This window comes from Ailuropoda melanoleuca, chromosome 5, assembly GCF_002007445.2.
Source record: "Ailuropoda melanoleuca isolate Jingjing chromosome 5, ASM200744v2, whole genome shotgun sequence".
In the NCBI taxonomy this organism is placed as follows: domain Eukaryota; kingdom Metazoa; phylum Chordata; class Mammalia; order Carnivora; family Ursidae; genus Ailuropoda; species Ailuropoda melanoleuca.
The window spans coordinates 56,913,920-57,058,098 of NC_048222.1; the positions used below are offsets into that span (position 1 = coordinate 56,913,920).

Sequence of the window (144,179 nt, forward strand, 5' to 3'; positions counted from 1 at the left end):
TTACGTGGCGTAACCTTATGTTAGCGGATAGGGTTATGGGGATCAGTGTAGGCATCACAGGGGTGGGGTGGTGGGTTGGCAAAAGAAAACTAGTCGAATTATGAAGAGCCTTAAACAACCATCTTACTCCATACTGTATCTGAAAGGGTTTTCTTATGTGTATGGGAAAGGGTTAAAAAGATAAGTAAACCTAGTGCTACCAACTCCTTGATGTTCACTGAAACCCTGTTAGCTTGGCAGGCAGATACAGAACGGGGTTTAGTGCACACTGGGCAGCGCTGTCTTAAAGGACGGGTTAACAGATACCTAAAATGACAAGAACATTCACACTCGGGGAAATTCAAGTAGTGAATAAACACGTTGGAAAATGTGCCACTTCATCGGTAATGAAAGAAACACAAATTCAAACAAGGCAGGACCCAGTAAGAAAGAACATAAGGTAAAACCACACCTAAGCCTGTTTAGGTGATGGGGAAGCACCTTAGAGAATCAGAAGGGCAGGTGCAAAAACCTTTTAGGTAATGGTTCCGTGGGGCAAGCGAGGGATTCTCAGGGCTGCAACCGAGAACTGAGGTTTAGGAATGGAAAACGCTGGGCGAGGGGGGCATGGGGGAAGGGGCAAGCGACCCCAGACAAGACTGGTTCATCCACGCCAAAGGCCTAAGCCCTGGCGCTTGGCATCTCTAGGCAACCGTAAACCCGCCCCATCTAGAGTCAACCCTTTCGTAATTGGCTCACTAATCCACCAATGGGCGCACAGGAGGACCTTCCCGCCACCTCTGGCGCCCGCTTTCAAACAGCCATACATTCGCAACTGCAGGTGGAATTCTCAACCAAGCTTGAGAAAGGCGGAGACTTCCGCCTCCACGTCCAGCCTCGAGCCGGCATGGCCCCGCCCTCCAAACCAGCTTCTAGTCGGCGATTGAAGGAGGCGGCTGCTCGTCAATGGCCTCAGCGCTTCTGGGTTCGGTTGTGACGAGGAAGGAGCTAGCGAATTAGAGTCCTCGGTAAGGGGGTTTGTTAGAAGTCTGTCTTTGGCGGGGATTAGGGTTTCCCTGTGGTGACAGCATCCGTGGCCTCGGGTGAGTTTCGCTTCTGGGCTGGGTTTGGAGCTGGTGTTAGAGGAGGTGCGGGGTCCTCGGGATTCTGGTCGTGGCTTCCCGAGGGCTGACCTGCCCCTTCCTCAAATTCTGTGGTGGTGGACTGTCCGCGAGTTGCGGGACTCAGGCTTTGACTTTGAAGTGTCAGCGAGACCCTAAGTTTCTCCCTACAAGGGACGTGTGGGCAGCCCTCCTCGCCCCCTGCAGGCTGCGGGGGAAACCCAGAGACCCTATCCTGGGGACCCCCGCTGTGGTCACCCTGGCGCCGCGCCTGGCTCACAGTGGGTGCTCTGTACACGTGTGTTGACCGAGTGCATGTGACGCTGGCAACCAAAGCCAGCAGCCCCAAGGCACTCTGTGCAGGCTCTCCACAGCTTCGCTCTCGCGGTACCTGTTTGTTGTGCTGTAGTTGACGCCAAATGGAGTTCCTTGGTAAGGCCTCTGATTTAGTCTGGCGTTCCACCTGTGGGTTTCTACTTGCTGCATTCTTCAGGCACCTTGAATCGATTTGTCCAAGCTGCTGTCATTAGCACTGGTCACAGATTATTGTCATCATTTGTTTAAATGTCTATTCTCTTTTCCTCTACCAAGTGCTGTTAAACTTTATAATCTTGAACAGTGCATGATAAATAATTGTTGAATAAATGACCAAGCCTCTTAAGCCTTCTATTGCAAGTCTAAAACAGGCTAGTGTGTTCTGGCTGTTTTCATTATAGAAGGGAAGCTAGGGTGTAAGCAAGTAAGTAGAATTTCCTAGGGCGTTTATAATTTATAAACTAACCCGCTTTGTGGCACTTAGCCTTTTTTATCATGTAGTCATGAACTTGAATCTGATTTAAGCTGAATTTCACCATATCCTTCACAATGCATGGCAATGTATTTGTGCCCCCTGGATACGTCAATGCATTCAATTGAGTGAGAGGCTGAAATGGAAGCCATAAAGAAAAGTATAAGGAATATAGTCTGAAAGTGCAAAATCCTCCCCTCCTCCCTGGGGCTACAGGATTGGGAGGGCATCTTCAAGGAGGTGGCATTTTCATCCCTGAGGCGATTGCATTAGTTGAAGTAAGGTTTCCCACAGGCAGCATATTCACCTTTCTTAGATGTACTGAATGCTTTTTGTTTAACCTCTTTTGTAAGCCTCAGACCCCTATTCATAGGTAAGAATGCTATAATAATAACAAAACTAAAATGTATATCGATTGGTACATAGTACTAAGCACTTTATATTCATTGTCTTGTGAATCTTCATAACCAATCTTTGAGGTAGGTACTATTTTTAGCTGCATTTTATTAATGAGAAAACGGAGGCGGTGTCCTCAAGCTTGCACAGCTGATAAATAGAAGAGCTAGAATTGAACCCAGGTGGTCTGAATGAGTGCCCTTATTCTTAACCACTTCCAGCAGTGTTATGTCCTTTCTAACTGAAAGTCTTTCTGTGAAACGTCCCTCAGCTGCCCTTTCTTCATAGTCAAAGTTAAGTTGTGCGTTATACTTTCTTCTATTACAGAACTTATTACAATGTATCTTGGTAACTATTAATTTATATCATTGTTTCTCTAAGGGACTGTAAGCTCCCCATGGCTGGTATCCTGTCTTAGATGCGTCTAGGATATAAACTGGCACACAGTAGATGCGGAGGAAAATTTTATTGAAGTAATGAATCCTAGAGGGTGGCATGCATGTATCATATTCATTTAACAAATACTTACTGTGTGCCTGCCTTGTGCAAAACATGGGGGACATGCATTTTAATTCTGCCTTCAGAGAGCTTATAGGTTTTTGGATGAGACAAAAACAGTGCTTTTGGTTTTTGATATTTTGTCCAACTAAACACTCATTGGTTTTCCTTCTCATTGCAAGGAGGGCAAAGAGAACATAACCAGTAACTGCAAAATGAGTACTGAGACAGCCTTTCTGATCTGAGTGTTAACAACAACAACAAATCCCCAAAACCCACATAGTCTTATTAATAGGTTCAGAAAAATTTATCTGGGAAGAAAGTATTAACTATTAAAAAAAAATACAGTACACTTATTCGGCATCTTGATTGTTTAATGATCAGTCAGTAAATATAGAAATATGTCATTATTTCTATTAGTAGTATAGTATCACCAAATTTATTAAAAAATAGTCTTATAGGGCAAGCGTTCTTTTTCAGTATATTCATATGGTAGTTTTCAGGATGGTTTTTTGCAGTTCATACGTTTCAGCAGCAATTCATGAGGATATCTCGTTCCTACAAAATAGCCACCACTAGGTGTTAACTTTTTTTTTAGTGGTTGAAAATCATTTCAGTGTTTAAATACACTGAATTCTTCATGAACACTTCTTTTTTAAAATGAATTGTCATGTCAGTTGCCCATTTTAAATTGGGTTGTTTGTCTTTTCTCACTTCTTTTTGCAAGTTGTATATTGGGATTTTGTCATGTGTTTTGCAAATATTTTTTTTATGCGTTATTTTATCTTTGGACTTTGTTAGTGTATTTTTTTTTTAAAGAGTTTATTTATTTATTCGACAGAGACAGCGACAGCCAGCGAGAGAGGGAACACAAGCAGGGGGAGCGGGAGAGGAAGAAGCAGGCTCACAGCGGAAGAGCCTGATGTGGGGCTCGATCCCATAACGGCGGGATCACGCCCCGAGCCGAAGGCAGACGCTCAACCGCTGTGCCACCCAGGCGCCCCTAGTGTATTTTTTTTTATATGTAATATTTGACTTCTCAGTGATGTCTTTAGTCATATAAAGATTTTATTTTTTGTGTTTAAGTTTGTCAAGTTTTTCCTTTATGGCTACTGGGTTTACTATCTTACTATTTATTTTTTCTTCAAAGCAGTCTCTTTTATTGTTCTGAATATTAAAGTCTCTGATAACAGTGGTAATTAGTTGTGATTAATAAGTTGAGGAAAAGCATTGGCTTTTATTTTAAATTTTAGTTAAAATACTAATTATCTATTTATCCATAGTAAGTTTATCAGATTTCTTTCTGCCTTAATGTTTTTTTTTTTTAAAGATTTTTTATTTATTTATTCGAGAGAGAGATAGAGACAGCCAGCGAGAGAGGGAACACAAGCAGAGGGAGTGGGAGAGGAAGAAGCAGGCTCATAGCGGAGGAGCCTGAAGTGGGGCTCGATCCCACAACGCCGAGATCACGCCCTGAGCCGAAGGCAGACGCTTAACCGCTGTGCCACCCAGGCGCCCCTCTGCCTTAATGTTTCTTAAGGTCTTCAGTAGTTTGCACTTTTGAGAAAGAAAACTTATTTGTATCTTTTCTTCCCCAGTCTAGAGAGATTTTGGTCTTTTCAGATATTTGCAGATTTCTTTAATGATATAGTTTGGCTTAAAAAGCCATTCAAAAGAGATACGCTTTGGTCTTTTACATTCTTTTCATTTAAAAATGAAAATACCTTGAAGAATTCACTATTCTCTGAGCAAAAAGTAGCTCTTTATTTAAAACAGCTGTATTTAGCAATAGGCTGTTGTAAATCTTGATGTTCTTTTTCAATAATCAACAGGAATTGATGGCATATTTGCGAAGGATTGGAAAAAAAAAACAGCCTCTCCTTTCTTTTACCTAATACAGGAGAAATCAACCCAAATCCGTATTCTGGCTTTAACTATAAAATACAGGAAGAGGTAGAGAATATTGTAAACACCAGAAGCAGGAAAGATGATTTAGGCCCCGGGAATTCAAGGATGTCCCTAAGGTCCAACTTAATCTAATTTCTTTTAAGGAGCTAGGATTTAAATGGAGTAATATTTTGATTATCTGTTGAATTCTGTAGATTTGATGTTCAGTTGCAGTAAAGAAAAAAACCCTAGAGACATGGGCTTGTGTGTTTTTCCCTTACCGTTTCAGCTATATTATAGGCTCTTAACAGGTCTCTAACTTATGCAGGTGTACAAGAAGGTTCTTGTAGCTGTTGGATGGAGACAAGGTTTAGATTCCCTAAACTTACATATTTTCCCTCTTAGTGAAAAAGTGCACATTTTCCTTCCTCCTTTTAGCTCTGTCACAAAAATAGAAAGGAGCAAGTCTGGTCTAAGAAACAGAAGCTGGAAGAGTTTGTTGATGGAAGGGGTTTGAGTTGATGAGTTGAAAGGGATGAGCTGGGTGTAGCAACCAGGGAGAGAGGGATAAAGAAGGTGGAGTGCAAATTACAGTTTGGACAAGAATCATAATTCAGTCCTTGAAAAGCAAACAAAAACTTGATGTTTGGGGATTTTCAGCATTGAAATTCATATTTGTGTTAGTCTGTAACGCAATATTTCACCTATTCTAAAGTGCTCATTTTCTTTTCAAATTTTAATATCTACAAAGCCAGGCTGCAGTTTAAAATTAATGATGTGTCATAATTTGATTGGCCGCATCTTTTTCTTAGTGGTGCAAATGGAATGGTGTCATACAATCAAAGGCGTGTAGGTCTGCTGTGGTAGAATATCCTTTGCTCGTAGAGCTATTGGCTTACATGAAAGCTTGTCGTCATAGTTCTCAGCTGTTAACATGAAAGAGCTAAGTTCTTTATGGTAAAGTGTATTTGGATTCCTGGGCCTATGCTTAATTCACTTCCAATTCAATGACATTTTAGAGCCTGAAAGGTGCAGTGAATGAGTTGTGGCCCAGGCTCACATCAAAGTGCATTTTCCTGGCATGCAGAAGAGTGGAGTGAATGGAAGGCAGTATTAGGCTGGGTAATTGATGACGCCTGCCTACTTTTTTGTTGGAATTGTTTGGACCTTTGAAATTCTGGGTAGTCTCCGTGGAGCATGGATTCCTAAGTATAATTCAAATCATCGGCAGGCTTTTGACTGTCAGTACTTGAAAACCCACTTCCCGCTGCTGCTGCTTCTGCCACAGCAGTAACCATTCTGCAGAGAACGTTTGCTGTGGCTTTTGGAATTGGAACTCTACATGGTACAGCTTCACACTCTTCGCTTCTGTTTTTCCTGAGTATTTTTTGCTAGAACCTGATTTTATCAAGCTAAAGAGTGGGACAGTTAACACTGATATTCCTGTTGTGTGCCCCACAGAGTTTACCAGATCTTAAAGGTTTTCAGGTGGCGATCGTGAACTTGGCATTTAGTGGCTCTCTTTTTGTAAAACATGACATTTGGATTTGTGATACTCAAAGGATGAAGCAAATTGTGGAGGATACTACCTTTACCGTATCCAGTAAACCAAATTAGTAAACTTTGAGTGTATTCTTAAAATTTCTTTTTTGGCATATTTCTAGTTTATTATTTTATTTTTTGTGTGTTAACAAAAATCTTGCTGTTTTAAGTTATACGTTCCAGACCACGAGAAAGGTCTAGTCACAGATTTATTAGCTTTTTGCATTTTTCTTTTCTTTTTTTTTTTTTTAAGACTGTATTTATTTATTTGAGAGAGCTAGTAAGAGAGCATGGGGTGGGGTAAGCAGGGAGCCCAGAGGACCCAAGGCAGACACTTAACTGGCTGAGCCACCCAGGGGCCCTGCTTTTCTATGAGTTACTGTCATACAGCTGTTTTCTGTGAATCACAGTTAATTTGTAAGCATAGTCTTTATATTTGGAAAACTAACCATCTGTCGTGCATGAGTTACATATATCTTTTCCCCAGCCGCTGTTGTCTTTTTTTGTGTGTGGCATCTCTTGTGTAGCTTGATCTGGGGAGATTTTACGGGAGATTTAGAAACCAAGCGTCTTTGTCTTTCCACAGGAACACCATGTCATTAGATTTTGGCAGTGTGGCACTGCAGACACAAAATGAAGATGAAGAGTTTGACAAAGAAGACTACGAAAGGGAGAAAGAGGTAAGTTCCTCAGAGAAAAGACTCTAAACCCCAGTCTTAAAGTTTTATTTCCTGATCAAAATGATCATCTTGTGTCATTTTGAAGGAATTTATAATTTTTTTGTCACCCCCTAAAACCTGATCAGTATTTGAACTTTTGAAAGGTGGTTGAGTGGAATGCTTCCTTTTTTGAGATAAGAGTAAAACATAGTAAATGGTTCGATTCCTTAAGATATTTTCATTTAGGAGGTAGTGGTTGGCTTTGGAGGCAGAGACCTAGTTTCTAGGTGCCTAGAACTTTGCCTTGAACAAGTCCAGCAAAGTTCTTTGCTTCAGGTAGCTTACATCCTTATGGAGGCAGACAATAAGCAAGTAAACAAATGAACAAAATAATTCGAGTGGTTGATAATTTAGCACTGGTAAGTGCTAAGGAAACAAAGTAGAGTGAAAGTAAAGCAACAGGTAGGGGACTGGTGAGGGAGGGCCTTTTGGAGGAGGAAATGCCTGAGCTGGGACTTGACTCATGAGAAGGAAGCCTGAGGAAGAATATTCTAGGCAGAGACATGCAACGAGTGTAAAGCACACAAGTTGGGAAGAGACCCTGTATATCTGCAGACCAGCCTGTGCAGGCTGTGGTGTGAGGATTGTGTAACCAAGGGGTGAGTGTAGAGACAGTGTGGAAAGGTGGGCTAGGGCCAAATCATTGTATGTCATGGTAAGATGTTTGTATTTTATTCCAGGAGCAATGGGAAGTCAGTAGAGGATTTTAAGCAGGGAAGTGATATCTGATCATGTTTTAAAAATCTTACTGTAGGCTGTGTGGTGAATAAAGGAGAAAAGGAATAAGAAGAGAAGATTATATTTCAGATACATAGATGAGGTTTTTTTTTTTTTTTTTAATTTTTTATTTGACAGAGACAGAGACAGCCAGCGAGAGAGGGAACACAAGCAGGGGGAGTGGGAGAGGAAGAAGCAGGCTCATAGCGGAAGAGCCTGATGTGGGGCTCGATCCCATAACGCCGGGATCACGCCCTGAGCCGAAGGCAGATGCACAACCGCTGTGCCACCCAGGCGCCCCTGGATGCATAGATGAGTTAAATGGAATTCCTGGCTGAGAGTGATGTTCAGTAAAGGGGGGCAATAGTAGTAGTAGCAGTTGGTGAAAGTCAATTCATTAGGATTGTTTTTAGTTTGAGTCAGAATTCTTGGTTGCCTAGGATGATAGGCTTCTCTTGTACTGAGACTGTGCTTTATATGATCCATTTTCTAACATATAAAACAACCCTTTTTAATTGTTACTGTAGACCAGTAGTATCAACATGAAGGAAGGAATAGGGTCAGTTGCCCATGTAGCTGGCCGTAGGGTTCGGGTAGAGCTAGAAAACTGACAGCTCGGTGGACTTTTGTCCATAGACATTTTGTCTTGTTTGGTTTTGCAGTGTTTTTAAAAGTTCAATCTATATTTAAAGATTGGAAAATTTCATGTAACAAGCCAGAGTTTCTGGCTTGTCTTGAAATGTCCTGAGCCCTGGCCGCGTGTGCACATGGCAGCAGGCAGGCTGGATCTGAGCAGTGGCTGTCCCTTCCCAGCTGGCCACGGTCCTCTCACACCGACATGGGCTTATTCACGTGGACTTGCCAGCTTCGCTCTTGTCAATTCTCTGCCAGGTCGCTGAGGGCATTGGTGTCTGTGACCCTGACCAGGGTTTCCGGATTTTGACAGGGTCCTTCACAGCAATTGTGGCAAGGATGGGGGTGAGGATTTTCTGTTACTTTGTGAACTCACAGCATGAGGTCTTCATGACCCCAATGGCTTTGGATAGTTCGCTGGAATTTTGCTACTGGGATTCCTGAGGGGATCAGTTTAAGTAATTATAGTAGACTTTAAAGAAGAGGAAAAAATAATTTGACAGGTGATTTTTCATTGGAAAAGATATTAGAGGGATGGGTAGGGTATTAGGGGGAACTAATTAGAGGTGTATTGTGTGGTGAAAGTTTTAAGGGGGACATTAAAGAGGGAATTAATTCTAGGTATATAGAATATAGCCCTAGGGATCACTTCTTGATACGTTATAAGCTAGAATAGGGAATTTCCAGAGGGAAAGGCGCTCTTAAGAAGTGAAATACCTAAGAATGAGTGTTTCTAGCAGAGTGGAAGAAAAGAATATATAACCAACTTGACTCTGACATGATGATTATGTTTCGTGTTAATAAAAAGTGTTTTTTACCTTTTTTTCTTAATTGCTTCAAGAGAAGTGAGATCAGAGGCTAGAGGGTTTCAGATTTTCACCAACAAAATTCAGGATTATTCATAAAATTCAGTTTATGTATATTTTGTCACTAAGTTGGCTAATCAAACCTAAGTTTGTTTGCATATCCAGAGGCCGTTTCAACCTCTTCAGGCTGTCTGACCCTATCATAGCAGAACGTTTCACAGTCTTGGGTGGTTAAAGAAAGGTCTTTTTCTGCTCCCTGGTTTGTAACTTTGGGATTGACAGCTGGATTATAAATATTAGTAGCGGGCTAATGCATATTGCTTTCTCTACTTAGTGAATCACTTGGTATTCATTCCCTTATGTAGGAGGAATGTCTGTATCCCTGAGGATGTACCGTAGGGCCAAGCAGGCCGTATCTGCTCACGGTCCACCCTGCTAAGGATCTGTGAGATCCTCTCTCTAAAAATGGTACAGTAATCCTGATTTTGACCTGGTATGAATGTCCAGTTGCTGAGTGTAATTTTGCTGCTTTGGGGTCAGTTGGGATTTTGTCCACACTTGCCCCTAAGTCAGTGAATAAGTCACAGTCAAGTTCCAAGTTCCATGCCATCCCAATAGCAGCTCTATAATTACGATCTTGCCTTTTCTGTTTCTTTTCCCTTCATTTTTTGCATTGAAGAGCGAGGGGAGAAAGTGCATTTAATATTCAGAAAAGGAAATAGTCACTTCATTTAGCAAAGCAATTCAATATTCAGAGGACATTTAGACCAGTGGAATCTCAAACCACATGATTAGACTCATATTTTGAAAAAGTCTACAAGAGTTTTGCAGAAAAATCAGGCAATATAATCATTTCTTAATTTCCTCAGTTCTAAATGGTATAATGGTAAAAGTTTAGCCACTGTGGGCCAAGACAGAGCAGAGAAGTGTATAACCCACAGCCTCACCCAGTGTTTCACCTAAAACTCCATCTTTTACACAGTTAACAGGGCAAATTAGGGTACAGATGAGTGAGGGTAATGATACCATGGAGATATGCTGTCACATCACTTAGTATTCATGTCACTCCTATTTCTCACGCTTACTGGAGCACACTACTTTCTTGCTGTACCTTTTGAGAATTATGGTTATAGTTGTCTTTGCTACACAGTAGACCTCATCCAAAGTATTCTAGGCAAACCTTTTACTTGGAAAGCTGGCCTAGGGAAGAGGAATTCAAAAGTTCTTTTATTAACTTGTTCATAACATAACAATGTGATTTTTCAAAATACTTTTCACTTAAGTCAGTGTGCTTTGTGATTTCATCTATGTTACAGACATATAGTTGTTATTATTGTTGTGGTAGGAGTGGTTACAAGCTCCAAAGTTATTGGTGAACCCACAGCTTAAGGTAGATTGTCATTTGGGATCTCCCAGTTTGCTGGAGTATACATGTACTTTTCTGCAGTGTCCCCAGAACCAGTGCTGTGATTATTGCTTGCTTCTCTGTATGTACGTATGCATTTTGGAGCGGAAGTACTAGTAATCTGTGCTGTCAAGATAGTACTTGCTGATGATGGTTCACTTAGTAATGATCAATTTGAAGCCTGGAAACTGATCTTGAGTAGAAAAGTAGGTGGTTTAAGTAGCAGATGGCAGAGAGAAGCTCACACCTGGCCATGCTGATTTGTGTCCATTGGTTTTTATATCGGTGCTTCTCTAATAGAATAGTAAAACTCATTTGAACTTGAAATCCTGTATTTTAAAGAGGTAGGGTTTCCATTGCATAGCCTTTCTTCTACTTTTTAATTGCCTTGTTTGGTGTAATTATGGAAAGATTTTGACATTATGTCCCCACTAGAGGGAGTTTTGAAGCTAGTTTTTGTTTACATTTTATATTATTTGACTTATTTAGTGGCATTTTCTTGTCATCACTGGAGAAAAAGAAACAAATGGTTAAGTATTCATAAGGTTGATGTTTTTCTTTAGCAATTTCTTATACTTTATCCGGATTGTACCTTTGAATGTTTCTCATAACATACAGGTGTTTTTCAGGGACTGTCACAATGGGAACAAAAACATTGCTCTGGCAGACTGTAGCTTGATTGTACACAAACAGGTAGAAGTGTCTTCCAGTGACTAACGGAATGTCTTGTAGAAGAAAATTGGAGTGAGAATGGAGAGATTCAGGTTCTGCTGTTGGCTCTGGGGCTGTAACTCTCGCTTTCCTGGGCATGTCCCTCACCTTCTCTGGGCCTTGGTTTGCTCCCTTTTAGAAGGAGAGATTTGTCTTGGAGGAGCTCCACTGTTCTTCCAGGCCTAAAGTTCTGTGTCATTTGTGGGGCAGCTGATATTTGTCTAACAAATGCTGCCATATTTCTTTTTTAGATATGTGGCAATCTAGACACAATCTTCCCCACTAACCTAAAATTCAGTTTAATGGATTTTTAAAAAATTCTGCATGTAATATAATTCATAAGCTAAAGCTCCGGCTGCCAAGGTATTTGGCTCTTTATCGTTCCCATACTGAGCCTTGTCAAGGAGGTTTTTAACTTGGCTCTTAGGTTAAAATGAAGATTGTGTTTAGTGTTTATATCCATGAAAGCATTATTTAATAATTTATATTTTAAAATATCAGAATCTTTTCAGTATACTTATGAGGTAACCTGTTCAAAAGCCATATGAATGCTGGCTACTCCATTTGCTACTTTTCCCTGGGGAGAAGATGTACGGTTTGTAATCTGAGAACTCTTGCTTTCATGAATATTGAAGATCACAGACTCCGAAGACAATCTGTTCAGTTAATTTAAGTCGATAACCCTAACAAAAGGTTTACATGTTCTTTGTTTTACATTCCCCGTAAACATAGGGTTTTGGATGTTTTGCATGGGCTATTGCAAAGTGTTTCGCTGTTGAAGTTCTTTGAGTAAAATGCCCTCAGTTTTTTCTTTTTAGGGAAGAAACCTGTGAAGTAGTAAAGCTAGAGGAGTTTATGGAATGGTTTAGAATGCATTTCAGTAGAAGCCTTAGCGGTGGCAAATGATCTTTTTCCTAGGGAAGGTATCTGTTTAATTATTAAACTCAGTTGACACACAATAACATCCCACTGAAAAGATTGCATTTGTGACCAAAAAGCAGTTCGATGAATTTGAAAGTAATGAGTGGAATTAAATATTGTCATTTATAAAGATTGTTCTCTTTGCCTTTCAATCTATTTCGTAGCTAGGTGGATCTTTAACAAGGAAAATTTATAGTTTATAAAATTCTCTACCTGGTAACATGCTCAGTTGATCTGATAATTCCGTGTTTTATGGCACAAGGTTCAATGACCGAAAGCAAAATCTATTTGACAGTGTATATGAGAAGGGTACACTTTGATCCTGGGAGTGGAAGCTTTGGGGGTGGGATTTTTTTTACTGAATGGCCTTATTAGGAGGACTCACCTCATTTAGCTTCTCTCTGTCCTGAGAGTTATGGGAGCCACAGAATATGGCCCAACTATGCCAAAGAACTTCATGGAGAAATTTTTTGAAGGTGCATTAAATGCTTTCAAAATGTTAGCATATATAAAAAATATTTTATAAGAAACTAAATACCATAGGGATGATTTTGCCAGTTGATAAGTTCATCTGTCGATCCAGAAGCATTTTGATGAACTTACTGTTTATGCTCAAACTCATTTTCCTCTGTGGATGCCAATTTTGTTAATTTTGTGGTGTCACAGAAAACTACAAGAACTGCTTAGTTATTTTATAGCTTTTTCTAGGTGAGAGGAAAAAATGTATTGTTCAGATGTCCCTGTCAAGGTTTCCCTTAATTATAAGGCTATGTACGTGAACCTCACTGAAGGTTTAGAAGAGAATATTCTTTCTGTACACGAGTCCTTACTTGATGTAAGTATAAGAGATTTATTTTGTTATTTTCCTCTGTGTAGTATATGGCGGTAGTCTTTTTCCTTAAAGGAGTGATGCGTAATTATAGACAAAGCAGGTTGGACTATTTTTAAAAGACCTCATGTATGTTTTTTACTTAGTGAATTTTGTGTCTTTCTCCAATCACTTTGCTACCTTTCACTTGAGACACACGTGTAGTATACTAATATGTTGGTGTGTTCTGTTTAGCTTTTAGTGATTCTTTTGTGTTTCTTAATCTTTATATCTTTGGGTCAACTCTGATATGGCTAATTCTCAGAATGGTTTTTCAATTACCCAGCATGAGCAGGTGGCCAATAAATCAAGGTCTTGGTTATTAATATTAATATAAAATAAATTTTGAGGTGAAGCTAACTTTTCATTGAAATAGAATATTTTTCTCTTGTTTCATTTTTAAAAAACAATGGATTGAGAAAACTAAAAAAAGATACAGTGAATATTAGAACTATATTGGGATGAAGGAAATATCCCCCTTTCCTCTTCATATACCCCATTTGCATTCCCAAATTTGACATCTCCAAAACCCAGTTAACAATTGGAGCATTCCTTTGAGAACTTTCTCATAATATACATATATTTTTAAAGTGGGCTCCATGCCCACTGTGGAGCCCAACTCACGGCTTAAATTCGTGACCCTGAGATCAAGACCTGAGCTCAGATCAAGAGTTGGGCCTTTAACTGACTGAGCCACCCATGTGCCCCCATAATATTTTCACTTAACTTTTCACATATGTATTTTCTTTCAGAAGGTTTTTGATTATAAATGTAATACTCAGATATATTTTATAGCTACATTTCATTTCTTCTAAAATGGGTAAAAACAACTTGCCATAGACTAAGCCATAGATCAAGGAGCATCTCATTTTTTTCCCTAAGGTTTTACAGAGTATTTAATATCTTTAAAATTCACTCATTGTGGGATACCTGGGTGGCTCAGTTTGTTAAGCGTCTGCCTTTGGCTCAGGTCATGATCCCAGGGATCGAGTCCTGCATTGGGGCTCCTTGCTTAGCAGGGAGCCTGTCTGTCCCTCTGCCTGCTGTTCCCCCTGCTTGTGCTCTCTCTCTCTCTGACAAATAAATACAATCTTTAAAAGAAATAAAATAAAATTCACTCATTGCATAATTTTATGGGATTCATTTATGTACTGTGGAGGACTCAGTCAACTTGTTAATTTTTTTTTTTTAAAGATTTTATTTATTTATTTGACAGAGATAGAGACAGCCAGCGAGAGAGGGCACACAAGCAGGGGGAGTGGGAGAGGAAGAAGCAGGCTCATAGTGGAAGAGCCTGATGTGGGGCTCGATCCCATAACGCCAGGATCACGCCCTGAGCCGATGGCAGACGTTTAACCGCTGTGCCACTCAGGCGCCCCCAACTTGTTAATTTAACTGGTGCCTAATTTTAAAGAGAAGTCATAAGCAGCCCTCATCTGTTTAATAATATAATATTTGAATCTTCTGATTGCTATAAATTTTAAGACCATATATTGGGAATTGAAGAAAGACATTTACAGATATTGAAATTCAACAAATTAGACAATTCATTCATCTCTTAATCACTGTTTATCTTGAAACAAGAAATGAATTTATCTAGTTTTTATAGGCAGAATGCTAAAGATCTGATTTATCTAGAAAAAAACTGGAGAGTGAAGTCAAATGCTTTTATATCAGGTTTGGAGTTATGCTTTTAAGAGTGCGCTCTGTAGTAAACAATCTTAAAGCTCCCTTTTTACCCAACCGTGTTACCAGAGCCGAGTATCATGTATCTTTTCGTCGTTGGAATTAGATGGCAGTCTGCTAATTAGTCATTCTCCAAGGGGTTTCTATCATATTATTAAAGCTTTTAAGAGCTTCTGGGCCACCTGCTGCTGCTGCTGGTACTACTGTTCTCACCACCTGGGTGCAGTAGAGCTGGCTACTGGGATTCCCAGGGGGATGTCTGATTGTCAAGTCCCCAAGGACGGATTACTTGTAGAACAGGATTCTGAGACTCAAGTCTGCCCCATGATAACAAAATACGGTGATTGTACCATTATCATGACTTGCTGTGTTTCCATAAAGAAGGTTTTAATTTCTATTGTAATGTTAAGTGTATTTAAATCTAAGACATTTGTAGGAAAAAAAGCCTTCTAGTCTAAATCCTGATATTATGCATTCCCCTGAACATAATTTGTGTGGAATTTCAAACATTTATTAAGTGGAGAAATTAGGAACGTCTTTGACTTCACAAGTCAAAATCATTCGTTGCAAGGCAACTTTGGTTTGGCGTCTCATGTTTCAGTAAGTGTGAGAGTGATGCTACTTTCCTGTCTCAGTTGCAGCAGTTGCTCACCGATCTGCCGCACGATATGCTGGATGATGACCTGTCCTCCCCCGAGCTCCACTATTCCGACTGCAGTGAGGATAGCACAGAGGGAGAGTAAGGCTCTGAAATCACTTACACTCATATGTTGCAATTCTATAATGCTTTTTCTTTTGATTCTCTGTAGGCAATAATGGACACAGTTGTAAAATTATGGACTAATTCTTAGAATTTTCGGTGAAGGTTAGAGGGAAAACATGTTAAAATCTTGGGGTTCTTTGTGATACCTGTTTCCAAATAAGTGATGGGCTCTAAATCTAAAGTATTGATTTTTCTCAAGACTACATCGCTCTGAGCAATTGGAGATGAACTGGCGTGAGCATCAGGTGCTGCCTAAATCTCAAAGTGTAAATGTAAGTATCTAGTGGGTAATGACTTTGGCGAGGGTGGGAATAGATCTTAGTGCCTTTGTTTTACTCTTGTTATCTACTAGGACTATGATGAGATTCGGGATGTATATATTGGAGAGAAAAGTAGCAACGGCTGGGAAGACAATCAAAGTAAGAATGACGACCAGCATCCTGGCTACCATCCCAAAGAAGGTGGAGGTGAAGGTGGAAGTGGCTATAGTCCTCCAAGTAATTATGAACAGACAGATTTATATCACCTTCCTGAAAACTTTAGGCCGTATGTCAATGGTCAGAAGCAGGAATTTAATAGTCAGCCAACCCATGTAATTAAATTTTCAGATCCTCAAAGGAATCGTTTCCAGGTATCGTAAGAACTTGACTTTCAGGAATTTGTGTGTGTGTGTGTGTGTGTGTGCGCGCGTGAGCGTGCACATTTGCTTGTATGTGTATTCGTATATTTAAAAAATGTATATAAGTGCAATGGTAAGCTTTAAGTACAGAAATCCCTGAGAGTGCTTTTATTCAGGCTCGTGCTGAATTAGTCATGCTGTTTTCTGTTTACAATCTAATGAAATTATGATCTTAACTTAGAATTTTAAAATAGAGGCTTTACAGAAACAGTTAGATGGTAAAAGTTAAGTTTGCCAAAGAATAACCGTCCTCATTTACTGCTGCTTCTGGCTTCTACCATTTCACCATGCTTCAGGGAGAAGCTATGTTCAGGTATCTTGATATAGTTTTAAAGTGGTAAATCGATGTAGATGACACCATTTAGTTACCTTGATTTTCTAGGTCATCACCTTATAACAAATTTATGTTGAATACTTCAAAGCTGTTATTTGTTTTGAGATGATACAGCAGTAGACAGGATGAATGTTAAGGAAAGAAACAGGGAGTTTTTTTTTTTTTTTCTTTTCTTTTCCCCCTGAGAGAGTTTATTAATGAGCTAAGACCTCAGGATATAGGTGGCTGCTTCTTAGACTTTGAGTGACATTGATTTTGCCAGTAGCTTTTTTGGCCAATAGCCATTCTGTGTCACCCAATGACAGGATGACTTTTTGATCCTTTTAAGGTGGTCATTTTCTATCTCTATGGAATATTAATTATTCCACAAATGTTATTGAATATTATATTGAGGCATTGTGCCACATGTTCTTGTTATTGAATATGTACATTTTTATGTTCCCAAGATGTTGGCATCACCTAAATCATTCTTAAATATTTATAAACAATCTTATTGGAATTCTTGAGTGTTATTTATGGAATTCGCCCCATTATATGCTCAAAAGTACAATTAAGATTATATATATCTTACATATATGTATCTACAATTAAGGTATATATATATCTAATTAATATATATAAATTATATATTATATACTTAATTAACAGTGTTGAATGACCGTAAATGGTATTTTTAAGCAAAGATGTATGTATAAAGTTTGTAATTGTGCCACAATAAATTTCCTAACAATATTGAGGTGTCTAATTCAGATTATTTTCAAAGAAAAGTCCAAATCCTGTTTGTCAATTTCATCTATCATCTTCTGATAGCAATTTGTTACATCACAGGGGCCCAGTTGTCAAGCTTTGGAACCATATAAAGTGACATATAAACCTTATCAGTCTTCTGCCCAGAATAATGACTCACCAGGCCAGGAGATAGCAGGAAGTGACACATTTGAAAGCCTGCAACAACAATTTTTAGGAGCTAATGAAAGTATGTATCAAGCTTATATTTATTTCTTAATAACAGAATTAGAGAGTTTTGAACACTGGGCATACTCAAAAATTGTTATTTTTTTCTTAAAGTATGATAATGGGATTGTGGTTGGTGTTTTTTTTTTTTTAAAGTTCTGTTATTATTAGAGATCCTGAAGTATTTATGAATAAACTGATATGAAGTCTTGGATTTACTTTAAATAATATGTTGTTGGGGGTAATGTTAGGTGGAGATATAAATAAAGCAAGACTGGCCATGAGTTTGTAGTTATTGAATCTGGGTGATGGGTTCATGGGGTTCATTGCCCTCTTCTCTCTACCTTATATATTTGAAACTTATCATAATAAAACATTAATAGAAGTTCTTCTCAACTGTATATTTCAGTTCTAGTTGGTTAAGACTTTTCATTAGATACACGTTTTTCTTACTGAAGTCTAATTTGGAAAATGAAATCGAGCTTTCTCTTTAATCTTAAATTTTTCATTACTACATAGAAATGTAATTTAGTAAGCCAGCCATTATCATCTTAAGTTTTTCTTTTAATTTTTAGACTTTTAAAATAATAATTAGGCAACTCTGATATAAAGTACTTAATTTTCAGAATTTAAACTAGAGTTATCTCAGGTTTAGTCATGTGCCATTTGCCAAAAAAATTCCCTTTATATAGTGCACGTATAAATATGAGAGTGAGAAAAGTGTTACTGGAGAGTTTGGAGGAGATGAAACACCCAAAATCAAAAGCCAGAACTTACGCTGTGACTCACCTGAATGAATTTTTCGTATGTTTAACTTTCATTGTCATACTCTCTGGCACGTGAAATAGCTTCTAGTTATTTCGCGTGTGAAGAGCCAGTGTGACTCTAGAGTGTGACAGCAAGTTGTTTGTTTCACATTTAAGCAGCAGGGGGAAAGTCATTGGCTGTTCCAGGTTTCCTGGGCTACACCGAGAAAACTGGACTGCACGCCCTGACTGCAGAGTGCTGTTTCTGTCATCCCCGTGGGCTGCAGGATAGTTACGGGGAGGCCCTAACTCCTCCAAAGCAGTCAGCAGCAAATATGGAGTCGCCTCTCTTTGTTCAGGAGGTTTCATGGAATGAGATGAGGAGGTGGACAGCATTTGTGGCATAACTGGTTTTAGGCTGAGTAAATAAGCATCACAGCAGTGGCCTGACATCTTGGTATTTGTTCTTTCTCTACTGTGTTCAGTTACGTTTGTATTTCTGGTCTTTCTGTGTAGATAACCTTATGTCACTCTCTTAACGATCTGAATTTTATCAAGTTGATTTATTTTTTGTTTAAGTAAGTTACATGTTTGCCTAAATTTGACATTTGGAAGTTAATTAGATAACTTAATGGCAACGTAGTGCTGAATTTAGTGATTACAGCTTCTTAGCCACTGTAGTTAAAAAAAAAAATGACTTTGGGGAGAGGTGTGGCCTGCAGACTGCCCATTCCTGGACTAGCCCTGTTCTAAATTGATTTGTAACAAAGTTTTCAGTCTTCATGGGTTTCTTTTGGTCTTAACCTTATCTCTTTTTAAAGAAAGAAGATTGTTTGTTGGCAAATAGAAGCATTGTTCTAGAAGAAAATGAAGAAAAATATTTGTCATTTTGTTGAAGCACTGTCCTTCTCCTACACATCATTTTTTCTCTTTTTCCCCCCAGTCATTTTTAAGTGGTCCCTAAAATGACTTTAATCATTTCTGAAAGAAGACCTCAAAATTCTTTATTAATCTGTTCATTGATTAATGCAACAGTTATGTGCTAGCATAAATGTGAATACGATATAATTCTCATTGCTGTTTAAAATAAAATATTTTGAGCAGAATGTCTAGAAATTTTCTTTAAAAATGGCTTTATAGAAGCTGATGTATTTTTTTTTCAATTTTATGAGAGCACTGAACTCTGTTCCATTGTAATTGCTATATGCTTATTTTTAATTAGCCAAAATGGTAGTGACTCAGGATTATACTCTAGACCAGTGACTTCTTGAACTTTTCCGGCAGTGACCACAGTAAGAAGTACTGTGATGGGGTCTTATAATATTAATCTGTGTATATAAGTATATATAACTAAAACATTTCACAAAATATTCATACTGCATGATACACTCTGATATATTCTGTCTTTTTTTAAAAAATGCTGGTCAAAATCCATTGAATTGATTTCATGATAGTAATGAGTGTATTTGGGTATGCTTTTATCTAATAAATTATCTTTAATTTTAATGCAGATTCTGCAGAAAATATGCAGATTATCCAACTTCAGGTTCTTAACAAAGCAAAAGAGAGACAACTAGACAATTTAGTTGAAAAGTTAAATGAAAGTGAGCATCAAATTAGATATCTGAATCATCAGCTTCTAATAATCAAAGGTAAGATTATACCTGTTGGGTGCTGTATTTATGAGGTACACTAAAGCTAGAGATCTTGTTTCTAACAGCTTATTTTAAATATGAAGCTTAGAGAGTGGATGTACTTGGTCAGAGGGCTCATAATGAGTCAGTCAGAAAGAAACAAAAATCCAGGACTTTTGACACCTTGCCTTGGATTACTTCTTACCAGAACATTCTATTTCAAGGTCCTCTTTTTCTCCCTCTTTCTCTTTCTCTTCTTCTATTAGGCTGTTAGAATCAGTGAACATTATTTATGCTGATAGCATTCTGTACTAGTAAGTTGTTGATTCCTTATGTAGTTTGCCTTGGATGAAATATTCCAATTCCCAGAGAGACTTGTGTTTAGTTTGCAATACATTTTCTAAACCTACAAATTAACATAAGATTTTAATCCAAGTAAGAGTTATTGATCCCAAACTCCTTTGGGTGTGTCAAGGAGAAAAATAGAGCCATTACTGGGAGAAGCACATAGAAGAAACACAGTTTCAAGTTATAATTGCTTACTCTGCATGCTTTCTGTAGTTTTGGTCAATGGTGAGCTTTTCATTTGTGGAATAATTTTGTGACTGAATTCTAGCTTGTTTCAAACTTAATTGATAGTGAAAAGGTCTCTTTCTGTAATGTTTTTAAAATTTATTTTGAGAGAAGAACTTGTAAACTGTTAAAGTATGTGGGAAGAATTTAAGCTTAGGTGAATTTAAAAGTTCATTGCAAGTGTGTATAAAAAATAGGCCTCGGATTCCTTCTTTGATAAGGAGGGATTTGTCACATCTATGTAGCTTCTCAAGTAAACAAATGCCGAAATCATTGTTAGGAAATCCTGTGGTTCTTAAAAGGATACAGTAAGGTTTTTGAGGGAAGTGGTTCTGGTTTTCTCAATTTTTTTGGTGCCACTTGGCATTCTTTTTTGGAACTTTCCTGGTTTTCTCTAAATCAACAGAAGTTTACTATCTGAATTGAACTGAACATTTATATGATACGGATCTGATATTTGTTAAGAGGTTGTGAAAATTGGGGTCCCTGTACAGTAAGTTATTATTTATATAAACATTTTTAATATTGTAGATGAAAAAGATGGTTTGACCCTCAGCCTCCGAGAATCTCAGAAACTCTTTCAGAATGGAAAAGAAAGAGAGCTACAGCTTGAAGCACAAATAAAAGCACTGGAGACCCAAATACAAGCGTTTAAAGTGAACGAAGAACAGGTAAATCTTTTATCATGATTATTTATGGTAAAAATTTATTTAATACAGTGAAAAGTTTAGTTAACTTTTGGTAATGTAGGACTAAATTTAGCAGAACTTTGCAGTTTATATCTTCTTCCCCGTAAGCCTGCTTTTGTTTCCCTTACCTTGGGGGGATGGTGCTTGCATCCACCCAGTCATCTGCGTACCAGGTAGAAGTCTCCAGCTTCTCTGTTCCCTTTCATCCGGTCAGCCACTGCCTTCTGTGGAGTCTCCACATTTCTGTCCGCATGTCCCTGATTCAGGATTTTACCATTTGTTGCAAAAGTCTCTTAACTAGTCTCTAGTCTTTTTTTTTTGGGGGGGGGGTGTAAAACCGGGGGGAGGGGCAGAGGGAGAAAGAGTGAGAGAATCTTCAGCATGCTTCATGCCCAGTGCGGAGCCCAACGTGGGGCTTGATTTCATGACTCTGAGATCATGACCTGAGCTGAAATTAAGAGTCGGACACTTAATCCACTGAGCCACCCAGGCACCCTTAGTCTCTAGTCTTTTACCCCTTCTCCGAATTCTCTCTTGGTCAATCTTTCTTAAATACTGATTGTTTTTCCCTTGATTAAAGTCTGACCCCGCTTTACTTGTGGGATGAAGTATGGCATGGAAATGGCCATCTGATCCTTGCCTACCTCTTCCCTGATTTTCCTCAAACCCAGTAGTGCGTGTGTTGTTTTTATGTGCTTGTATATGCTGTCTCTTCTCTCTGGAAGGTCCTTTCCGCAGCACACTGCTAGTTGATTAACACCCCCTGCCAGTTACTGACAAAACAGCAGCACCTACAAAGCCAGTTACTGACAAAAGGGGACAAAAGCCAGTTACTTACAAAGCCAGTTACTGACAAAACAGCAGCACCTAAATTTCCTGATCCCCATAGACTTGTCTTAAAAGTGGTGGCACAGGGGTGCATGTGATTCTTGATCTGGGCTTGTGGGTTTGGGCCCCACAATGGTTGGAGAGGTTACTTTAAAATCTTAAAAAAAAGATAAAGCGGTGGCACATTCTTTGATTAATGAGATAGATAGCCATTTAATGGTTGGAAATGGTCACAAGTCATTGGTAGCTAGGCCTGGTGAGGGGTGACTCATGAGAGTAATACCATTTTGCGGGGGGTGGAAAGGGTGGTTACAATTGAAAGTGACTATATAATTGTGAGTTTGGTTTTGGATGAGATGTGTGGCTAGTTCTGAGGATGGTTTCATGAAAGAATTTAAACAATGTTGTCACATATCTGGCTCCTTATCCTTCAGGTGTCAGAGAAAACAAGTCACCTTTTATCTAAAGTAGCCCATAGCTCCATATTCCTACTCTTCTTCATCATGCTATATCCTATTACTCTATTTTAAAACTATCTGAAGTGATCTCATTTGTTTACTTGTTATTGCTTGTCTCTTCCCACCAGAAAGTGGTAAGAGTTTGGACCTTGCCTGTCTTGTCATCATGTTCTTAAGTGCTCAGAACCCTGCCTGGTGCAAAGTATTCACATTATTTATTGAGCAAATGAATAAGTGTCATAAGCACTTTAAACAGCCTTGAATAAATAGTCAATCCCTGGAAAAGAAATGAAGAATAAGCCTCATTTGAATTTTTAATTTTTATGCCTAAGAGACTATTAGCATTTTTAACTTTTTGAAAATTGATAGTTCTTATAAAAAGTTGAATTGCTTTTATATAGTAAACTGTTACAACTTTTAATCTTTTTATAAGTTAGAAATTGCATGTATTAAAAATACGGCATAAATGAAAACATAAAAGCAACAGCATCACCAAGTATACTGATTTTCTATCATTAGCATGAACTTAATGGCTTGAAACAATGCATATTACCTTACAGTTCTGGAGGTCAGAAGTCTGACATGGGTCCCACTGGGTGAAAATCAAGGTGTCAGCAGGGCTGTGTTGCTTTTTGGAGGCTCTAGAGGAGAATCCATTTTTTTTTGCCTTTTCCAGCTGATGGAGGCCACCGACTTTCCTGGGCTTGTGGCCCATTTTCATTTTCAGAGCCAGAAGTCACTAATTCTGACTTTCCTGTCTCAGTTTTCCTCATTTAAGGACCTTTCTGGGCACATCGGGCCCACCCAGATAATCTAGGATAATCGTTTTTATCTTAAGGTCATCTGATTAGCAATTTTAATTTCATCTACAGCCTTTTCCCTTGCCATGTAACGTAACATATTCACAGGGTTTAGGGATTAGGACATGGACCTCTTTTGGGAACCATTATTTTTCAACAACTGTATAGATAAAGTTTTCAAAATTTTGTTTTTAACAAGTGATCGTTGACAGTTTTCATCAGTCTTTCAAGAAACAGTTGTTATTATTCTGTGACCCAGCAATTGGATTACCCCCCACACTTGGCTCACAGAGCAGTGCAAACAGCCCTGGGACCACTATTGTAATAGCAGATTCCTTGTCTGGGATCCATTTTGCCATCATGCCGAGCAAAATCCTCTATCACTCTCCTCAGGTAACTACAGTTTCCTTTTCTCGGTGAATGTTTCCAGCAGCCGTGGGCCTGCTGGGTCCCAGCTAGGGAAGTCTTAAGGAACTAGAGCCACTATAGGGAGACCCTTTCTTGTCTGTTCTTCTTAAAGGATGGTTGATTTTTAGCGTTACAGTCCATAAAGAGTCAAAATACTGTAAACATGGCTATCCTGTGTGTATCTACTAGATGATTAAGAAGTCCAGGACAACTGAAATGGCTCTGGAGAGCCTGAAGCAGCAGCTGCTGGACCTCCGTCATTCGGAATCACTTCAGCGTGCTAGAGAGCAGCATGAGAGCATTGTGATGGGCCTCACGAAGAAGCATGAAGAGCAAGTGTTGTCCTTACAGAGGAAATTGGACGCTACCATTACTGCACTTAAGGAACAGGTTAGGATGATTTCACATGAGCAACTGTTCTAAACCAGTAAGGCTGGTTATTTTTTGTAACTGACATTTTGGGGTTCGTCATGGAAATTTTGGATGTTTGCAGTAGGTGTTCATGAGTAGAACTTAAAAGCCTATGATTTTTAATCTATGATTATGTCCTGAAGGCTTAATTTTGGAAATTCTTTCTCTTATAGGATTGGTTAGTACTTTCTCAATTCTCACATTACTAGTCCTTTATCTGTAGAGTATTTATACATATTGTTCTTGTTGCCCTAGAGTAAATCCATACTGAAAAGAGTGAGTGTTCTGGGAGCTGGTCCGAACTTGAGAGGTTGTCCCGGGAGCTTAACCAGGACAGGCTTTCTTGGTAATTGACCTGTCAGTATATATCGTCTAGAAGTGGTTCTTGGAAGAAGAGTTAATTTTTGAGAGTAGTGTAATAACATAAGGAAGAAAGTCTGAACTAAAAGCCCTGAGATGTAAAACTTGAGCATCTCTCACAGTCTGTATTATGTTTGCCCCAAAGGCAATAAAATGTAAGATGAGGGTGAGTCAGGTGGTGGGTATGCTTGTGTTCTAAACTCAGATAATCACCTGAATGAATAAAATTTCAGGGTGCACTTTTCTTCATGTAATTTCAGAATTAATTTAACCCAAGGGAAGAAGAGCAGAAAAATAATATGGGAGGGTATGGCAGATTCCACCACACTTAAAATTCATCCTCATTTGGGTTGTTATTTTTATTTATATAACTGACTAAATTTTTCCCTGTTTTAGGTAGAAGTACGTAAGATTATATTCATAAGTACTGTCTTATAGCCAGTAATAGTTGTATACCGTCTTATTTTTATATGTATTTATGAGCTTTTATTAGATTTATTTTCCTAAATGTGCTTTTTTTTTATATAGAAAAATATTGTGAGTTTGATTGGTGTGGAGGCTATGTGGGGAAAGACAGAGTCTGTGCCACATGATTGAAAAAATCTTTAGTATTTAAACAAATGGTATTTGAGATAAAATTCTATTTTGGCTGTGTTTGTGTAGTAGCATTAAAACTAGTTGGACTTGGACAGTGGTCCTTCTTGATGCAAGAGGGTTGGAATCCGGTGGCTTTTCCTTGTGGGGTTGAGGATCTCTCCCTTCTCTGCTGACTTTGACACGTTACACAGGGGAGGGCTGGAAGAAATTCTTGCTGTGTTCAACCCCTGTGCCCACTCCATTCTGGTTTCACCACTATCCCCGCCCCCCCCGCCCCCGCTTCAGTGGAAGGACCCTGGACAAGAACACAGAACAAAGTCTTGATTCTGTGCTGACTGGACTTCAGACTCCTGAACCACAAATTGAAGGTGTTGATTAAGGTCTTTTCCACTATTACATTGTGTGACTGATTTTATTTTATTTTTTTAAACAGACCGTAACACTGATGTTAGCCTCTGGATATAATTGCATAGCTGCTTTGCAAAGTGATAATTCCAAAGTGCTTATAGCTTTTCCTTTTGGGAATGTTTTGTGCTGTCAGTTTGGGATCAGTTGGTTCAGCAGTATTTTTAGTAAAAAGACAATCTATATTATCTTAGAATCCAAACTGAGATTCCTGATTAGAAAGCTGCTGTAAAGATCAACCAGGAGCAAGGGAGATGCCTACCTATAATCAGAAAAATGTAGGAGTGTTCTATACAGAGGCGGTTGATTTCTTACAGTAGCTGGTAACCATACATACGTTCTGCACATTGCCCCTTGCCCTCTTTTTCTTTATAAAGTTATTGAAGAAGTATAAAATATTTCCCTTTCAGATAAACCTTTTCCTATGTTGCATTTAGCACATTACCAAGACAAGTAAAACAACTTTTGGAAAATAGTACCAAGGTACAGATAACTGGATAATTTAGTAGATGAACTTGAATAAGTTTGCGAATTTCTGGGTTCTGAGCAGCTCTCTCAGAGTTACATACAGCTGTGTTCTATGTGCTATAGTGTTAACAGAGGCACCACCACAGTGTTAACAGAGTTGATGTTCACATGTTGTGCTAGTTACACAGACTTTTAAACCTGGCATATCCCCTAAGGCAGTTCATGACTAGATGCCAGGGCTTTGATGGAACCTCTCAAATTGTGGGTATGATTTTCTTTTGGGTGTCAGTATATGTGGTTTTTTTGGGTAGACCCACAAACTTATTTAGATTTTCCAAGAGGCTCACGTCTCCCCTTGCAAAAGGTTAAAAATAACTGCTTTATGAAAAACTAGTTCTTGTGGGAAAGACTACAATTGTAAACTAATCATATTATTATGATACTCAGCCAAAGCTTCTTGAAGCTCCGTGTTCCTTCGGTGACAGAATTCTCTAATAGCAAACCATCTCCTGGACTCTCCTGTCTTCTGTCTCCCATTCGTGAAAGTGTCACGAATGTCAGGTTAAGATCTCTGATTCTCTCCTTGATGGTATAAAATCTTTCTTCACTCTGGTCTTCTTGACATCTGCAGCTTTGGGTGAAGTCGTGAACTTTGTTTGGTTTCTATGTCATGACTTTTGCCTGCTCTACTTTCTAGCTTTCCTTTAATGCTATATTTAAAGGTTCCACTTAAAACACCTTTTCTTGGCTAAGAGGTTTCCACAGACCTCTGTGTGGCCTGACCCTCACTTTTCTGTTCAGTAGAAATCGGTTCAATTCTATTTGCTCCCATAGGTTCAGCTATTAGCTCTATCACCACACTTGTCTTGTTCAGTCTTAAGGCTGTCTGCCTTTAAGCATCTTGAACTGAATGTTCTCACTGAAGCTACTCATAGGAAAGAAGGAACCACTCGTTCCATTTGTTTCTTGGTATTGAAACTGAGCAGGTTTATGAGTGTAATTGGTTTCTCTGAACTTGTCAACAGGAAACAACATGGTTCAGCCGATTGTTGCATTTAGTCACGTTATTGCCACAGTCAGCCTTCTCTTCATATGTTTTTCATATCTACCTTTTTTCGAACTTTCTTTTTGCCAGTGTCAGTCTCTTATAAAAGTTATTACAGCCTCCCCAGCCCATAAATGTTGTCTTTCCCACCCCTTCTCACACACATTCACACTGTCATTAATGTTAGCCCATTCATTGTGTTTGCCATGTTATTTTGGCGCTTTAGAACCATGCTTTTCAAGCTGGCCTGGGAATCAGCAGCAGTGTGCCAAGAGGTTTGCACTGTTGAATAAACATGGAGCAGTTTCCAGAAGCTTCATTTTGCTCAGAAATTTGGTAGAAAAAATTTAAAGCAAACATGACTACATTATGAAATAGAATGCAAAATTCACATGAATTTTTTAACTAAAATAGAAGACTTCAGAATCTCTTTCCCCTGCTTAATGATGCTGTCAGTATCCTTATGAGGTGTCCCTGTGTTACTATCCTTAAGGCATTATTGGGCTTTAGGTTATCCTATGGATCAGGTCCCAAATGCCTTCTCTTTGCTTCAGAGTCCTTTCTTGATATTCTTCTTAATACTTCTTTTCTTCAGGCCTTTTCAGGTAACTTCAGCCAATTACCTTAATTTACTCCTGCCTGTCCCGTGCTCTGCTTTTTGTGTGGAATTCAGCCTGTATAGTCTTTTTTGAATGAGAAGTGATGATTTCTTCTACCCAGGCTTGGGACTCCCATGGCTTATTACTCCCAAACACATTTTTCTTTTTGAAGAGATTTGAATATATTTATATGTGCCCCATATTTTTCTATATATCCCCATACAGTTACACAGGTGAATGCATGCTTATGAGCATGCACAAGTGCGTGCACACACACACAGCCGTTTATCCTGTCTGGTTTTCTTTGTCATTTATTTTTAAAGGTTGGTTGTTTTTGTAGCACTCATTGTGTGTAAGGCACTGCATAGGTACCTTTAAGGAGACTTTATTAAGAAAAATAAGACATGTACAAGGTAGAAGAATATAAGAGAGAAACAGATTAAGTATAAAAGAAGTTCAGAAGAGGGAGAGATTATTTTTGGCTGCTCAGAGTAGAATGAGCTTTTGGCTCTTCAGAATAGAGTGTGTTTCCATGTACTTATCTGAATCCTTGCTGTCTTGGGATACAGATTCCATGGTTCAAAGTGGTCTGCCTAAATATGTATACATACACTTATACTGACAGTGTAACGTGCAAATAGAAGTGTAATACGTTTTCTTTGGCTTGAATAGAATCTAATTTTAGAATATCAGTGTCTTGTGAATGTAGAACAGAAAAGACTCTAGAACTCATTGAATGTAACCTTTATTAGCGTAATTACAAAAGAAAAAACAGATGGAGAAGTTGATGACTCGCCCAAGATCATAAAAGTTCGTTCTAACTCCCACTCCTGTGCAGTTAACCTTGTAAAAGAGGTGATGCTTCTCTGTGAGGATTTTATGTTTGACCTAAAATCCAATTATGTATTATATTTGTTAGTTTAGTATTTAATGACTGATCATGAAAATGACTTCTCGAATACTTTTTCTACTTAGGAAGATATCTGTTGTCATTTGAAAGATCAAGTGAAAGAACTGGAAAGGAATCAAGAAGCAACCAAATTAGAAAAGACTGAGATTATTAACAGATTGACGAGGAGTCTAGAGGAGAGTCAGAAGCAGTGTGCCAACTTCTTGCACTCAGGTGGGTGTCTGGGATGGACTCTTGTCTCCCCAGGAGGCTAGTTTAATATGCAGAGAGAATATAGTAGGATCCATGAATTATAAAAATCCAATTAAGGCAGAAAAGATCATCAGTGAGAATTTTTTAAACATTGCTATTACATATGTATAAAGGTATAATGTGTTTTCATTAGATCATTTAGAGAACACAGACAAGTACAAAGTAGCAAATACAAATAACCAATAATCCTACTACACAGAGATAACTATTGCTAATGTTTGAATGTATTGCCTTCAAGTGAAATTGAACACATACACATAGGTAATTCCCTGCTTCTGCACATAGTGCCTTTTTGAAAACATAGTGAAACAATGTACAAAAATTGAACAGTAGAATAAATGTTAGAAGGTAGGTTTTAACCCTGGAAAGTAAAGATGATTATGAAATCCTATTATATTTTGCTTTTTAGAATCACTCTGACCATGTATTTCTATTGTTTTGTGAAACTTTAAAAATTTTTTTTCCTCTTGCACTTACCTGGTCAGTTGAAGCCAGGGAGTTATATTTTTGTCATGCTTAAGATTTCTCATATGGTTTCCGTGGTATTAAGTTTGAGACATACACTGTTTGTCTTTAGTTTCAGCAGTACTTTTATTTCTAATTTGTTTTTATAGAATGACATTAGAGTAAAAGGCAATAAAATAATCACATGTTTATGCAAATTATCCTACTGGCAAAACTGTCCTGTGTGCTGGTGAGTAGCTCCTGCTGAATATAGCTCAGTGGTTATTCCTGACCTGACATGTGAAAGTCACAATTTGGCATGTAAAGCCAATTCAGACTGTTGGCACAATGTGTGTCAGAGTAGCTTACTCAGAAGTTGAAAGTACTAAAGTCAAAGACCGTCAAAATATTTGTGTGCGTAGGTTTTGGTGAGGCAAAATTTGGCTCATACCCTGTTTGGACCCTCCCCGCCCCCGTTCAGTTTTGTATCCTTTTGTTTCACATGGCATTACTTAGCCGCTTTCCTTGCCTCTAAAGCCTTTGAAAATACGATTTTCTTTAGTTGCATAATATGCCATCATTGCTTTGCTTAACCATTTCCCAGATGCTCATTTTCTTTTGAGGAGGCCCAATAAAATCCCTCTTAAATGGGAGCCTCCCCTAGTACATTTAAAACATTAGGTTACCGAAGTTTCTGAAGCATGGCCCGAATATGCTTTTTTCACATGTGGAGGTGGGGGTGGTGGAAATAAAAGCATTTCGAAAGAAGCTAAAGGCAGCAAGATGTAGTTTTCTTATTAGAGGGTAGAGATGGGTTCCAAAGAATTTTTGCCTTGGCTTTCTATGAGTTGGAACGTTATGCTCCTATTAAAGGACTCAGGGAGTATTAAGGTCTGTAGACGTGGCTGATTTGATTCATAGCAAGGTCACAGTAGTCCCAAGTCTTCAACCTCCCAAGGGCATATGAAGAGCCATACTAAATGTGTGGCCATGTCTTGGAAATGTCTGGACCTTTGCCTTCTAGGTCCCAGTAGCTACACCTGTGTGCTCCTAGAAAGGTAATGAAAAGGTAATAAAGGAGAACTGCACCTTCTGTAGCCTCAGTGGCTTCAAGTGCTTCTGTACATCATAGGTACTTTGTCCCTTTACTTTTGGTGTCCTCTATGATTTTTTCCCCCGTAGGCTCTGTACAGGAGGTGGCTCAGCTACAGTTCCAGCTGCAGCAAGCACAAAAAGCACATGCTATGAGTGAAAACATGAACAAGGCTTTGCAAGTGAGTGTTGCCGCTTGGAAGAGACTCTGTGGGTAACTGAATTAGACAGTGCTTACATCACTTTTCTGAACCTTGGGTTTCTCTGTAAAAGAGGTAGTTGGACCATCTCCAGACCAGGCACTGAGAGTTGTTCACAGTCTCACCCACGCAGTTAGGTAGTTAAGCCCAGATCGGTCTTGACTGAAGAGCCAGCCCCCCTCCCCCTCCCCGTCAGTCTGCCTGTTGCCTCCCTCACATGCGTGTCCTTTCATTTATGGGTGTGTTCCGGAGATAAGTGTATCTACAGGTGTGGGAGACCTGCAGTTTCACTGCAGCTCTCACATCCTCCTCCAGCACTACTTACATTTTCCACTGGAGCAAGAGTTCCAGTATTACCTCTGCTGGAAAGACATAGTTTGCGTTTTCCCACCGGCAGACTAAAGTACAACACGTTCTTGGCAAACCGGTCTACTCTGTCCTCTAGAAAGCCAAAAAGTGCTGCCGTCAGTTTCTCAGCTCAAGGGACACTTTTTGTGGGACAGAATGTAAGTGAGGGAGGTGTGAGAGAAGTTCCTTACATTTGCTTTCTTGTTCATTTATTCATTTGTTCGTTCAGTTTACTTGAAAACTGGTATGTGCTGGCCTTTCTAAAGTTATATATATGTGTGTGTGTGTGTGTGTGTGTGTGTATACATATACACACACATATAAAATTATATATTGATTGTATACCCATGTTCATAGCAGCATTATTTTAGTTATTTTTAATGTATGGGAAGACGCATTTCTACTTTCTGTTGATCATTAAAATGAATTTTGAAGCATAGATGAATGACTGATTCTTTCATATAAGAAAATAATTTTCAATAATTTTGTGTTTTAGGAAGAATTAACAAAACTAAAAGATGAAATTTCTCTCTATGAATCTGCTGCAAAATTAGGAATACTTCCGAGCGACTCAGAAGGAGAATTAAATGTAGAACTCACTGAATCATATGTGGATTTGGGTATTAAAAAAGTCAACTGGAAAAAATCCAAAGTGAAGAGGTATTACGAAAATCATTTACTGTAGAAGAACCTACACTAATAGTACTGGTGATACATGCAAATGAGTGGCACCAGGCATGAAATGATGAGCTGGCTAGGAGTTCTTGAAACTGGGACAGAAGGCTTTAGTTACTTCTCATGAAGCGTAAATGTCCGAAATCAAAATGACAGAAACCTCAACTATTGCTGTTGTACTATCTTCAGTACCAACAGGCACATCAGTTTCAATAATGTAAAAATGATGCAGTTAAAGTTAAAATATACAGAGTAAATTCTGCAACTGAGATTATGTATCTTTTATTATTAAGGCAAGGACATATCATTTTTATTCATACTGTGTGTCGAAGGCAGGTCCATGGCATTTGTCAATGGCATGTGAGAAAATAAGCATTAATTTTCCCTAGGATCTTTCCAGCGACCTTACTTTGAAAATAGAGATTCTGTCTTTTATACCACTGTTTAACACAGATACTTCAGTAATCTCATGAAAGGGAGGGCCTTATCATCCCTTGCAGGGACTAATGGGGCAGGGAGTGGGGTGGTATAAGAGGGAACACTTAAAAGTTGAATGAAGGACAGGATGTATGTTCTTGAGGCACTTGTGCTCTGGAAGGTGCTATGCAAGGCTCTGGGAGTTGAGTATAAAAGATGAGGATGAAACTCTCCCTTCTGGCAGGGAGTTTACATTTTTGCCTGGGCAGAGAGAGGGAGACACTTGTGAGCAGCTAAGTGCTGTGTGCTACACGTTATCCTTGATGACCAAAGATTCATTTGTCCAGTCATTCCTTCTGCTGGTGTGGGAGAAGGACGAAAGATGGGTGTTTGGCAGAAATTGCATTTAGGCTAAGGAGAGCCTTTCTTGAATGCATTCAAATTCCACACCCCCACCGGCCAGTCTCTAGTTTCAGACCGAGTTTACCATCGTTATTGTTCCGGGAGAGTGTTTATTACCTGTTGTGTTTCAGGTATCATGCAACTAAGTACAAGTGTATGAATCTCCTGAGGGGTTTCCTCTACAATAGGTTTTAGAAGTTAAGTGTTTTAATCCTGTGATTTCATTTTCAAAACAGTAAGCTAACATTCAGAAAATTGAAATCTCAAGTGACTGGGTAATACTGTGAAACAAGGTGTTAATTCAGTTTAGTAAGCTGCACTGATCTGGAGGGTCCATCTTTGGGACTCTCATCTTGACAGATTACAGCTACAATTCGGAAGGAAGCTAGGATGCAAATGGCAGAACTAACATATGTGGTGTATTTAGCAGGAACAACCTTCAGGCTCTTATCCCAGGGCCTTAGATATGTTTGTATCCCGTGAGTTCTCTGAGTTCCTGACTGTGAGTAGCTGGGCAGAGGGCTGGGAGAGGTAATACCAGTGTTTCGGTCAGACAGCTCGGCCTTAGCAAGGAGAGAACTACAGGGACTACAGCTGTGATCTGCCTCACTATGCCTGCAGTCAGGATCCTGAATTTTGGAGAAAGCCTTCATCTTTGGTTAATTAAAATAAAAAAGGATGTATGCATTATATTTTTTAGACAGATTTACATAAAATTTTGAAGTTACAATTTAGTTACCTAGAAAATTTACTGCTGTGAATGCCTTGTTTCCTGTTCACGCCAGATTAGTTCTAAATGGCTAGTGGAAAGAGCATGGTCTTTAGACCCAGATTTTGTTTTGATTTGTAGTTTTGCCATTTATCACTAGCTTTGTGATCCTGGGCAAGTTTCTTGGCTTTTCTGAGCCTGTTTTCTCATCAGGTTTTTTCTAATAAGTAGATTATAGATGTCCTTTTGGGGGTTAAAATGAAGATTAAAATATAAAGGACCTCACATAATTTTGCACATATTAGGCATTTATTTTTAATTTTTTAAAAAATTATTTATTAGAGAGTGAGTGTACAAGCGGTGGGGGTGGGCAGAGGGAGAGAGAGAGAGAGAGAGGATCTCAAGCAGACTCCCTGCTGAGCACAGAGCCCAACATGGCTGGATCCCAGGACCCTGAGATAATGACTGGAGCCGAAATCAAGAGTTGACACCTAACTGACTGAGCCACCCAGGTGCCCCACAGGTATTAGACATTTAATCATTGATAGCTATTGCTATTATTATTTAATAGATGATTGGTTAAAATATACTGTTGATCCAGTTTTCATATTAATTCTCTTTTAATTCAACATATACTTTGTAAAAGGTTTTGATCCTCATCTCAACCTTGGTGAAACATCAGATCTCTATCTTCATTTTAGGGTTGGGAAAACTGGAAGGGCTGAACTTTTTTGCTCAAGAAGACAGACCATTAGCAGCAGAACCAGTCCTTGAGCCCAAAACTTTACTGTCATGTACATCTATTTACATGACAGTCAAACCTCTACTTTCAACTTCATTCTTCCTTATGTCTTGTCTTTTAGAGGGTTAAAGATTTAGTTCATTTCAAAAAAGATTTTTCTCCAGTTTATTATTACTTTATTTTAATTTGAGCTGTAATTAGCCTGGGAATTTGGAAAATAATACATATATATGTTATATAAAAATAATATATGTTTTGTATTTTCAAGTAGACTTACTTCATCATGATATCTACTAAAATGTATTCTGCTTCTGCCCTTTGTATTTAATTAGTACTCATAGCCAAAGTCCTACGGTAATATAAAGTACATTCCTATGGATAACAACCTGAGACATCACATCACTATCATAGTAAAAGGATTTCTGCCACATTCCGCTGGGGAAGTGGAGAATAACTAAGCACAGAGTGAGTGGTCATTGACATTCAGCTAGAAGACATCCTGTGAATCACAGGATTAGTGGAAAAAAGTTCTAGCTTGTAGTTGTCCCACCCACCAGCAGTTTAATAGATAAGAATTTGGCTTTGAGGAAAAAGTAAAAATATTTATTCGTAGATCAAAGTGAGAGGAGTTATAGAAGAGATTTGTACCTTTCTCTGCTGGATTGTGATTCTTAGAACAAGAGGAAGCCACAGTTTTCCCAGTATCGAGAATTTTAGTTCTTTGTTGACTTGAGCTGCTTTCAAATCACTGACCCAAATATTAGCAGCTCCAAGCTTTTATTCTCAACTACACCTCCCTCAAGCTACTGCCTAGTAAATTTTAAGGGTTTAGGCTCAGTGTTCTATTTCACATTCATGGAATTTGAGTAGCTAAATCTGCATGCGGCTTGCAGACAGCTTCCCCTCTCCCTTATTATAGTTGGCTGCGAAGCTCAAATAATAAACATTTAACAAGTGGAATGCCTTTTCCCTTTGGTCTTCTCAGCAGGCTTCATAAGGGACTACAGTTTATTTGGACTTAGGGGAACTGACTTCCACAGGGCTCAGCAGGACTGGTCACCACTGCTGACTTTTTCCCTTTTGGGAAAGAAGAGAAAATTATTTTAGCAAGCACTTTCTCTGCTCTCTGACTTGGCTCCCTCTAGGAGTACATGATGTGCTATTTCAGTGGTCAGCATTCAGTAAGAAAAGAAATTAGGGATGCCTAATTTGTTAACCGAGCAAAATAAGCCTTCTGCTAAAAGTTCGCCACATCTTACAGCACAGGAAGATGCATTGTAATATGTTTTATATTTCTTACATAATTCTGTTTCTGTGAATTATATTTTTATCTTCTGTTTCTATTTCTATATAAATCGAAGTGGTTTAAGTAGATGGGATCTATACAGACATATTGACACTGTATTACCTATACAGATGTGTATATTGATAAATGTGTAGTGTACTGTAAGGAATTCCTTTTATAATGTCTAAAAAACCCAAATATTTTGTTCATTCTCCTTTTCTGTCTGTCTGTCTCTCTCTCTGTGTGTGTGTAAACATATATATATGTTCAGATATATATGTATCTTCTAACATTTCATTTGGAATCATCTGAAACTGAAGAATAGTAAAAATTAAACTCAAGATACTATTATTTATTTCTCTTTTTAGAACTACCTTTTAGTCTTTTAGAACAGTTTTAGATTACCAGAAAAATTTGTACAAAGAGTTTCCCTATATTCTGTACTCATTTTCCTCTATTAACATCTTATACCAGCCTGGAACCTTTGTTACAATTAATGAACTAATATTGACACACTATTATTAACTAATGTCCATAGTTTATTTGGATGTTCTCAGTTCTTGCCTGATGTCCTTTTTCTGTTCCAGGATTATATCCAGGATACCACAGCACACTTAGGAGTCATGTTTCCTTAGGTTCCTCTTAACTTTCCTTGTTTTTGATGACCTTGAAGTTTTGAAAAATACTGGTCAAGTATTTTATAGGAAGCCCCTCTTAGAATTTGATGTTTTTTTTATGATTATATTTTTCTCATGGTTTTTGTGGAGGAAGACCGTAGAGATGAGGTGCCATTTTCATCACATCATATTAAGGGTACATACTATCAACTCCTTATTTCTTTTCAAAAGTAACTTTTTCCCTTATTATTATTTCCTCTGATTTCCTAAAATTAGAAAATACCGATTAAAAGAAGAGAATTAAAAGCAACATCATCTCACTTCACCTCCCATGAAGAAAACCACTTTTAACATTTTGGTGTATAATTTCCACATTATCTGATTTTGTATATTTCTAAAAGATAAAATAATATTGAGTATATTTGATAATGTGTTTTTTGACTTAGTATATTCTGAAATCTATAGATGACAATATTTTTGTTTATAATTACTGATGGATATATGGATGAAGGAACTATGGTAATACACTTAAATTTTTTTATGATAAGTAATGCCATATTATCACAAGCATCTTTGTAGTCATGTCTTTATGTGCATCTTTATTTCGTTAAGATGTGGGTGAATATTGTTGCTAAGCAGTGTACACGTATTTGAGATTTTTGATACATAGCGCCAAGCAGCTCCATAGTTTATTACCCACGTTGTGTGGCAATACCTGTTTCTGTGTTTTCTAGCCAGTGCTGAGAGTTTTCCTGTTTAAAATTTTTATGCAGTAGATCCATCACTCTCTACCTGTATGATTTCTTGATGGTATTTTTCTAGTAAGTTTTACAGTTTTATGTTACTTTTTAAACCTTTGAAAATTGAGAAAAGTGCATGAAACGTAAGCGTACAGCTTAACGACTGATTTTTAAAGTGAATGCCCATGAAACCACCACCCAGATATAAACGTTGCCAGCAGCTGTTCATATGCCTCTTTCCAGTCATAACCTTGAAGTTAACTACTATCCTAACTGCCATAGCAATTGTTTTCTGGCTTTTGTTGTCTCGTAAGACGTAATTATTCATACCTAAACACTATAGATTAGGTTTGCCTTTATGTAATGCAACTCATACATTAGATGTTATTTTTTTCTTCTATAATTTTATTGAGCTGTGTTTAAAACACTGTAAAATTGACCCATTTGAAGTTTACAGTTCAGTGGTGTTTTGTGTATTGGGAGTTGTGCAACCAGTACTACAACCTAATTTAGAACATTTCAACATCCCCAAAAAGAAACCCTATACCTACATTCCTCATTACCCCTTGTTGTCCTCCCAGCTCTAGGCAATCACTAATCTACCTTCTATCTATGGATTTGCCTTTCCTGTACATTTCACATGAATGGAATTATATAGTATGTGGTGTTTTATAACTGGCTTCTTTCACTTAGCATAATGCTTTCAAGGTTCATCCATGTTGCAGCATGTATCAGTGCTTCATTCCTTTTCGTAGCCCAATAATATTCCATTGTGTGAATATATATCACCTTTGACTTATGCATCAGCTGATGGACATTTATTTGAGCTTCTGCTTTTTGGCTATTATGATTAATGCTGCTAGGAATATTTGTGCACAAATTTGTGTGGATATATGTTTTCATTTCTCTTAGATATACAGTTGACCCTTGATCAGCACTTAGGTTAGGGGCACTGACCTACTGTGTGGTTGATAATCTGCATATGACTTTTGACTTTCCAAAAACTTACTGCTAATAGGCTGCTGTTGACCGGAAACCTTACCAAGAACATAAACTGTTGATTAACACATATCTTGTATGTTATGTGTATTATATATTCTTACATTAAAAAAGCTAGAGAAAAGAAAATGTTGAGACACTCATAAGGAAGAGAAAATACATTTACAATACTGTACTGTATCAAAAAAAATATCCATGTATAAGTGGACCTGTGCAGTTCAAAACCCATGTTATTTGAGGGCAACTGCTTGTCTGGGAGTAGAATTGCTGGGTAGTGTGGTAATTCTATGTTTAGCATTTCAAAAAATGGTCATACTGTTTTCCAAAGTGGCTGCACCATTTTATATTTCCACCAGCGATGTATGAAGGTTCCAATTTTTTTATATCCTTGCCAGCACTTGCTATTTGGCTTTGATTTGTTAATGATGTGGTTTTTATTTGATAGCTAATTATGTTGAACATCTTTTATGTGTTTATTGACCATTTGTATATCTTCTTTGGAGAGATCCCTTCAAATCTTTTGCCCATTTTAAAATTGGTTTGTCCTTTTATTGGTTTTGAGAGTTCTTTATATATTCTGAATACAAGTCCCTTGTCAGATGTATGATTTGCAAGTATTTTCTCTTCTCAGTTGTCTTTTCACTTTCTTGATAGCGTCCTTTGAAGCACCAAAGTCTTTAATTTTATGAAGTCCAACTTAACATACTTTTTCCTTGGTTGCTTGTGCTTTTGATTTTCTAAGAAATCATTCTCTAACCCCAGGTCCTGAAGATTTATACTTATGTGTTCTTCTTCAAGAGTTTTATCTCTTACATTAGGTCTTGGATTCATTTTGAATTAATTTTTACTATATGCTGTGACGTAGAACTTCATTCTTTTGCACGTGAATATCTAGTTGTCCCAGTACCAAAATTGTTTTGACGTCTTTGTTAGAAATCAGTTGACTCTATGAGGGTTTATTTCTGGACTCTCACTTCTATTCCGTTGATCTGTGTGTCTGTCCTTATACCAGTTCCATACTGGCTTGCTGTAGTAAGTTTTGAAATTGGGAAGTATGAATCTTTCAACTTTGTCTTCTTTTCCAATATTGCTTGGGCTATTCTGGGTCTTTTGCATTTCCATATAAATTTTAGGATCAGTTTATTAATTTTATACAGAAACTGCCTGGGATTTTGATTGGGGTTACATGTAGTCTGTAGATCAAGTTAGGGGAGTATTGCTATCTTAGCAATATTGGGTTCTGATTCCTGAACACAGGATGTCTTTCCATTTATTTAGGTCTTCTTTAATCCCTTTCAGTGTACTACTTACGTATTTTGTATTTTTGTGGTTTTCGGTGTACTAGTCATATACTTCTTTTGTTAAATTTAGTCCTAGGTATTTTATTCTCTTGGCTATTCTTTTTGCTGGATTGTTTTCTTAATTTTATTTTCAGGTGGTTAATTCCTTGTGTATAGAGATAGAATTGATTTTATATATATTGATGTTGTATCCTGACACATTGTCGAACTTAATTTAGTTCGAATAGTTTTTTAGTGGATTCCTTAGGATTTTTTATGTATAGGATCATGTCACCTGAAAATAGAGATCATTTTATGTCTTTCTTTCCAATCAGGATGCTTTTATTTTTTTCCTTGACTAATTGCTCCAGCTAGAATCTCTAGTACAATGTTGAATGGAAGTGGTAAAAACTGGTATTCTTGTTTTGCTCTTCATCTTACAGGGAAGCATTCAGTCATTCTCCATTAAGCATGAATGCTAGGTTTGTGTTTTTCATATATATAGCTGTTCTTTAAACTTTTTCTCACTTAACATTTTGTTGTGAGACTCATGGTGTAGCATGTAACTGTAGCTCATTCATTTATATATATAAATATTTAGTGTGTATCTTTATTTGTATGGATATTCCAGTTTTTTTTCCATTCTATTAACCATAGATTCTTAATGTTACTTCCTAGTACAATGTGCATACATTTCTGTTGGGTATATACTTAGAGGTGAAATTGCTTGTAGTATACGTATTTCAACTTTAAGAGGTAATGCCAAACTGTTTTCTTAGTGGTTGTGCCAATTTACATCTCCATGAAAAGTGTACGAAAGTCTTAAGTTGCTCTGTCTCTTTGCCAACACTTGATATTTTAAGTTTTTTACTTTCAGCCATTTAATGTGTAATGATATTTTATTGTGGTTTTAATTTGCATTATCCTGGATTACTATTGAGATGGGGCTCCATTGGAGAAAAAAAACTGTACATTGGCTTTTGGGTGTAGGGTGGGTGNTTTAAATATCTGTTCCAGATATGAATTCTTTGATGGTTATGTGTATTGTAAATGTCTTCTCACTTTTTAACCTTTTAATTTATCTTTTGATGAATGGAAGTTTTTTTAAATTTTAGTCAGATTTATCAATCATGGTTAGTGCTTTTTTGTTCCCTTTAAGAAATCTTTCCTGTTAGGGTGCCTGGGTGTCTCAGTTGGTTAAGTGGCAGACTCTTGGTTTCTGCTCAGGTCATGGTCTCAGGGTCTTGGGATCCAGCCCCATGTGGGGCTCTGCACTCAGCATAGAGTCGACTGAAGGATTCTTTCTCCCTCTGTCGCTGTTTACTCACGCACTTGCATGCTCTCTCTAAAATAAATAAATCTTAAAAAACAAGAACAAAAATAAAAAACCTTGCCTGTTATCCTGTCCTGCCTTCTAAAAGCTTTAGTGCTTTGCCTTAACTTTAGTTTTACCATCTCTCCGAAATTACTGTTTTTGTTAGGGTTTTCTGATTATTCTTGCTTGTTGACACGTGCAAATGAACTTTATAATTAACTCGTTCTACTCCAGGAAAAAAATCCTGAGAATATATTTTTTAGGATCACATTAAACATATACATTGACCTAGGGAGAATTGATATTATTATGATTTCTCTATTTTTTTGTTATAACCTGTTACTTTTTAATTCTCTTATTGTTTGTAGTAGTTTTTCCATTATATTTTAGGTTTTTCTAGATAAATTGATATTATTTGCTAATGGAGGTAATTGTAGCTTTTTTGTTTCACTTAAGCTCCACATTGCTTTCTCTTTAAGGTTACATTACAGTTCCTCTGTTTTCTTTTACCTGGAATTGATAGCGTGAGTGCTGTTTTTCAAAGTGACTATACTATTTTGCATTACCAGAGCAGTGTCTGAGGTTTCCATTGTTCTACATTGATGTTAAAACTTGGTGGTATTAATCTTTTTAATTTGAGCATTTGTAGTATGTGTAGTGATAATCTTATTGTGGTTTAATTTTTATTTACCTAATGACCAATGATCTAAGCGTCTTTTTTTTTTTTTTTGATCTATTTATTTGAGAGGGAGAGAGAGAGACATGTGCACGAGCGAGGGGTGGGGCAGAGGGAGAGAGAGAATTTTAAGCAGGCTCAGGCCCAGCATGGAGGTGCGAGCACGATGCTGGGCTCAATCTCACAACTCTGAGATCATGACCTGAGCCGAAATCAAAAGTTGGACGCTTAACTGAGCCACCTCGATGCCCCTAAGCTTCTTTTGATGTGCTTTTCTTTCCCTTTCTTCTTCTTTTTTTCCTGGTGTGCTTAATTGCCATTTGTATATGTCATTTGGTCTTTATTTATTCCAGGATACAAGCCCTTTCTCTGATATATATATATGTTGTGAATATTTTCTTCCACTCTGGTTTACCTTATCATGTTCTTAATGTATCTTATGAAGAGCAAAAGTTTAAGTTTTTATGAATTCAAACTTATCAGTTGTCTCTTTTAAAAGAGTTAATGATTTTTTGTTCTGCAACTGTGTCACAAAAATTTTCTTAGGACTTTAGAAATTTGATAGTTCATCTCTTACGTTTATATCTATAATCCATTAAGAATTCATTTTTTAGTATGGTATGAGGTAGATTGATGTCCATTTTTTTCATGTCAATATCCAGTTGATCTAATACCATTTGTCAGAAAAACCTTTCTGTCCACGTTGAATTGCCTTCATATCTTTGTTGATAATTAGTTGACCATTTGTGTCCTGTTTCTGTACTCTCCATTTGTTTCCCCTGTTCTTTTTGTTAATAACAGTTTTGATACTGTAGCTTTACAGTAAGTCTTGAAATGTGTTGAACAAGTCCTTCAACTTTATTTTCAGAATCGTTTTGAGTATTCTAAGTTCTTTGCATTTCAAAATAAATTTAATGATTAGCTAGTCAATTTCTACAACAAAATCTGCTGGAGTTTTAATTGGGATTGTGTTGACTCTATAGACCAATTTGAGGAAAGTTGACATCTTAAGAAATTGCTGTTTGTCATTTATACCTAAATAAAGCTGGAGGAAGAAAAAAATTGAGCCTTCCAATTTCAGAACATGCATGTTGTACCCCTCTCTTTATGTCTTCTTTAGTTTCTCTCCGGTAATGTTTTGTAGTTTTTTGATAGATTACATTTTCCTTTAGATTGAAGAATTTTCTTGAGCATTTCTTCTAAGCTTCCTTATATGAAGATGTCATTTTATTTGCTGATTATAGAATTCTGGATCAACTGTTCTTTTATTTCAGAATTTTAAAGATATGTTCTTCTATTGTCTCTGGCCTTGGTGGTTTCTGAAGAGAAACCTGTTGTTATTTGGACCTTTATCTTGTGTGTAATGTATTGTTTTTCTTTTGTTGTTTTCAAGATTTTTTTTTCCCTTTTCAGGACTTTATGATGTGTCTTAAGTGTTTTTTGTTTTTTTTTAGTTAATTTCATTTGGGGTTCACTGAGCTTATTGAAAATGTAAATTTATTATGTCTTTTACCAGTTTTGTGAAATGTTGACCATTATTCAAATATTCTATCACTGTTCTTTCTTCTTTCCTGCTCTAGGTCTCCAGTTATACAACTTAAATTTTCGTATATTGTCCCACAGTTCCTGAGACACTTCATTTTTTTTTCCAATATTTTATTCTGTTTTCATATTGGGTAATTTCTGTTGAGCTATTTTCAAGTTCACTCATTCGTTCTTCTGTCATCTCTGTTCTATTAAGCTTGCCCAGTGAGGGCTTTTTTTTTTTTCTTTTAACTTTCAGATGTATTTTTCAATGAGAAAATTTCTATTTGGTTCCTTTATAGTTTTTATTTGTTGAAAATTCCTATCTTTTCATTCATTTTAAATACGTTTCCTTTTATTTCATAGAACAGAGACATTGTAGCTGCTTTAAACTTTGAAAACTCTGTAATAGCTCCAGCATTTTCATCATCTATAGATTTTCTTTTTTCTTGCACATTGGTCCATTTTCTTGGTTAGTTGCATGTCGAGTAATTTTAGATTATATACAGGCACACCTTGTTTTATTGTGCTTTGCAGATACTGTATTTTCTTTACAAATTGGCAACCCTGCATTAAGCAAGTCTCTTGATGCTGTTTTGCCAAAGTGTTAATCTCATGTCTCTGTGTCACATTTTGGTAATTCTCACTATATTTCAAAGCTTGTTATTACATTTGTTTTGGTGATCTGTGATATATGATTACAACTTGCTAAAAGCTCAGACAATGGTCAGCATGTTTTAGCAATAAAGTATTTTTTAAAGTTTGTATATTGTTTTTTAGACATAATGCTATTGCTCACTTAGTTGACTTCATTTGAGTCACTTTACTGAAATATTAGCTTTTCTGTGGTGTTGTGCAACCAAATCTGCAATACACCGTGGTATGCCTGTATTAGATGTTAAGATTTTTATGTTGTGTAGAAACTTGTGTGGGTGTTTCAAATCTCAGTTTATTTGTCCAAGCCTTTGCCACATTGGTTTGAATCTGTCCTTGTATGCATCGCTCAAAAGTTAGTCATTGTGAGATTTGTGTGTGAGGTTCAAATTTCAGTTAAATTCTTCAAATATTTGCTCTGCTGGTTTTTGGGTCTGTTCTGTGCATGCATAGTTCAGGGCTTAGAATTAGGCTTGTACATATTTATGTACAGAATTCATCACTCCTTTCTCTGGTTTTCTCCTCTCCAGGAGTTTTCCTGTGCTCTTTCTTTATCTTGGTTTTCAGCAATTTGGTGTTAATGTAACTTATGGTGGTTTTCTTCATTTTCTGCTTGAGATTCATTGAGCTTATAGGTTTTAATTTTCATCAAATAGGAGAATTTTGATCATTAAAAAAAAAATTGGGACAGGTGGCTGGGTGGCTCAGTCCATTAAGCATCTGCCTTCATCTCGGGTCATTAGAGCCCCGCATCGGGCTCCCTACTCAGCAGGGAGTCTGCTCCCCCCCACCCCCCGCTCTCTTTGCCCCTCTCCCGCTTGTGCTTGCTCTTTCTCTCTCTCTGAAATAAATAAAATCTTTAAAAAAAATAAAATTTTTTTCTGTCCCCTTCCTCTCTTCTCTTCTGGGATTTCAGTTACAATGGGTTAGAAAACTTAATATGCTCAGTACATTTCTGTTTTAGTCTTCCTTCTCTCTGTTTAATTTTGTGGAGCTCCACTCTTATGTCTTTATGTCTGCTGATCTTTTCTGCAATATTAAATAAGCTGTTAATCTCATCCAGGGTATTTTTCATTTCAGATGTTGTAATTTTTGGTCTAAGTTCAGTTTGGGTCATTTTTGTATCCTTTACTTCTCATTGTATTCATGTTTTTTCTCTTACCTTAAACACATGGAATGTAATTAATTCTACTGCCAGCATCATTGCGGAGTCGGTTTCTATTGATTGATTTTTCTCCTGGTTCTGGTTTATATTTTCTTATTTGCATGTATGGTAAATTTTGATTGGATGCTGGACATTTTGAATTTTATATTTGAGATGTTAGATTTTGTTGATTTTAAAAAATATTGTTATTTTTCTGTGGCACACTTAAGTTTCCTGGAATCCATTTGATCCTTTTAAGGTTTTGGAATCCATTTGGTCCTTTATAGGTTTTGTTAGGTCAGATTTAGAGCAGCCTTTATTTATTTATTTATTTATTTATTTATTTTTATTTATTTTTATTTATTTTTATTTATTTATTTATTTATTTATTTATTTATTTATTTATTTATTTATTTAAACTTTTTATTATATTAGTCACCATACAGTACAACAGTAGTTTTTGACGTAGTGTTCCGTGATTCATTGTTTTGCGTATAAGACCCAGTGCTCCATGCAATACATGCCCTCCTTAATACCCATCACTGGCCTAGCCCAACCCCCCACCCCCTTCCCCTCTGAAACCCTAATTTTTTTTCCCAGAGTCCATAGTTTCTCGTGGTACAATCCCCCTTCTGTTTACCCCCCCTTCATTCTTCCCTTCTTCTCCTACTGATCCCTCTACTATTCCTTATGTTCCATAAATGAGTGAAGCCATATGATAATTGTCTTTCTCTGCTTGACTTATTTCACTTAGCATAATCTCCTCCAGTTCTGTCCATGCTGCTGCAGATGTTGGGTAATCGTTCTTTCTGATGGTTGAGTAATATTCCATTGTATATATGGACCACATCTTCTTTATCCATTCATCCATTGAAGGGCATCTCGGCTCCTTCCACAATTTAGCTATTGTGGACAAAGATGCTATGAACATTGGGGTGCATATGGCCCTTCTCTTCACTACGTCTGTATCTTTGGGGTAAATACCCAGTAGTGCAATTGCTGGGTCAGAGGATAGCTCTATTTTTAACTTTTTGAGGGACCTCCACACTGTTTTCCCAAGTGGCTGTACCAACTTGCATTCCCACCAACAATGTAAGAGGGATCCCCTTTCTCCACATCCTCTCCAACAATTGTTGTTTCCTGCCTTGTCAATTTTTGCCATTCTAACTGGCATAAGGTGGTATCTCAGTGTGGTTTTGATTTGAATTTCCCTGATGGCTAATGATTTTGAACATTTTTTCATGTGTCTGTTAGCCATTTGTATGTCTTCACTGGAAAAGTGTCTGTTATTATCTTCTGCCCATTTTTTGATTTGATTTTGTTTCTTGTGTATGGAGTTTGAGAAGTTCTTTGTAGATCTTGGATACCAGTCTTTTATCTGTAGTGTCATTTGCAAATACTTGTCCCGTTCTGTCGGTTGCCTCTTTGTTTTGATGACTGTTTCCTTGGCTCTGCAGAAACTTTTTATCTTAACAAAGTCCCAAAAGTTCATTTTTTCTTTTGTTTCTCTTGCCTTTGGAGATGTGTCATGAAAAAGGTTGCTTTGGCCAATGTCGTAGAGGTTGCTGCCTATGTTCTCCTCTAGGATTTTGATGGATTCCTGTCTCACATTGAGGTCTTTCATCCATTTGGAGTTTATCTTTGTGTATGGTGTGAGAGAGTGGTCAAGTTTCATTCTTTTGTATATAGCTGTCCAGTTTTCCTAGCACCATTTATTGAAGAGACTGTCTTTTTTTCCACTGGATGTTTTTTCCTGCTTTATCAAAGATTAGTTGACCATAGAGCCGAGAGTCCGTTTCTGGGTTCTCTATTCTGTTCCATTGGTCTATGTGTCTGTTTTTGTGCCAGTACCATGCTGTCTTGGTGATCACAGCTTTGTAATATAGCTTGAAATCAGGCAACATGATGCCCCCAGCTTTGTTTTTCTTTTTCAACATTTCCTTGGCAATTGGGGTATTTTCTGGTTCCACACAAATTTTAAGATTGTTTGTTCCAGCTCTTTGAAAAATGTCATTGGTATTTTGATCGGGACGGTGTTGAAAGTGCAGATTGCTCTGGGTAGCATAGACATTTTAACTATGTTTATTCTTCCGATCCATGAACATGTAATGTTTTTCCATCTTTTTAGAGCAGCCTTTATTTAATCTGGAGCTAAGTTGGCCCCATTACGAAGGCAGTATTTGATATTTTGTGAATTAGGAGGTCTTTCCACCATGGTTCATTGGAACCCCCAGTATTCCCATCCCTATTCCTTTCCTGTGGTTCTTTCTCTGGCCTTGCAGTAATATTCTCACATGGATATACAGATCTCTAGTGCTCTCTTTCTGTGTAGTTACTGTTCCCATAATATTTCCCTCATCAAATTCTAGCTGTTTTGACCTTCCCAAACTGAACTCTGCAACTTGGTGAGACTGCTAGCTGTCTTTGGCTTTTCTCTCCCTGTGCTGCAGGCTGGAAACATCCCAAGGAGAAAGCAGGAACAATCCTAGGGCTCACGTTGTTTGTTTTCCTTTTCTGAGGGATCATTATGCTGTGCTGCCTGTTGTCTAATGATTGAATATGATCTTTTCAGGTATTTTATTTGGTTTTCTTGTTTTTTAAGGCAAGAAGAGAAATCTGGTACTTTTAATCTATTATGGCAAGGAGCAGAATTCTCATTCTCATTCCAGTTTTGAAATTTATTGAAACTAAAGTTGGAATTAAATTAGCATGGCTATTTTTTTTTAATTATTTTTGCCCCAATTGCTCAGATAACTACCCAGACTTGTATAGTAATAAAATAGATAGAGAAATTGTTAGATGACTAGTATTTTACTTTTCACTGCCTCCTTTATTTTCACGTTGTTTCTCTTAGAGTCATGAAGTTCATGCATATACAGCATGCAACATAACCAAAAGCAAAAAAAAGCACGCCATATTGAAGTTCACATATTTGAACTCCTTTCAGTGAGGCAGGCGGTCGAAGCATAAGTCTTATGAATAGACTTCTATATCTGGGGACATAGCAAGGGTGATATCCTTGTGTATGACAGAGCTTAAAATTGGTTTTGAAATACTAGTATATAGTTGTATAGGTCACCGAACATGGTCACAACTGTAGTTAGTTTCAAGGACTAACCATGCTTGATTTGTTACTTTAATATTAAAAATGATACTTTCTCCATTAGCATTGTACAGCAAGAAGAGCCAAATGATGAGCTTTCGAAAGATGAAGTCATTCTGAAGCTGAAAGGAGAAGTGCAGCGTTTGCTGGGGAGCAACTCAGTGAAGCGTCATCTGGTGTCTCAGTTACAAAATGATCTCAGAGACTGTCGTAAGAAAATTGAAGCTCTCCAACAAGTGGAGAAAGATGAAAAGAGCATCACGGTTGAGGTTTGTAGAATTTGTAGAGTCAAAACCCATTTTTTAAAGTTTTAATAAAGAAAATGCTTACAATCTTCACTTTTAAATCAGACCTTTGTCTTCCAGGGTTTCATTTGATGTTATTTAGAAGTAAAGGATAAAGAAGGGAGTGCCACATAAAGTAATATATTTTCTAGTTCCTCTTGGCATCTTGTAAATGAGATGCTAATTAGGTAAAATTCCTTTACCACAAATCCAAGGAAGCAGTCTACATAACAAAGTGTCTGCATTTCCTCAAGATTGACTTATACCAACAGTGTTCTAAAGTTTTAAGTTCTCCACAAACTAGATCCTTGGGCATTTTGTCCATGAGATTTCTCTGGTCCATGTTCCTGTAACAAGCATCATTCTATATAAGGAAATTAATTATGTAATGGTGGTGTTATGAGTGGGAAAGGTGCCAAAACCAGTTAAGTCAGAATCGTTGAATCTACTTTTATATCCTTCAGTTAGTGTCCTCACTTTACAGATGAGGAAAATGAAACTGGAGGAAAATGTGACGCTTCTGAGGTCATGGAGTCAGTCTTTAGGCCTATCAAAAGGAAAACACTTGACTAATGAATAGGTCAAGATGATTTCCCCAAGATCTTATTATCACAGAGATCATTACCATTGCCCTCATTTCGCAGCCGCTTTTTCTGCCTTGCCATATTTCCAACTCTCAACCCATCTACGCTCGCAATAGAAAAGAATACATACAAGACCTAGTAGCTAAAAGGAAAGGGAAGGGGGAAAACAAATGTGGGTGGTGTATTCCTTTCCCTTTTGGATGGAAATAATTTTACTTCCCCCTTTAGTACTGTTTTATCTCCTGATTCTTTAAATAAGGAGTTGTGTTCCTTAAAATAATCCTATTAAAGTATGCAAGATGTTCTATGATGTTTATTACTATGAAATTTTATCTATTTTCCAAAAAATAATAGTATGTTTTCACTGTTAAAGTCCTGTCCAGTCTGGTTCCTTCTCCTGAGTAACTGTATTTGATAAGTACAATGTTGATTTCAGGTTAACCAGATGAGGAAGAACTCCCTCCCCCCCAGCACATTTAACATCTTTAAATCAAGTGGTCTTGTTTCCATGTGTTTTTTTTAAAAAGATGGGAATAAATGCTCATGTCTCAATTTGTGTTAGAGTTGATTAGTTCAAGTATTTTGGTGAGAGTAGCCTAAGATTTCGGAGAGTAGGAACCTGGTTTTGAATCTGAACTTTAGCTCAGGTATCCATGGTTCTTGCTTTGTTTTGTACTGAAATTACTGATGGCATTTGCTTTATAGATATGGGTCCACAGATGTGGCAGATGATGATGGTGCACCTTACGCTTCAAAAATTTTTTAAACCTTTACCTTCGCTTCTATAGATCGAAGGGAACTATCTCATTGTTGAATGTTCTTTTTGTCCAGCCACTCTTTTGCCATAGTGATTTCTCAGCAGTCCATATTTGTTTTTTCTTAAAAGTGGGACTTACCATAAACCTCTGCAGCTTATGTCTGTCCCGCTTCCACTTACTAAATAGGGATTTCTTGGGAGTATTGTCTTGATTTTCTCCATGTTTGCTCATTGAATATTTGTTGAATTAATACACATGTAGACCTCTTTCTAGATGTGGGAAAGGAAGTAGTAATTTAACCAACAGGTACTTTTTTAGGTAAACACTTAAGCTCACTGTCATCTAATTACCATGAACACCTTCAAACTATGCCTTTGCTTATTTCCCACATCTTTTCTAATGAGCTTTCTATGTAGTCTGTAACATTAGAAAGCAGTGTTGGGAGATATATGGAGGAAGAGCAAATCGTTCAGCTTAAGCTTTTTTTTTTTTTTTTTTTTTAATGCTACTCTGTGCAAGGTCTTAGGGGATTCAGTGGAAAGAAACAATGACCATTCCTTTGAAGGAATTTAGAATCTAGAACAGCACTATCCAATAGAAATATAATGGAGTCTCATATGTAATTTAAAATGTTCTAGTAATCCCGTTAAAGCAAAAGTAATGGTGAAATTAATTTTAATAATATATTTTATTTAACCCAATATATTCAAAATATTATCTTCTCAATATGTAATCAATATAAAATTATTAATGAGATGGTTTACATTTTTTGTTTGTGCCAGGTCCTCGAAATCTGACATTATTATCCACTTACAGCACATTTTGATTTGGACAAGACACATTTCTTTTTTAAAAATTTTTATTTGTTTAATTAACATATGCTGTACATATACATATACTGTATTATTAGTTTCAGAGGTAGAATTTAGTGATTCATCAGTTTCATACAAAACCCACTGCTTGTTACTTCAAGTGCCCTCCTTTTAATGTCCATCACCCAGTTACCCAATCCCCCCCACTTCACCTCCAGCAACCCTGGAGGGGTTGTTTCCTATAGTTAAGAGTCTCTTACGCCTTGCCTCCCTCTCTGTTTTTGTCTTATTTTTCTTTCCCTTCCCTCCGTTCATCTGTTTTGTTTCTTAAATTCCACATATGAATGAAATCATATGGTATTTGTCTTTCTCTGACTTATTTTGCTTAGTATAATACCCTCTAGTTCCATCCCTGTCATTGCAAATGGCAAGATTTCATTCTTTTTGGTGGCTGATATTCCATTGTGTGTGTGTGTGTGTGTGTGTGTGTGTGTGTGTGTGTGTATAGCACATCTTCTTTATCCATTCATCTGTCAATGGACATTTTTCAAGTGCTCAATAGCCATATGTGGTTAATGGCTACCATATTCAACAGTATAGATCTGTAAGGAGATGGACATGTATAACTTTGTGTAATAAGGATGATGCTAGTTGCAAAGTGCTCTGAGAAGAAATAACCAGGCATGTTTTTAGGGGAGATGGTAAAGCAAGCCTTAGTGAGGTGTTTAAGGAGGGAATGTTTGATCTCTGTCCTGAAGGATAAATGTAGGAGAGAAGGTAGGAAGAAACATTTCAGCCTTGAGCAGAAGTATATAGAAGAGGATGTAGCAAATAAGCTGGTGTAACTAGGAAGTAGGGCATGTGAATGAAAGTCTATATTGTATAAGCTCAATCTTTCTGGAATCTTTGAAGCCAAAAATATATAGATATTATATCAATTTTTAGAATAATATCATAGCTGGCATTAAATCCTGAGGTTAATGAAATAATGTTGAGCTTCTCTGCTTGCTATAGGGATGTTAAGAGAAAGAACATATCAATTTAAGCTTCCTTGGATATCTTTTAAAAGAGAACTAGGTCATCAAGATCCTTTCCTAAAACCTTTCTAAATATTGAAAAGGCATGCAAAGATATTTACTATTTCATCTTACTTGGCATGTTTCTTCTATGAACATTTAAAAGTATTGTTGTATTTATTGCTTTATAACCTTGTAGTATATTTTATGTTTGCTCATATCTATCTTACACAGAACAATTAAAGGTTATCTCAGAGAGTCTGCTGTTTTTGCTTTCATGTCATTTGACTATTCAAACAGTGCTGCTCTCTGACATTTCCAGGATCATAAGTGTTGAAGATTAGGAGCTTATCCATATGCAGCACTACGCACTGATTGGGAGTGGACCAAATCCTGTGCTGTTCATTCCAATTGAACAACTGGGCCATTAAGGTAGAATGTAGTGAGGTCCTTAGGAAGATCACTCTAGCAGTCAGACCCATATCTACACTGAATTTTTTGTTAGCATAATAAATAAAACACAGAGGCCTTTCTGTATCCGATACTCAATAGAGACCATTACCTAACCGCGAATAGTTAAAGCCATATTCCAAGGTACTTGATAGGCAATGTTCAGTTGCCAACTCAGAAGGTTCCTAGCCAGAATCTTTTTAGACATAGAAATTAGGAAAATAATGTGAGAATTGGTATATTACGTGTCTTGTTTTCTTGAAGGTAATGTCTTTAGTATTCCAACTTTAGAAAGAAGTTTCTTTGTGACACTCATGTGGTCCTTTTCTTTTTAAAGATTTTCATGAGGATTTTGTCCTGATAGGTACAAGTACCTAGTCCCTGTGTGCCTGCAGTGTGATACTATGTCAAAACTGAGTGTAATAGCCGTGAAAATTGTTTTCCCATGTATCAGTATGATGTTATTTTCAATCATTTCATAGTAATAAAAACTTGCCAGTGGGGAAAGAAGCACTGATGAGTATTGTAAACTTTAAAAAGTGAAGGCCAAGTTAAAAAAATGAAAGCCATTCTAATGAGTCAGTAAAATCCTTGAAAGTCTCATTAGTACCCCTACATCTGGAGAGAAGGTCACAGAGTAGGTATTCGTAGCTCTTCTCTTTTCTGACTAGAGTAGAAGCAGTGGCTTCTGGGAAATGATGGCAAGTGAAAGGGGAAAGTCAACAACTGGAGCAGTCTCCCTGTAAAGAAAAGCGAAGGCTATGAATTGGAAGACTGAACCAGAGCCTTGGTGTTCTGTGACCCTACACGTGAGTGAGATACGCATTACCTCCCCAATGAGGAGAATGAATCTTGGCATAGGATATTTTTTAGCCATTGTGGAACAGAGCTGAGACTTCAGGTAAATACATCAACCAGCAAGTCAAATGGAGTAGATATTTAAAAAAAAAAAAAAAAATCTCTGTGGCCCCCACAATGAATAAAGAATTCATAAAGGTAGATAAGGAAAACAGAGGAAAATGAGAAGTCGTATAAACAGGCAAATCTGAGAAGATGAGAAACAAATGAACAGTGAAGGTATGTAAGAGGTTCTGCAATGCAAACAATGCAAATGAAAGCAATTGTTGGTACCGTTACCCCATCACATACAATAATTATTTCAAGACAGTCACTGCCATTGGAGGCAAAGAGAGATGGACAGATTCTCTCTGACAGTGTACATTTGCATGACCTTGTGGGAAACAATTTGCCAAAGTCTGTCATGAGTCTTAAAAATTTTACCTGTTGAATAAAATAAAGATCTATGAGTTAATACTGATTATACAAAGAAATAAGTACAGAAATAGAATAGATGCTAAATTTAGTGGGTGTAAGATAAAAAATAGAATATTTGCATAGTCTCAGAGTATCTCCTCCTAAGCTACTTACTCCTAACAACAAGTAGAAAAATTGTAACTTTACAGTGAACGAGCCTGCAGACATCACCTTTGTTTATTGATCACCATCAGTGATGGCACACATTGACATCCTATGTTTCCTGAGGAACACACAAGTCACTTCTGTGGCATTTATGCCAAAAATGGATGACCTGAATTTAATAATGAAGTAATATCAGAGAAACCTAAATTGAAAGGCATCTTACAAAATAACTAGTTGACATTCTTAAAAAAAAAAAAAAGTAGGTTTGAAAGACAAAGACTGAACTGTCCCTAGATTGAAGGAGACTGAGGAGACATGACCACTAAATGCAATGTGGAATTGTTGATTGGATCCTGAACTAGAAAAAGGACGTGAGAGGAAAATTGGAGAATTTTGTATAGGTCCGTAGATTAGTTAATAGTACTGTATCCTCATTAATTTCCTGATTCTGATCATTGTTACTGTGGTTGTATTTGAGGACAGTGATAAAAGTTACATGGAAATTAATTGTGCTGTTTTTGCAATTTCTTTGTAAGTATGAAATTAGTTCAGAAGCAGAACTTAGGATTTTTTAAAAACCTGAAAAACTTTTGATTTCTTTTTTAACATTTAGGCTAAAATAGAGACCTCAGAAAACCTAACTAATCAATTATGGCCTGGCTGTTCTACTTCTAATACGATTGTCAAAGATGATATTCTGCGACTTAAAAATGAAATTCACGTTTTACAACAACAAAATCAGGTAATTAAAAAATTTCCTATATTTTGTGAGAATTTTTATGACCTCATTAAATTCATAGGATGTAACAGACTTTTCAAAAATCCAGAGGCAATGTGATTTAGTAGACAGATTTATTAGGTGAATAAGGATTCCAGTTATTTCCCTTTATTGGTCATAAGGTCATATTTTCATCAGAAGGTAAATTAGTGTAATTCCAGTTTCCTGCCTATGGAGAAATATAGCTACTAGAGGTGTTCTTCTTTTGACCAAAACGTTAAACCTTGTTTATTTTTATAGTTGTGAAGATTATTGAATTCCAAGACTTATTTTAAGACATTGGTTAGCTGATACTTCTCTGGTTAAATGTTTTCATTTCATATAGTTCAAAATGAATTCAAAATTTTGAGTCTTAACCTATCAGAAAGCTACTTGTCAAATAAATGAATCTATACTCTTATAGGGCTTAAAGAGACTTTGTAGAATTATGAAAATGATATATCAATATTAGGGTAGAGATAAAGCACAGAGGATATTAAAAGATAAGATTGGACTAATTAGTGAAAATGATGTTTATTTCTTCTTACTACTTTATTCTTTTGTGTTTAGGAACTTAAAGAAACTGAAGAAGAACTGAGAAATACAAATCAAGACTTATGTAGTCAGATGAGACAAATGGTACAAGATTTTGACCGTGATAAACAGGAGGCCGTGGATAGGTAAAATCTATATAGAAGTCTAATGCCTGCTTCCACCCTCCATCCCCCCTCTCCCTATGCTAAAAAAGAAAAGATTCAAGAGAAGTTATGGAGTGAACCCTCCCTGCTGCGATCTTAGACTGAAGAAGAGGAGTGAGTCCCTGGCTTCTCAAATTAGAATTTGGAACACGTTTACCACGGGAATGGTGTTGTGTAGTGCTTTGGGTTCTGTAGCACCATCAAAACTGTAGTTCATTGAAATAGTATAGCTTTATGGTTTTTATAGACTGTCTGGGAAACTATTATTTATAAGGAAGAAATCTGTGGGAGGGAGTATGTCTTCCAAATACCAAATCATAAATTTGGAAACAGATTTTTGGAACATAACTTACTTGTGAGTTGGATACTGCTAGTATTTATGTTTAATATAGATACCTTGGAATTGTGGAGCTATACCCTATTATTTCAATTAATTTTTTGTAGACAGTCCTCAACCGAAGACTATTATCTGTTTGAAGGACTGTGGCATTCTCATATCCAAGTTTCTAATTTTTCTCCAGAAACATTTGAAGAAAAATTTTGAAGATTCTTTAAGCTCATCCATTGGGAATTAATTATTACCACTTTTGGTTGGGGAAAACCAACCAAATTCTAATTTGCATTAGAGGGAGGGAGTGGGTAGGGAAGGAAGAAAAACCAATTCATCTTGGTGTTCCTAGTAATGCTGGGTCCTGCCATTAGATTCTACTGTCCACTTTCTGTTTCCAGGTGTGAGAGGACTTACCAGCAGCACCATGAAGCCATGAAAGCCCAAATACGGGAAAGCCTGTTAGCAAAGCATGCTTTGGAGAAGCAGCAGCTCTTTGAAGTCTATGAGGGGGCTCGCTTGCAACTTAGGTGAGAACAAGAGAGTGTAGGTACCCTTTCAGCTGTAGAGACAATATTGTCCTGTTCTATAGTTGAGAGGCAATTGTTTTGCAGCCCTTGTATTGTTTTGTGGTCATTTAATTGCTGGTTTTGTGTGTCCAAGGTCTGACTTAGATAAGATGAATAAGGAGATGGCTGCTGTGCAAGAATGTTACCTGGAAGTGTGCAGAGAGAAGGACGATCTGGAATCGACTCTCAGGAAGACCATTGAAAAGGAGCAACAGGCTCAGGAGAAGGTACCGGGCAAGTTTATATTATCTTTGCTCCATCTCATTCCTCTGGCCTCACTGTTGTCATGGAAGCCAATCCATTTGTTCTCTTGTGAATGGGGAACACATGTGGAGAAGTCGCTTTACTTTTGGCTGTATCACACCGATATAGCTCAAAAAATATAGTAAATATTGAGATGATTATTAAAACCTTAGTAGAAAATGGCATACATATAGAAAAGGATTCTTCCTTATATATTTATTCTAAGAGGCAAAACAGGGTTCTAAAAATAAAATAAATAAATAAAAGTGGATCCAAGTCAGTGTGAGTCTGAAACTCAGGGATCTTCGTTTTGCAGTCATTCGTTGGCTGCAGGTGAACCTACCTAGTCTTGTGAGACTAGTCTCACAGACCCATTATCCTCTGCCCCACTTCTCTTTCAGTAGCTAAGTGTCATTTTCTTCTTCTGGGGAGAAGGGCAGGAATTTGAACTTGGGACTTATGACAGGGAAGGTGGTGCTATGGAGCTACGGAGAGCAAGGTCACATTGTTAGTGTGACCTGATCTTTCAGGGAAGTTCTCATTTTTAGGGAAGCCGGAGGGGCTGCTCTACTCCCTCCTCCTGCCTGAACCTTCCAAGTTGCCATTGGTGAGTGTCCAGGAGTAAAATCACATGTAAACAGTCGCCCCTCTTTTATTCTCTGTCCTGGCCGGAGTCTCATCCAGACACACGTCTGACTCTCCCTTCCACTTTGGACTAGCCTACAGACCACAGTTTGAAAGCCACCTGCATCAAGATTAGAAAATATTTTTAAAGCCTTGAGTAAATGTTCTGTACAGAGGTTTTCTGAAAAAAGTTACATTAAAGCAGGCTATTGCTACTACAGACTTAAAAACAATAGTTAAGAACAGGTGAGGAATTCAGCTCATTTAATATTTTGATTATTTTTGAATAGATTAGTATGGTAAAAAAACATGCCATGTATCCATATCATCTAATGGAAAAAGAACTTCTAAAGGGAGCTATTTTAGTTAGTGCTGGCAGTATAAAAGTTAGAAAGGATCTTAAATTACTTAGAAATTAAGGACTTAACTTTCAGTAATGTTTAAAAGAAATTAAAATAGGGAGAAGATCTCTAGTGTGATTCTTTCTTTTTAAATATATAAATTGACAAGAACGGAAGAACAGTTCTCTCAAAGAGGTAATTCTTTTCAGGAATATATTTTCTGGTACTTTTAAAAGAATCAATTTAGCTATAAAATTGGATCTCATATAATCAGTCACTTGCAGTTAACAGCACATACGATATTGGCTCATGAATGCTTGTGCACCAGGGCAGGAAGGAAAGTTAAAACTGCTATTTGGCCCTTCCAAAAAAACTTAGAGGTTAAATTTTTTTCTTTAAAAATTTCAAATTGTCATACAGTGAAATTGACTCTTTTCATTTGGTGTAGAGTTCTATACATTTTAAACACAGGATTTAAAACGTGTATAGAGTGATGAGGGTACAGAAGATTTATCGCCCTGCAAGACTGCCTTGTGCTAGCCGTTTGTCGTTATACCCACCCCCACCGAGAGGGCCAGATCACTTACCACACTAGAAGTATAATTCCTTCCTTCTCTGGGAATACTTTAGTTTTTTATTTAGACTTACATAAACCCATTATAAAACTTTGTAATCTTTATAAGCTGGTCAGAACAGAACTTTAAAATTAAGAGAATTTATTAATCTTTTCATATCCTCCAGAGGCAGGCAAATATATACCAATCTGTTTTCCTAGGAAATGTTTTCACATGCACACCATGGAAGAATCTTACTAAACTCAAGGAAGCTAAGGAACTTTTAGGGTAGTCCTTCTCTGCAGGATGTAAGCCATTTTCCCTGCAGTTGGCTTTTAGGTCAGTAACTTAGTCTGGATACAGAATTTATAAGATAGGTAACTCCAAGAGTCCGAGGGTGTATTTTCCTGTTCCATATGTACTCTTTTCTGAAACACTTATTATTGAGTCAGGCTCTGGGTTAAGTAGGAGCTCAATTCCAAGTTTTAAAACTTTTATTAACACACAGAACTTTCCTCACATGTTAGCTTGGCTTGTTCAGAAAATGGGGAAAAAGTCATACACACAGAATGCTTCAGACTGTGTAGTAATCATTGGAGGTCATGAATTTGCAGACAAGGCAAAGGTGGGCAGTATTCCCATTCATAATGTCATTTCTATACACCTTAAGGCTCATTTATACAATTGTAATCCATGCTAAGTCAGTCCTTAGACGTTAGAGTTCTTTTGCTGTCTGGACATGCAAATCAAGTTTAACTGTTTTAAAACCATCCAAAAATTGACTTCTCTTTAATGATAAAACTTTAAAAATTAGATATTCCTGTAGTATGTTCAAATGGCAGATCCCTGTGCTCAATAAATCTGTGACTTGACTTCTGTAAAGAGAAGGAAGCAAGGTTTTCCTCGCTGTGGTAGATTGCGAAAACGGCCACAGGTTCCTCCTGTCAGTGAATGCATGCAGTAGTATCGTAGTGTGACTTTGTTGCTATTCTCAGTAAAAGGTGGTCTTTTTCTCATCCCTTGAATCTGATCTTGGCCACATGACTTACTTTGGCCAATGGGATGTTAGTAAACAGTATGCAGAAACCCCTAAAAAGCGTTTATGCATTGGGGCTTATGGCTCTGAGGAATGCTGTGACCACCACCATGTGAGTGATCCGGGATAACCTGCTGGCTGGTGATACATGTGACCAAGTCACCTTTCTAGCAGACATCAAGCTAACTCCCAGAGATGTGAGTGAGGCCATCTTAGACCATATAACCTCAACTGCCTGCAGAGATCAGCTGCGTTAACTTAGGTCAGAACCACCACCCAGCTGACCCAGAGAATCATGAGAAATAATAGATGTTTGCTGTTTTAGTTTAGTTTTGTTATCATTAAATTTTGGCTGGCTTATTATGTAACAAAGCTGATCTTTGCACAAACATACAAATACACATAAAATTGGTAGTTTTCTGCTGTGAGTCAAAAAGAAATGTAGATACATATGGAAACAACTCCTGAAGGAGAGATAAACACAAGTAAGACAATTTGAGGATTCCTTCTAAACTCAACAAAAAATAACAGTGATATATGATGTGAGCCTGGACAACTTTCTCAGCCATGTGATTGAGACTGTCCTATAGTGTTAGTACAACTATGGTTTCCATGACCTGATTGTGAGGAAATGGGTCCTTTAGTCACCAGAGAGTTTCTGAAATCATACAACACCGAACAAAACTTGGTGGCATCTTTTTGGCCCATGCCATTGGTGGAGAGGAATCAGATGGCAGTTCGGACCAAAATAAGCCAGGTCAGGTGTGAACCAGAAAAAACCCAGACAACCAGGTAGTCATGAATCGAAACTAATGGTAAAGAGACACTGAGCACAAACTCTGTTGCCGCCTGGCTTTAGGTATGTGAAGTGTATACTTCTGTGGCATGATATTTTGTGGGCTTCAGTGGCATCTCAGTGGAACATCCAGAGAACTGTTTTAAAAAATTTCAAATGGAAACTGTTATAGGTCATTTTGATCCCTGAGTAGAGCTTTATTAGAGTTTTTTGATCAATTGGATTCCTAGAGTAAATAGAGAATGTTATATTAATACTTCAAATTATTAAATTTTATCTGACACTTGACAGTTACTATTTGATAATGCTTCAGCTAGTTTTGATAAGAAATTTAGTCTTTAGTAATGAAAAAAATATACCAATCCAAATTTATTACAGGATGCATAACTTTTAAGATAGAGTAATAATTTTTGGCTTGCATTGAAATACAAGTCTTTCAGAAGTATACATTTTTTTCTGGGCTGTGATATCTAATGGGTCCTGTGATGGGTGGGGTGTAAACATAAAAGTCAGTTTCAATTTTTAAAAAAGTTGGTCTTCTGGGAATATATTTATTGAATAGTTAGATGCTTTTTCTTTTAATATAGCCATCTATAAATTTTTTATCCAATATTTGAGATCTAAGGTCTTTACAAGACATTTTATTAAGCTGATTGAGTTGGCATGTAGGAAGATCATTTGTCTCTGTTGCTGCTCTTACATGCATATAACCATTATTTTATATATTTGACTTGGAGAATATTAGTGTTATACAGAGATATTTACTCGAATTTTGTTTAGAGACAGCTATTGGAGGAAAGAGAAGAATATGTAAGCAAACTGCAGGTGGAACTTGAAGAAAAGTACCAAGATACCCTTATGATGGAAAAGAACAAGTGGCTGAAAGAACAAGAAACTGATATTAAGCAGCAGGTTGAAAATGAAGTGATGTTAGCCAAATCACATTGGGATGAGGAACAGAAAGAGGTGTGGGTTAAAATTTCTTTCTAGTGAACATGTTTTAAAAATGTATTATTAACTGTTGAGAGACAGTTCCTCCAAACAGACATAATTTTTAATTGCCAAGTACATACATAATCATTCATTTCACATTTCAGAATTGGGCTATAGGCAGCTTACATTAGTTTTTTATTTTTTAAAACTCTCCCCACCCCCCTTGACTCTTCAGCCCAATTCAGGATATAATGGTTTTTGGAGGGGCACTTTTTTGATTCCTCAAAATGAAACCCACATCTAATTTCATATTGTGGAATGATTCGGATAACTCTAGACCAATCTATAATAAGAAATAAATAACCTGAATTGTTACTTAAAGAAAGAAGTAATGACTGGGCAAGCTCAGAAGCACAAAACATTACCTCTGTTACCTAAGTAGCAAATGCGATTGCTAGTAGTTTTCTAGTAAATTTAGAACCAAATTTCTTGAAAACTTAATTGGAAGTGAAATAAATTTTCATGCTTATTGAAACTAGATTCTTTTATCCACAAGATTGCTATTAACTGGAGGTGGGACCACATAAAGGTGGACTAGTAGACCACTGTCCTGTCTTTCGGCCTTCCCTGCCTTCCATCCCCCACCCCCTACCCCCGATAGCAATTCATTAGTCTAGTGTTGGCACCTGAAATTCCTTTATTTGTCATGTTTTAATATAAAAGTATATATTCTGGAATATATATGTTTTATGTATTTTCATATATAAAATCTGGATGGCACAAAACAAATTCTCTATTTTTATGTTGTTGCAAATTGTTTTTTAGTTGAATTTGCTAACCAGTTATTTGCCAGGAGGATGAGATAGAGAGCTAATGTTTTTGTGAGACTGTCTGGAAAGCATAAACCGTTACACAAGGTTGCCATTTCAAATGCAGCAGTACAACCTGGGACTGTGGTAGCCAGGGAAGCAGTTTGAAAACTCTCGCTACTCAGAAGGTGGAAAACAGGAAAAGGAAAAAAGCAAGTTTTGCTGTTTCACAGTTTTGCCTAAGACTGACTGTGTTTCGATCCATCGCAGTACACTGTTGAAAGTAGAAAGTCATCATTAAGACACTCTTTTAATAATGCCCCCCCTTCTTGAATACACAGTTGACTCAGTAGAATTTAATATCCTAAGAAACAAGATTCTAATATGTTCAAGTAAGTAAAAGTATTTTTTAGATTGTTCAATTTTAGGTTCATTAATTAGACTTAATCCAGTGCCTGCTTTGTGGAAAGCCTGGTGTTGATGGAAAAAACACATATTTATAGAACTTTTCTTCTTAAAAAAAAAAAAAAAGAATCATGCCATCTTTGTAGTGGCAATGTGAAATCTCCTAGAAGGTTACATCTTGAGAGCAAGATAGCCTGACCTTATGCAGTATACTTGAATTCCTCCGTGTGATTTATGTCACGTATATAGGGTCCAACGGTAACTTTCAGATTTACTTGAGAATATATTTTCATTGAGTTTCTAAATCTCATGTAATTACTACAATAATGTCTAGATGGTTTTCAAACAGAGCTGTGGTTGCTCTTTTGGCTAGCTACTAATTCTAGTTTTTGCTTATTTGAATATTTTTTCATGCGATTTTTCTTCTGAAAACAGATCAAACAAGAACTTATTCAACAGCTTGAAAAGGAGTGGCAGTCTAAGCTGGATCAAACCATAAAGACCATGAAAAAGAAGACTTCAGATTGTTGCAGCCAAACTGACCAAGTAACCGCCATGGATGTTATTTCCAAGAAAGAGATGGCAATCGTGATAGAACAGAAGCGGAAGATCCAGCAAGATTTAGAGCAAGAGAAGGAGACAGCTATCAGTGGGGGCTTGAAGAAACTAGAGGCTGAATTAGAACTCAAATACTGTGAAAAGATTGCCAAACAGGTAATATTGCGATTTGTTATAGTATAATTATTGGAACTCTCTATTAATGAAAACCTGTAAAATGGTACCATTGAACTTGTTCATAACTTTGTATTTTTTTTTTTTTTTTTTTTTTTTTTTAAAGATTTTTTATTCCTTTATTCAACAGAGATAGAGACAGCCAGCGAGAGAAGGAACACAAGCAGGGGGAGTGGGAGAGGAAGAAGCAGGCTCACAGTGGAGGAGCCCGATGTGGGGCTCGATCCCGCAACGCCGGGATCACGCCCTGAGCCGAAGGCAGGCGCTTTAACCGCCATGCCACCCAGGCGCCCCATAACTTTGTATTTTAAAACAAAGTTTTGTGCATTCTAGGGTAGAGAACCTCTTATTTGTTACTAAAATTTTCTTCATTATATTTCTGTCGCAAAGCTGCTACCCCCTTGGTTTTTCTATGTATTCTTGAAGTTGTCAGATTGTTTGCTCCTTTTTCAGTCTAAGCATTAGGATTCTTGAGGTTAAAGGTGGTGGTTTTACAACTGAATGAAGCGCAATTTCACTATGAATCTTTCATATCTAACTTTATAGAGAATACTCCACTGAAGTATTTATAGAAAAGCAAACTTAAAGCAAGCAAAATATTTAACAGTGTTTACATTGAGATTTGCAGAGCTGAATCTGCAGGCATGCCCCTTAAATGGGGCGTTGTCTGTAAATCCCATATACTGCCAGAAAGCGGTGCCATTGCCTCCCCTTGGAAGCGCTCAGAAAGCTAGCTTGCTTTCCACTGGGGCATGTTACTTGATTTCCAAGAAATGTCATACTGAGAAAAGTATAGCTCTGTATAAATGGAATAAAGAGTTAATATTTTTTTTATCTGTATTATTATAGTGATTCTTGAATTTTTTGGTTTCAGGATGCCTTTACACTTTTAAAAACGTAAGAATCTAAAGAGCTTTTCTCTGTGTGTGTGATATCTATTTACTGTATTGGCAAATCTGAGAAATTTTTAAAAAAGAATACTGAAGCACGGTTGAATTGGCTGTCCGAGCAGTGAGATATCACATAGCATGTAGCCTCTGGAGCATTGTATTATTCACATGTGGAGTGGGACTGAAAAAAGATAAGGTCTGAATATTATTTTGAAAATAGTCTTGACCTCACAGAGCACCTGACAGGGTATTTAGTCCTTTAGAGGTCCCTGGACCTTAGTATAATATTCTTTATTTTATTTACTATTTTAGACCTATTACTCTTATAAACTCTTTAGATAATACCTGAAGATAAGTTTTATATTTTTTATTTTTTTATTTTTTATTATTTTGTTATGTTAGTCACCATACAGTACATCCTTAGTTTTTGATGTAGTGTTCCATGATTCATTACTTGCATATAACACCCAGTGCTCCATGCAATATGTGTCCTCCTTAATACCCATCACCGGCTTATCCCAATCCCCCCACCTCCTTCCCCTCTAAAACCCTCAGTTTGTTTCCCGGAGTCCATAGTCTCTCATGGTTCGTTGCCCCCTCTGTTTTGCCCCCCTTCATTTTTCCCTTCCTTCTCCTAATGATCTCCCTGCTACTCCTTGTGTTCCACGAATAAGTGAAACCATATGATAATTGTCTTTCTCTGCTTATTTCACTTAGCATAATCTCCTCCAGTTACATCCTTGTCGATGCAAATGGTGGGTATTCATCCTTTCTGATGGCTGAGTAATATTCCATTGTATATATGGACAACATCTTCTTTATCCATTCATCTGTTAAAGGGCAACTTGGCTCCTTCTAGAGTTGGGAAAGTCTTTAAAAAAATATATTTAGCTTTTGATAAAAACTTGGCATTCTGCCTATTTGTTACATTGTTCTGCATGATTTTACAGGGAATCCTTATAGAATGGAAACATAGGCAAATATATGTAATGGTATCAAGGGCATCTTTGGTCAGTTAAATAATTTCCTGAAATGTTTAAGGTTTGAAAAGAGTTAAGAAAATGTTCTACAGACAAAGAGACATGTTTAGGGGTGCTGCTCTGGTGTATATACAATCACAGATCTTGAAAAAGAAATAGCATGATGTAGTAGAAAGGAAATATAATAACTTTTTAAGGAATATAAATTTCTGTAGAAGCTTTATCTTTTCCCCATATTTTTAACTCCCTGGAATTTGCCTGTAAATATATTTAGCATTTTACAAAACACTTCAGCCCCTTATGTCAACCTTGTTTTTGTGTGTTTGTGTGGATATAGGTATATGTGTGTCTGTGTGTATTTCAAAATAAGGAAAGATTATTTAATAAATTATCTTGTGGTAATCCATGACAGATTTATAACCAGATAGTTCTCATAATTCATCAAGTCTTACATTTTTGCCTGAATTAAGGTATCACCCTCATTCTTTAGTTGTGAACTCACGATAGACAGCAGGAAAACTTGTTAGGTACAAGGCTATAAACTATATTGGGGCATGCTGGCATGTGTTAATTTGTTTATGTGTAAGGCATGAGGACGGTGGATACGGTGGGTGTACTGACTAGATAGCAGCTGACCCCAAGCATCATTCCTGCATGTCTTCTCCTTTTTCTTAAAGAGAAATAAGAGTTTGTTGGAAATGGCAATTGGTACTTTGTATGAAGCTTTCCAATAATGGCATTGGCCATCGAACAATTCTAGATTCCTGCTTCCTGTGGTGGCTTTTGCACGGAACAGTATGGGAAGTTTGAAACAGAAGGATTAGAATCTACTGTTTGGGGCAAGGTGGAGTACTTGAAGTCATTGTAACTACTGTAGTGCAGTGCAATGTAAAATACACATGAAATCGTAGTTGCTATTTACAAATGGGATCTTTCTGAAATTTTATACCCCACTTTAACCTCTTTCTCTTGCAATATACAATTGCAGGTAGAAACAGCTGTACAAAATGCTCGTCATCGATGGCTGGAAGAAATGCCTGACCTTGCAGAGTATAAAGCACGTGTAAGAGCAGAACAGAAGAAGTGGGAAGAACAACAAGACATCACTGTGGCCAGACGGGTAAGTGCTGTCCTGGAAAGAAGCTTCAGGAAGGCCTCTCTTCAGACCTCTCATCTTCGTCCTGGGAATTTGTATCTACTCACAGTGTTATGGAGATTAAATACAATCATGCATGTTAAGCATTAGCTCAGAGCCTGGCTGATGATGTCTGTTCCCATCATCAAGATGAGGGAGAAAGAATATATTTTCAGGTCTTGAAACTCTCGTAATCAGGAAGGTAACTGTAACTGTGAAACTAAATCCCATTTGATCTTGCCCTATCTTTAGGAGATATTCAGAACAGGTGTTTATCTCTTAGTAGCTGTACAGTATCCTTTCACATGCTTTGTTTCCTGTGCTCTGTCAGTAGTCATATAATCTCTTTGGAATATAGCCAACTCTCCTTTCCAGATATGTCATGTTATTTGACCAGAAACATAATCATTTGCATTCTCCCAATTTATTCAAGTAAACCAGTTCTAATCAAAATGCCAATAAACTGAACATGGTTTTGAAATTTGCCACAATAATACTAAAATTTACTTGGAAAGGACTAGAAATTTTTTAAATGTTCTGGAAAAGAAATAGTAGTCCAGCCCTAACACATAATAGAATATGTTGGAAAACGACAACTCAGTGTTGAGTCACAAAAAGAAAGTTCTTTTTTACTCTGTATTATACAGATTTCAGAGATAGGACCAACTATGAATAGAAGCTTAATTGTTTCAAAACAACAGAATAAAGAATTATTCTGTAATCAATAGTCTTATGATAGCCAGATAGCACTTTGGAAAAATTAAGGTTACCTGTGCATGTATCACAAAGTCTAAGTTGATTAAGAAGTCAACATTTTTAGGGCAACCCTCTTGGGTCCCTCTTTCTTTGGGAGCCTTGTACTATCGCTCAATAAACTTTGCTTTACTATCACTCAATGAATTTTGCTTTGCTGCCCACCAAGAAAAAAAAAAAGGAAAAAAGAAAAAGAAGCTAAACATTTTTTAAATCAACATATAGAAAAAAGAAATTGAATATTTCAGATCTGTACCATAATAACTCAATTTTGGGACAACAGACATAGTAGCAAAGATAGATACAGTAAGAGGATAAAATAGGTTCAAACATTTAAAACATTTTTGCTTTTGTAGTAAAAAAAAAAGTGACAGGATAATAAAAATAAGGAAAATAAGTGAATTAAACATGAGAAATATTGTTACTAATATATGATAAAAACAGTACAAATTTATAAGAAAAACAATCTGTGGAAGGACAGATTCCACATATCTGTGGAATATGGACATATAGTCTTCACGAGAAGTCCAAATAACCAACTTAAGGTGCTATTTTATGCCATATGTGTAAATTCTCTCTTCTTAGTTATAACACAAAAAGTAAAATAGATTGCAGTGCCAAGTATATACTGTTCTCCCAATATTACAACCATTTTGGAAAATAATGTAACAGACATTGTAAATCATTCATATGTCATATTCATAATCCTATTCCAGGAAGTAAGTTACTTAGGGAAATAATTCAGCATGAATAAACTATTTTAACATTTTTCTTAAGTTATGTTATAGTAGATTGGTGTTCATTGCATTCTCTATACTTTGTAGTATGCTGACATATTTGAAAAGGACATTTAAGAGGGAAAGAGAAAGGAAATAATGTGATGATGTGCATGTGTTTCAGAGCTCAGACGTCAAGAATAATAAAGTTGGGTAGAATATAGAAAATAAAGTAGCCCAGAGATCTTTCCTTAAGAACACAGAAGACCCGAATGTATGTGAATGCAGAAATACAGAAAGGAGAGGACAGTGTGTTGCTTCTCATACTTCAGCAAGCATGAGATTCCCCTGGAGGGTTTGTTAAAGCAGATTCCTGGACTTTTTCCCTAGAGATTGTGATTTGGTGGGCCTACAGTGAATCCTGAGAATCTGCATTTCTAACAGGCTCCTTGGTGATGTGACCCTGCTGGTTTTTAGAGCTCACTTGGGTGTGAGTAGCACTATTCTAAATAATTATTCAGCCGCAAAACATAATGTTAACCTCTTGTGGATCCTTCCTCCAAAAGAAGGTGAATAAGGGCCAGTTTCATGGCATTGGCTGGAGGGTTCTTGTAAGATTAGAGTGATCCATCAAGATCTGTAAAAATTTAAAGCCAGTTTGTCCAGAGTCCAGAAGTTGTCACGTTGGTTCAGTGGTTCCTAAACTTAGCTGCACATTAGAAAATCTTGAGGATCTTTTAAAAACTACTGTTGCCTGGCTCCCATCCCCCAGGCTTTATGGTTTTAATGGTACAGGGTGTGGCCTGGGTATTAGGATTTTTAAAGGCTTCTCAGGTGATCTAAAGTGCAGCAACTATCAGGAACCCCTGAGTTGATTAATGCTGTCAGATTTGCTTTGCACAACTTCATGTGAGAGGATGCACACTTTTGGTGAGGTCAGCAGGTCATCCAAATTCCCTAGGATCTGCCACCTCCACCAAGTCACCTGGTAATGATTTTCAGGCATCCACTGTGACAAGACTGTTTTCCCTAATAGCACCCTTTAAACATGTTTCACGTCACTACTGAATTATTTTGCTGGTAGCAAAAGAATTTTGCTGTGAATTCTTTTGTAAAGCTCATCTTAGATGGTGGGTTCCCTTAGTAAATTTAAAATACAATTCAGAAATGTTGATTTATGTGCAACTGTTCAGGAATACATTGTTGAATAAAGGTGTATAACATGTTTAAGAATTTTTTAGTTGACGATGTTTGCTAAGATTATATAATACCTGAAAATTTAGAAAACAGATACCCTATTTCAACATCCAGAGCATAAATACAGATAGTATTGATTACTAGCAATCACCACTGTCCAGGCCAAGCTTTTGGAGATGCCCGCTTGTTTTAACACTTACATCCTTGTGACTTTTTTGAATTTATAAAAGAGACTCAAGGTTGTCATCTAATTTGCGCTTTATGGAGATGAAGGCACTAGGTATAAAAGAGATTACGTGGCTTTTCTAAGGCCATGCAGCCAAAAGTAATAACTACATACATAGTTATTTTAGTTTAATTTTTTAATTAATGAGATCATAAAGAATTTTAAATGTACATTGTTATGTCTTTTAGATATCATTTGCTATTTCTGAAGCTAAAGAGAAATGGAAAAGCGAGCTTGAAACTATGAAGAAAAGTGGAATACCTGGAAAAGAATTGGAAGAGAAGATTCATTCTCTTCAGAGAGAGCTTGAGTTAAAGAATGAGGAAGTCCCTGTGGTTGTCAGGGCTGAGCTGGCGAAGGCCCGGAGTGAATGGAACAAAGAAAAGCAAGAAGAAATCCACAGAATTCAAGAACAAAATGAACAAGATTACCGGCAATTTTTAGATGATCATCGAAATAAAATTAATGAGGTGCTTGCGGCAGCTAAAGAAGACTTTGTGAAACAAAAAACTGAACTACTTCTTCAGAAGGAGACAGAATTGCAAACATGTCTAGACCAGAGTCGTAGAGAATGGGCTACGCAGGAAGCCAGGCGGATCCAACTGGAAATCTATCAGTATGAGGAAGACATCCTCACTGTACTTGAATTTCTCTTGAAGGACACCCAAAAGGAACATATCAGTGGTTCAGAGAACAAGCAACTCTTGGAACTTGTGTCAACTTGTTCTTCAAAATGGGTGTCTGCCCAATATTTTGAAAAACTAAAGGCCTGCATACAGAAAGCATTTCAAGATATCCTCTCCCTAGCTATAGAAAATACCAACTCTGAGTGGGAAAAGGTATGTTCCTGATAAGTGAAAGCACTATTAATAAACATCAAAGATGATTGTAGCAGTCACATGTGGTCTTTTTTCCTTTCTTCATTTTACAGTTTAATAGACATAAAACTTGAGTTTTTACCAGTGGCTTAACAACTTTTTGTAGTGAATCCAGAGGATTTCATTTCTTTTTGCCAAAAAAACTTTGCTTCTTCGTGGTGCCACAAATATGAGGCAGAGCTTTTAGGCTCTAACCTCTTTTTCCTAAAAAATATATGCTGTTCTTTGTAAGGGGCTAAGCTTTGAGAAACTGAATAGCCCTCATTCCTATTTTTGTTTTTTGGGCATGACCACTTCAAGAAATATGCATCGTATTAAACTAGGGTTTCTTAAGAGCTTCTAAAGAGTCTGGAAACCTATTTCTTGCCCTCAAGGAATTTATGTCACAAAGGCAAAAAATGCCAACCAAGTACAAAAAATATTGTTGTAGAACAAGGAATTAGAAGTATGGCTCACTCACACAAAACTCTGAAGCCCAGTTTTGTTGATCTATATCTGTGCATGTAGAATGCGTTAGTGGTATTCTTTTAGTTGTCTAGTCTCGGACACCAGCTTTTAGTTTCGGTGGAAGATCTGATGATTAAAGAAATGAGATATGCGTGAAAAATCCAGAATGATATGTAGGCGTTGTGATCAGCCAATTTCAACATTTGGCATTAGAGGTAGAAAGAATTAGAGGAAGAAAATAGCCAATGTTATAAGGTCTGTCTGAGAAGAGACGTAAGTTTCATTACGATAACATGATTAACAATTTTGAAGGCCAGGATTGAACATTGGTATTAATACTTACTGGAAAGAGTTATAAGTTGGGAAAAAAATCCGAGTTCCAGTCCCACACTTGAGGATAACTGGTCTGTTACCTGTGTGGTCATATATTATAATTGCTTATCTGAAAAAGAAAGTACAAATCTCTGGCCTGTCTAATTTCTTGGGTTTTGTAGGATATGAATGACGCAGCTTGGCCTTTCTGCCTCCTGCATTTGAGATAGTACAGAATTTTAGGCTCAAAGTTTACCTGAAAGATTAGTCTACCCCATCCCAGTTCACCCCAGTTGATACTACTACTATTGATTTCACAGAGATGTGAAAGCATCTAGTTAAGAGTTGTTTTCAATGTAAAAATAACTGGGCAAGGGGCGCCTGGGTGGCACAGCGGTTAAGCGTCTGCCTTCGGCTCAGGGCGTGATCCCGGCGTTATGGGATCGAGCCCCACATCAGGCTCCTCCGCTATGAGCCTGCTTCTTCCTCTCCCACTCCCCCTGCTTGTGTTCCCTCTCTCGCTGGCTGTCTCTATCTCTGTCGAATAAATAAATAAAATCTCTAAAAAAAAATAAATAACTGGGCAAGATCATTTCCCATGAATAATGCTTGTATTACTTAACTGAAAATTTTTGGAAAAAATACGAATTATTTATAGAGAGTTCTAAGCGTAAACAGTGATGGGAAAATCATGTTATATGCTTTCATGTTTACCTTACTGAAAAGGTAATCTCTGCTACAAAAATCAGGGAAATATAACACCTTTCTTCTATTAATATATACTCAATCCTGGGGTCTCTGTATAGGTTTTCTGATTGTGCTAGCAGTGTTAAGATCATCTGTATGACTTAATGTAGTTTACCTGTCTGTGGAGACAGAATCACATAATTTGGCTAAGAACTTAGACTTTTGTAGCTTTTGTTGGGTGGGATCAGATTCTATTCGTGAGAAAAGGATGGTTTTGAAATGCCTACTCTGGCATTTGTCATAGAAGAATACTTGATCTTCTGTTTGAGAGCTATCCCAGCTCAGGACCTTGAGGGAAAGCAATGATTGTAACCAGTGATTATAAGTTTGCAATATAGGTGCCATAAATATGAAGAGCTAGGAATTACAGTTGATTAAATTCATCATTTTTAGAACTGTTTATGAAAATTAAAACAGGAAAAAATGATCAGTATATATAAACGAAGTCCTTGTTAAAATAAATTAGATGATAAAATTTTTTTTTAAATGGACAGGATGCAATCAATTAAAAATGTAGTTTCCCAGAAAATGAATGCCTTATTGGAATACATCAATACAACAGGTCATGATGGAAAAAAGAAAACAAAAATATCAATTGGAACAGAATTTTCAAACAGATTTAAGGATGCGTGTTCTGTCTTTTCTTACCACCAAAGTCAAGTTAAAACTAAGACAAGAAGGTTGCTGCTCCTACTATATTTTGTCATCTTGGCTTTTCTCCAGTTTTGAGTAGAATCAGGAAACATTGGCTACCTTAGAGTTCAACTTTTATTACTCCATTTGGCCTCAGCCTCATATCCCCTTGATTGCCTGGAGTTTGCATTTTCTCTGTAACTGCTGACCTCTGCTTCTGATGCACATTGTAAGTAGGTTTTCCAACAGGCAGCTAAATGAGTTTCTTATAATCAAAATCAAGGCTTCCAAGAATCAAGCTGATATGTGAATTTTTTAGGTAAACAAGGCAGCTTTCTTGAGATCACCTGTTTTGTCCCTTTGGGATTTAATAGTTGCCTAGAATCTGAAAACACTGCCTTAAAAGAATGTCTCACCATTAATGAATTTAGTAGCTGTATTGCTGTAACAGGGACTAGAACACCGAAAGTGTTCAATAAATATTAGTGAAGAAATAGTCTTGTGCAAGATGTCTAGGTTAGATTCAGTTTCTCTAACTTTGGAATTCAACTGAACTTCCTTATCAAATAATGGTATATATTAAAGCATTTAGAAATGTAACATACTGTATAAATGTAATTTTAGATTTGTGAAGACAAAAGTTTGATGTTATAGTTTCTGAGTTTGACCCGTGCTGCAGTGAAAATGTTCTGGATTTTAAAGAACAGTTGTGATTTCACATAATATGTCCGGTGATTTGACCACATAAACTATTAAAATATCTTAAATTCATATATATGTGTGCAAACTGTATCTCCTGTCTGTCTCATAGTTGGCCCACCAGACCTCTGTCAGATAATGTTCTAATTTGAAAATTATGGTCATAGTAGACGAGTTCATAGTAATGACAGTATTAATGTAACACCCTAAGAAAAATACTGGTGATGGTTTAAGCAAGATTTTTTTCCGACAGTGTTTTCTTTTTATGTTTTTAATATAAGCATTTTAAATAGAAAATTGTGTAAGGATTTTTACATGGCATTAACTATGAAGATACTCTCTTTCAGAGAAATATGGCCAAGATCTCTAAGGATCCTGCCACAGAGGTCACTGGCAGAGGAGACCCTGGAGTCCTGGCAGTCCTTCCTGCACCTAATTTTGGACTCTGTGCTCAGACCTTGGCTTTGCAAAAAACGGAAGCAGAAGCTGGTAATGGGATTTTATTCCTGCTGGTTTGTTACATCCTTACTCACAGTCGCAGAGGGTTGCTTTGAGGATGAAGTCAAAGATGTGTGCAGCTTTTATGAGTGAGCAAGTGGATAATATTACTCCTACCTAACCTGTGTCTTCTCCCTAGATTTCATTTTGCATTTAGGAGATGGGGATGCTTTAGACCCTCTTAATTCTATCCTTTTGTGGGTAGTTCTTATTATAAGGAGAATAATGAGAATTTTAATAGAACAATCATGTTTTTATTCCCTGTCTTTATTGAGAAATCATGGGTTTCACATAAAAGAATTGCCAAATAACTGGGACCTTTTTGTTCATGTTATTGGAGCTTATTTCAACCATTTTTTTAATGGAAATCTTTCTGGCAAGGTGTTTCCTGATTTGTTTCTTGAGGGCAGGAGCAGTGTTTTATCTCTTCCTCTCCAGTACATGGCAGAGTGAATGGCACATAGTTTGTGTTCCTTGATATTTAGTAAATTAATAGCTTAATGTTTCCATAATGACTTACAGTTGTTATTGTGAAAAAGAATTACTGTATTGTACTGAAGCCCCTTGACGTATTCAGAGCTCAGTGAGGAATATTGATTGGGCTTATATTGCCTAATCACTGGGAATTCTGAACTAGGAACTGACATATCCTTTATTAGCTCCAATCCTTTTTAAGATACTGATCTCTCACAGTCTGCTCCTTCCCTCCACATACAAACACATACCCACTCTTTCTGTTTCTTTTTGCTGTCTCTGTTGCAACCTGGAAGAGAACTACGAGTTGCCGGAACAACTCATATGTACTAGGTTAATAACCTTAGGTTCCACAATATCTAATTTAGTAAGTAATATTACCAGAATTTTAGAGAACTTCTGCCTTTCCTAAAAAGTCAGTTGACAGTTATTTTCCTGATCGTCCATAGGCCCTTTTTCCTCACTTCTAGATTCTAGGTGGTTGAGAATATCTTATCATTCATTAGGTGTATGGGAATACTTTTTTTTTTTTTTAAGATTTTGTTTATTTATTTGACAGAGAGAGAGACAGCCAGCGAGAGAGGGAACACAAGCAGGGGGAGTGGGAGAGGAAGAAGCAGGCTCCCAGCTGAGGAGCCTGATGTGGGGCTCGATCCCATGACTCTGGGATCATGCCCTGAGCTGAAGGCAGACGCTTAACAACTGAGCCACTCAGGCGTCCCGAGAATACTATCTTAATATGTATTTTGTTTCTTACTTTTCAGTGTCATTGTATATCTGTTGTTTTTATTTGGAATAACCAGATAACTTTTTTTTTAAACTTATGAAATGGGTAGCAACAAATTTTAGATATTATTTAGCTTTGGGAAGTCCTATCAATACAAAAGAAATTTGTTTTTACTTAAGACAAATCAGACTACAAAAGGATTTTTCTTTCTTCAGTCTTTTTTTCCTAAAACCAAACACATTAACCAATTCATTAGAAAGGACTAAATAATCCAAAATATATATTAAGTGCTGTAGTCCTTTATAATATTACCACCAGAGAGTACCATTGTTAACCATTTGATTATAGTCTCCAAATATCTTATCATTTTTTTAAAGTATATTAAATATCAAAGAAAATATATGATGCAAATGTAAGTTATGAAGCCTACCAACCGGGAGCCCACTCTTTGACTTAAGAACTAGAGTGTCACCAGTACTGTTGAAGACCCCTCTGTGTTTGACCACAGTCCCATCCATGTAACTTCCTTACAGTCCAAGGTAACAAATATTCTGATTTTTTAAAAATTATTCTCTTGCTTTTCTTTATGTTTTGACCAAATACAGGTATCCTGAAAAAGCTGTGTTTTGTCTTCTAACATTATAAAAATGGTTTAATATTCATTGTAGTCTTTGTAACTTGCTTTTTTCCACTTAATAGCAAGCTTCTGATATTTGTCTATGTTAGTGCATGTAGCTCTAGTTGCTGTGTCGTATTCCATTCTATGAGTATACTATAATTTATTCTCTTGTCAATGGGCATTTGCCTGGTTTCTAGTTTTACAACACTATCTTAAATGAAAAATATAAATGCCATGTATGATACCAGTGTGATGCTTCATTAATTCTTTGATGCTCATGGACATAAATGGCACCATTCAAAGGAGCCTAAAGTCAGGAAAGAGCTAAGAATAATTTTGCTGAACCAATGATTTTATATCAAATTTTTGGGTACCGACTTTTGAGCCTGTGCCAATTTGTGTTCCTACTTTATTATGTCAATTATATTAATAGTAAGAATCTATTTTTTGTATCTTTTTTGTATTATTTAAATTTTATGAATTCCACATATTACTAATAGCAATAACTGTTATTTATTGTATGCTGCTCTCTGCCAGGTACTGTGCCACAATTTTTATACATTTGTACCTCCTGATAGTTTTAAATAGTTTTTTCATTTGGAGACAATTTCAAACTTACAGAAAAGTTACAAAAGTAAAAATAGTTGCAAGTAACACTCATATATCCTTTACCTAGATATGTTTGTTGATAAAGTTGTATACACTTTTATGCTCTTCTGTGTATATGTGTATGTGAGCATCTCATTTTCTTTCCTGAACAATTTGAGGATGTTATATACATTGTGCCGTTTTACCCCTAAATGCTTCAGTGTGTATTTTCAAAAAATAGGAATTTTTTCTTTTATAACCTTAGTATAGTAAATTAAACATTTGATGAAAATATCGTATCAACCTGTTTGTATTCTAATTTTCTCAACTGACCCAATAATGTCTTTCATATTTTTTTCTCCCTACAGTACAGGAATCTGTCCAGGGTCAGGTGTTATCTTTAGATGTCATGTTTCTTTAGTGTCCTTTAGTCTAGAATATTTCCACAGCCTCTTTTTGACTTTTATGAGATTGACATTTTTGAAAGACTTACTCTCCCTTCTCCCCACCACTCCACCCCACCTCCCGCTTCTGGTAGAACTTTCCTTGCTTTGAGTTTGATAGTTCTTCATAATTAGATTCAGGTTGCGTTTCATTGGCTGGAATGCTGCATAGGTGATGTCTTATCACTCGTAGAGGTGCACAGTGTCCATTTGTCTTTTACCGAAGTTCATTTGAGCACCTGGTCATGGTGTTGTCCATTTTCTTCAGTGGGCTCCTTCCACCTTACAACTAATAAGCAGTCTGTGGGGAGACACTTCAAAGACCATGAAAATGTCCTTCTCATTGAACACTTCCCTTATATGTGGCAATCATTGATGATGCTTGTCTGATTCAGTCTTTACTGTGGTGGTTGCAACATTATAATTTTTTCAGCTCTAGACGTCCCTCCACTTTCACCAGTTTGCACTTGGCATGTTGTTATAATCGTGAATCCTCCTGTTAGTTTGAGTGCTTATTTGTCTGTCTTTTTGTTTATCAGTCTGTCCATCAATCCACCTACCTACTCACCTATCAACTTAACCTACTTATCCATCTGTCTGTCCTTCCAGCCCATTATGGGTAGGATTATTAGTATGGCTCGTGGATTCCTCTTTTTTAAATATTTTATAGTTCATTAGTATGCTTAGTGTTCAAATTGCTCCATATTTAGCTACTAGAGCCCTTTCAAACTGGCTCCTTTGTCCTTGTGACTTTCCTGTATTTTTCAGGAATTTCTTTCTGGCATTCATCTTGTATATACCCTGTCCCAGTACTGGATTTAGCCATTTCTTGAAGATCTTGGTTCCTTTTAGTGGGGAATGGTATTCAATACTATGAGCTGAACATTATGTTTCATAGCAATTTTTAAAATAGATGGTATTATTTAATTTTACATATTAAAAAAACTAAGTCTCAGGTTATATACTCTGAGCCATACTGCCAATAAATAGTATAAAGAATATTTAAACCCGGGTCTCTCACTTAAGCATCATGTTCTTTTCAGTTGTACTGTTGCCTTTCTTTAGTCATGTCACCTGATTTCCTTCCTTCCTTTGTTCCTGCATTCCTTCCTTTCTTTTTTAGTTCGTAGTCTAAGTTGATATAAAAGTTTGCTATCATTTAATTTTTGCAGATAAGAAAAAGATCCTTGAAATTAAAGATTCATGCTGTGGACACTGCTTCCAAGAACTTGAAAAGGCAAAGCAGGAATGTCAAGATCTGAAAAGAAAACTGGAGAAATGCTGTAGGCATCTTCAGCATTTAGAAAGAAAGCACAAAGCTGTAGTGGAAAAAATTGGAGGTTAGCATTTAAAGTAGCACTGCTACCGGTATAAATCTCTTTGATCCTTGAAATGTTCAAATGTGACATTTTAGTTAATGTAGGCACCGATTCTCTTTGAGGATTAATGTAAACTAATTTGGGTCTTTTTTTTTACTGACCAAATTATTATTCCTGAACTACAAAGAGGAAAATTGAAGCTCTGATTAAAAGGTCACATTCATCTCTTCTTTTTTGGATTGAATAGATATTGAGTGCCCGATATGTGTCAGGCAGTATTCTAGGCACTAGGGACACAGCAGTGAATACATCAGACGGAATTCCAGTTCTGCTATAAATGTACAAGACTGTTTCCTTCTTTCAAGAAGCTTATCATCAAGTGAGGAGACCTAAAAACAGATTAATAAATAATTGCAGCACCGAGTGCTCCTGGCGGTGTGCTTGTGTAAACTTGGCAGAGAGGATGTGAGTGAACTCTTTCTTCCTTCTATTTGAGTTAAGGGGGGGCTTGACTTGGCCTTGAAAGATGAATGTGTTTGTCAAAGAGGACAGCATTCTAGAAAAAGGGAAAGTTGTGCACAAAGACATACGGGCCTGGTCTGGCATCCTTCCAGTCCATTCTTCACAGTGCTGTCAGGGAGATGATCTGGAAGGGATAGCTCTGCTGTCTCTTCTTGCCCTTCTGCACCAGGGAGGCTTCTGAGCCTCTGAGGCCGCTCCCTCTCATCTTTTACGGTTGCTTATCTCCTGTGCTCTGTACTGTGTGCGTTTGAAATACTCAGATAGGAATTGTACTGCTGGACCTTGCATACAGTGTTGTCACTCTCTCCTACACCTTATCCTTTCATTCTCCTTCGGCCTAACTCTTCCTCATCCTTTAGGGTTCAACTGAGAAAGATGCCTATCTGCAGAGCCCTCCTTGATTCTGTCTGGGTTAAATGGGCTACTTCTGTGTGGCCCCATAGCACTCTTGGCTCCTCCTACTCTCTTACCATTCTATATTTAATTTTTTGGTTACTTGCCTGATGCCCTTTCTAACCTATAAGTTCCCTGAGAATAAGGAATATGTCCTGTCTTGTTCATCATTGTAGTCATGATGCCCATTATGTGCCAGAAGATAACAAATGTTTGAATGAATGAAGGATTGAATGTAAGGGTCCCAAATAATTGTGTGATCCAGAAAAAAACAGACAGATGCGTTCATTTTTTTTTCTACATTTCAACTCGATTGCTTGCCTGGACAGCAGTCACCTCCTGGCTCTTTCTGCTTCCAATCTTGCCCCTCTAAGCCATTGCCCATAATGTAGCTCCAGTGACCTTTTAAAAAAGTAAATCGGATCACAGCACTCTCTTGTTTAAAGTCCTTTGGCTTATCTAGCCTTCAGTAGGCAATGCATTTTATTTAACATCATGTAAGAAGACTTTCATGATTCAGCATCTGCCAGCCCCTTAGCCTTGTCTTGCCCCAGCCTTTTATTCTCTCATAGGGCCAGAGCATGGATTTCATTGTCTCTTTTCTCTTGTCTGTTTTCATCTCGTTTACCAAAACATCTGTCTTCCCATCCTGATCACATTGCCTGGCTAACTCCTACTCCTCCCTCCCCTGGTGCATTGCTTCATCAGGGAGGCTTTCCTGACCACCCCAGATTGGTTGGCTTCTTCTGTTAGACATTACCCGCAGCTCCAATGACTTTTCTAACATTTATCATATCGTCCTTGTAATTAATTTTTGTCTGTATTGGCCTTTGAGTATAGCCTTGATGACAAGGATCAAGTCCTGACCGAGCACTTAGTGCACAGTACCTGGCAACATAGCACACTCGGTAGGTAATGTTTACTAAGAGGAGCCTGCTTCACTCCCACCTACTGCTTACCAAGTCTGTTAGAGATAGATAATCATTATTTTAAGGCAAGACAGGATTTTAAGAATTTTGAGATAAAAATTTTAACAACTGTAATTCGCATGGTGATGGCTTAGCTCTTTGGTAGAGGCCAGAAGAGTAAATGAGCTAATTGTAGCTCTTGAAAAATTTGATGGAAATAAAAAATATTTGTTTTACGTAATAAAATGACAAAGGCTGCTGGATAAGATTAGTATTTACAAATAATATTTAGCACCATACGTTGTGATTATAGTTATTCTGCGTAGTGCCTTTTGAGGCTATCTTCCATAATTCATAGACTTAGAAATAATCCAAGAAGTTGGTACTGAGCTCAGAACAATGGGCTGATAAAAGGGTTTGGGGTCAGAATTAAGTCATTTGGTAGTTTGATTTCAGTGTTTGTCTTAATGTACATCTCTTAGTTCATAATGTTTTTGCTATTATGGTTGCTTTTTTGTTTCTTAAATTCCCTTTCCTACTGTGCTGATAGCATTTATTGAAAAGTGGTGGAGTAAGAGTGAGTGATTTAAAAATATAAAAGTTATATCAATCACTAGGAGGAATAGAACAGTTCATTACCCAACTTACAGGGTGTGTTGAGAGGGTGGCATGGTAGGAAACATGGTGTGTCCTGTTCATATTTATTAAACACTGGTATTGCTAGACTTTGTATAAGGTGCTGTGCACCTGTTGTTTTATTTCTATTAAAGGTAAGTAATACTACCTCCATTTTACATATGAAAAAACTCAGGTTCAGAAAGTGTAAGTAATTTGCTTAAGCTCATTTAACTTGTAAAGAAGCAGAGCTAGGATTTAAACCTATGTCTCTCTCACTCTGAAATTCATGCTTTGTCCTCCGTTTCATAGGGACTCCCATCAGTCTCCTCACCCTCTTTTTAGAAGTTCAGAGAATTGAAAATCTTACATTAACTGTGAAAGTGGTACCTACTTAATATTAATTTTCTTTTTATTTTGTATGGCAGTGCTTGTTCAATGATCATATATATATATGAGCATAGACTGTATACCAGGATCCAAGAGGAATGTGAAAATAGAAGACCCAGTATGTTTCAACAGAGCTTCAGTCTAGCTGGGAAACAAAATAGATGCATATGAAACAGTTGGAAACCTATTCCAGGGCAGTGTGTAACCCAAAGCAACATGTGGATGTAATACAGATTTTAAGTGGGGAGAAACCGGAACAGGGAGTGGTCAGATTAGGACTCATCAGGAAATGAATGATAGGGAGCAACTGCCATTTCCACAATCTCCGCTATAAACATTTGCACTGGGAATTTCAGGGAGAGGAAAACTGAGGGAATAAAAAATTAATTGACCAATATACCATTACTTTTCTTTTTTAGAAGAGAACAGTAAAGTTGTTGAAGAATTAATAGAAGAAAACAATGACATGAAGAGTAAATTAGAAGAACTGAGAACACTTTGTAAAACACCACCAAGGTAGACTTTTAATATTTTTATTTTTATTTATTTTTTTTATTTTTAAATTTATTTTTGTTTATTTTTTTGTGAGTGGGGGATGGGGGTGTGGGGGGAGGGAGGGGCAGAGGGAAGGGAAGACAGAGAATCTTAAGCAGGCTCCACACCTAGCACAGAGACCGACTCGGGGCTTGATGTCACAACCCCAAGATTATGACCTGAGCTGAAATCAAGAGTTTGGTTGCTTAACCAACTGAGCCACCCAGGTGCCCCACCTTTTACTATTTTAAAGAAATTATTTATTTCTAAGTATTTTTAATTTTTTCATATCAATTATATCAATAAGATTCATACTAAGAGTATAAAACTTGTTATATAGCAAGAAGTATAAAAAAGAAAATCTTCCAAAACCGTATTCCTAGTAGATACCCTCTGTTAACCTCTTGTTTTATATCATTTAAGCCCCTTTATACTCATGTGCATGTTTCAAAAACTGAGATTATCATGTAAGCTAGTTTGTAAGCTTTTATTAATGTAATGTTATAAACATTTCTGTATGTCATTAAATATTCTTCTATAATGTGCTTTACACTAGCAGTATGTATTTTCATCATGTGGATTTATTCTGAATTTAAGTAACCATAACATTTGTTTCTATTTTTCTTCTATTTTAAATAACTATAGTAAAGATCCTGATATATATATGTATTTTTTTTAGCACATCTCAGTTGGATGTTATTGGAATATATAGATAGCTAGATATATTTATATAACAATCTGTTTGCAATATTTTGTTCATTTTTAGGTCATTGTCAGAAGGGGCCATTGAAAATGCTTGCCTGCTGTGCAATGGGAGGGCCTTGGAAGAACTTCGTGGACAGTACATTAAAGCTGTAAAAAAAATTAAGCGTAAGTCCCTGAGGAGAGTCCCAAGATTTTAAGGTGGTTTGAGCCTTTTTTTTATTACTAGAAGTCAGTAATTTGGGGGAATTTTCCAAACTACCTTGTTCTGAGATCTTATCTGCTTTTTAGAAGAAATTAGTGGCACCTTTTCTAAATTATGCAGCAATGGATCATTTTGCCCAATATCTTTTGGAAGTGACACGAGGGTAGAGTTACTTTATATTGTTAATTATCCTGTTCTTTTTTGGGCACCAGTGTTAAACTAAAAATTTCATAAGCTTAAAACTTAACTAAAACAAAATGTCATGTGAGTTTTAAATTAGCAAGTATTACTTTCTGTTATAAGCTTTTATTTAATTTTTAAAAAAAGATTTTATTTATTTGTTAGAGAATGAGCACAAACGGGGAATGGCAGGTGGAGGGAGAAGCAGGCTCTCTACTGAGCAAGGAGCCTGATGTGGGACTTGATTCCAGGACCCTGGGATCATGACCTGAGCCAAAGGCAGATGCTTAACCAACTGAGCCATTCAGATGCCCCTCCACCATAGCTTTTAAAGACCACAGAAAATAGATCTAGCTAGGCATTATTCTGTTCTTTCTCATTATTTCGATAATGGATTAAGTCATACATGTAAATTTGTTTATCAGGTCCTTTGCAGTAAGAGGCGATGCAGCATACCTTGCAGAGCATTTCTTTGGTTTTATGTTTTCTCAGAATGTCTCCTGTTTTTTAATTACAATATTGGTTGGATTGTATGTATGTCCCAGAACAATAACCAGTGTTGATATAGGAGAAATGTATGTTTACCTCTCAGAATTGCTATTATCTTTAACAAAACGAGTGGGAAAGGTCTTAAGTTCCAAATGTATTTGTTAGATCATCAGAATCTTTTGTAGATGTTTTGAAAAGCCCACTCAGTATCAATAGAGACAATTTACTTCTTAGTTGTTGCTGGTGCCAACAAAGGTCATATTACTACAAAACAAACAAAGCAACTTTTTGTGAATAATCATATCAGTTGGGAAGTGAAATTTTAAGCATTTTTTTCATACTCATGTGCTGACTTGTGTGTATGTGTATTGTTTAACATTTTAGACATTAGCTGGGGTTTTGTGTTGACATGTATTCCAATTTAATTTGTCCCACTTCAAATAATGAGAAATAGTCTTTCAGTTAGTATTTTTTGCATAGAGCATCTAATTTTCAAGAAAAGCTTACTGATATTGAGGGAGAGTCCTCTATGAATTGAATCTTTAATATAACAGAGTGGTGATATTTTAGGGGTAGGATGTAGCCCTAGATTTAGTTAAAAAAAAAAAAAAGTTGACATTAAGTAATGGTAGTCTCAATCAAATCATGTTGAATCAAAGATAAAAAGAAAACTTGAAAGCAGTGAACTATTTATTTATTTATTTAAAGATGTTATTTATTTGCCAGAGAGAGAGAGAGCGCGAGACCATAAGCAGGGAGAGTGGCAGGTGGAGGGAGAAGCAGGCTCCCCGCTGAGCAGAGAGGCTGATGTGGAACTTTATCCCAGGACCCTGGGATCATGACCTGAGCCAAAGGCAGATGCTTAACCGACTGAGCCACCCAGGCATTCCTGTGAACTATTTTTAAACGTATATTTCAGAGGGCAACATAGGTCTCATCCTTCTCCCTGGCATTTTGTACGTATCTCTCATGGATTGTAGTATTATATTTACTTGGGTACTCATAAGTGCTGCTGAAAGAATTGAATAAATAATGAAACATGGATTTTCAGAGCATAAGTAAATGGAAATATGAGTCTCTCCAGTTCATATTGCCTCCTATCTTTCTGTGTCTGGTTCTTTCTTCCTCACCCTTTATGTATATTTTTTCCTCCTCTCTTAATCAGACAATACATAATTGAAATGTGTAAGTTTCTGTATCTCATATATATTTTCTTGCCTTAGTGTTTTAGAATATGATAGTGTTTTCCTAGAGAATATGCTGTTTCCTTAACATATGTGGCTATCATCATTCTAAAAGGACTTTTAGATTATTTCTCCATTGAGTCTCCTAAAATAGTGATCTGAAACATTCCATTTTAATGATTGTGGAAAAGTACAATGTTTAAACTATACCTCTAGTCAGTTCATCTTCCAGAAAATTGATCAGAAGTCTGCCTCCCCTGTTTTGAAAAACTGCTAGTAAACATGCATTTTGTGGGGATTCCTGTCTCCCCACCAACTCTCTCCTTTACCTCCCCACTAGGTGATATGCTTCGTTATATTCAGGAGAGTAAGGAAAGAGCCGCAGAAATGGTAAAAGCAGAGGTATTGCGAGAACGTCAAGAAACCGCCCGAAAGATGCGCAAATATTACTTGACTTGCCTCCAACAGATTTTGCAGGATAATGGAAAACAGGAAGGGTAAGTTCAATCTAAACAAACAGTGTGTCCTGAGACTACCGGGACAGCATGTTGTCATTTTCTAAACATTTTCCTTAACCACAAAATTAACTATTTCTACATGATCGGCCATTAGGGGTTAAGAGAGCTTATGTCTGTACTACCCTAAATATTGGCAGAACTAATAGGAAAACAGAAATCCTGGGGCTAAGGAAACTCATTTTTTCCTTTAAACTATTATTAATTTAATATTCTGGAATTCCCCACAGGGCTGAGAAAAAGATTATGAATGCTGCTAGCAAACTTGCTACAATGGCAAAATTGCTGGAAACGCCGATTTCTAATAAATCCCAGAGCAAAACTACACAGTCAGGTATGTCAAAATGAGTCACTTGACGGGTTTTTTTCTCCCTTCTTTGTTAAATATTTAATATTTTTAGTATGAGAAGGAACAAGAAATGTAAGGAGTGAGAGTTAATTTATAAAGTTGTGTCTGTTTTACTTAAACTGGAAACCTACAAAAAAGAATATAGAGTTTTCAGTTTGAGTAGGCAGACTGAGCATACCCATCAGCTTCCTGTAGTTGCTTCCATTCCTAGAAATGGCAGAAAAGATTTTAAACAAGTTAGTAAGAGGGAGGGAATGATAAAGATCAGAGCAGAAATAAATGAAATAGAGATTAAAAAAAAATAGGGAAGGTCAACAAAACCAGGAGCTGGTTTTTTTTTATTTTTTAATATATTTTTTTAATAATAATTTTTTATTATGTTAGTCACCATACAGTACATCCCTAGTTTTTGATGTAAAGTTCCATGATTCATTACTTGCGTATAACACCCAGTGCACCATGCAATACGTGCCCTCCTTAATACCCATCACCCCTACTCCCATTTCCCCACCCTCCTCCCCTCTGAAGCCCTCAGTTTGCTTCCCAGACTTTTTTAAAACGATAAATAAAATTGATAAATCTTTACCCAGACCGACTCCTCAGGAAAAAAAGAGATAGGACTCAAATAAATACAATTAGAAATGAAAGAGAAGTAACAATGGACACCACAAAAATACAGAGAATTGTTAAGAGACTGCTATGAAAAACTATATGCTAATGAGTTGGACAACCTAGAAGACAAGGATACATTTCTTAAAATATACAATCTTCTGAGACAGAATCGGGAAAAAATTAGAAAATCTGAACAGACCAATTACTAGAAATGAAATTGAATCAGTAATTACAAAGGTTCCAAAAAACACAGGTCCAGAGCGAGATGTATTCACAGGTGAATGCTACTAAAAACTTGAAGAAGAGTTAACGCCTATCCTCAAACTCTTCCAAAAAATACAAGAGGAGGGAAAACTTCTAAATTCATTTCTACGAGGCCAGCATTACCCTGATACCAACACAGAAAGAGACACTATTAAAAAAAAAAGAAAACTATAGGCCAAATATCTGACGAATACAGATGCAAAAATCCTTGACAAAATATTAGCAAACTAAATTCAACAGTACATGAAAAGGATCATTCACCATGATCAAGCGGGATTTATTCTGGGCATGCAAGGATGGTTCATTATCCACAAATCAATCTACATTATATACCACATTAACAAAATTAAGACAATAAGCCATATGGTCATCACAATAGATGCAGAAAAAGCTTGATAAAATCCAACATCAGTTTATGATAAAAACTCTCAACAAGGTGGGTTTAGAGGAATTATACCTCAACATGATATTGTCTGTATATGACAAACCCACAGCTGACATCATAGCCAATGGGGAAAAACTGAAAGCTTTTCCTCTAAGATCAGGAACAAGATAAAGATGTCTACTCTCAACACTTTTATGCAACATAGTACTGCAAGTCCTAGCCACAGCAGTCAGACAAGAAAAATCCAGATTGGTAGGGAAGAAGCAAAACTCATTTTTTTGCAGATGACATGATATGGTACATAAAAGACCCTAAATCCAACACCTAAAAATTACTAGAATTAAATGAATTCAGTAATGTTGCAGGATATAAAATTAATATACAGAAATCTGTTGTGTTTATATACACTAATAACAAAGTATCAGAAAGAGAAATAAAATAATTCCATTTATAAGTGCACCAAATAGAATGAAATACCTAGGAATAAGTTTAAGGACAGAGGTGAAAGACCTATCCTCTGAAAACTTAAAGAGATTAAGAAATTGAAAATGATATAAACAAATGGGAGGATATACTATACTCATGGATTGGAAGAATTAATATTGTTAAAATGCCCATACTACCCAAAGCAATCTATAGATTCAGTGCAATCCCAATGCAAGTGTTGATAGTATTTTTCACAAAAAAAGAACAAATAACCCTAAAATTTGTATGGAATCACCAAGACCCTGAATAGCAGAAGCAATCTTGAGAAGAATAAAATTGGAGGTATCACAATTCCAAATTTCAAGCTATACGACAAAGTTCTAGTAATCAAACTGTGGTACTGGCACAAAAATAGACACATAAATCAATAAAACAGGATAGGGAGCCCAGAAATAAATTCATGATTATATGGTCAATTAATCTATGACAAAGGAGGCAAGAATATACAATGGGGAAAAGATGGTCTCTTTAATGATGGGAAAACTGCACAGCTACATGCAAAGGAATGAAACTGAATCACTTTCATAAACCATACACAAAAAAACCCTCAAAATGTTTGAAAGACCTAAATATTTGTAAGACCTCAAACCATAAAAAAAAAAAGAAAAAGAAAACATAGGCAATAATCTTTTGTACATTGACCTTAGCAGCTTTTTTCTGAGTATGTTTTCTCAGCAAAGAAAACAAAAACAAAAATAAACTATAGTGACTATAGCAAAATAAAAGTTTCTGCACAGTGAAGGAAACAATCAACAAAACAAAAAGGCACCCTCCTGAATGGTAGAGCATATTTGCAAATGATATATTCGATTAGGGGTTAATATCCAAAATATGTGTGTGTGTGTGTGTGTGTGTATACACACACACACACACATATATATAAAGAACTTCAACTCAGCACCCACAGAGTAAATAATCCAAAAATTAAAAATTAAAAAATGGGCAGAAGACATGAACAGACATTTCTAAAAAGAGGTCATAGATGGCCAACAGACACATGAAAAGATGTTTAACATCAGTCATCATCGGGGAAATGCAAATCAAAAGCCCAATGAGGTATCACCTCACACCTGTCAGAATGGCTAAAATAAAAAACACACGAAACAAATGGTGAAGATGTGGAAAAAAAGGGACCCTAACTGTTGGTGGGAATGCAAACTGGTGCAGCCACTGTGGAAAGCAGTATAAAGGTTCCTCAAAAAGTTAAAATAGAACTACCTTACAATCTAGTAATTACACTACTGGGTATTTACCTCCAAAATACAACAATACTAATTCGAAAAGATAGATGCACCCCTATGTTTATTGCAACATTATTTACAATCGCCAAGACATTGAAGCAGCTTGGCTGTCCATCACTAGAAGAATGGACTAAGAAGACTCCATACACACAGACACATAAATATTACTCAGCCATAAAAAAAGAATGAAATCTTCCCATTTGTGACAACATGGATGGATCTAGAGAGTATTGTGCTAAGTGAAATAAGTCAGACAAATACCATATGATTTCACTTATATGTGAAATCTAAAAAACAACACATAAAACAGAAACAGTCTCATTAATACAGAGAACAAATTGGTGGTTGCCAGTGGGGAGCGGGTGGGGATGGGTGAAACTGGTGAAGAAGATTAAAAGGTAAAATTTCCAGTTATAAAATAGGCAAGTCACAGGGATGAAAAGTACAGCATGAGGAATATAGTCAATAGTATTTTAATAATTTTGTTTGGTGATAGATGTTTATTATGCTTATCGCGGTGAGCAGTGTATATGTCTAGAACTGTTAAATCACTATGTCGTATTACTGAAACTAATATAACATTGTATGGCAAGTGTACCTCAATTTTTAAAAATAAATTAAAAAAAGTTATAATTCATAGACCAAAAGTTGTGAAAAATCTCTGAAAGAAAGACTGTATAAGATTGAAGATGGAAACAGTTGAAAACTGCCAGAAGATGACAGCTGTAAGTAGGAGCATTATTAAAACTGTTCCACATGTGAAGGCAGTATGTTGTAGGGGATACCAGTGAGGTAAGTGTAATTAGTTGGTGTTCTAGAACAACAGTAACCAGATGGGTTCACTCTCTTTATTCATCCTTCTGCTTTCCCTTCCCCTGCCCCCAACATTGGGCTGGAGTAAGAGCAACAGGAACAAAGAGTGTCAGAACAGGGCAAGGCTCCAGATGGCTAGTTACATCAAGGAGGAACTTAGAGCCCACATGCCCCAAGTACCAGCTATTGCATTTTTCCAGCCTTCAGCTTGTTCCTTTTACTACACTCAACTTTGTTAAACAAGCTGATACCATACTCAGAACATCTATGAGATAAGCATTCAACCAAGGATCACCAAATACCTATAGAAAGCCAGCACCATGATAAAAGACACCAAACTCAAAATAAGACAAGGCAGAAAAATCCAATACAATTTATACCTATGGATACAAGTAATAGAACAAATAAAAGGACCTGAGAATTTTAGCAAAGTATAGTAGTCTCAAAAGGAAGTAAGAACTGCAGAGGAAAATAATAAACACGCCTAACAGGTTTACTATTTTCAAGGAAAGGATATAGTTATTGATAACTCTAGCCATTGCTAGAAAAATACAAATTTAAATATGTGTATTAAGATTTTAGGCTAGCCAATAGAAAAACAGAATATATAACTCTCAAACTAGTAGGGGAAGATTTGTAAGAAAAGGTTTCAATCTAACAGAGTCACGAAAGAGGAAAAATACAACTAGAAAGCATGGGTCAATAAAAAACTATTGTAGGGTCAAACATCAGCAATCACACTAAACATAAATATGTTAAACTCACTTATTAAAAGACCATAATTACCATTTTTTAAAAATTCAGACATATGTTATTTCTATGAGAACAACATCAAAAATTCAAAGTGAAGGAATTGAGAATAATATACTAAGCAATGAAGTGTTGATATTAGATAAATTATAAAATTAAATACAACATTAAGCAAATTATACTTGAAAGGGAGTAAAGTGAAGTTGCTAATGGTAAGACTCCTAAGAACCTATAAATGGGTTCTTTCTGTTCATAATAAAATAGCTTTAGAATATATAAAGCAAAAGCTGATGGAAATGTGTGAAAAATTAATAAATTGCCAGTCACACTGGGGGATTTTGAACATATCTGTGGGGAAATGGGGCTTTTGAATTTCTAGAAAGCTTGAAGCAGAGATTGTTCAGGAATCCATAAGTCTGATATTGGTAGACATTCTTTAAAAAAGCACAAAGGTTATTTGTTTAAATTTGGGAGTGGTGATGTGGAACTTGAGTGTAAAAGATTTGGGGGCAACTGTGCAAATGTCCTAATAAAAGCAAACCCTTTTTATGATCTAGGGACCAAGGTACGCACCTGAGGTATGGTTTCTCTGATTTTATGTTATGTGGCTGCTTTGCTTCTGATCAGATTTTATGTCTTAGGTACTTAAATCAGAAATTCCATTTTAGCTTTTACTCTGTGTGTGTGTAGGTGTGCTTATGCTGGCATTGGGCGTTGGGGTTCTTCTAGCAAATTTTCTTCATCGGAGCAGAATTGGAAACGTGGCAGTTGGCTCTTAAAATGTGATATCTGTTGCAGAAAATAATCAGATGCATGACAATAAAGTCAGATTTTAGTAACAAAATTGCTTAACTTTATTTAATGGATATGTAAAATAATATTTTTAAATGTCCAGCATTGGTGTATTTTCTTTGAGAATGATTAAAATATAACATTCTTTGGAAATACATGAAAACATAATTATTTTTCCTCCTCTTTCAATGTTAATTTTCTCCTAATTTTGTTTTCCCCTAATTTTGTGTTCCCTTGTATGTAATAGTACTACCTCTGACTTCAGAGATGCTGACTGGAGTTGAAAAATCAAAAAGAAATGATGTGAATCAGAACACACCACGTCACACTGACAGCAAATCAAACAGTACACAAACGATCCCCAGAAGTATGTGTGACCAAGTTCCAAAGAGAAGGGCTGCTTGTAACTTACGAAGACGGTTAGAGGACGCGGAGCATGGGGACACAAAGCACACGGGTTCCAAAGGATCACACTTAGGCTTCCAGTTTGGGGATAACGATTATAAACACCCAGACATGTTGCCAAAAAATGTTTCTCCTGAGTTTGTTCCTTGTGAAGGTGAAAAAGGCTTTGGTTTGCATAAGAAGAAAGACCTCAGTGATACTGGCTCTGAATCACTTCAGCATTCAGCTGCATACCCCTTTCTTGGATCCTTTGGAAATAAACTCTCTAGATATACCCCTAGTCTTTCTGAATCTGGATCCACGCATACGACCTTTCGAGGTCCTAATGAAAGACTTGGTTTAAAAGTGTATAAGTGTAATCCACTAATGGAAAGTGAAAATGCTGCATCTGAGAAAAGCCAAAGTTTGGGTGTTCGGGAAACTCCAGTAAAGGATGGAGGGGACCTGGATGACTCCATAGGCTGGCATTCCAACAGTGCCACTTTACCCTGCAACAGTCACGAAGTGTCATTTTTACACAGTAGACCACAAGAAACTCTGGATATACCAGCTGAAGCTGTTAATTTCAAACAGTTTTCAGCAGCCAGTTGTCTTTCAGATACAGAGAAAAATAAAAAGATTTGTCAACCAATGGAATGTCAGAGTGGTCACACTTCAGACCTGTCAGAAGAAACCCTTTGTTCCCAGCCAGAGATCAGTAGGATTCTTAGACACCCTCCTCATCATAAAGCTGATATATTAAAGTCCGATTACAAAAAACTGAGCAGTACAGTACCATCACCTGTGTGTCGGCAGCCTTCGAGAAAATTAATTGCTCCTCTATCTAGCCAACAAGATAGTGGCTTTGATAGCCCCTTTGTCAATCTAGACTAATTGTACAGTATTTAAGAAAAATCATTAATATATTGACAAGAAAACTGGAAGGGAAGATTCATACTGAAAAAATTGTGGACTCTATTTGAGGTGTTTTAATAATATCTATCATATGAGTAAAGTGTTCTCATAAAATGATTTGAGATATTAATGTTGCCTTAATCTTCCAGAGACCTGATGGTGTCTGTGTAATCTGCTTCTGTGTGGTGCTTTATATTTGGTTGCTAAACCATCTATTTTTATACTTCTAAATTAGCTTTCTGTGCAGTGTTATTTAAATAAACTTGCATATTGCCTATTGAGTTGTTATGAATTCTTTTCTAATTCGTAATATAGAAATTTTATACTGAGATGTTTGAAATTCATTTAGAATAAAATATAAATCTTGATGATTTGTATGTATGATCAGCAAAATTCAGTATTTGAAATTAGTCATGTTTAATAAGGATGTAGATTTACTTGATGTACTTTTCCTGGAAATATCTACTCAAAATTTTGATCCTTATTCTCAATTAGTATAAAAGAAGTATTTCAAGGATTGCCAAAAAATACATAGTTGTGTTCTCGTTTCATCATTTAAAATAGTAACCTGAATTTTTTTTAGTTGACATTTGCATTATTTCAAATCTCATGTGATAGCTAGAGACTTATGTTTTCACACAGTCTTTTTTTTTTTTAAAGATTTTATTTATTTATTCGACAGAGATAGAGACAGCCAGCGAGAGAGGGAACACAAGCAGGGGGAGTGGGAGAGGAAGAAGCAGGCTCATAGCGGAAGAGCCTGATGTGGGTCTCGATCCCATAACGCCGGGATCACGCCCTGAGCCGAAGGCAGACGCTTAACCGCTGTGCCACCCAGGCGCCCCTTCACACACTTTCATCTGAAATACTACTTTTTAAAAGTTGAAATAATAAAACATCACATAGCGAAAAATTTTAAACTATTAGATTTTTATGTTCATGAATAGTGCAGAATTGGCTAACTTATTAATGCTATGGGTGGAAACTTATAATTCTAAACTATGCAGAAATGAATGTCTACCTAAATAATGTTTCTAGATGAATTTTTTTTCAGATTCCGAGAGATGGATTTGAAAGTTTTAGGTGAGTGCAAGTGCTTTTTGAAAACATTGATTATAGCTTTCCCTCATATCTCTTACCCTCAACTGTGTAATGGACTGTGTTTGTAGGTTGATTGCGTGTATTTTTTACCAGGCTAAGTTGGATTGTGTTTGGGCAGGTGACAAGGTGCATCATCCTCCCGCTGATAACCATCTCTAAAAGCAAGAACCAAGAAATGAGCCTTTCCGGACTTGGAAAGCACTGTCACCTTCACCTGTGACCTGATGTAGCTAAGCCTAAATTTTAGTCCTGGATTTCAGAGTTTGAGGTGACATGGGCTGAAGAAAGGAACACACCATGTCTTCAAAGTCTCACTTGTATTCCCAGAGACACAACGTTCCTTTTCCAACAGTTAGGGTGTCATTTCTCATTCTAGGAAAACCCCTCAACCATCCATGTTTCACATGGATCTGATTAGTGATTGATAGTTTTAAGCTCTGGATATAATGGAACTGAAAGTCTAGCTCACTGCTCACCTACTTTTTCATCTTTGTTTTAAATCCTTATCAGGTATCTCAGCCCTCAACATCAAGGTTGTAATTGGAAATCATCTTGGTTTCTGCTTCTTTTATGGTGTCTTTAATCTTTTTTGATGTCCATAATTTCAGCAGGATTAGGTTACTTTATTTTGTTCACTCTACACACACCCACCAAGGAAGGTTTATGTTTAAGTGACTGCACAGCCAAAGTACCACTGGGGATTTCCATTGGTCTGAAGGCAGATGTCACAACAGAGAGGAGGTTGGTGGCTCATAGATGTTATGGTCACATAACTCCTACTGCATCACGGTGCTTTTTCTTTTTTATATGTTGCTGGGCTTTATTTGCTAATACTGTGTTAAGGATTTTCATGTGAGTGCTCACAGGGGGTATTGGTCTCTACTTGTCTTGTGATATCTTTAGATCTTGCTTTGGTGAAAGGGTAATACTGGTCTCAGAATGAGTTGGAAAGTTCCCTTGCCTCTATTTTCTGAAAGAATTTATGTAAGATTGGTTCTTTTATAGCCCTTTTAATTTGGCTGGTTATGTCCCTTCTTTCATCCCTGATTTTGGTATTCTGTGTCATCTTTTGTTTTTTCTAAGTCTAGCTAAAGACTTAGCAATTTTGTTATTTTTCCCAAAGAACTTTTGGTTTCTTTGTTTTTCTTTATTTTTCTGTTTGCTATTTCATTGATTTCTTTCCCCTCTGATCTTTATTTCCTTCCTTCTGCTTGCTTTAGGTTTGATTTGCTCTTGTCTACTCTTAAAGTAGAGGGTTAGATTATTGGTAAGACACCTTTCTTTTCTGGTATAGGTATTTAAACTTCTGAATTTCCCACTAAGCACTGAATAAGCTATACCTCATAAATTTTGATATGTTTTTTGTTTTCACCTAATCAAAATATTTTCTAATTTCTCATTCCTTCTTTGAAACCATGGGTTATTTAGGAATATGTCCCTTCATTTCCAAGTATTGGGTATTTTCTGGATTTCTTTATTTTTAATTTATTTGTTGGAGAATATACTTTGAATGATTTCTTTCAAGAAATTTCTTGAGACTTGTTTTATGTTTTGCATATGGTCTATGCTGGAGAATGTTTCACATGCATCTGAAAAGAATGCATATTCTTCTCTCATTTGATGGAGTGTTAAAAAATGTCAGGTCACATTGGTGACAGTGTTACTCAAGTCTACTATCTTCTTGCTGATTTTTTGCTGTTCTGTTAGCTATTGAGTAGAACATTGTAATTTCTAACTGTAATTGTTAAATTGTCTATTTTTCCTTTCAATTATGTCAGTTTTTACTTCATGTATCTTGGGGCTCTCTTTTTAGGCATATATACCTTTATATTTGTTATGTCTTTCTAATGTATTGACCTTTTATTATTATAAAATGTCTTGCTATGTCTCTAGTGATATTTCTTATCTTAAAGTCCAGTTTGTCTGAAATTAATACAGCCATTTCAACTCTCTCATTATAGCAGTTTATGTTGCATATATTTTTCTGTCCTTTTTCTTTTAACTTACATGTGTCTTTTAATTTGAAGTGGGTTTCTGGTAGTCAGCATCTTGTTGGATCTTGATTTTTGTTTATTTTCCTATACAATACAGCTTTGCTCTTGGATTGGAGTTTTTAGTCGATAAAATTTAATAAAATTATGGTTGGATTTATGTCTGCCATTTTGCTATTTGCTTTCTCTATCTTTTTTTTTTTTTTAAAGATTTTATTTATTTACTTGAGAGAGGGTGAGCACAATGAGGGGTTCAATCTCAGGACCTGCTAAGCATGGAGCCTGACTGACACGTGGCTCAATCCCAGGACCCTGGGACCATGACTTGAGTTGAAGGCAGATGCTTAACCAACTGAGCCACCCAGGTGCCCCTGCTTTCTCTATATTGTATGTCTTTTTATTATTGGGTTATTCCTTTACTCCTTATTTTGTATTAAACATGTTTATCAGGGTACTGTTTTAATTACTCTTAAGTTTTTACTATTTTTTAAGTCATTTTCTAAGTCGTTCTGAGTATTATTAGGCATCTTAACTTATTGCAGACTACTTCAGGTTAATATTAACTAACTTCTGGTACAATATAGCAGCTTTGTTCCAGCATACCTTTATTTCCTTCCCCTTCCCTTGTGCTATTAATTGTCATATATATTACATTTGTGTTTTATTTTATATATATCTACACACATATTTACCTACATAATACTGTTATTATTACTTTATACAATGTCTTTTAAAGAATTTAGGAGAAGAAAAGATATATAAGGGAATGTATATACATTTAAAAATGTTTACTATTGCTGCTGGTTTTCATTTTTTCCCATGGATTCAAGTTACTGAGTCTATTTTTATTTCTTTCATCCTAAGGGACTTTTTTTTTTTTTTAAGCATTCCTACTAAGGTAAGTATGCCAGCAATGAATTCTCTTAGTCTTTATTTTGAAATATACTTCAAATTAGTTTTTGAGGGATAGAGTTTGATGGATTTAAAATTTTTGGTTGTCACCCCTCTACCCCCAGCACTTTGAATATGTCTTTCCACTGTCTTATGACCACCATTGTTTTTGATGAAAAGTTAGCTGTTAATCGTATTGTTCTCCTGTTTGTGATGAGTTGTTTTTCTCCTGCTGCTTTTAAGATTTTCTCTTTTGCTTTCAACAGTTTGAGCGTAGTTTGTCTAGGTGTTTGTGTTTATCCTACTTGGGATCTGTTGAGATTCAGGGATTGGTGGATTAATATTTTTTTCAAATTAGGAGGTTTTTTTGACCATTATTCTTTCCATTATTTTTTCTGCTCCTTTCTGGGGCTCATATGTATATTGATATATTTGCTGTTGTGCCACAGGTCTTTGAGGCTCTGTACATATTCCTTTAAAATTTTAAACAAATTTATAATGGCTGCCTTATAGTCCTCTTTTTTTATTGTAGTATGAATACTAACATGAGATCTATTCTCCTAACAGTTTTTTAACTGCACAATACAGTATTGTTAGCTATAAGCACAGTGTTTTACAGCAGATCTCTAGAACTTAATCATCTTGCATAACTAAAATTTTATATCTCTTGAACAGCAACTCCCATTTCTTCCTCCTGTCAATTACTATTCTACTCTGTTTCAATGAGTATGGCTGTTTTAGATCTCTCGTATATGTAGTATCATGCAGTATCTGTTCTGTGAGTTGTAGTTTTTGTTTATTAAATTCAACATCTGAACACAAACATAGTTTCTCTTGATAGCTTTTTTTCTTCAGTATGGGTCACACTTTACAATTTCTTTATGTGCCTCACAAATGTGTTGAAGACTGGAGATATTATGTAAGATATTATAGCAACTCTGAATTTGACATTTGTTCCCCTGAGGGTTGTTGCTGCTTTTGTTGTTATTGTTGTTAATTTGTTTGCTTTGTAATTTGCCTGGACTTAATCTGAAAAATCTCTTTCCTGCAGTGTGTCTGCTCATTTCTCTGCTCAGTTATTTTAGTTTGTGTTTTTATTTTTTAAGCCTGGCTTTTAGAGGATGCCCCTGCATATATATAGTTTCATGGTCATCCAATGATTAGTCACAGATTGTACTCAAAGTAGCTCTTCCACCCTCCGCTGATATATCCATAGGTGTGTGGAGATATGCATTCTAAGTTCAGACAATTTTTTTGTCTTCCTCCACTTTTACTTCCCCCTCAGCTTTTCCAGGTCTTCTGTGCACATGTGTACATCCTCTTTGTCAGCCAAAGGATATGTGGAGAGCTTGGGCCCTTTATGTCTTCCCTGTATATGCATGCAGCCTCCCATTCAGGCACAGATGCATAGAGAGCATATTTAGCCCCTCATTTGCAGTCTTCTTGCCGATTTTTTCATTAGTCTACTAGATTCTTGTCTCAAATGGGACCACAGTCTCAGGCAAGCAGAAGTATACACCTACCTTGTTTTTGTCCCTCTAACTTTGCTGTTTTTTACTAACAATACCGCTGGGTATGAACTTCTTGCCTTCCACTCCAGATTAAGTCAGCCCCACTCTGGAGGAGAAGCTATTAATTTTCACTACCATCCTTGTCCTGATAGCACTACCTAACTCATCAAGGTGGAGAGGAGAATGGAGTAGCCCCAGGTAACAATGCTTCAGAGTCCTCTTTCCAAGTTATTTCGTTTGGGTTTATTTCCAGAGCCCTGAAATGGTGGTTTATGACAGTTTTTTTTCCCCTAGTGTTACAGTTTTTTTGTGGGGAGGAGAGGAACTCCTGACCTCTTACACTACCAGAAGTTCTCTTATTTTTATCTATTCTCCTAAATTCTTTTCTGTGTTCTAATTTTTCCTTTATCCTGAAAATTTTTTATCTTGAAAAACTATAATCTATAGAAAATAAACACCTGCATACTCTTCGTTTAGATTGACCAATTGTTAAATTTCTATATTTGCTCTATATTTATTTGGAAATAGACACATGCATATACGTAATATGTAAGTTTTTTCTCTGAAAAGTTAGTTGCAGACACCATGATAATTCATCCTTAAAAACTCCAACATGCATCTCCTAAGAACAAAAACATTTTCCTACATAAGTACAATTGTCATATTTAGGAAATTGTATATTGATAAATGTATACATAGTCTATATTCAAATTGCTCTAATTATCACAATAATGTATCATAACTTTTTTTTTTGGATTTGTGCTGTCCACCTTCAGACTGAGGATCCACTGCTTTTCTTCCATTATGAAAAATACTCAGCCATTAATTTTTATTCACTAAGTATTTATGATGTGTAACAATTGCTTTTTACTGTTCTGAGGGATATAGCTCTTATCAAAACATATGAGTTCCTATCTTCATAGCTCTCACATTCTAGTCAGGGGAGACAATAAATACACATAATTTATGCAGTATGTTAGAAACTGGTTAAGTGCTATGGAGATAAATAAGGTCAAGTAAGGGGAAGAAGGAGTGATAGGAGAGAGGTGATCACAAGTTTAAATGGCCTACTGGGGATAGATCACACCGAGAGGCTAACATTTGGGAAAAGATTTGAAGGAATTGAATATAGCTTCACTGTTCCTTATATTCTCTACTTCAGGAACACATTAAACATAACCCCATCCTCTGTGTCTTTTAATTGTTCTTTTGTATATTTTTAGCTGCCTCATGGAATTCCTCAGTGTGGACTTCCAGTTTGCTAATTCTGTCTTTGTTTATTCCATTTATGGAGTTTTTTTATTTTACTTTCAGGATTTCTAGTTGATGTGTTTATACCTATATTTTTTTGTATAATTTCTGCTTGTTTAGTAATTTTTAAAAAGTAGATTCTATTTATATATTTAGAGACTTAAAATACTTTAAGTTACTTCTAGAGCAATTATTGATGTCACTTGGGAGTGAGGTCATACCCAAATTGTTACTTCTATTGGATTGCATAGAATTAGTTTCCCCCTGTGTATGGAATTTTAGCTTGCAGTGCAACAATGAAGAGGACTTTTTTTTTTCCTTATGAATTTTCTCTGTACACCCTGTCTAGATTTTTGTGGTTGCCTCTGCCTGGACCCTTGGGTCCCCAGTTCCAGAGCAGGTCTTATGTAGGTGGTTTCTGATCCATTAGGGATATCTTAAATCTGGTCACTGAGCCAGCAGGCAACTTGGCCCAGGTCCTGGCTGCAAGGCTATGTCTGTATCCTTCAGGCTCTCTAGGTACATAGTTTTTATATAAGCTGTGGCCTCAGGCAGTGATTGTTGTTCTCAGTCACCCTGGGGTAAGGAAGCTCTACCTGGGTGACTAGTTTAAACAGTTTTTCCTTTATCTCCTTTAGGTAGGACACTTTTAATCCTTGATGTTCTGAAGAACCCCTGGCCACCTGTACTGCTTTTGGATCCAGAACAGGTAGTACCTTACTTTTCAAGTTCTCAGAAATCTCTTGTTTTTTAATGTCTTATCTTTCGATTTTTTTCCCCGATCACTGCTATATGTTAGCAGATGTTGGATACTCCCGAAGTGTTAACTTAAAATGCCATCAGTGACCGAACATCTGCTTTACTGTTAACTCTGTGTTCTTTGGCTATTTTCTTAGCGTCTCTGGTCCTAGTGTCTGCTGTTATTAAGATTTAGGCATGTCTCACAACTAGTTAATGATTCAGGTAAACTAGATCTAGATTCAGGTAAACTACTCAGGGGAGTAGTGGGAAATACAGCTGGAAAGGTAAATTGAGGCTACATCGCGGGTGGCTTTGCATGCAAAGCAAAGAATGAGAAGTTTGGTTCATAGAAAATGGAGCGTTATTGGAGGTCAGGTAGCATGATGTGGAGAGATTAGTGAGACAGTGCTGCAGGAGGCCTTGGAGGAGCAGAGAAAACAGGCAGAGAAGCCAGGAGGATGATGTTCTGGCACAGTTTAGGACAGAGCCCAGGTGCAAGTGGTCAGAATGAAGAGGTGACAAGATTGAGAATGGTACAACAGTAGGTTTAACAGGACTTGCTGCCTGATTGAATTTAAGATCAAGGGAAAGGGAAGCACCAAAAGGGATTTTAGAACCCGGGTGATTGTGAAGGTGATTGTTCCATCTAAAGGTATTGAGAAATCAGGAAGAAACTAGGACATGGTGATTTTAAGTGGCTTTGCCTTCCGTTGAATACTGCAACGTGCAGGCCTTTGGTGGGCACACATTAGTGGTTACAGCTACTTTCCACACATTAACTTCATGCCGGGCGTTGTGGCAGGCCCTTCATTAGCTCATTGAAACCTCGTGGTAGGCTTTTGAAGTAGGCTTCATACGGGCACTTTTTGGATGGATGAAATTGAGGCTTAGAGGGGTTAAATAATTTGCTCAAGGTTAACACAGCTAACACTGGAAGAGTCAGAAGTCACACCCAGGTCTGTTTTTTTTTTTTTTTAATAAACTTCACTTAACAATATTTTTGATTTACAAAATTTGCAAGTATAGTACAGAGAGTTGCCATTTACCTTTCACCCAGATTCCCATATTGTTAGCATATTCCATTTGCCACAACTAAGGAACTGATTTCATCCACGGTTGTATTTTCTTTTTTTTTTTTTTTTTTACTCGAGAGCTTATGGTCCTAATCCCCTATGCTGTCTTTATTTGACTTGGCTTATAGGTGAGCTGGAATTTATTTTAAAGGAGAGTTCTTTCCTTTTCCTTCTCCTTCCACTTCTCCCCATATGCTCCCAAGAAGGAAAATGAGTTCAGCAGGCTCCTGCACATGTGAAATCATTTTAACTTGCTTTCTTGGTAGGATGTAGGAAAAAAAATACAGGTCTTTCTCTTTGGTGAAGGTTTATGGAATAGGACATTATGTGGAGGCTATTTTGAAACTATGAATTTACCAACACAACCGAAGAGCCTATAATATAATAGGACCATATTTTGTAATTTTAAAATTCAACCAGTAATGGTTCATCTAAAAAGAAAAAAGACATTTAGAAATTTCTTAGCAGTAAATAGGCCGTTCTAAAACTTCTTGATATTATTATAACAACATTTTTCCTTAAGGACCAGACAGCAAATTAATTAGAAATCAAACTGGTAAATGTCATGAAAAAGAAACTTTATTTTTAAAAATAATAGAAATGGAATGGCTTCTTCCTTAAAGTTCAACAATAATATGGACACTTTGAGATCAAATTAAATTTCGTATTAAAAATGTTGTCTGATGAGTAAGTTGAATAAAACCAACAAAAATGTGGTTTTTAAAATTATTTTGTTTTGGTCCAGGCATAGTCCTTGTCAGAAAATTTTGTTTCCTCACAAATTTGATTTCACAATTTTATTAATCGTGTTGTGTGCATAGATGTACTAGACAAAATTCTTCCGTATTTCCCCAACCCTGTAAATCCCAGAAACAGTTCATTTGTATAAGAATATTGGGTGAACCCAGTTGATGCATTATATGGCCCTATAGGTGTTAATGGTTTTGTTCGCTACCAGTTAGTTTTTCTGAAGATTTTTTTAAAAATGTGGTGCAGTGTCACAATCTACCCTGTAAAGTATCCAAGACTTTGATTGTTCATTAAATAGTTACTTTGATTCTGATCTTCCCATGAATTCAGATTTCTGCTGCAATTGGTTAAAAGTTTTTCAAAATTCTTACCTGTTAGATTTCTTAAGGTTTGGGCTATGCATAGTAATAGCATATGGTTTTTGGGTTATCTATAATGGGCCAATTACAGGATTAAGCTCCATTTTTCACTTTGGTCCCATCCTTCCAAAGTAGGTTTTTAATCCTCATTTTACAGAAGAGAAAGTGCTGAAGGGACTTATGCAAGGATTCTCGTGCAGCTGATAAAGTATCTAGAGTGACCATGGGGTTATAGCAAGGTGACTCTGAACCCAGATATTCACCAAGCATTGTCCATAAACCCAAACCACATACCTCTAACATTGATTCCTCTTGTTTTCCCCCAAAATATATGTAGATGCTACTGTATCATTGATAAGAGGCCTTCACACTAAAAACAGTTAGGAGTTGCTGTACTGTCCCAAAGAAATGCTGAGTAATATTCCATTTTATGTATGCACCACAACTTCTTAATCCATCATCTGTTGAAGGGCAACTCGGTTCCTTCTTATGATTTGGCTATTGTGGACAATGCTGCTATGAACATTGGGGTGCATATGGCCCTTCTCTTCACTATGTCTGTATCTTTGGGGTAAATACCCAGTAGTGCAATGGCTGAGTCATAGGGTAGGTCAATTTTTAACTTTTTAAGGGACCTCCACACTGTTTTCCAGAGTGGCTATACCAACTTGCATTCCCACCAACAATGTAGGAGGGATCCCCTTTCTCCACATCCTCTCCAGCAATTGTTTCTTGCCTTGTCAATTTTTGCCATTCTAACTGGCATAAGGTGGTATCTTAGTGTGGTTTTGATTTGAATTTCCCTGATGGCTAATGATTTTGAACATTTTTTCATGTGTCTGTTAGCCATTTGTATGTCTTCATTGGAAAAGTGTCTGTTCATATCTTCTGCCCATTTTATGATTTATTTGTTTCTTGTGTATTGAGTTTGAGAAGTTCTTTGTAGATCATGGATACCAGTCTTTTATCTGTAGTGTCGTTTGCAAATATATTCTCCCATTCCATGGGCTGCCTCTTATTTTTTTTGACTGTTTCCTTGGCTGTGCAGAAGGTTTTTCTTGCTGAAGCCCCACAAGTTCATTTTTTCTTTTGTTTCTCTTGCCTTTGGAGATGTGTCATGAAAAAGGTTGCTTTGGCCGATGTCGTAGAGGTTGCTGCCTATGTTCTCCTCTAGGATTTTGATGGATTCCTGTCTCACATCGAGGTCTTTCATCCATTTGGAGTTTATTTTTGTGTATGGTGTGAGAGAGTGGTCAAGTTTCATTCTTTTGCATGTAGCTGTCCAATTTTCCCAGCACCATTTATTGAAGAGACTGTCTTTTTTCCACTGGGTGTTTTTTTTCCTGCTTTATCAAAGATTAGTTGCCCGAAGAGCCGCGGGTCCATTTCTGGGTTCTCTATTCTGTTCCATTGGTCCATGTGTCTGTTTTTGTGCCAGTACCATGCTGTCTTTGTGATCACAGCTTTGTAGTACAGCTCGAAATCCGGCATTGTGATGCCCCCAGCTTTGTTTTTCCTTTTCAACAGTTCCTTGGAGATTCGGGGCCTTTTCTGGTTCCATACAAATTTAAGGACTATTTGTTCCAGTTCTTTGAAAAATGTCCTCGGTATTTTGATCGGGATAGCATTGAAAGTGTAGATTGCTCTGGGTAGCACAGACATTTTAACTGTGTTAAATCTTCTGATCCATGAGCATGTAATATTTTTCCATCTTTTTGTGTCTTCCTCAATGTCTTTCAAGAATGATTTGTAGTTTCTAGAATATAGATCCTTTACGTCTCTGGTTAAGTTAATTCCAAGGTAACGTATGGTTTTTGGTGTTATTGTAAATGGGATGGATTCCCTAATTTCTCTTTCTTCAGTCTCGTTATTCGTGTATAGAAATGCAACTGATTTCTGGGCATTGATTTTGTATCCTGCCACCTTACTGAATTGTTCTATAACTTCTAATAGTTTGGGAGTGGATTCCTTTGGGTTTTCCATATAGAGTATCATGTCATCTGCAAAGAGAGACAGTTTGACTTCTTCTTTGCCGATTTGGATACCTTTGATCCCTTTTTGTCTTCTGATTGCTGTTGCAAGGACTTCTAGTACTATGTTGAATAATAGTGGCGAGAGTGGGCATCCTTGTCGTGTTCCTGATCTTACGGGAAAGGCTTCCAGCTTATCCCCATTGAGGATGATATTTGCTGTAGGCTTTTCATAGATGGTTTTTATGAGATTGAGGAATGTACCCCCTATCCCTACACTCTGAAGGGTTTTAATCAGGAAAGGATGCTGTATTTTGTCAAATGCTTTTTCTGCATCAATTGAGAGGATCATATGGTTCTTGAGTCTTTTCTTGTTGATATGATGTATCACATTGATTGATTTGCGAGTGTTGAACCATGCTTGCATCCCAGGTATGAATCCCACTTGGTCATGATGGATAATCCTTTTAATGTACTGTTGGATTCTATTAGCAAGGATCTTGTTGAGGATTTTGGCATCCATATTCATCAGGGAGATCTGTTTGTAATTCTCCTTTTTGCTGGGGTCTTTGCCTGGTTTGGGGATGAAGGTAATACTAGCCTCATAGAATGAGTTTGGTAGTTTTCCTTCTGTTTCTATTTTTTGAAACAGCTTCAGGAGAATAGGTATTATTTCTTCTTTGAATGTTTGGTAGAATTCCCCAGGAAAACCGTCTGGGCCTGGAGTTTTATTATTTGGAAGGTTGTTTATCACTGACTCAATTTCTTCATAGTTAATTGGCCTATTTAAGAAATCTATTTCTTCCNCTGTTTAAAAAATCAATTTTTTCCGGTTTCAGTCTTGGTAGTTTATAGGTTTCCAGGAAGGCATCCATCTCTTTCAAGTTGCTTAATTTATTGGCATAAAGCTATTGATAAAAGTTTCTAATAACCCTTCCTATTTCATTGGTGTTGGTTCTGACCTCTCCCTTTTCATTCGTAATTTTATTAATTTGGGTCTTTTCTCTATTCTTTTGGATAATTCTTGCCAGTGGCTTATCTATTTTATTGATTCTTTCAAAGAACCAGCTTCTGGTTCTGTTGATCTGCTCTACTGTGCTCCTGGTTACTAATTCATTGATTTCTGCTCTAATCTTGATCAACTGCTTTCTCATGCATGGATTAGGCCTGTTTTTCTGTTGCTGTTCCAGCTTCTTGAGGTGAGAATATAGAAACTGCATTTTAGATTTTTCTATTCTTTTGAGTGAGGCTTGGATGGCTATGTATTTCCCCCTTAGGACTGCCTTTGCAGTATCCCATAGGTTTTGGACCGTTGTGTATTCATTCTCGTTGGTCTCCATAAATTGTTTAATTTGTTTTTTGATTTCCTGGTTTATCGAGTCATTCTTGAGCAGGATGGTTCTTAGCCTCCAAGTGTTTGAGTTTCTTCCAGGTTTTTCCTTGTGGTTGAGTTCCAATTTNATCAAAGCATTGTCATCTGAGAATATGCAGGGAATAACTTCAGTCTTTTGGTATTGGTTGAGATCTGTTTTGTGACCCAGTACATGATCTCTTCTGGAGAATGTTCCATATTCATTCAAATAGAATGAGAATTCTTTTGTTCTGGGGTGTAGTGTTCTATATATATCTATGAGGTCCATTCAAACTCTTGTTTCTTTGTTGATTTTCTGCTTAGGTGGTCTATCTATTGCTGATAGTGGAGTGTTGAGGTCCCATACTATTAACGTATTTTTATCTATATGTCTCTTTATTCTGGTTAAGAGTTGGCTTGTGTATCTTGCTGCTCCCCTGTTGGGGGCATATATATTNATAGAATGAGTATTCTTTGGTTCTGGGGTGTAGTGTTCTATATATATCTATGAGGTCCAACTCGTCGAGTATGGCATTCAAAGCCTTTGATTCTTTGCTTAGTTTTTGCCAGGGTGTTCTGTCTATTTCTGATAGTGGGGTGTTGAGGTCCCCTACTATTACTGTGTTCTTATCTATATGTCTCTTTATTTTGGTTAAGAGTTGGCTTGTGTGTCTTGCTGCGCCCTTGTTGGGGGCATAGATATTTATAATTGTCATATCCCCTTGTTGGATGCATCCTTTAAGAATAATATAGTGTCCTTCTGTATCCCTAACTACAGTCTTTAGTTTAAAATCCAATCTGTCTGATATGAGAATTGCTACCCCAGCTTTCTTTTGAGGTCCATTGGGATGAAAAATGGTTTTCCATCCCTTTACTTTCAGTCTGGATGTATCTTTAGGTTCAAAATGAGTCTCTTGTAGACAGCAAATGGATGGGTCATGTCTTTTTATCCAATCTGCAACCCTGTGGCGTTTTATGGGAGAGTTTAAGCCATTTAGATTGATAGAGATTATTGACAGATATGATTTTAATGATGCCATTTCTCTTTAAAGTCTTTGTATCGGTTGTGACTTGCTGCTCTGTATCACTCTTGGGGCCTTTTTACCTTTATAGAGCCCCCCTTAATATCTCCTGTAGGGCTGGTTTCGTGGTTACGAAATTGGTTAATGATTGGCGATTTTGGAACGTCTTTATTTCTCCATCAATTCTGAATGACATATGATTTTAATGATGCCATGTTGCCAGTAAAGTCTTTGTTTCTATAGGTTGTAACTTTCTGTTCTGTATCACTCTTGGGGCCTTTTTACTTTTATAGAACCCCCCTTAATATCTCCTGTAGGGCTGGTTTCGTGGTTACGAAATTAGTCAGTGACTGGCGATTCTGGAAGGTCCTTATGTCTCCATCAATTCTGAATGACAGCTGTGCTGGATAAAGGATCCTTGGCTGCATGTTTTTCTCTGAAAGAGCTTTAAAAATGCCCCCCCAACCCTTTCTCTCATTCCAGGTCTGTGTAGACAGGTCTGACGTAATCCTGATACTTTTGCCTTGGTACGTGAGAAATTTCTTTGCCCTGGCCGCTTTCAATACTGTATCGTTAGATCTAATATTTGCGAATTGCACTATGACGTGATGTGGCGTAGGTTTGTCATGGTTGATTGGGAGGGGTCCTCTCTGCCTCTTGGACATGAATGCTTGTTTCCTTTGCTAGATTAGGGAAGTTTTCAGCTACCATTTGTTCAAATATCTCTTCTAGACCACTCTTTTTTCCCACCCCTCGGGGATGCCGATGATTCTGATATTGGAATGTTTCATCGAGTCAGTAATCTCCTATAACCTACATTCTTGAGATTGGATTTTTTTGAGCAATATTTCTGTTTTAGCTTTCTCTTCTACTAACCCATCCTCCAATTCGCTGATTCATTCTTCTTCCTCATTGACCCTGGCCATCAGAGCCTCTAGTTTTGACTGCATTTGGCTCATAGCATTTTTAATTTCTGCCAGATTTGCTCTTATTTCCGCCCTTACAGATTCTATATTCTCGTTAATATTTTCGTTAATACTTTTTTCAAGTCTATATACCATCTTGACCATTGTTACTCTGAACTCCATTTCTGACAATTTGGTCATATCCATATCCATCATTTCTGTGGCAGAGGCCACAGACTCATTGTCTTTTCTTTGCTGGGGGGGATTTCTCCTTCTCGTCATTCTGATGAGGAGAGGTTGCGGGATTGTCCAGAGCCCAAATTATTGACCAGGACCCAGGCTGTGCGCCCTTGTTTTATAGGGATCTTAGGGATGTGGGCTTCTTGATTTTTCAGCCTGCCTTCTGGGGGAGGGGCCTGCGGGCCAGTACTCAGGAAACCCTGTTTGGGTAGAGTCTCCATGTCCCCTGCGAGGGGGGATGGGGATGGGCACACTGTGAGCCGGTCTTTCCAGGCTTTTGTTCTCTGGCGGCTTTCCCTGGCCGTTTGCTGTGCCTCTTCTGAGAGTCAGAGCAGCAGTTGCCGAATCTCAGCCTCTGTCTCATAACAGAGGGATCGCGGACCGTTCTCCACTGATGTTCTGGCCACTTTAACTCTGTTTCTGTTGGTGCTGCTCAACCCTGCAGCATCCCGGGATGTGCGCCGCACACCCGGCATCCCAGCCCTCACTTCCAGGGCCGGCGAGTCCCTGTCCTGTGTGTTTCTAACACTGCCAGCCGCCCCCGCACACACGCTCTGGAGCTCCGTTTCAGTGTGGTTCGTGCGCACTCTGGAGCTCCGGTTTTCAGTCAGGTCATGCGTGGCCCCTGGCTTATGGTCTCAGTCTGCGCTCTTGCAGGTACCGGTCCTCAAGTCCGCCCGCTCCCCCGTGTAGGTGGCTATTGCTTCCCGGTGTCCTAACATGGAGGCTCCCTCCCCCTTCCATTTATCCTCTGATATCTGTGCACGGCTTCACGGCTCCCCGCTTTGTACCTCAATACTCAGCGCTGGAGATGTTCATTTGTAGAGATCCAGGTGTATCTTCCTACGTCTCAGGCTGATTCCGTGGATGTTCAGGATGGTCTGGTACCTCTCCAACTTGACTCAGGGGACCAGCTGAAAAAGGGGTCCCCTACTCCTTCGCCATCTTAACTCCTCCCCTCTGAATTTCTACTCTTCAAGCTTGCCCAAGATTTCTTTGGTGCTTATTCAGCTGGATATTCACTAGTGGTGAGTTGTATGGACAGTCATGAGACCCTTTAAGAATGGAGCAGCTAGCACCTATTTGATCTTTAATTGAAACTATGTAGGCTAAAGGTCAGCCTTCTGGACTAAACGGGAACATTTGTTCTGTCCCTCATCAGGCACCACAAGATTAAAACAAAACTCAAAAAATGAAGATGTTTTGTCTGTAAATCCCTCAGAATAATTAACATGTTGTTGTAGCTGATAAATTCTATGGCCAGATAGAATCTAGCAAGTAGGAAAATTTGTAATCCTCTGACTTCCCACCTCTGCCTAAGATCATGAGCAAACGGCTGCTCTCCTCCCCCTTCCCATCAGCCTTTCTGGAGTGATGGGGTCATTGTCTTCCAGAAAAGGTGCAAAATCGGTGGCAAAGGGGCCAAAACTCAATGTCAGACTTAACTTTCAAAATTTCCTGATGATGGAGGCTCAATTCAGAAGACTCAGCTGGCCAGAGAAAGGCTTTTGGACACGGCAGAGTGATTGGCATTCTTCAGTGCACGTTTTCCAGCAAGGACGGATATTTGATTATATAATGAAGAAGTTATGTCTCCTGGCACCCAAAGAACTGACCTACAATGACAAATGTGCAACTTATTAAGCAAATTCCACTGAGCCTGCAACACATACTAGTTGTTTTCTCAAGACATGTAGTTGTTTTACCACGAAGAGCCCTTTCTTCAATAGTTCCAGCTGGCAAATCTCACTCTCATTCGGATCTGTTACTTTGTAATCACACAGAGCTTTTCTGTGGGTTTTTTAAAATGTCAAATAATTTGATGTACTCTCATTCCCCTTTGCTGCCATGATCCTAGAGACCATGGATAATTGTTGAAGCTCCAAACCCATAATGCGGGTTTCTACTGGAGAAAGACCGGAGAGTCCCTCCACAGTGTATCTCATACGCTGCCTCCTCTGCGATGGGTGCAGCTTTGTTTTGTTAAGATGCACGTCCTAAGCAGAGATGCCTGCTTTCCATTTAAATGGGTATAAAATGCACTCCCTTTGTTCTGGAGTGCTCACTTAAGTTCATCCAGAAAACTTGGCTCTGTCTGTTATTGGAGTTTCTCCTTTTTCCATAAGGCACATGGGATGGATGGTTGTGCCAGTGGTGAGCATAATCACTGCCGTCGATTGGATTAACTGGCACAAATTGTGTGTTTGCTGAGGAGGAATAGAATCACAAGTGGAAATACCTCCATGGAGAGTATCACATCGCTGTCATGATAGGTTAAGCTTTGGAGAGGCTTAGGAAAGAGATGAAGGGTAGCAGTTGCTGCCTACTCTATGCATTTTACTTAGCACCTGAAGACAGTTTGCAGTGTACCAGATAGAATGATCAACATCTATGGTGAAAATTTGTGAGTTTATATTGTTTTTAAATTGTTAATGTATACAGATAGTAAGCTAGACAGTGTAAGATGTGCTGTGAAAAGCCTCTCCCCTGTTCTGATCCCCAGATCCTAGTTCTCTAACCTTGACGCAGAACTGTTACTCTGAATCTGTGCACACAGTTAGAGAAGTATATATAGCCCTTATTTTACGTAAGTGGTAGCATATTTTACCTGTTATTCTGTGCCTTAACTTTTTCATCAAAAAATTTAAAGCAAGTGTGTGAGCAACAAATTGGCATTTTTTTAATAGTCAAAAATAGTGAAAACTGGATAAAAAATGGTCAGTCACGTACGTATGGGGTGGTCTGTCATAGATAATTTATAACTGAAGTGTGAGGTGACCTTCTAGTGGGGACAGCCTTCCTTATCCCAAGAAGATGGAGGCAACCTAACAAAGAAGGACAAAGCTAAACTCAGGTGTCCCCTGCTACCCTCTCCTCCTTACTGTCTGACTCTGTCCCTTCCTCCAGATCTTCCCCTCTGTGCTATCTTCCCAGACCACCCACCCTGCCTTTCCAACCCTCTTCTTCCTCTTCCTTCTTCTGTAAATCACTCCCAGTTCTTTTCATCCATTCTTTCCACCTCCATCTTTTCCACCCTTTCTGGATTCCCTGACTACTACCCTTCCTTACCTTTGAGTTCTTCCTCCTTTAGCTGGAATGGAGGAACTACCTATGTATTGAACAGTAAGGGTAATAACAGGCGGGGTCTGAAGAGGATGACACTGAGCGGGTGATGGAAGTAGCCCAGGGGCTGGAATTAAGACTGCCTTCCACTGCCTCCCTACCTGCTCAGCTGTAAGAAGTTAGAAGTAGTAGGTTCAACCAGAGAGGCAGAATCAGTAGGAGGTATAGGTAGGTAGGTAGATATTAAGAGATTTATTACAAGGAATTTGCTTATGCAATTGTGGAAGCTGGATAAGCAAGTCCGAAGTCTATAGAATAGGCAATCAAGAAGGGAAGAACACAGATGGGGCTAGATCCCCATGGGCACAGGTTAAAGCTATTGTCCACAGGCAAGCTCTCTGTTTCTTGTAAGGCTTTCCAACCCATTAAGTCAGGCCCACCCAGGATAATCTCCTTAATTTACATTTTCTCATTAGGGATGTCACTTAAATTTGCAAAATTCATAGTAGCACCTAGATTAGTGTTTGATAGAATAACTGGAAGGAGACATGTGAATGCAACAAAATGGCTGCCATTTTCTTTTCATTCTCCAATTCTTTTTTTTTTTTAATAATTTTTTATTATGCTAGTCACCATATGGTGGTACATCCTTAGTTTTTGATGTAGTGTTCCATGATTCATTATTTGCGTATAACACCCAGTGCTCCATGCAATATGTGCCCTCCTTAATACCCATCACTGGCCTATCCCAATCCCCCACCCTCCTGCCCCCTGAAGCCCTCGGTTTGTTTCCCAGAGTCCATAGTCTCTCGTGGTTCATTCCCCCTTCTGTTTACCCCCTTCTTTCTTCCCTTCCTTCTCCTACCAATCTCCCTGCTATTTCTTATGTTCCATAAATGAATGAAACCATATGATAATTCTTTCTCTGCTTGACTTATTTCACTTAGCATAATCTCCTCCAGTCCTGTCCATGTTGCTGCAAATGTTGGGTAATCGTTCTTTCTGATGGCTGAGTAATATTCCATTGTATATACGGACCACATCTTCTTTATCCATTCGTCTGTTGAAGGGCATCTCGGCTCCTTCCACAATTTAGCTATTGTGGACAAAGCTTCTATGAACATTCGGGTGCATATGGCCCTTCTCTTCACTACGTCTTTATCTTTGGGGTAAATACTCAGTAGTGCAATTGCTGGATCATAGGATAGCTCCAATTCTTGTGAGAAAATATGTCTTAGAGTCTACCTTATCCAGAAATATACTAGAGAGGGAATTTTGGCTAACACTGTTAAACCCAAACAAGTTGAAACACTACAAAGTCATCACAAATAGTTAATATACTGGGCGGTTGCTGGACAAATGCCCCAGGTCTTGCCGGCCAGATTCATCCTGGAAGAATTCATAGCTAATTACTGTTCCACTGCTGCTTTTGTAGTGTCCTTAAAATGGCACAAGCAGAAGTAGGACATTCAGTATGCCCTTTACCCTGCCTCAGAGAGCTCCTCAACCCTACAGCATAGTTCAAGGACCATTTATTGAAGGGGAGGAGACTTCTGCTAAAAATACCTATTTTCTTTTCCATGCCAGAATTGGGATATAAGCCAAAGCAGAGATGTTACAGAAATAACTTCAAGTTTCCTTATACTAAACATCTTTGGTTTGCTCCTTCAGACCCTCCCTTCATCCTTTTCCACCTGTTCTACCTTGGGGTTCTGACAGGTTTTGGCAGATTTGGACTGTATCAACAGTGCTTCCTTCCAGATTCTGGCTTCCAGTTGGGTTTGGCCAGTGGATGGCATTTGCAGGAGATTGGGAAAAGAAGAGTGACGTCCAAGTGTTTAATTCCTGGATCCAGCCCTTAGTTTACCCCAGGCTGCCTGTGTCCCTTAACTAAAGGGAATGCTCACCTCAAGGCAGTCTTCTCTACTCCAGTGCTTCTCAAACCATACATGGTGAAGGACCAGGTATGGGACAATTAGAATTTAAATTCGAATTTCAGATCAATGATACTTTTTTAGTATAAGTATGTCCCAAATGTTGCATGAGACTCACACTAAATCTGTGTTTGTTGTTCATTGGAAATTCAAATTTAGCAGGGCATCCTGTATTTTAACTGGCAATCCTGGTCATTAATCTTTCTTTCTGGCCAAGACTCAAGCTAGGGCAATCAGAGTCTCTCACTAGGATTTTATATATAGTAGTTGAAAGAAAGAGTTGCTGTCTTTCTGGGATGATGTCAGTTTTAAGGTCCTTCATTAGCCAAGTGAAAGAAACAGTGTGGTATTAGAATGAAATACAGGGACTCTGGACTCAAAACATAGATAGACCTGATGATGTCGTATACTTAACCCCATTTGAGTTGGATTTCTGTCTCTTATAACCAGAGTCCTGTTTCATATATTATAACTTAGGAAAGTTTACATAAATAGCTGCAGGTCATACAGAAGTCAATTCATTGATCTAGGATTGGTCCAACTGACTCTACAATTAATACTCTTCGTACTATATCATTCTCCAACTACTAGGAAACTAAAAAATTATGAAACCCTCAAGATACAGAACTCAAAGTACAAGTATGTTGGGTTCTCCTAATACCTGGCCCTCTGACCTGATTTCTCCAGTGGAGCCCTGACAGGGCACCAGCTCCTTTCTCTTGCATCTGTCTCTCCTTCCCTTCCCCTGAGACTGGCACCCTGAGAATAGGAACCAGAGGCTCAGATCTCTTTTTAGAACTTTACTCTGAAAGAGAAGAACATGAACTAATTATATTAAATTGTATTTCTTCAAAGTAGTAAACCAATGGGGCAGGGGTCTCTAATCATCTTGTACCCCCACTGAAGGAATCTTTTCTTCAGCCTTCAGGGTACAAAGACCTTGGAAGACAGACAAGATTCTGAGGTTTCTTTAAATATTGAACTACCGAAGGGATGAGAACACAGGGGTTGCTCTGGCCTTGAAGTAAGAATTAGTTGTCAGGATGAAGCATCTCTTCCAATTAAGGTTTAGGGAATCCTTGGTCACTGTAACTCAGTTGTAAATGAAAAGAAAACTAGAAATGGAATAGGTGTGCTTGTTCTAAGGAACTGCTTTTGTTCCATTAGTGAGTGGCCTTAAAGAGTACAAAGACTCCCTAGCCCCAGGCTTGGGCTTTATCCCACAGAGCAGAGGATTTCCATGTGGAAATGGTGATTTCCTCACATCTTTGTATTTTAAAGCGATTAAGTGGGATTGATTGGAAACAATAGATATTAGGCAACAGTTGCAAATATAATTTATGCAGGATACCCAAGTTGAGCTGTGGTATACTCTCATCTAATGCTTTACTCCCCTCTAGTGGATTTTTTTTTTATAGTACACGATACCCCGAGTATGATATAGAATAGCAAGGTTTTTTGTTGTTGTTGTTGTTTGTTTTTCTAAGATTTTGTTTATTTATTTGACAGAGAGACAGCCAGTGAGAGAGGGAACACAAGCAGGGGGAGTGGGAGAGGAAGAAGCAGGCTCATAGCGGAGGAGGCTGATGTGGGGCTCGATCCCAGAAGGCCGGGATCATGCCCTGAGCCAAAGGCAGACGCTTAATGACTGCGCCACCCACGCGCCCCTAGAATAGCAGCTTTTAAAGGAAAGAAGAATTTAAAAAGATACTTAAAGCATGTTCATGTTCTGTAGAATTTCTGTGCAGTTTTGTAGAATATCAAAGATTAAAAAAAATAGTTTGTCAGTTTCCTAATTTTTAGGTGAAGAAACTAAGAGCCAAAAGGGGGAATGACTCATCCAAGATCACACAGTTGATTTCTAATAGATCATTTCATTACTAGTAGCAATTTTGAATATATAAACCTGTGGTTCTCATGGAAATAGAAAGCCTATACCTGTCCACTCAGATGTTTATCAATGAGGAAAGACTTATGCTTTGGAGGAAATTGGAAAAAAATTCAGTAAGTATATTATTATTATTATTTTTTAAGATTTTATTTATTTATGCGACAGAGATAGAGACAGCCAGCGAGAGAGGGAACACAAGCAGGGGGAGTGGGAAGAGGAAGAAGCAGGCTCATAGCGGAGCCTGATATGGGGCTCGATCCCATAACGCCGGGATCACGCCCTGAGCCGAAGGCAGATGCTTAACCGCCGTGCCACCCAGGCGCCCCCAGTAAGTATATTATTGACTAGATACTCTGGGAGGGAAGAGACTTGCACTGGGAAAGGAAGGCTAAGTGTTAATAAGAATACCTCCTGATGAAAATCATGAATAGGTAAGCTTTGGTTTGGCTTCCTCTTGGTGCTGCTAATGGGTGCAATAACTGCTCAGAGGTGTCTTTCGGCCAAGAGATTTTACTGTTTTATATTCTGAATTCTTGCTATGTAATTTTCAGCTCTGCTTCATTCTCCTAAAATGTTCACTATCATTCTCCAAAGCATTTCTACTTCCCTTTATTTTCCATATAAATTTGAAGTCACGTGTTTTGTATGAAAAGCTTTAATTTGGGATACCATGCTAATAACAAATCTTTTCTTATTAAAGTAACTCTTGTTCAATATGTACTAAGACTGGCACCCATCTTTTCTTATTAAAGTAACTCTTGTTCAATATGGACAATACAGGAACGTATTAAAAGAAAATAATTTCCCGCAATGGTTATTCATTTCAGGAGTGTCTGATTAAGCACTTACTAGACTGATTCTCCCCCAGATAACCACTATGAACTCTGGACAAAATAAAACAAACAAAAAACAACTACCTGGAGGCAATCAAGCCTGAATAAAATTAAACAGATTATGGAGAGAAGTTGGCATTTGGAAGGAGAAAATGGCAAAGTGTGAGTTTTCTTTGTTTTTTTATGGCTTTTATCCTCAAGGCAGACCACATTTGCCTATACGTGGCAACATAAATGACTACAAAAAATAAATAATTTTTCTGGCCTGAAGAATCAGAACAGAGTTTAAGGTGGCCAAAGCACTGGAAAGTGAGGGAAGAATCCTTGCAATGAGAAAGCCAGAGAAGGGAACCAAAAATTCTGGTAAAATTCTGTTAAAATCTTTGCTGATTCCTAAACTCTGTATATGTGGGTCAGATTCTAAGGACGAAACAACTAAATTGAGATTTGGGCTAGTGCCCAAGAGACTAGAGTTTAGAGTTTAAGTCCAAATAAATTACTTACCTACTAAACCAGAACAAAAAAACCCCAAAAAGTAATACTCTTCAGAGGAATGTAACAGAATACAGTCTCACCAGATAATGTTCACAACCAGGATGCACTCCAAAATTACTCAACATAATAGAAACAAAAAAAAATTATTTCTATTCTGGAGAGAAAATGATAATAAAGACAAACCCCCATATGATCCAGCTGTTAGAATTGGACAAGAATTTTAAAGCAGGTATTATAGTTATGCACAATGATGTAAAAGAAAATATGCTTACAATGAATGAAAAGATAAGAAATTTCAATGAGGAAATAAACCATGACAAGAATCAAACAAATTATTGAACTGAAAATTGAATTACCTGAAATATAAAATTTACCTGGTGAGCTTAACAGCAGAAAGAGATGAGAGAAGAAAGAACCACTGAACTCGAGGACACATCAATGGAATTGTCTAATCTGAAGTACAGTTAGTAAGAACACTTAAAAATAAAAGAAATAGAATTTCAGGGATTTGTGGTATAATATCAAAAGGTTTAACACATGTATTATTGAAAGCCCAGAAGAGAGAGGAAGAAGCAAATGGGACACAAATCCTGCCAATTTGTTGTAAATTATAAATTTACAGTTTAGAAAAGCTCAACAAATCCCAAGTCAGAGAACAGTAAAACTGCTGAAAACTAAGGATAAAGACAAAATCCTGAAAGCAGCCAGAAAAAAAAAAATACATATAAGGGAACAATGATTTGATGAGCACTGTGGTCTCAGAAACAATGACAGAAGACAGTTAAGTGACATCTTTAAAGAACTGTAAGAAAAAAAAGCAAGCATAACCTGTGAGCCCCAAATTCTATGTCAACAAAAATATTCTTCAAGAAATGAAGGCAAATAAAAGACATTTTCAGACAAAAGAAAACTAAGGAAATTTAAGACTAGATGTATGCATTTTTCAAAATTCAATGAATGCACATTTTAGATATGTACATTTTACTGTATTTGAATTTTACCTCAAAAAGTATTACAAATAGTATTAAGCTCTAGTTAATAACATGTATGTTGAAACATTTAAAGAGAAGTGTACCAATGTCTGCTATTTATTGGGAAAGACATAAAAAAATAAGAGAGATTAATGTATGACTAGAGGAATGGGTAGATAGATATGTGATAAAGCAAGTATAATAAAATGTTTTTGGTATAATTTAAATAATAGGTATATTGTTCACTGAAAAATAATTTTACCTTTGCATACATTAGAAAGTGTTTACTAAAAATATTGGAAATAGAAGATTAAAATGCAGTTATAAAGATTTGCATTAATATGCTCTTTTATTTTTTTCAATGTAAAGATGATTATTGTTTTAAAGAGGACTTTGCTCATGGCATTCAAACACTATTCCGAACCCAACTCTAAAAATACAGTTTCCAGAAATATACTTGACATAGAAATGTCTTAGCTTGGGTTGCTGTAACAAAATACCATAGACTAAGTGGCTTAAACAATAGACATTTATTTCTCACAGTTCTGGAGACTGGGAAATCCAGGATTAAGGCCCTGAAAGATTTGGTTCCTGGTTTACAGACAGCTGCCTTTCCCTGTGTTCTCACGTGATGTGGAGAGAATGAACTTTAGTCTCTCTTCTTACAAGTATACTAAAGCCATTATGGGAACCCTAGCCTCCTGATCGCATCTAAACCTGATTACCTCCCAAAGACCCTAATTCCACATAGATCACCCTGGGGTTAAAGATTGAACATATGAATTTGGGGGTGGGGGGGAGACACAAACATTCAGTCCAGAACAAGAAATTACTAAAAAAGGAAACTCCCAAAATTTTATCATACATCAAATGTCATTTTTGATATTTTGGTAAATTATCTTTCAATATTTTAAAACATTCATATACTATTTTATCAATGTGACCTTATTATAACATTACATGTTTTTCTAAAATATGATTTTAATGGCTAAATTTTATGAAGATGTCAAAATTAAATTAACAGTTTTCCTATTATTTGACATATAAGTTGTTTTCGAATTTTCACAGAAATGTTCACATATAAGAGATCACAGAATAAGAATCAAGAACCAGAAGGACATCAGACCTCTCAGTTGCAATAAAATTAGAAGACAGTGGAATAGTGCTTTTAAAATTCTGGTGAAAAAAAGGTTTTCAATTCATACTTCAATACTCAGCCTGTCAATATGAATAATGCAATATCTTTTAAAATTTACTTTTTTAAAGGAAAACTATGATGGGATGTGCTTCACCAAAACAAGGTGGCAAATGAAGAAAGTGGAAGACACAGGACCCAGAGAATGAGGATGCAATGCATCACAGAAGAGAAGGAACGAAATTCCCAGGAAAGAAAGGAAATTCCCAGAATGGTTATGAAGGGAAGTCCCACTGGTACAATAAGCCGAGAGTGCAGCTAATGGAAAATAATGGAAAAGGATGGAAATACCCAAGACAGGTCATTCTTCAAGAAAAACTAAACTTGTAGAGTACCTGATGAGTTTAGACTTGACAGAGTATTTTTAGTTTTGTTGAAGAATAGTGGATGAAGTAGTAAGGTATATAAAAAATGAGAAAATGTTTAAAAAGGTGGTATTTCCTCTAGAGAAGACAGAAAGTTGCATGTGGAAATTATGTTATGATTTTATACTATACACTCACCACTAAATAATATTTATTTTGTTATAATAGTATAAACAATTTATACTGATTTAAGCAAAAAAGAATAAAAAGCTATACTGAGATTACAGGCTGGGTAAGTATATAAATGTAAGGGCAGGCAGGTTGTACAGGAGCTAATCTTTAGTTTCTATAGTTGGAAATAAAGAGATGAAATATAAAACTTAAAAAATTAAGAAAAATTAGTGTGAACACATTACTTAGAAATTCGGAGGTAATACTCGCAGACTACAGCTAAAGTAATTGAAAGTTGCTGCTGAAATTGGGAATAGGAAAAGATGGGGCAGAATTGTGCTGTTTTTCATTATATGTGTTTTTCTGTATAAGTTTTTAAAACTCTAAATGGGGGGATGTATATATATTCTTCTGGTCCAAGCTGGGGTACCTTAAGGTTGCAAGAAGCTCTGAGTGGGGCTTACAAAGTCTAATTACATTATTCTGAAACTCCACATAATTGCCTTGCATGGTTATACAACTGCTTTTAGTAAGCCTTATCTCCTAGATCTAAGATCTGGGTTCTTGGTAGAATTGCTTACATCATCGCCAGACCTATCCTGGGACACAGACTGTAAGATAATGCCTTTGAATTGCTTTGTGAAAAAATGACCCCCTTGCAGGCATGCGAGTTGGGGAAAGGCTGGGTAGGGCTGGACATGATAGGGCTTCTCAGGGACCATCACAGTTCCCCATCATGGAGAAATTTAAAGAGAAGCTAGATTAAGGTTTTAGGGGTATGTTGTGGAAACTTTTATATTAGGCATAGGGTTAGAGTAGATGACTCTGAAATCCCTCCATTCTGAGATTCTCTGAAGGAGTTTCATTCTTACCTAGAATGACTGCTAGTTAATATTTAGGGCAAGGATTAGACCTCAGGAAGAGGTGTTAATTATCTCTTTTTTTTTCTATCAGCATGATTTACACTCAATATTTTCCCAATTTTTGTCAAATATATTATCCATTTTGGAGGTCCACATTCCATATATGATCATTTGATTAAGACTGACAAATGTGTGCTTAAATATTTTATGTTCTTACAATTTCTTATTCACTTATTCTGCTAGTTTAAGAGGTATGTGAAATATTTGAATAAAACAGTGAATTCATCCATTCCTCATTGTAGCCATTTCCATTTTTCTTTATGTATTTTGAAGCTGTCTTACCATGTTCAAACACATTTAGAATTCTTATTCCTTCCTGGTTTATTAAAACTTTAAAAAAACTACCTAGTGGCCTTTATTATCTTAAGTAAAAATTTCCCTGTCCATTTAAAATTAATATAGCTATTTCAGATTTTTTCATTTCTATTTCCTTGGTATCTTTCATCCTTCTACTTTTAACCTTTCTATTTTATGCTTTTTGGTGTACAGAATTTTAATTTACCTAAAAGGTAATTCCACAAGTTATATATTATTGTTTATGCAGTTATTGTTTGTTGAGATTTACCCATATTCTTATTATTTTTCTCATTACTTCTTTTTGTATTTCAGAACTTTCTTTTGAGATTTTCTTTCTTCCTGATTTAGTCACTTCAGAATTTCCCTTCGTGAAGATATGTTGGATGGTGCCTGGATGGCTTAGTCGTTAAGCGATTGCCTTCAGGTCAGGTCATGATCCCAGGGTCCTGGGATCAAGTCCCACATTGGGCTCCTTGCTCAGCGGGGAGCCTGCTTCTCCCTCTGCCCCTCCCCCTACTCATGCTTCCCACCCCCAATAGATAAATAAAATCTTTAAAAAAAAAGATGTGTTGGAAGTTAATTCTTTAGTTTGAAAATGTCTTCCTTTTATTTTTTATTTCAGTATTAAAAGAGAAGTTTTCTGAATTAGTAAATTGATGATTAATTTCATTCAACACTTTGAGACACTATTCCATTGTCTTGCTGTTATTGTTCTTGAGAAATCATCCTTTGGTCTAATCGATGTTCTTTTGAAAGTAATCTGGTTTTTTTTTTTTATTCTAGCTGCTCTTTTTAATGTTCTACAGTCTCACTACAGGGCAGCTAGGTGACTTGTTTGTATTTATTCTGCTTGAGATTCATTGGAGGTTCCTGAATATGACATTTCATGAGTTTAATAGATTCTGGAAAAGTCTTGGCCATAAGCTCTACAAAATATTACTTCTCCCATTATCTCCTTCTGGAATTCTGGTTTAGGTGTAGTTCAAACTTCTCCAACCATGATCTATGGCTCATGATTTCTTTTTCATATTTTCTATTTCTCTGTTTATTGAGTTGCATTCTAATCAATTCCTTCAGCTCTATTATTCACTTCACAAAATCTCTTTTCGGCTGTGTTTAATCTGCTGTTTAACCTGTCACTGAATTTCTAATTTCAGTTTCTAAATATTTTATGTATTTTTAAAAAAAAATGATTTCTAACTATTTTTGATAAACTTGTTCTTTGCCAAATGTTTGATAGCCTTCCATTTTCCTTAAGCATATTAAATCTTTTTTTATATTAATTTTCAATTATTCTAACATAACCAGTCTTTAAAGGTATAGTTCTTTTTTTTGGTTTTGTTTTAATGTTTTTTTATTATATTATGTTAGTCACCATACAGTACATCCCTGGTTTCTGATGTAAAGTTCAGTGATTCATTAGTTGCATATAACACCCAGCGCACCATGCAATATGTGCCCTCCTTACTACCCATCACCAGCCTATCCCGTTCCCCCTCCCCCCTCCCCTCTGACCCTCAGTTTGTTTCTCAGAGTCCATAGTCTCTCATGCTTCATTCCCCCTTCTGATTACCCCCCCCCCTTAAAGGTATAGTTCTGAAGTGCATTGTTCTGCCTCTGCCTCATGGTATTTTGTTTCCTTATGAGTTTGGTGATTTTTTTTTTTTTTTTAATGAGACCCCAAGTGCCTTCACACTTTATCCTTAGGGATTCACCAAAGGCTGGGCTTAATTAAGATTTGCTACTCTGCAAAGAATTCTGTTTTCTTCTGCCAAATGTCTGGGGAGACTTTACAACCTAAGACAAGTTTAAATAAAAAAATAATTTGGGGGGCACCTAACAGAAATTCAACTACAAACCATGATTTTGGTTAGAAATTTCAGGAGACAATTTCTATTTTCTTTTACCTGGAGCAAGAATGAAATAAGATCCTTTACAATTTCCCTCTTTGGGGCTTTTATATGTTGATTTTCTGTTTCGCCCACTAAGAGTGTTACCTTCCAGGGGTTTTACTTTATGTGGGAAAGTCTGATCTGACTCACTTTGCATGGGTCCTGGGTTTTTTCTTCTCTGCCCCTTTCCCATATGCTACCAGGGCTTGAGATGTTTTTCAAGCAAATTTTGGCTTCAGTGCTGGCTTACCCTCCAGTTCATCCCTTCTTGTGATCTGGGGCGTTTAAGGATTTTTCTAACTCTCTTGCCATGGCGACTCTTCATTTTATGACTTGTGAGTTAAAAGTAATAATAATAAATAAATAATCTTTTATTCAGTATTTTTTTTTAAAGATTTTATTTATTTATTTGACAGAGATAGAGACAGCCAGCGAGAGAGGGAACACAAGCAGGGGGAGTGGGAGAGGAAGAAGCAGGCTCACAGCAGAGGAGCCTGACATGGGGCTCAATCCCATAACGCCGGGATCATGCCCTGAGCCGAAGGCAGACGCTTAACCGCTGTGCCTCCCAGGCGCCCCTATTCAGTATTTTTAAGTATATCGTACTAGGAAAAAATTAGGGGTTATATAGTTGAGCATATTGAAGGAAATAGAAATAACTTGCTTCCTTTCACTCTTGATTTCTTTCTTGACTTTTTCTCTCTCTCCCTCTCTTTCTTCTTTGTTGCCTTTGTTTTTTAATTGCTTTTTCATTATTCCATTTTTCTTTCTGTCATTCTATTTTTCTTTTCATTTGTCCTTGATATTTTCTTTTTTGTCTCTTTTATGTTTCTTTACTTTTTTGTTATCTTTCTTGCCCTTCCTTTCCTTTTTCTGTCATTCATGTAATTTTTTTAACAAACACCAAAAAATTTTTCTTGGCCTACGAATAATATTTTAATCTCTTTTTAGAAAATTAGCTTACCTATCACTAATTAGAACAATGAGGTTTCATGTCATTGGAATGAAATCAAATTTATAATGCCTTTCACATAGTAAGCACTCAATAAACGTTTTTGTTTTTGAATGAAACTTCATTAAAGGTTCTAACTCTACTATGTTGAGCACATTGTGAGATCAGAATATTGCCAAGTAGACTGTACCTGTGACTCAGTCAAGCCTAACCCAGACTGACAGAGAAATTGATGGAATGTTAATTGATAGCAGCTGGATGACTGGCATGAGTACAGCCACAGGAAAGGGCCAAGGATCTCTCAGGGAGTATAAAATTTACATTTACTTAAGACCCCAGAGGCTTTTTTAATGAGAATGACCTCCTGTTAAAATTAGAGTGAAGGGGGAAATAAAGATAGTAATTTGGAGACTTTGGGTCTTAGCATATTTTCCACTTAATAGCCACTGACTTAGAAAATGAAACTCATGGAATTCTCATAATAGTAATGACTTGGCCTTAATGATTTAAAAAACCCCATTAGGTGGGTTCATGACTTGTCGGTTAGCACGTTGGAAAAAATACCAAGTGGAGAAAACGGGATAAGTCCTCAAATTTAAAACACTTATCAGTGTCTCGGCTGATAGAAAACAGGCTGTGTTGAGCAGGTCTTGTAGAGTAGGCTGAGAGGGTTTGTTTCTCATCGGAATTGAAGGATGCTCCAGATGAGCTTGAGGGGAATACGATCGGAATTTTTTGAATCAGCAAGCTGACTGTACATCTGTAAAGTCCCACTGTATGAAAATTCCTGAGTTGATATCTGAATGAAGTGACAAGACCAAACCTTACTACAGGTTCTAAGATGTTTTAGTGGAAGACCCAGTCACCTTTTGAGCTTTGAGATCTGCCCAAGAGAAATTGGTAATCATCCTGTCCACTAAATGAGGCACCCGGTTTGGTCATATAAAGCTGGTAGATGCAACTAGATTGAAAACCACTAGATTGACCTTGGGAATGTTTGAAATGTTAAAGAACGATTAGTGCTTAACTCTATACTGATGAGTTTTTTTAATGTTTTTTTATTATATTATGTTAGTCACCGTACAGTACATCCCTGGCTTCTGATGAGTTGTTTTATTTATTTTTTCCTCCCAATACACATCTTTATTTCCTAGAGCATTTTAAAGCAAATTCCTGACATTATAGTATTTCATCTGTAATGCTTTAGAATCCTGGCTACTCCTGAAAACAGGGTCAAGGTTATACCTAGCTGGTCCAGTAGATAAAGGAAACCACAAGACATGAACCTGCTCCATGATACTTCCTCCTCACTTACTGATGCTAACGTGTGCATAGTAATTTCTATCTGTCTATATGTGAGTTGACACTGGAGGACCTTAGGAAGAAAAAGGAAGAAAAAGCATATATTCAACTTATATTGGTATATACCTCTGGGGAAGATGAAATTTAGAGCAACGATATACCCTTGTTGCTCTGTTTCCCTAAATCCTTCTGTGTGGGAAGATTATTGTCCTGGGGTGTGGTGGGGCCGAGGGAGGAGATACTATATATAAAATGTGGAATTTTCTGTAAACAGGTGGATATCAGACGGTTCTGGAATGGGTAAGTCCATCTTGAAGAAAACACAAGTGAGAGTTTGGCATGGAGTTGGCAAGCAACCACACAAAAGAGTAAAGTCTTTTCTAAAATGTTCAAGAAAAATTAAACAGGAGCCTGGATCTCTTACAATTACCTGAGAAGGATGTTTCAGTTATTTTATTTGCACATCTTAAAAAAAAATATCTTAGGTATTTATCCATGTGTCATATGTATTACAAATATTTTCCTCAATTTGTTGTGTACGTTTTTAATATTTATGGTGGCTCTTGTTTTTTGTTCTTTTCTTTTATGGTTTCTACCTTTGGTGCGTGGTTACTATTTGTATTTTTTCCAGATGAAATTTTTAATCATTTGGTTACATTTTAAAGATGACATTGGAATTCTGTGGGGTTTATGATTAATTTAGGTAAAATTGACATTTTTGCAGCATTGAATTTTTCACTTTGAGACATTTAATTTTTATGTTTTTCAGAAAATTTTTCTGGTTGTATTGCTTTTGTTTTCTTTACATAGGTCCTGCATATTCCTTAAGTTTCTTTTCTAGATATTTTATATTTTTTGTTCTGTATTTTAATTTCCAGTGAACTAATATTGGAATATAAGGAACTTGTTGGTTTTTATGTATTAATTAGTAAAAGGGTGGTTTCTTATTAGTTTTAATAGTCTTCCATTTATTTTCCTTGGTCTTCCAGAAAGACAATCATCAGTAAATACTAATGATTTTGGCATTTCCTTTTCCAAATATGTATCTCCTGTTTTGTTAGCTTCTCTGATTTTACTGGTTAGCACTTCTAGAGTGATTTTAAATCACAATGGTGACAGGATCCATGCTTACCTTATAAACTACTTGAAAAAAGAATCCTTGTTGCAGTATTTCTCAGAGTCCCTTCTGATATTCTTTATTTTTATTTATTTATTTTTTTAAAGATTTTATTTATTTATTAGACAGAGAGAGAGACAGCCAGCGAGAGAGGGAACACAAGCACGGGGAGTGGGAGAGGAAGAAGCAGGCTCCTAACAGAGGAGCCTGACGTGGGGCTCGATCCCATAACGCCGGGATCACGCCCTGAGCCGAAGGCAGACGCTCAATGACTGCGCCACCCAGGCGCCCCGACTTCTGATATTCTTTAAAAAAAAAACAACAAAAACTCAGTTGTCAAATACGTTTTACAAACACATTAGTATATTAAAGGCTCTGAAATATCTGTAGTAAATACACTTACTTAAATTCATTTAATATATGCTTACCATTTCCTAAAAGTATTTAGTAATGAACTGTAAACGTCTCACCCCTTTTTCTTTTTCTTTCTTTTTTTTTTTAACAATAACTATAATCTTGGGGCGCCTGAGTGGCACAGCCGTTAAGTGTCTGCCTTCAGCTCAGGGCGTGATCCCGGCGTTATGGGATCGAGCCCCACATCAGGCTCCTCTGCTGGGAGCCTGCTTCTTCCTCTCCCACTCCCCCTGCTTGTGTTCCCTCTCTTGCTGGCTGTCTCTATCTCTGTCAAAAAAAATAAAAAAAATAACTATAATCTTACCTAACTAGTGCTTTACATGTTTGAGCATGCTCTTGGGTGTTGGCTTGAAACAATTTTTAAAAAGGCTTCTTTACATAAATTACTTTGATTTCCATTTTATTAGTAAGTAAAGAATCTTACCAAATTCATTTTAGTATTTAATTCAGATGATTGAAATGTATTTTTCCTTTGAACAATGTGATACATTATATTACTAGATATAAAATTATAGATATTGAGCTATCTCTGAGTTCCTAAAATAAACCATGACCGTGGAGTTTCTTTTTGGTGTTCTTCTGTATTTTACTTGCTAATATTTTATTTAATATTTTTTGGATCTATCGTCACAAATGATATTGATCTCTAGTTTTCTTTGACATGATTGGTATCAGCCTTATGCCTATTTCATAAAATGAATTAAAGTTTTTTTCCACTTTCTCTGCACCGCAGGCCAGTATTGTAGCATAGAAATGTTCTCTTCCTCAAAATCATATCCAGATTTTCTCTTCAGTTTTTTTGGTAGGTTGATTGCATCGATGGGCACAATTAATGACCCTCTTATATTCATGTCCTTTGCAGTGTGGTTTTACAGCTCCTCCCATCGAGATGTAGACTTATTTTCTCTGCATCTTGAGTCTGGGTTGACCTCATGTCTTGCTTTGGCCAATAGAATCTGATAGAAATAACAATATGTCATTTCTTTTTTTCTTTTCTTTCTTTTTTTTTTTAGTTTTAGAGAGAGAGAATTTGCATGGGGAGAGGGACAGAGGGAGAGGGTGAGGGAGAATCTCAAGCAGACTCCCCACTAAGCATGGAGCCTGATGTTGGTCTTGATCTCATGACCCTGAGATCAAAACCTGAGCTGAAACCAAGAGTCAGATACTTAACCAACTGAGCCACCCAGGTACCTGGACAATGTGTCATTTCTAACCTTGGGCCTTAAGTGGACATGTGTAATTCTGCTTTTGTTCTTGGAACCCTGCCACCACTATGTGAATAAGCCTAAGTTAGCCTGCTTGTGAGAGACTACATGGAGGAAACTGCAGTGTCCCATCCAAGATCATCCTAGACAAGCCTGTAGCCAGTCATCTTTTAAACATGTGCAATATCCCAATTAGGATTAGCCGCACTGCCTAATCAACTTGCAGCTCACTGTAAACTAATGAGCAAACCACCCAGCTGACACACAGACTCATGAATAATAATAAATGTTTATTGTCTGAAAATACTGAGTTTGTTATGCAGTGTTAGTTAACGGAACAATCATATTTCCTTAGAAAATCATCCTTTACAAGATATTTAAATTTATTACAATAGGTTTTTTATTGCAATAGTTTTATTTGGCATTCTCTTATGAAATTTCTATTTCTTCTTATATGTAGTAATACCTTCTTTCTTAATCCTAATGTTTTTACTTGTTACCTGTTGTAAGTGTATGTTTAATTAGTTTTGCCAAAATTTTGTCTATTTTATTGGTCCTTTCAAATAATTCACTTCTAAATATACTATAATGCTATTTTAGTGTATGATTCTCTTATTTCTTCTTATGTTTTCTTAGTACTTTCCTGGAATTTATTGTGTTGCTTTTTTTCCCCTAGATTTTGGGGTTAAATGCTTACTTCGTTTTTGTTATTTTTTTATTTTATGCTATTAAGACTGTGAATTTTCCTCTCAGTTCAGTGTTGGCAGAATCTTATGTTTTCAGATGTAACACTGTCATCCTTGTTATATCTTATTGTATCTAAACTGTTAGTTATAACTACTTTTATTCCTTGTTTTACCAAAAAATTACATAGAAAATGAATTTTTAGTTTTTAAGTATCTTTGATTTTTTCTACTTATCCTTCACTTATAAACTTCCAATTTTATGGCACTGTGATCAGAGAATATGATCTTTATCATTTTGAGAACTTGAGATCTTTTGTGTATGTGGTTATGACCTGAGATAGTATTACTTTCTGGAAATAAACCCCTTGATTTTTAACCAAAACAAATCCCTTGATTTTGTTTATGGATCAGTAAAATGTGAGACTCTTTATAGGTTGGGTGTTTAGAACCGGGTAGTTAATATAATACTATATAGGAAAAGTACACAACAAGAAAGGGATGATGGGAAATGAGCACAAGAAACGTTAATGGAATTGCCAACATGAGCAGAAAGGGAAAAGAAATCCTGGGTAGTCTTAGTCTTGGTTGATAATGCTGTCTTACTGTTTTAGTTTAGTAGTTTAGTTAAAGAAGAAAGTGAGAGCAGGTGTTTTTCCCCCAGTAAGTGGCCTTTTATGCAGAGAGCAAAGACAGGATTGTGTAGATCAAGATACCCTGTATGTTGTTCCATCCCCCACCCCTACTTCTATTCATTCTTAGTCCTTGGAAATATATGGAATATAGTTTTTATCACTTGGGGGAAGACAACAATTTTGCCACTAGGTACCAATAGGTATAAAAGTCACGGAATGGACCTGCATATGGGTTCTGTCACCTGTGTAGAGAACTATGGGGTTCCCTAATTGGATGACTAACTGGAAAGTCAGAGTTTATAATGAGAACAGCCAGGCATTAATGATCTAGGATGCATAGGTACAAGTAACCTGTCAACCCCTTCTAATGGCATTACCAACAATAAATAAGATATCTATGCCTAAATTCAAACTACTATATTATAGTCAAGTTGTATTCTTGATATATGCTGTGATCCCAGTTAATATATTTGTTTCTATTCACATCTTTTTAAGCAAAAGACTGGATGTGAACTTGATCCAAAAATTGAAAGGAATTTCAGTTTTCACTATCAAAAATACAATTACTTTTATTTTTAGCTTTGCCATTTAAAAATATATATATTTTATCTAGTTTCTTTTGCTTTTAAAATTGAAGGTTAGGAGAAGAGAAGGGAATTAGTTATTGTTTGTTAATAAGCATGGGGCAAATCATGCTTGTCAGATTGATGATTTAAAGAAGGAAAGTATTGGGCCACCTGGGTGGCTCAGTCAGTTAAGTGTCTGCCTTTGGCTCAGGTCATGATCTCAGGGTCCTGGGATCGAGCCCCACATCAGGCTCCCTGCTCTGCTGGGAGCCTGCTTCTTCCTCTCCCACTCCCCCTGCTTGTGTTCCCTCTCTCGCTGGCTGTCTCTCTCTCTCTCTGTCAAATAAATAAATGAAATCTTTTAAAAAATAATAAATAAAGGAAAAGTACTTTAGGAGAAATAAGTATTGTATAACAGTAAATCCTGACAAGACTCTGAAATAGGTAAACAAAATAAAATTATTCAGATTTCTTTTTTGGAGGAAGAAACACTTTTTTGAGCAATCATGGAGGAAACCACCAGGGGGCCTCGTGGTGTACAGGCTTGGTAAGTTGGAGTTGGAGGTTAATATGGCTGCATCCTTCCACCATGGCTAGGATGCCAAGATCCCTTAACAACTGTAGATGTTAGGGTTTTTTTTTTGTTGTTGTTTTGTTGTTTTTTTTTTTAATGGTTTTCTTTTTTCTTGCTAAATGTTTGTGAAAATGAAAAATAACCAAAAAGTCAAGGAATTTCAACAAATTCCTTTATCTGAGGTAGTAAATCTAAAGTCCAAAGGGCTGAATCAAGGCCTGTGTGTCATAATGATTACATATATGATGGCAACTCTACAAACAAACCTGCTTTAGTTGCAGGTTCAACTTTGATAACATTTTTAGCACAGGTAATTACAACCTACATGACAATGAGCATAAGTAACTAGTAACTTGAGCGCTTTGTTGCTAATTATATCTGTCAGAGTTTGGTGCAAATTACAGAAATCACTCTATAGAGGACCTGTCCTCCATGAACCTTCTATGGGGGTCCCTTCTATAGGGGTCCCTGTGGATCCCTTTTAATGTTTCTGTGTGCTCTTCCCCCACTTTCGATAGGCCTTTGCTTTTAACCACTGATACCTCTCCAGAGGACTACCCTCATGTTCCTGGAGTCGCTTGGTCTATGATCTTAGGACATCCCCTATACTGGCCCATAGTCAATGACGACATTATGAGGGTTCGAAAGCCCAGATGCCTTGCCTCAACTTACATCAACCTCTGAGGTATAATTTATCCCCTGAACACTTCCGTGGGACCTGGCCTAAGACTGGAACTATGCCTAAAACTACACCCTTACTTGGCTTCTTCCCTTTCCCAGTCCCACTTCCCCTGCCACCTTAATGGTTTCTCCTGGAAGCACTTCCTTTATAAATCACTTGCACATAAATCCTCAACTCAGGGTCTGCTTTTGGGAAACCTGACCCAAGCTTAAGTATCCTAGGAAGAAGATTAATGCAGGGAACTAGGTGCTTTCAAAATCATTGAAAGGGAGTAGGAATCAGAGGCCACCACCATTAAGTTGTTGTTTTTTTTTTTTAAATGATTTTTTATTATTTTATGTTAGTCACCATACAGTACATCCCCGGCTTCCGATGTAAAGCTCGATGATTCATTAGTTGCGTATAAAGGGCACCATGCAATACGTGCCCTCCTTACTACCCATCACCGGTCTATCCCATTCCCCCACCCCCCTCCCCTCTGAGGCCCCCAGTTTGTTTCTCATAGCCCATAGTCTCTCATGTTTCATTCCCCCTTCTGACTACCCCCCCTTTCTTTATCCCTTTCTTCGTTTAAAAATATACTGCCATTGTCACAATCCAAGGGAAGCTGCTGTCGCCACAGACACAACTACATCTCAGCAGCTAAAACTAGTGACTCGACAGTAGAACACTGTACCTGGCTACTATCATATAGATGCCACATCTTTAAGACCTTGCTTCCAGCTGGAACCATCTGAAATCTACAGCCAAGGTGGGTCTGATTCAGTTTCAACCTCCTAATCATGATACTGCATCTAACTTGCAGAGCTTATTTCAAATGTAGAACCTAGCTGCAAGGGAGTCTGGGAAACATAGTTTTTATTTCCTGGTCTCTGCAGTACAGGAAGACACCCTAGAAAGAGGTGGAAACAAACTGGTTGCCAGTTGATCATAATCACAACACCAGAGGTGAGAGGAAATGAATTGGTATACGTTCATTTCAGGGACATTGTGCATTATGGTTTTTTTGCCTGGAACATGTGTCTTCTCCTCTCAATCCCTACTCTATCCAGAGCTGGCTAATTGATACTTGTTTTTGGTTTTCTCTGTAGATCAGTGTTTTTCAAACTGTGGGTTATCACTAATTAAAGGGTCATAAAATCAATGTAGTAGATATTTATGAGCAAGGGGGGAAAGCACAGAATTAAGTGAAATAGAATAGAAAAATGTGCTGTTTCATGAAATGTCTGTTTGGTTTTGTGTTCATATGTATGTGTGTTGCATTGCACTGTAAATTTTATTTCTTAGTGTGGGTCATGGTCAAAAGGCTTGAAAAATATTTCCTAAATATAACTCCCTCAGTTCCCTGGTATTTTAAGTCCGAGAACTCTGTAATGTAATTCACTTATTACAGCTCTTATTACACACACACACACACACACACACACACTCAATATCTGTGCTCCTCATTAGACTTCAGCTTCCAGAGGAGAGGTCAGATACTGTGCTTCTCTTGCTTTCTGTTACCTTGGCATGAGGTTGGTCACATGGTAGCTTTTTTACACATCTGTTGAATGAATAAAGGGAAAGGGGTTATTATGGACTCTTGTATCACTTAGCGACTCCTGGGATTAATAAGAAGACTCAAGACTCAGAAAAAACTTGAAGAAGTACATAAGCTAGAAATAAAATTAACAGGAGAATTGAAGCAAAGTAAAAGATATCCTAGCACAAATCAACCAGTAATATAGAACAAGAGCACCATGGAACCCACAGAGGAGAAACTCTGACCATCAGAGCCAGAGATTCCTCCTCTAGACTCACTGCAAAGGCTTGTCACCAGCTTCTTAGTGCAGGGGAATAGGAAACATGTGGGAATCACATTCCAAAAGGGGGGGGTGTATACTTCATTGTACAGAGATCTCATCTGAGTGTGGGTTCAGTTATTCTCAACAAGTCTTTACATACTCCTCAGCAAGTCTTGAATTAATGAACCCCTTAATGGTATTGTACGTAGATTCTGTGCTGGGTGTACCTATGTAACCATAGAGTGAAGAATCTTGTGAGTAGAGCCAATAACCAGTCCCTTACCCCTTAGAGAATTCTGTTGAAGGACGTGTATGTGCAACTGATGATGAGTTGAGTAGTAGTATAATAATATTAAAAATAATAAACAAATAAAGCCAACATATATTAAATGTTATTATGTGCCTGGAACTATGCTAAGAACATTATGTCATGTAATTTTTACAACTTTGGGAGGCTTTAGCCATATTTTACGATCAGAAAACTGAGAGAGAGTAACTAACTTGCTCAAGATGGTAGAGCAAGTGCATGGCAGTGAGGACTCAAACCCAGATCTGTCTCACCCCTGATCCTATGCTCTCAACCACTCTGGCAAAGCAAGTGGTGACTAATTTTCTAATCCTTTTTCTAGCCCTTAATTATTACTTTCTGCTTCTTTGTGGCCTGAAATTTATTTTAATTTTTTCTGTGGTTGATGGCCCATGGCATAAGATTCCACATTCATATACTATAATTGCAAAAAGCTTATGTGGATGGCCAAGAAAAACTTCCTTTTCAGATTGCAATCACTTGGAAACATTCGCCTTTACTCTCTAAGCTTGCATTTACAGTTGGAATGCATAAGCATTTCTAGTTATTCTGCTTGTCCATTTTTTTTTTAAATTTGTTGGGTACTTACTATGTGTCAGGCAGAATTGTAGACATTGGGGATATTGACCAAGTTCCTGCTCTGACAGAATTTTTATTCTGTATAGATATTATCTCACTGGAGGAGATAGACAATTTAAATTTGACATGTATAGTATAAAAAGTAATAAAGTGCCAATAAGGGGCGCCTGGGTGGCACAGCGGTTAAGCATCTGCCTTCGGCTCAGGGCGTGATCCCGGCATTATGGGATCGAGCCCCACGTCAGGCTCTTCCGCTATGAGCCTGCTTCTTCCTCTCCCACTCCCCCTGCTTGTGTTCCCTCTCTCACTGGCTGTCTCTATCTCTGTCGAATAAATAAATAAAATATTAAAAAAAATAAAGTGCCAATAAGAGCAATATTGGGAGATAGTGACAGATGTGTGTGTGTATAATGTATTTTTTTCTAGGATTTCTCAGGGTAGGCTTTTATGATGACATTTGAGCAAAGACATGAAGAAAATGAGGGAGAGAGTAATGCAGATATGTGGGGTAGCACTTTCTAGGCAGAGGACCAGCAAGTATAAAGGCCTTGGGGTAGAAGTGAACTTGGCTTGTTTGAGAAACAGCAAGTATGACTTGTGTGTGACTACAATTGAGTGAATGAGGAGGAAATGGTAGAGGTAAGAGTAAGGTAATACAGGGTCTTACAGGCTCTTGTAAGGACTTTAATTTTATTTAAAGTGAAACAGAACATTGATCAGAGGAGTAACATGATCTCAATTACTTTTCAGAAGGATCACTCCAGTAGCTGGATGGAGTTCGTGATAAAGTGAGGCAGCAATGCAGACTCGAAGCCAGACTAAAGAGGAAGCTCTGGCAGTACCCGAGGTATGACATGGATTAGATTCATATGGTAGTGGCGAGGCTGGAGAAAAGAGCTGGGAACCGAATATAGTTTGAAGATAAGTTTATAAGATACAGAATCCAGATGAGTGGAGAGGGCTGGAGATATTTCAGGGGAGTTGTCAACGTAGAGATGGGATTGATTGAGATATCTGAAGAGGGAATGTAGTTAGAGGGCAGAAGAGGTCCTAGGATTGAACTCTGGGACACCATGGTGTTTAAAGGTTGGAAACAGGAGGAACCAGCCAAAACAACGGAGACGGGGTGAACAGTGCTGGACCCAAAAGTGTGGCATCCTGGCCAGAGCCAAGCGAAGGAAGTGTTTCATGGAGTATGGGATCAACTACCTCAAATGCTGTGAGAGACTGAGTAGCATGGGTCGGATGATTGAGGGTTAACCACTGGATCTGACAACTTTGAAATTGTTGACAATTTTGACAAGAGCTGTTTAGGGGAATAATAGCATTGGATGAACAAGAAAAGAGGGTGTGGAGATAGCAGGCAGAGCCAACTTTCTAGAGGTTTTACAGAGAAGTAGGCTGGAGAAGGCTATTGATAAAGAAAATTCACTTTTCATTTTTAAATATGGAAGAAATGACAGTATGTGTGTTGATGTGAATGATCCAGTAGAGAAGAAAATTAGCCTTAAAGAGGAGTGTGATTATCCCCCTTTGAAATGGGAGGGAGATAATGTATAAGGACATAGATGCAGGTTAGTGGAGGGGGGTGCATGTAGATTTACCCTTCTGATTGCTCCTATTTTCTCAGTAAAATAATAACCAAAGTTAGCAAATAAGAGTTAGGAGGAGAGCAGAGTTTTGGGAGTTTGAGAAGGGAGGAGAAAGGGTGAAATTGAATTGAACAGGAAAATGTAGGAGTGCCAGGCAGTATGAGGGTTCACTCAAGTTTTGTGGCTGTGAATTCAAATGGAGACAAGTCAATATAGTGGTGGAATTTTCTCCAGCTGTCCTCAGATGCTTGGGTGTAGGCCTGGGGGAGTAGGTGGAGAATTGGATTTGCCAGGATTGTGGTCAGCCAGGCAAGCACAAGAAATTTTTTCCAGGCAGAAAACTTATAGAGGAACAGAAGGGGAAGGGAGTTGGGTGAATGTAAAGGAGTAGTTATAATGATTATTCAAGGTGTCTAAGCTGGGTAAGAGAGGAAATAAGAGTTAACAAGCTTTATGGACAAGCAAAGGCTGACAAGGTTGGATGTCCTGTCCTAGTCCTAGAGAACTAACAGAGTTGAGGTTGTAAAGAGAGGTAGCTGGATATATGGTTATGTGGTGGTCAAAGAGTAGAATGCTGAAGGCTGAGTTTATAAAAAAGACTCAATTATTGGCAATGACACATACTTTTATAAATTGCAACCTGGTGATTCTTGAACAATGGCCCTATAATGTGGGAAGTAGTCAAGCATTCCTTGGTTACAGATAACCTACCATTTGGTTATTAAAAACTGCTATTTTGTGAAATAGTTTATTATTGAAATAATGGTAAAAGAACATGAACTTAATATTATTGTATTACTGAGTCATTTTTTCAAAAAGAATTTTACTTAAAATAAAGAAAATATGAAGACTCCCTTCAGCCCCAGGAATTCCACATCTAGAAGATAGTTAGAGATGTATACTAAATGTGTTTTCATTCTGTTCACCACAAAATTAATTATAATAGCAAAATTGGGGGAAAAGTCTATTGGGCATATATTGATTAAATATATTATGGAATATTCATATAATGGAATGCTATACAGATCTTAAAATATGAGCTGGAAATTTTTTTTTTAAGATTTTATTTATTTGACAGAGATAGAGACAGCCAGCGAGAGAGGGAACACAAGCAGGGGGAGTGGGAGAGGAAGAAGCAGGCTCATAGCGGAGGAGCGTGATGTAGGGCTCCATCCCATAACGCCGGGATCACGCCCTGAGCCTAAGGCAGACGCTCAACCGCTGTGCCACCCAGGCGCCCCTGGAAAAATATTTTTTGGCATGGAAATATATTCATCACACATTGCCAAGAGAAAAGCAGTATCTGTATTATGATATTTTTGGTAAATAGCATAGGTCTGTTTGAATGAAAAATACTGCACAAAAATACCCCAGTAATTAACTTTGGTTGGTGGCATTGTAGATATTCCTTCCTCTTTGTGGAAGAGGTTTTCTCTGGTTTTCAAGGTGTTTTAATTGAGCATGCACTGCTCTTGAAATCAGAAGATAAAGCAAACAATAGTTGCTATCTTAAAAATTCTACCTTTTGTAGTAACCTGTATCTGTTAGCAATTATTGTCTGTTTATAACTTGGTTCTTTCCTTAAACTTGAGCAGAAGAAGTCATCCCAAGTTATTCTTAGCTTGATTAATGCTCCTAGGCCTATAGGTAGCTAAATTTGACTTTCTTAAAATAGCTATTCAGCTTCTGTTTCATCTGAGAGACTTTTAATGGCTATAAACTTTTTCATTCTTTTAACTGTATCTGTTTCCATCTATCACTTCACATGTAGCCTGAAAAAATAAGAAAGCAAGAATGATTTCAAGTCAATTCTAAAGGCATATCTAAAGTAAGAAATAATCTTGCTCCTTTTGTAGTCATAAAAAGATGTTTTTTCTTCTTAAAAAAAAAAGTTTCCCTCTATCATCAGATATTTAGCTGATCAGTGTTTACTGATTAATTGCTCGAATATGAATACAACTGGCATCCCTTGCCAACCGTGACTACAGGCTTCCAGATCACTTCCAAATAACGCTCTTAACTTAAGAGATCTGTCCCATTGTCTTTTCTGGAAACAAGCACTTAAAAACCATGTTTAATCAAAACCAACCATAGTTTTATTTTCCATTTAAAGAAAATCTAACAATCTCTTAACATTCTCATTGGGTTGTCATAAGGATCTAGTGTTTTTTGTTAATGGCCTGGTTTGTTTCTGATTTCTCTGTTGCTTAATCTCCTGGGGCTCAGAGCCAAGTCATGTTTTCAACGTTAAACTATTTTCTCTACACCCCAGGAAATGTGAAATGTGTGTCACATTCAATGAAAGATTGTGCTTCCACCATGGAGTCTTCATTTGAACACCGACTTCTGTTTGTCAGTGTTAAAGTTCTAGTTTTTTGCACAATCTGAGGCAATTAAGTAGTTCTTCTGAGTCTCTTATTCTAATACTGGATACTTCCACACCAAATTTCCTCTCACCAATGCACATTTCTAGATTCAAATATGATGGAAAATTTTACTATCTTTATGGCTTCGTTTGATATTTTTCCTGTTTTATAAGCAAGATTGAAATAGATATGCATATGTCAGAATTTTCTTCATATCAATGGCTCAGTGGACAAAGAATGAAATTAAATTTGCAGAACATTTACTGGAAAGCCTTCCACAATAAGATTACTGAACTTTTTATGAAGACGATGTCATATTAATAATTATTTGCTTTGACAGTCTCACTTTTAACTGTGTGTGTGTGTGTGTGTGTGTGTGTGTGATCTCTACCACCAGCTGTACATGCTTCTATTTTTTTTACTTATAAAAAGAATTCCTCAACAACCACCATTTCATTTGTCTGAATTTCCTTCCAATATTTACCTGGGCATATTAATTTTAGCAGAGCTATAATCATACACATATACCTTTTCAATTAAATGTACAGTGTGTCATCACTAAACGAAAACAAATCGTGGAAAACACAATTCTGAATGAGAAGAAAGTTTGAATTGCAGGATATTTATGGAACTCATTTCAGAGGCATTGAATCAAGGCAGCTTAGTGTTGGTCCCCAGAGGTTTTGCTTTACGGAACAACCAAGATGGTTGTTTATAATCAGTTTCTCAAAGGGCTTGTTAATTGTTGAAAGGTGCTTAAAAAGGCTGTATTTCTTCAGTTGGGATCTGTTGGATCTCTGAAGTATTTATTAAAATGTTGCATGTATTTTCAGTTTTAGTTCTGACATGTAAAGAGCTTGAAAGTTGTCACTCCTGCCTTTACAAAAGGAAAAGCTGAACAAACTGAAAATTAGCATCATATCTTGGACCCATCAGAGAATTGAGGTTGCAGAATAAATCACCACCCTGAAATCTGGAAAGACCTGCAAATCTAGAGTCATAGCTGAGATCTGCTCACTTGGGAAAGAACTACTAGAATCCATAGACTGGTATGAACACTTAAGTGGCCATTTTGACAAATTAGCTGGAGGCTGATTTTGTATTAGCTTGAGAGTGAAAACCTCCTCGGGGCTATAGTCTAGGAAGTGGTGGGGGCTCTCTGCATTGCATGGGTTTACCTCTAGGAACCTTACCATGTTCTCATGGTAAAGAGCAAAGAAAGATCCCTTCACAGCTCTGGCAGGGAAAAGGGAAAAGCAATTATTGTGAAATGTGACTAAGCATCCTCTATCACAAAAGCCTGCTTTCTGTGGGGGAAACAATATGAGTCTTAGCCCACCTCGAGGAAGGGCATTTCTCTGATAATAGCCCCCTCTACACTTCCTGTCTCACGTAAGCAGGATAGGGGGAGATAGGAAGCCAACACTGGTGAAGGTTCTAGCCCAGAGATGCAGGCCCACTAAAAGACAGTTTAATCACCTGGCCACCACACCAATGGGGCTCCAATGCCTCCAGCTAGATTATAGCTTAAAGATCTGCAAGATGCAGACTCCCAGTGGGAGTTCTTAGGGAAACCCAAAGACACCAGGGGAGACATAAATGAGGCACTAGAGGAATTTGAAGTCATTGACACCTATAGTTACAGTGCACATTGAAAACAGCCCAGATAAACATAAAAACCTCACACTGTGGACTTGTTTACCTTAGTTCCTATTAATCAATGTAGTATACTTTCATCAGAAAATTACAACGCATGGTAAAAGTTTAAAAAAAAATCACTATCTAAAGAGACAAAGCAGGCATCAGAACCAGACTAAGATATGACAGATTTGAAATGATCAGATAGGACATTTTATTTTTTTAGAAGGGGCGAGGGGGAGAAGGATAGGCAGAAAGAAAATCTTAAGCAGGCTCCATGCACAGCACAGAGTCTGATGTGGGGCTCGATCTCAGGACCCTGAGATCATGACCTGAGCTGAAATCAAGAGTCAGACGCTTAACCGACAAAGCCACCCAGGTATCCCTCAAGTAGGAAATTTAAAATAACCATGGTTAATATATTAAGAACCACAATGGTAAAAGTAGAAAACATGCAGGAACAGATGGATAATGTAAGCAGAGAGAAGAAAACTTTAAGGAAGAATCAAAAAGAAATGTTGGAAATCAAAAATATTGTATCAAAAGAAGAATGTCTTTTGTGGACTTACCAGTCACTAGACACAGCTAAGGAGAGTCAATGAAAGGAGATGGCAATAGAAAATTTTCAAACTGATGTGCGGAGAGAAAAAAGAATGGAAAACAAAAACCCAACCAGAACAGAATATCCAGAAACTGTGGGACAATTTCAAAAGGTATAACATACATGTAACTGGAATATCAGGAAAAAAAAAAAAACAGAAGAAATATTTGAATTAATAATGGCCAAGAATTTTCCAAAACTAATTACAGACACCAAACTACAGAATCAGAAATCCAGAGAGCAAGTGGGATAAGTAACAAATGACTACATTTATTATATTCAAACTGCAGACAGAGAGGAAAAGAACTCTTACCTATAGAGGAACAAGGTTAAGAATTACAACAGCCTTCTCATCAGAAACCATCCAAAAGAAGAGTCAAGTACTTAAAGTGATGAAAGGAAAAACTCTACCAACCTAGATTCTATATCCAGTGAAATTATCCTTCAAAAGTGAAAGAGAAATAAAGCTTTCTTGGGAAATCAAAACTGAGGGAATTCATTGCCAACAGACCTGTCCCGCAAGAAATGTTACAGGAAGTTCTTTAGGGAGAAGGAAATTGATACTGTCAGCAACTGGAATCTACATAAAGAAAGGAAGAGCATCAGAGGAGTAAATAAAGGTATATTAAAATTATTTATTTTTCTTAATTGATCCTAAAGATAGCTGTTTGTTTTAATTAATAATAGTAATAGTGCACTCATAATTATACCATACAGTAAGTGAAATGAAGGATAGGGGTGTCATAAAGGACAGGCTGGAGGCAGTGGGGTACTTTGTTAAAAGGGGCATGTGTTACATGTGAAGTGAAATAGTGATTTTTAAAGGTGGACTTAGGGGCGCCTGGGTGGCTCAGATGGTTAAGCATCTGTCTTCGGCTTAGGTCATGATCTCCAGGTCCTGGGATTGAGCCCCATGTCAGGCTCCCAGGTCAGCGGGGAGTCTGTTTCTCCCTCTCCCTTTGCCTCTCCCCCTGCTTGTGCTCTGTCTCTCTCATTTATTATGAATAAATAAAATCTTAAAAATAAAAAAAAGTTGGAGTTAGATTAATTGTAAATGCATATCACAAACTCTAAGTCATACGCTAAAATTGCTTTTTAAAGAGGTATCATTGATAGGTTAAGAAAAGAGATAAAATGGAATTACATAAAGCCTTCAATTAATACCAGAGAAGGCAGGAAAGAAAAGGGAAAAAGGAACAAAGAACAAATACAATGAATCGAAAATAGTTAGAAGTGGTAAATAAGTTTTTACATTGTGCATCTTTGGTTCAAGTAAAATGTTTCAGACTTGGGCCTGCCATGGCCGGTTGGAGACGTTTTCACTAGCATCCAACTCAGGTGTGAGGGCAGTCACTGCATTTGTGGGACACTGGGCAACAGTGTCCTCAGTTTGGATTCCTTTGCCTATTGCTGGGCCTCTTTCTCCTTTGCTGCCTTCTTTGTGCAATTGACTTGAATGGAACCCATGGAATGTTAGACCAGGGAAAACTCTGGACCAGAAGAAGTTTTCTGCCAAGAGGGACCCTGAGGGGGTTGTTCTGCTCATTTCTTTGTCCTGTGGAGCTCTCAGGAAAGATGTCTCACTCAGAATTTTTGGAAAAGCAAATGTAGGTAGCAATGACAATAAACCCTTGGGGAAATAATACAATTTATATTCTGGAATTCCATGATGCCATCAAATCATGAGAATAACAAGCAAGGTCTGGCTGCTACCTCCTCCACTGGAATAGTCTAACTTCCAGGTGGATTTAGCAAATGTCAGTTTTGTAATAAGGCAAATACCATAAAACTTCAAGACTTGATCTAATAAGTAGTCATTGGATATAGTCAGCTGACATAATATTAAGTTTGGGGATTCTGTAGAGTAAGTAAAAGGGCTCTCACCAGTGCATGGTCTTGGAAATATCTCTATGCTTTTACTTATCAAGCATGTCCTTCCCATCATGCCTTTCCACCTCATCTTCCTCTATTAAAATTCTATTTTAATCTTTATTTTTACTGTGAAATTCACATGCTCATTCTGTCACATTAAAATATGCAAATGATTCACTCATGTTTATTTGTCACTGATTTGGGTCCCTTCTGTGTGTCCTATAGAGAATTAGCATTTAACTTGATCACAATAAATATGCTTTCTAGTACTGAAAGACAGTTGCCTAGGGTTACAACATTCCTGAGTGACAAACAATCAGTTTTCATCGTTCAGTTTTTTCTAGGAATTCCAAGAGACGAAAATAGGATCTGCCTTTCTTTTCCACACTTAACAAATACTGGCCAGTTTATTTGCCTTCAGATGTCCATTAGATATTTATCATTGTAAATTATCATTGTAAATTACTGCAGCTTTAAGTTCCTAAGAGGACATTTAAAATATTTTCCATATTTTAATGTACTCAGAGGCTTTCATACAATTAGACTAACATTTCCTAAATTGACGTTCCATGGATGTTAATAGATTGCCACAAAAGTTTCTTGCTGAAATACTTTTGAGAGAATGTATTAAAGTCACTTTAAAAGGTTTTAAACACACTAATATACATAATGAATTGCTAGGGAGTGGTTTGTTGTTAAATATTTGGACAATGTTCATTAGGACACTTCCTAGAAATCCCTGCATGATGAATTTAGCAGTTAACAGTCATTTTTATTATTAATTTTGAGTAAACATTTTTCTTTTTTTTTTTTTTTTAAAGATTTCAATTTATTTATTCGACAGAGACAGAGACAGCCAGCGAGAGAGGGAACACAAGCAGGGGGAGTGGGAGAGGAAGAAGCAGGCTCATAGCGGAGGAGCCTGATGCGGGACTTGATCCCATAGCGCCAGGACCACACCCTGAGCCAAAGGCAGACGCTTAACTGCTGTGCCACCCAGGCGCCCCTGAGTCAACATTTTTGAAGAGAAACCATGAGAAGTCTGAACACACACACAAAACTACTGTAGAACCTTGTTTGTGTTGGTTTGTTTTTGTGCATTGAACCAGTCACTTATCATGTAGGGACTGAGCTTGAGGATGAGATGTTTATGATGCAGCCGATATTCTGGCTTATTAGAAGAGATGAAGAGATTCTTAGGACAGATCAAGCACTTAAGTAGGAAGCCAGGGGTGGAGGTGAGGGTGGGGGATTCTTGATAAAGAACCTGGAAGTTGGAAATAGGTTAAGGGGTTGGTTAAAGGAAGAAAAGAAGAGATGACATCCTTGAAGCTATGCAAAAGAGAAGCTATGCAGAGAAGCTGGATCTATAGAGAGAACATCCAGGAATGAAGTGCAGCATTCCCTTGCTACAAAAGATTAAGGAGCCTTCCCAGGGGTTGGCAGTTTATGGAGTTCTATTTTACCAGCCTGAGGAGGAAGAGACACATCCACGGGAACTGGAGCAGACTTCTTACTGAGAAGGATGGAGGCAGCCAGAGACAGCACACACATAGTAAATAGGGAAGAAAGCATTTCTCCTGGATTACATTTCCAAAACAAGATGGTCAGTGCTAAACCAAGTTACTGCTATGTGCTTCTGCAGGTTCACGTGGAATGAATTACGTCGCCTCAGGAGACATGGACTGTTTATCTAGTGGTTGCATTCCTGAGAAGGAAGCTAAAGGGCATGTAGCAGAAAAGAATGAGCTTTGGAGTAAAAAATCTGGATTCAAATCCTAAAACTGTTGCTCACAAGTAGTGTGATTTGGGACACGTTAGCCTTCCTAAATCTTAATTTCTTTTTTTATTTCTAAAACAAGAATGACCTCTGCTTCTCCGGAACATATTAATGTGTGTAGAATAGATCTTGCACATAGCAGCAGAAGCATTTTTCAAAGTTCTGAATCTATCTAATTCAGCTTTGATTAGAGTGAAAACTAGAGGTCCACAAGTTATTTCAAGAAAGAACTTTAGAGACCAAGAGGCAATATTAAAAAAAAAAAAAAAAGAAAATCAAAACATGACCTTCTGGAAAAGGGAAAACTATGGAGACAGTTAAGAGATCAGTGGTTTCCCAGGGTGGAGAGGAAGGAAAGATGAATAAGAGGAGCACAGATGATTTTTAGGGCAGTGAGGATACTCTGTATGATACCACAATGATGGCCACATGCCATCACATGTTTGTCCAGAGCCATAGGATGTACAACACCAAGAGTGAACTGGAATGTAACCTATGGAATTCTGGCGATAATGTGTCCAATGTAGGTTTGTCAATTGTAACAAACATACCACTTGGGGGGGGGGATGTTGATAGTGGGGAAGGCCACATGTGTCAGAGTAGGAGGTATATGGGAAATCTCTGTACCTTCCTCTTTTTTTTTTTTAAATTTATTTATTTGACAGAGACAGGCAGCGAGAGAGGGAACACAAGCAGGGGGAGTGGGAGAGGAAGAAGCAGGCTCCTAGCGGAGGAGCCTGATGTGGGGCTCAATCCCAGAACGCTGGGATCACGCCCTGAGCCGAAGGCAGACGCTTAATGACTGCGCCACCCAGGCGCCCCTGTACCTTCCTCTTGATTTTGCCATGAACCTAAAACTGCTCAAAAAAAAATTTGTCTTAATTTAAAAAATCAAAGTGCTAGGTTAGTCATTAAACTTTAAATAGAGAAAAGATAGCGATTACTTATAAACCAATTACCTTAGAATTTGTCTTAAATCTATAACTTGTCATCATAACATTGGGTTTCTGTTAAATCTATTTGCAAAAATATTTTTGTTTTAATAATTTAAGGACTATTGTGTTGTGACTATGAGTGCTTACTATAGGAGACTACAGTTGTTAAAATGTACAGGTGGAAGATATTCTTTTTAAATGATAAGCATTTCTTAAGAGGTTGATTTCACCCACCAAACTAGTGAAAATTAATCCATTAACTATTCTTTGAGTGCTTTGTGTTATGAACTACCAATATAAAAAGACTGTGCAGACTCTTAAAATTATGAACAGATCTAAAGGGTTTTCCTTTCTTGAAAAATGTATCTTACATATAATTAAAAAAGTGGCTAAAATGCATTAACTTTAAAATACAATGCAGAAACTGAATTTTCCTCGACACATACAAATATTTTTCTTAATCAGCTAGGTCTGCAACTGTTCCCTATTCCTTGAAAGCTCATATTCCACGTAGCCCACAGTCTGGCCAAACCTCAAGAATTCTAAATTAAATATTTTAAGTTAGAGATTGAGGACAACCCTACCTTTCCTCACTATGACCTTGCTTCCAAGGAGTTCTAACCTACCTGGCTGGCATGCTTGCTGGCTTAAGAGTCATTCCCACTTAGTTGGGAGATGAAGGACGGGGAGATACGCAAGTTCCAGGCAGTCACAGGCATCCTACCCTTTCATAAAATTTTCATTATCTCTGGGTTGGCTGCCAAGTCTGTTTTGATAGCAGTCTTCTATACTGGGGGGGGGGCAGTATATGTGTATACAGCAAGAGAGAGAAAGAGAATATTAAAGCAAATTGGCCAAAATGTTTGCAATTAGTAAATCTAAGGAATATAGGTGTTCTTGATAGTATTCTTACAATTTTTTAACATTTAAAACTATTTCAAATCAGAAGTTAAGAATAAAAAAGAAGCACGCCCGGAGTTCTATGGAAGAATCTCTTCACACATCTCATGCTGATTGGGAAGTTGGTGTGCACATAGAAAACCTCTAAGAGATGGTGCTGCCTGACTTCCTTTTGTCAGCTCTGACTCAGTTGACACACTGTGTTATATGTAGATGGAGAATTAGTAACCTAGAGGGAAAGATGATTGGCCTAAGGAGGCATACTACATCTCTGGTTTTCAAAAAGGTTGGGGACATAATCTAGGCTTCCTGACCCTGACTCTCTGAAGGTGTAATAACTGACTAGAAAGGTCTGAGAAAGCCAAATGGCCTTTGCCATTCAAATTCAAACCCTAGTGAAATTGTCTTACAGGATAGAGAAAAGTGTGTGTGTGTGTGTGTGTGTGTGTGTGTGTGTGTGTGTGTGTGTGTGTGTGTGTTGGGGCAGAGGGCAGGGAAGGGGATGGTCTGGAATGTCTTTCCACAACAAGCCCAACCTTGGTCTCTGAGGTTGTGGTCCCAGTGCTCACGTTTCTTCCCGACCTCCCTCATCCCCGCCATACTCTTCTTTTAGAAATGCTTCCTGGCTCTAGAGGATTCCACACCAACGTGGCTCAGGTCCTTATACTCTGAATGCCATGAAATGTCACTTAGGAGCAAGAGTAAGCCAGGGCCCGGACAAGAACACATGTTGCAGCAGCCCTGACGCTGGAGTGTGGGTGCAATGCAGGGAGTGAGACAGCAGCATGGCAGCAGTGGCCTGATGGGCCGTGTGGATGTTCTGCGTGTGCACACCCTTCTCAGCACCCTGCCAGGGGAGCTCTGGGCAGGACTGCCTCCTTTCTTGGGATGAGTTCCTTGATTGGCAACCAAACTTCGGCTCAAATTTGACCAATGCTTTTAAATATAGTGTATTCATAGAAAATCTGGGGTATGATAAGACCAATATAGCAGGAAGTGATTGCCATAGAAAAGATAGTTTATTACCCACAGTTCCCAAGAGGAGGGGCCAAGCCATGCCATGGGGTGAGGACACTTGGGGAAGCAACAGGGCCATTTAAGAGGCAGAGGGAAAAACTATTGTTGGCAAGAAACTTTATTGTGGTTTCTGTAGGGATGGATTTAAAATTTGCATCAAAAGCATTATCACATTCTCCATCTAAGTGGACAGTTTGTGTTATATTCCCATTATATCTTGGTTTCTTGGGGCACCATAATATTAAAAGATAATGTAAAAGATTCTAATGAAAATAGAGTTAGCAACAAACCCAGAGGCAATGGAAACTTTGATGTAAAGGTAAGATGGCTTTGACTGTTCCGAATTGGCATAAAAGCTGACTATGAAAAGAACTCGGAGCTTTCTGTGAAGTTCAAAGAAGGTAGAGTTCAGACTTGAGATGATAGACTTGATACGTTTGTGGTCCCCAGAGAGTAAAGCTAGATGTGAATGAGAGTTTGAACTAAATGAACTCTATACTCTGTCTAGCTCTAGGGACCATAAGATAATAAATGGAGCAGTTCAAGGAGAGAAGACAATAGGCTAGCAGGATCTGCAGTCCAAGTCTTGGTTTCCATCTACTGAGTCCCAGGCCACAAAGAGTTAGGCACCACTTCTGGTCACAGTAGAGCCAGATACTTGCTGTCTTCTCCAAAGAGATAAGTTGCTCCTGACATCAACCCCAGCATGTCTTAAATCGGGTGCTCAAAGGCATCCAGGACAAGGCTAGGTGGGAAACTGTATGTGGAATGAGCTGCACCGGAAGGCACAGAGGCAATAGAAGAATGCTGTAATAGAACAGAGCATCCCCAAATGATGAGGAAGATGGTTATGTTGGTGTCCCTAACATGGGACATATACTGTGGCTTACTGTCATTTGCATTACTGCTTCTCTTTCTGCAGCATTTTATAATGAAGAGAAGGCTGAATGGAGTGGTGAGTACCAGCCTAAGCATTTGCAGGCATGACTCTTACTTCTGAGTTTGTGAATCCTTGGCTTAGATCCTTGCCATTTTGCCTTCCTAGGCTGCCTCCTAATGCTTCCCAGTTCCTCATATTTCCCTAATAATATCTGACTCATAACTGGCTCTCTGGAGAGTTTGAAATGCATTTTATATTGAGTGCCTGCATCGGTCACCTCTGTGAAATCAGTTGGGCGCTTTGCACTATTGGATCATTTGTTTTTATGTTGGGTCACCTTAGAGGGCACTGACTATCCTGAGATTTAAATTTTCCTTTTCTGCTGTGATGTCTGGTTTCAACCTTCTTATGGTACCTCAGGGTATATCTCCCTTACATGCGTTTTGACCACCCAACTGCCAGCTTGAACCAGGGCTTAGATATCCTGGGTGGCAAGATTTAATGAGGAGCTTTTATTAATTCCTAGGTAATAAAATTTAAAAATAAGTCTTCAGATGCATTTAAAAATGTGTCATGTATTATTTTAGGCATGTGAGCTATGAAATAATGGCAATAATGATGTGTTTAAGCCCATTAAATCATGTAGCTGGCTGAAAGTGTTCCATAAAATAGAGTAGGAGTAATAACTGTAGGTCAAATTGAATTCTGAAAGATGACCACACAGGGACCAGGCAGGCTCAGGAACATGAATATACTCAGAGACAGAAATCATTTTAATGGAATTTCCTGAGTTTCACAGAGAACACATGCAGTTCATAAGACAAAGATAGCACAAAGGTATAGCTATTCAATGATTGATTCAGACATCAAATAGGACGGCCTGCTGGGATAGTCCTCCCGCAAGTGCATCAGTGTTCAACAAGTCGTGTGTGTAAAGGAATCTGGGAGGCACTGGGGAATTCACAGTTGATTTGTGCTAAGGTGCTTTGTTAGGCATCTCATTCAGTTCTCTCATGAACCCTAGTGAGGCAGGCAGAGCAAATAGTTGTCTCCCCGTCTCACAGATGAAGCACTTGAACCTGTTTTTAATGTGCGTACGAAGCAACTGGAGCTTCTGTTCAAATGCAGAGTCGGCTACAGTAAGCCTGGAGTGGAGCCTGAAATGTGTTTCTAACAGATTTCCTGATGATACTGATGCTATGTGTGGCGAGATCTTATAGGACATGAACAATTCCAACTGGTCTGGCCGGGAAAAAGCAGTTCAAGGCATAAATAAATGGGCATCACATGTTTGATGAGTTATTTTCCGGATGCTCTTGGCTAATAGTTGAAAAAATATTTAGTGCAGATCTCCATAATAGAACTTACCATGATGAATTTGTATTTTACTGCACACTGACCTACTTCCTCAAGCAGCCTGTAGGTTCCTTGAGGAGAAGTAATGGTGGTAGTGGTGGTAAGGGGGTGAGGTGTGAATAAGTAATGACAAAGATGGTGATCCTGAAAGTAATAGCTGAAATTTATTGAGCACTTACTTGGTGTCCGGCATTGCACTAAGTCCTTCACATTACTGTCTTTAATCTTTACCACCATCTTCCCCATGGGATAAGTACAGTCCTATCCCTAACCTACAAAAGAGGTGTTTAAGGGCTAGAGA

At 37.3% G+C, this 144,179-nt stretch overlaps 1 protein-coding gene across 11 annotated transcripts; it reads left to right on the plus strand.

The window, feature by feature from the left end:
- Window positions 1-875: 875 nt before the first annotated feature.
- Window positions 876-89,289, plus strand: CEP152 (centrosomal protein 152). 11 transcript variants are annotated; one of them, XR_004625654.1, is made up of 29 exons: window positions 947-1,082; window positions 6,797-6,890; window positions 15,312-15,415; window positions 15,639-15,711; window positions 15,792-16,070; window positions 17,281-17,428; window positions 19,664-19,804; window positions 20,891-21,030; window positions 23,732-23,932; window positions 28,403-28,550; window positions 30,216-30,307; window positions 31,170-31,333; window positions 47,020-47,224; window positions 52,892-53,020; window positions 53,606-53,715; window positions 54,463-54,591; window positions 54,725-54,857; window positions 59,005-59,190; window positions 60,807-61,085; window positions 63,962-64,093; window positions 67,189-67,839; window positions 71,064-71,205; window positions 75,238-75,405; window positions 78,632-78,728; window positions 79,513-79,616; window positions 81,847-82,003; window positions 82,252-82,355; window positions 85,999-86,083; window positions 87,961-88,094. XR_004625654.1 is itself a non-coding variant. In XM_034661011.1 (29 exons), exons 2-28 carry the CDS (start codon window positions 6,804-6,806, stop codon window positions 87,496-87,498), a joined length of 4,323 nt encoding a protein of 1,440 aa, XP_034516902.1. In that variant the 5' UTR covers window positions 947-1,082; window positions 6,797-6,803; the 3' UTR covers window position 87,499; window positions 87,961-88,097. The 11 variants fall into 11 exon arrangements, 9 of the variants coding, with proteins under 9 accessions (XP_034516898.1, XP_034516902.1, XP_034516897.1 ...); XR_004625653.1 differs by having other exon boundaries at window positions 85,999-87,499; window positions 87,961-88,077; XM_034661011.1 differs by lacking the exon at window positions 85,999-86,083 and adding an exon at window positions 87,479-87,499 and having other exon boundaries at window positions 87,961-88,097.
- The last annotated feature ends 54,890 nt before the right edge of the window (window positions 89,290-144,179 follow it).

Bases quoted from the DNA above. Each gene is read 5' to 3' on its own strand.
- CEP152 (XM_034661007.1), top strand. From the start codon at position 6,804: ATGTCATTAGATTTTGGCAGTGTGGCACTGCAGACACAAAATGAAGAT. The intron at 47,225-52,891 runs GTTTGTAGAATT...TTTAACATTTAG, and splicing joins AAAAGAGCATCACGGTTGAG to GCTAAAATAGAGACCTCAGA. The intron at 75,406-78,631 runs GTTAGCATTTAA...TTTCTTTTTTAG, and splicing joins TGTAGTGGAAAAAATTGGAG to AAGAGAACAGTAAAGTTGTT.